A 140,075-nucleotide genomic window follows, 5' to 3' on the forward strand; every position below is an offset into this window, starting at 1 on the left:
GTAAGATTAGGTTCCCAGGTGTAGCGGATAGTACCAACATTGCCCTTTTGGATATTAAAAGGAACTTTTGCTTCTCCTCAGGCCGGTTTCACACGGGCAAGAATGTGATGCGTGAATATGAACCCCATTCTTTTGAAGGGAGTCAAATACATAAGCGATGTCCGCACAATTCTATTCCAACAGACCGACCATCCCTCGCCTATAAACTTCCTATACTACTTTGCTTTCCACCTCAAGCATAGAAGTGTTGTAATTTCTGTATTGCAACTTCCATGTTGACACAGCTATCCTTGCAAGCAGCAAACTGCTTACCCCCCCGCCTGTCTTGAAATGTCACAGATCAAGTGACTAAAGGGACTTTGCTTGCAGCCTCTATATATAATATATATATAATTTATTGATATATATTTCTCCACAGCACTGTTCATGCCTTGTATAGGTATTTAGCAAAAAAACAAATCAATTAATTGCCTTACTGCTCTTACAGTAAAGAATTCCTACCTACGATCATAAAGCCTACTTTAACTACAAGGAGGCATCCTCGCCTGCTTCTAGAGTACAGGCCTGGTGTATAAGCATTAGAGAGATCCGTGCCCTCTCTCTCTTTATTTAGGCAATTGATTAATTTAGTTTTTTGCAAAATACTTGGTGATTTAGCTGTAATTCCTGTAGAATTGGCTGGATTAAACACACACAATACAAATAAGACTGATGTAAAAGGGGCCTTTAATTTCCACTCTTTGGTTCTATCCTTGAAGGCAAACAATGAATGTGCTATATCGGTCATATGCGAGGTGTTAACAGCGCTGGATGGACCCGACTGATAATCAAGGGTTCTAACTGCCTTCCGGCATGCAGCCCTGCAGTGTTCCAGACAAAACAGCACAGCATGCGGCACTACTTCATCCGGCATGCTATACTGGATCTGCGCTGATTTGGAGCTTTCAGTGCAGATGTAAATGTGGCCCAAGTATGAAAATTTTACCCAGTTTCCCCTTTAAATAAAATCAAAATTAGAATTTGTGCATTCCTATGACTGGTTTAAATATTACAACAGGACTGTCTTAAAAAGGGGTTGACCCACCAGAAATGACCTCTTTCACAATGTGGCTCCGGATGAACGGCCCTCCTCAAAGCCAGCCAGAACGGATGCTGCTCCAACTTCACATGGTAGCCCTCAATACTGGTTTGTAGAGGCGTCTCAAGCGGGTGACCCCACTCTGATGTTAATATGTCCTATCAGGAACTACGAACAGAGGTTTTGTTCTTGGGACAACTCCTTTAAGGGTAAATTCACAAGTAACAGAATTGGTTCAGAAAATCCGCATCAAAAACTGCAGCATCGGAGCGGATTTCGATGTGGATCCACAGCAGACTGTCTCTTCAACTGAAAGGCTAGAATCTAGAGATGAGCGAGTATACTCGCTAAGGCACATTACTCGAGCGAGTAGTGCCTTAGCCAAGTATCTCCCCGCTCGTCTCTAAAGATTCGGGGGCCGGCACGGGTGACAGGTGAGTTGCGGTTGGAAGAGAGAGAGATCTCCCCTCCGTTCCTCCCCGCTCTCCCCCGCCCCCCGAATCTTTAGAGACGAGCGGGGAGATACTCGGTTAAGGCACTACTCGCTCGAGTAATGTGCCTTAGCAAGTATACTCGCTCATCTCTACTAGAATCGGCTACATATGAATGTACCCTAGTACGCCGTGGCCAGGTAGCTTTACTTCATACCAGTCCGTTGCTTACTTGCTAACTTTTGTTTTTTTTACTCCAACACCAAGAATAAGACAACAGGAAAGCAAAATGAGGTTAAAAAAAGTTTAATTTGACTTCTTTTAAAGTTTGCATTGTACTTTCGATATTCATCCAAGACATTTCGTTTTTTTCTTTGTCTTGTACCTAAAAATCTTGCCCGCAGCATTGCGAACCACTTGTTCTCTCGCTAACACTTTCAACGGAGGGGTACAAATCACAACACATTACGGATCAACGTAATTGTGACCCTCCCCTCGTATTAAATGTTAAAGAATCGTGATAAAACTAATTACGCGCGGCTCCACTCTCGGCCTTGGCTACTTTTGCTCCGTTCAAAAAAAAAAAAAAAAAGAGAGATATCGGCTATCACACTGAAATAAATGAAAGGCAGAACTGTGCGTGTTCCGCCGTCCTAGAAAGCCAGCAGCAGGATTTTTTTTGTCTCGTACATTTTACTCAAAAGACTTTTTTTTTTGTAACTTTTTATATATTTTTTTATTATTATTTGGCAATAGCTTTCAACAGCTTGGTTGGCAGCCATGCAATTAACATCTGTGGAAACGATGTCGGATGTGAACAGCCACTGTTTGCAGGTTTTTAAATTGTACTGAAGAAAGCAAGTCCAGGCCTCATCAAATGGCTGTGATGTCTTAGAAGACCTCGAACCCTATAAAACTAGAGCTCTCGGTAGAACGTACACATAGATATAGAAATTTTAAAATAAAGTTTTCCGGCAGCATTTAAAATTAAAAGTTATTATTTTTTTTTCTTTTTCTTCTATTCCGTCATTTTGGAGAAACAAAAATAAATAAAAATAGAAAAAGGCTAAAGTGTTTTGCATATCTATGTGGAAGAACAGAAATCTCTACGCATCGGTATCAGAAAGATCACTGTACAGACTACACAGCTTATGTACAATTAAGAGTGTGCAATTTTACTTGGCTGGGCAGAAAATACATGTCCATAACAACTCAACGCTCCGGTCGCACAGCGGCTGCTGCAGCGCCTCATTCTTGTCCGAAGCCTTCTGTTTCTTCAATGGCAAAAAGCAGCTTCTCTTTTAACTGTTCGTAGCTTTTATATGGTGGTAAGTCCAGGCGGTTGAAGCTGCAAAGGGAGAAGGAGCATAAGAAACAGTCAGGCTCTATAAAGCTGCGAGGAGAAATGTGCGGCAGTGGCCATTGCTATAGTATAAAATATTCACTTCCCCCCCCCCCTGACTCATTATATCCACCGTCATCGAATCGTAAGGCTCGACACTGAACACCACAAAGTTTTAACCCTTTCTAATCTACTGTCTTCCTACATTCTGATTGAAGCTTGTACAGCTCCAATGTCAGAAGACATCCGACAGGGTATTCTTACCATCTGTTGCCAGCCACTCCAGTGTCGGAGCCTCTCTGGCGCGCACACACACTGGCTTTAGCCAGCAGATGGCACCGTTGTATAACAGCAAAAATAGAAAGCATTTTAGGAAACCCTGAATCTAAATTTGGATTGGAAAGGGTTAATGTTATCTAGTTGAGTTGATAAAAAATAACATCCCATCAAGTTTAACCAGGGGAAAGTAGAGGAGCGGTACGAGAGGAAGGAGGAGGTGAATCTTACAACTTGGATACTTCCTATTGATCCAAAGGAAAAGAAATCTCTACGTCACATATGATTCCCACTCAGGGGTTCCGTTACAGTTGCTGCCACTTTTCACGGGAAGCCTAGTGCAGCACTATTCTTGCAATCGATATGATCGAAACCTCGACAGGACCCGGATGGATCAAATGATCAGTCAAGGAGGATCCAGCTCACTGCTTTGGCTTGTGTCACAAATTAGTAGTGCAGATGTGAACAGAGCTGTATTTAGGTTTAAGTTTCAATATTTTGTAAACTTAGTAATGCAGCATTAAAAGGGTTTTCCAGAACATAAAAAAGTTAAAAGAGCTTAAAATGAAGAAAAATGGAGTAATGTCCCAAAAGAACCCTTTAAAAAGAGGCAGCAGGCATCGACCCCTGCAGGGAAACATCACGGGTGTAGATATAAAACAAGAGCAGGTAAAAAAAACACAAACAGATGGGTTAATCAATAAATTATCACTTTTGACAGCTTCTTAATATTATGTAGAAATAGATATAATGTGCAGAGCATTGCGGGTGACACAAGACATGGTCTATGGTAGCCAAAGGGCATCAAACGCATCCCTGGTGTCCGTATTTATGGCCCATGTGTTTTTTCAAACAACATAAGGGAAACCCTTCTTTTATCCTCCTCTGGTTAGATAAGCTGACTTCCACTCGGAGGCAACATGGCCTCCCGTAGCTAAAGCTAGAAATTAGACCAAATCTATGAGTCTTAAAATGGGTACCGTCTGTCATCGAGGAGTAGAACTGAGGGGCTGAGTGAAAACTGCCTGTCGAAGAATACATTAACTAAATGTATAAACCACCGGACACGTCCGCCAGACATGCCGATGATCGCCGAGTGCATCACACCCATGAAGACAGACACCGGATATGTAGAATGTAATTGGGCAGGGGACATGGAGGACCTTCACCGCTGTTTCTCCATGAGAAACCGGATAACTGCGTCTAGATACCATCTCACAGCAGGAAGACAATCTGGTGGGGGACCAGAAGATATTTAGGTCCACCTCACAACGTACCATAAACAGGCGTGAGGAATCACAGGGCGGGAAACTAAAAATGGCATATAGGCTAGATATGAACCCTCGTCGCGTGGGGTCTATCTGGCAAATTAATTCAAACTCTGTGGTCTTAAGGAGACCATCATGGGGAACGATAGACCAAAGGAAGTGATGGATTTGAGAAGAATGAAGAACTTCTGGGGGAAAACTAAGTAGAACAGAAATCCCTAAGATATCTAACTTTTTGGTCAACGGTAAAATTAGTATAAAGACATACAAATTGTTTAAATTCCTACCATCAAGAAACCTCAAAAATCGGTGGAAAGATTACAAAAAATTTGAAAGGGGTCATGAAAGGTTAGTTTGCAGGCCATATTGAAAATGCTAATGAATTGCCAGAATAGGGAGATTTTTCCCATGTAAACACCCATTTACACAGGACGAATGTCAGGCAACCGATGCCAAACACTCGTCCCCACATACACTCACTCATGTGCTCCTGCACAGGCGCTGGTATCGCTGGCTCGCTCACAGAGCGGCCAGCAGGTGGGCAGGGTGGCTAGAGGAGATTTCTCTCCTCGCTCTCCCCCGCCCCTCTCCATTGACTTAACATAGCAGCCCTTCAGTACTTAACGGCTGCCATTTACACTGAACGATCAGCTGATCGTCCATCGTTTATGCTGCATAAACGATGGACGATGAGCTGAACGATCATCGTTCAGTGTAAATAGCAGCCGTTCAGTACTGAAGGGCTGCTATGTTAAGTCAATGGAGAGGAGCGAGGAGAGAAATCTCCTCCAGCCGCCCTGCTGTGAGCCAGAGATACTAGCTCCCATGTAGTAGTACAAGAGCGAGCATGTGCGGGGACGGGTTTTGGGTATCGTTTGCCTGACATTCGTCCCGTGTAAATGGGCCTTAAGAGGTGGTAGGGGACTTGTACACCAAAAATGCTAAGTTACTTTTATTAGTTCCGGTCTTCTCAGTATAGTATTAGTACCCAGAAGGTGTATAGATTGCAATTCATCTCCTATTGATAGAATGGGCACACTTTGTGGAATGCCGCTTGTTACGTCATCAACATCCATCTCAGTACTGGATAAGGTTTCTTGTCTGGGCAAATCTACTATTAAAAAAAGCAACAGAACAAAAATGATGCAGATTCCTTTTTAATAGCATGATCCAGTTTTTTGTAACAAATCCATGCCAACAGGCCGGGCATCCTGGTTTAAAGGTACATTATTCCCAATCTTAAAAAAACTGTACCTTTAAACAAAATGCAAAAACCTAGTGAGAACAGGACCCATCACCTCTGAAGAAAGGAAACAAGTGCTCTATTCTTTGCACAGGGGAACATGAAGATCCTATTGAGCATACAATGAAAGGAGTATGCAACCCTCGCATGAGCTCTGCTGCCCTTCCCTGTGCTGATCAGCAGGAGTCCCAGATGTCACACATCCACCAATCAAATATAGATGGCCTAAGGTTCTAAGGTGATGGACACTTGAGGGGAATTTTTTTCTCCACTTGCATACATTTCGGACTGTCAATCATTTTTGCAATGGGATATGGTTCCAAATGCTGCACTGTTTGCCTTCTGCAGCTTCTACATACCACTGTATACAGACACTGCAGGCTAAGGGTGTTTTTACACAGGATAACCGTTGGGTGGTTCAGCGCCCAAAAATTCTACTACTGATTATCTCTTTTGTGTTTTTACACAGGAGCGATAATTACTTACTGAATGGAGGTGGAGAACGCTAGACAGCTCTTCCAGTCGCCCGCCTCCAGAGGAAAAAATGGAAATAGTTACTAGATGACGGCCTGTTTCATGGGCTGATAGTTGCTTGGCTTTCAGGAGAATCATCCCAGGTAACAATACCCTTTGTGGTAGTCATAACTTAGCTAACAGGAGATGTCTCAGTGAGGTTGGACTGATCGACTGCAGCCTCCCTATACAGTCATATGTAGAAGTTACAGTAAACAAACCGCTATATTTATTAATTAAACCCGATTGCAAAAATGATCATCAGCCAATTTAAGTAGGGAAAAAATCCCCAGAAAGAGCCTCCAAAGCCTTTGAGGTCCTGGAGAGCCTTGTTTCACAGTTTTGTAGACGGGTCGCCTTACCATGTATGACTTCTTGGCAACCATGTTTCCTTCCCAACTTTTTCAATGCAGAACTTCTGAGGGCCGTTGCTTCCTGCAGGGATTGTAAAATGTTGGGTCACCAGGTGAAATACTCCCCATATGCTCATAAAAGAACCGCTAACACCTACCCATCAGCTCAGCAAATCCACCTAGAGGTAATCTACAGGTGCCAGTGACAAACTGCAGCAACCGCAAGCGAACCTCGTTGTCCATCTCCTTCACAAACTGCAGGATGCAAAAAAAGAGCTCATCATCATCATCCAACCAAGGATCCTTCTATGTGGGATGATTGTTGGGTGCTTCAGCACCCGACCGTCGTCCCAGCGATCATCACTCATTTGCTTTTACACAGGTGGGAGTATCGCTCACTGATTGGAGGCGGAGTGGGCCGGAGATCGTTTCAGCCATTCACCTCCATTCACAGTAAACAAGCAGTTGATCATAAAGGACTGCCTGTTTACACGGGCCGATCGTTGTTTGAGTTTTACTCCTGCAGAAACGGAATAAACAAATTATCAATAGTCGTTTAGTCCTGCCGGCATTTACACTAAAGGTAATTGCTATGATTACCTTAAGTGTAAATGCCGGCAGCAAGAAATCAAATGAGGATTGGCCCGTGTAAAAGGGCCCTAACTTACCTGAACAGTGCAAGACTGGTGAATTAGCACGAAAGCAAAATCAAATATAATCTTTTAAATTCTACAGTCTTAAGGCCCATTTACACACAAAAATAATCTTTTAAATGATTGAAAGTTTTAGCGACCTTTTTGCATAAAGTGTTAACGGCCACTAATTGCCATTAACACGTTATCTTCATTTGAATGTAAAAGGGCCTCCAGGAGCTGTTTACAGAGCCCAGTGTAGTGGCCTAGAGTTAGGCCGCCTGCAGACGGCTGGGTCGGATCCAGCAGAGAGAATTCTTACCGCGGGACCCGAGCGCCTGCAGAGAGCAGCACGTACTCACCCGTGCCCCGCAGATCCGGATCTTTCATGTGCCAGCTGCCGGGCAACCGGCGCATGCACAGACCGGAGCCGGAGGGTGAGTGACTTCACAGGGACAACAAGAACCACTAAGGTAAAACACGGATTGGGTTTTCCCTGTGAAACTCCCATAGACATAACTTGGTCGGGTCCTGTGCTACCCCCAGGGGAGGAGATGGTAGAGCCCTGTGCCAAGGCCTTTTTCTGCCTCGCCATTTCCTCGACTGCGGGCCGCTCCTTGGACAGCGCACCGCACGTGATTAATCCCATCCACAGCTGTGCATATAGCTGCATTGTTCTCGTTGGGGCTGCTGGCAGGTTACAGTGTAATCTCCCGGCTCCCGTGGAGAACACGGCGTGTGGTCTATTAAGTTCACCGTAAAATCATCGTTCAGAGGAAAAGTGCACGACGGCAGCATTTACATGTAACGATTATCGCTCATTTTTTGTCATTTAAATGAATTTTGAGCGATAATCGTTACATGTAAGTGGGCCATAACATATATAAAAGAGTCTAAGAGGATCTCACACATTTATGGTGTAAATTACCTGCCAAAACCAGATGATCTGCTTGCTGTTCCTGGTGTAATGGCGATAGACTGTGTTCCGCTGCCAGTCTGATAGATCCACTTCTTGCATACCACACAGCATTACCTAAACACATATATACAGGTTTAATATTCCATATAAGAGAACTTCTGGAACAACCATCACAAGATTCCAGTGCTTTCCATTAAGGTCGCCCCTCTGCCGTCTTTTTTTCTAAACTAAATAACCCTGGCTTTTACCTCTCTGGGTATTGTAGTCCGCCCATTCCATTACTTTAGTCGCCCGCCTTTGTACCTACTCAAGTTCTGATATGTCCTTCCTGAGTACCGGTGCCCAAAACTGTCCACAATATTCCATGTGTGGTCTGACCAGTGACTTGTAAAGAGGAGAACAATGTTCTCATCATGTGCCCCTAGACCTCTTCTGATGCACCCCATGATCCTATTTGCCTTGGCAGCAGCTGCCTGACACTGGTTGCTCCAGTAAAGCTTACAAGTAACTAGACTCCCCAAGTCCTTTTCCCTGTCAGTGTTACCCAGTGATCTAGTATTTAGTATTTGTAGAAGTCAAACCTCTAACTCTTTTTCATCAAAATACTGCAGCCACTGTAGAGGGACAACGGCATTAAAGCCATCAAGAAATGCTTTGGTTTGTTCTTCAACTCCTCGCGAAAATCTCCATTCGGCCATCAGACTAGAAGGAAAGATTAACATTGTTCAGGACAGGATCGGGACTCATCACATATACCAAATGGCACACCGGCCTTCTCAAAACTGGAGCTTCCCTGTATGGGAATTCTCCCTGTGACCCCGAAGTGCAGCATAAAATCTTGTGGCAAGTTCTCTGTGGATCAGTTTTAGGCCTCATGTCCACGGGCAAAAGAAGAATTAAAATTCGCAGCGGATTTTAACTCTTCTCCTGCCCGCGGATCCGCATCCCATAGGGATGCATTGACCACCCGCGGGTAGATAAATACCCGCGGATGGCCAATAAAAGTGATTTTTAAAAAAATGGAGCATGAAAAAATCTGGACCATGCTCCATTTTCGTGCAGGTCTCCCGCGGGCTTCTATTGAGGCCTATGGAAGCCGGCCGGATCCGCGGGAGACAAAAATCGGAATTTACTCACCCGCTCCGGTTCTTCCCTTCGCCGCGGCCGGATCTTTTTCTTCGGGCCGGCGCATGCGCGGGGCACGTCACCGACGTGCCCTGCGCATCCGCCGGGCCGAAGAAAGAAGATCCGGCTGCGACGCAGAGAAGATGACGCCGCGGCGAAGGGAAGATCCGGAGTGGGCGAGAGGTAAGTTTATTCTTATTTTTATGCCTCATGTCCGCGGGGCAGGAGGGACCCGCTACGGATTCTACATGGAGAATCCGTAGCGGGCCTGATTTTCCCCGTGGACATGCGGCCTTAGTTTGAATCCACGTTAGATGAGAAAATCCAGCAATCCGATCGACTTTGAAAGAGGCCGGGTCATCGGTCCTAAACTAGCCGGGGCCACACTGCCAACCTTGTGGGTTTTATTACTTGAGTAACCATGATGAGGATACATTGTATTGCACCATGCTGATGGGAGGTCAGAAATTGGAACAAGCAGCATGAATTGATGACCCCTTCCTGTCAGCTGGTCAGAGCAAGTCAGCACCTCCATCTAAATTTTCAGCAGCTATAAGAATCTTCCTGACCGCAGGGGCCGATATTCCTACAGAACCATTTTATCATCTAGTAGAATTTATGCCACAATGAATTGCTGCGGTTCTGAAGGTCAACAAGGTCCGAAGTGCTACTAGACGGGGGCTCCAAGCTACCACACAAGGACACAGTGGACCAGCAGCCTAGTATTTTAGAGATCCACTTTCAATACAACTCACCCAATATATTCTTCCTTGTTCTCCTCAGTAACAAGGATGTTGGATCCCCCAGGTTTGAGGTCATGGGATGTCACTTTTCCTAGTATCTCCATGTCCACAGAAAAGTACATCTCCAAGTTACATTCTTCAATGTTATTGTCTCTGGAAATAAGCAGAAGGCCATTTGCACAGGGATCACCAGCATGACTATGGAAGAATGCACCAACTATATAGTATAGGTCTGCAGCGCTTTCCTCCTCTCTTCATAGTGGGGCATTAGTCTTCCCACAACCCCTGAGGGCATTTCACAGTTTGCTTACCTGATCCATATGAGGGAGTTATAGAACTCGGGATCAATAGACTCCAGGTCTTTGATAGTGAGCTTTTTGCTCAACATCCGTTTATAGAATGGAAGAGAGAATCCAGTATCAATGAACTTGCCATGGAACAAAGCCTGGAGCGAGATACAAAGTCACCGGTTATTGCTGGCTATAAACAAATACCCCTCCATGTTGCTTTAAAGGGAATCTCCAATCATCATCATCATGTTTGTAGGTAATAATAATAATCTTTATTTGTATAGCGCCAACATATCCCGCAGCGCTTACATAGACAGGGGGGATACAGAAAGACAAAAGTACAAACATTACAGAACCACGGTTACATAGTAATCAGTTGATGGAAACAGTAGGGGTGCGGGTCCTGCTCCAACGAGCTTACATACTACAAGTAATGGGGTGATACAGAAGGTAAAGGGGCTGGAGATGTGTACAGTATGGCGAGGTGGAGAGTGAGGGGTGATATACACAGACAATGGTCAGACATTTAGCCGTGTGACGGCAGAAACGGTGTGACTGCAGGAGCGGTTTATGATGGCTAGCAGGGATTGCAGTCAGTAGGTCAGGGAGCATGTTATCAGGCAGAGTACAGAGGGGTTTGTTTAGGGAATTTGGTATGCCTCCCTGAAGAGGTGCGTTTTTAGAGCACGCCTGAAGTTCTGCGAGTCCTGGATTGTTCGGGTAGCCTTTGGTAGTGCGTTCCAGAGGACCGGTGCTGCTCTGGAGAAGTCTTGGAGGCGGGAATGAGAAGTTCGAATTAAAGGGGCGCTTAATCTGGTTTCGTTAGCAGAGCGGAGAGCCCGGGCTGGGTGATAGATGAGGGAGGCGATATAGGGGGGCGCTGCACTGTGGAGGGTTTTGTGGATGAGGGAAGTGAGTTTAAATTGAATTCTGTATTTAACGGGCAGCCAGTGCAGTGACTGGCACAGGGCAGAGGCATCCGAGTAGCGGCTGGACAGGAAGATGAGCCTGGCTGCTGCATTCAGGATGGATTGGAGAGGGTCGAGTCTGGTGCAGGGGAGGCCGATCAGCAACGAGTTGCAATAATCGAGCCGGGAGTGGATGAGGGCAATAGTAAGCGTTTTTAGCGTGTCCACAGTGAAAAAAGAGCGGATTCTTGCATCCAACATTCTGTGCAAATCAACGTATAACATTATATTATATTACAGACACTTACAGGTCAGGGTCACCTGGATATCTTTTGAACTGAAAGACAAGTAGGAATCTTTGTAGAACACCGATACGGGTGGTGGAGAAACTTTTTGGCACTATTGTGGTGCCTGTTAGCCATCTTGGAAACTTCAATGGAAAGGGGGTCATGGGACACATGACTTAACCCTTTCCAATCCACTGTCTGACGTCTTAAGACATTCTGATTGAAGGCTGTACAGCTCCGATGTCAGAAGACGTCCGGCAGGGTATTCTTACTGTATATTACTGGCTGCTCTGTTGTCAGGGGCCTCTCCAGCATGTCCCATACTGCAGTACTGGCTGTAGCCTGCAGATGGCTCCGTTGCATAATGGCAGAAAGAGAAAACCCCCTAGGAAACCCTGAATCCAAAATTGAATTGCAAAGGGTTAAGGGTAGAATTTCATCAGAAACGGATGGGTGCGGTTTTGTTGTTTCAATATCTGCAAATCTTTTTGAATTATGGATGATGTTATAACGAGCATTAATAAAGTTATGTTGAATCATGAGGTATGGAAAATACTAAATCACATGTCTTTTCAGGTACCAGAAAAGGTTGTTCACAATTTAAGACAAAACAGAGATCATCCTGATGGTCGGTAACAGAAGTTCACGTAAGGTTCCTGAGGTTTTCAATCAAGAACACTCAGGAAGACGTCTGTGAATGTACGAACTGCCAGACGGCCAATTCAGGGAAACTGGTAATGTCCAGGACAAACCAAAACTACCGGTATCCCTGAACTTTTGGCTGCAGGTATTGAAAAAAAATGACTGCATTTATGAATTTCTGATGAAATCCTACCCTTAAATCACGTATCCCCGGACCCCGTCCACTGACATTTCTTGGGCTGAACCCAAAGCACCACTGTAGTGCCAAAGTTTTCTCTCACCCATCTAAGACCTCATGTCCACAGGTGGATCGGATTCGAATTCGCCCATACCCACAGCCGGTGAGCCCTGCGCACCTGTATCTTGCAGGCTGCAGCATTCGCACGGACCTTGCTACTTCCGGGTTCGCTGTACTGTACATGGTCCTCACGGCTCGCCATCGGACTTGCATAGTACAGATTTTTAATTTTTTAATCTCCTGTTTTCCCGCAGGGTCTGCGACACGTTTGCAGTTTCAGCTGCGGGTGCGCCGCGGATTGGACGACTTCTATTGACTGCAATGGAAGCCATCCGTGCGGGAACAGCACAAAAATATGAGCATGCTGCAATTTGTTTTGCGGACTGAAAGGTCCACAAAACAAATCTGCATGCTTTCATTAATTTGCGGACGCCCATGCTTCCCTGTGGACGGCTTGATCTGCGGATCCCGCACAGAGATTCTGCAAATCAAACCCGCCCGCGGACATTGGGCTTCAGTGTTCGACAAAAGGTCCTACTTGTATCCATTTTCATTTCAGAGATATTCGGGGTGGCCCTGACCTCTGAATCACTCCATATATTCATTACACAATACAATAGGTGCGTGTTGTGAGATCACCCTGGTTTATCTCCTGCATCTAGTCATAGGCTGACAATGGCCGCCTGCAGCTGATGAGCTTACTGCATGTGTGGTAAGCTCCTTTACTCCTTTCTAGGGGTCATAATCCACAGAAAACTCTAATTGTTGCAGATTTTGCAGCAGATCATCCATGGACTGACTAGTGGATGGCCAAATCAGCCAATTATGATCAGACATCCATGGCAAGCTTCAGTGCCCTCATGAATTGATCACAGATAAAAGCGGGGGACTAATGGGGCACTGGGTGGTAAAGCACTGTGTCAGTGGGATTTCATACAATCTCATGCAAAATGCAGCAAAACTTGCTGGTACGTTTAAGTACAGCCTACAAGTAGTGTGCAACGTACAAGCTTCATCTCCAGAGCATGTAACACATGTGCATATCTAATGGAGATCTGTTTTAAAAGGGGTCATTCACAACCTTTGAAAATGGATGACCTACGCATATGATAGGTCATCAATATCTGATTGGGGTCCCAGTGATCAGCCAATTAATGGGGGAGTGCTGCAGTGCCTTCATTGAGCACTGTTTTGTTTATAGTGGCCGTTCTGAGTACTGCAGGCTCATCCCATTCACTTCACTGAGACAAGACTGCAGTACTTAGAACAACCGCTCTAAATAATACTGCATTGAGAAGCGCATGAGCCCTTCCTAATATAGTAAAGGAAATGAGAACTGACCATAGCAATGAAGCGTCCAATAAAGCAGAAGTATGACAGGTGATCAGGATTGATAGTGGAGGCCGGGTTGATCTGCAGACAGTAATTGCTTTTCCCGGCATACTCAAACAAGCAGTACATTGGATTGAGGACTTCGTGGGAGAGGAGGAAGAACCATTCTCTGAAAGAAAGCAAGCGTACGGTCAGTGCCAGCCACAATACCCACAGATACGTCGGCGCCATGGACGCCATCCACGAGGCTTTCATTGATGTGTAACAGGATCATTTACAATGCTACATAAATTCGGTATTCTTGTGCTCCGGCTCGCATCACATTCACATCATTCACTTAATGTTACTTTTGATGGCAAGAATAGCAAAGTCTGCAGCCCTACTGGCCATCAGAAGTACTGCAAGCCTGATGGAAGCCACTATAAAAAGTATATGGACATGGAGGAGATCCGCTGCAGATCTTGTATCTAAACAGAAAACCCGCAGAGTATTACAGCCACAGCAAAGAGTTAATAAATAACATCACGCTGCATTACAAACTTGCTGAAATTGACAAGCAGTGCAAATTCTAAATCCTCACCAGGTCACGGATTTTTATTTCTGGTTTCACTTTCTGAAACCGAGTGAAAAGTGTAGGAAATCTACAGCAGATCCTCAGCAGATGCAGATTTGTGACACAACTGGTGCTGTGACTATACTTAAAGGTATTGCGGCTTATTTACCAGCACAGTCTAAAAGTCAGACGGTGGAAAGGGTTAAGTCTGTCCAGCCCAACTTTGGACCACCTTTTATAGCCTCATTTTATGCTAAAAGTTTGTAACAAAATGTTGGTGCAACTTAGGCCACACCTCTTTTACGAAATACTTTTTTCCGCTGTATCCGACAAAATGGGTATCTAAAACACATAGTAAATGTGATGTAACGCATGTAGGATCAATTTGCATCAGAAAACTGTCAAACCTTCAATTGTAAATAAGCTCCAGTGTCATCTGAAAGTTACATTGTATAAATCAGGTATTTATACAAACATTTTATTTCAGAACTTCTGGTGAGATATATATATATATATTTTTTTAAATCCTAATATCCTGCAGTTCTCACACTGACCACTAGGCCCAATTATAATAGTCTGACAATTCCTGCTTTGTAGATAAAACGTCTCAGCAGTCATCTCACTATCATCACAGGCAGCATAACACCCATGTATAGATAACAGGATCCCCCATTTACAATCCATGATGGTCACATCTGATGACCTTCCCGTATATATCTATATTACACTCAAGTTCGGCACTATGGAGCAATTCCAGCAACCTCATTGGTTCTGATTCACAATTCCAGCAACTTGATTGGTTGAATCAGGGAACCCAAACAACCACATTGGCTGCTTGGGTTCCCTGATTTAATCTGATGGGTTGTTAGTGCCGAACTTGAGTGTAATATAGATATATGCGACCTCCCCTCCCTGCACAATGACATCAGCACGTCACTGAGCATGCCCACAACACCTTCTCATAGACATCTAAGGGTCCCATTCTGTTCACTGAGCATGATTTCTGCAGTAAAGCGGTAATGCAGTGTCCCAGCATTCTTGAAGAATGGGGCAGTGGAGGACTTGCCTACCTCCAGCGGTCCCACATGCATATCCTCCACCGTCCCGCACATCAGTAACTTTTGGACACTATGTGATATGCCCCAAAGACAGGCAGAGTATATACCCCATACCTTTTGGGAGCAAATTTGCCTCAAGAGGGATAAAAAGTCCCCTCCTATAAAATCCATTAATACTAACCGTTTATTAATTACATGTCTTCACAAAATACATATGATCCAGTTTATTGATTCTCATTTCTTGTGGAAGGGCATTTCATAATCTGACTACTTTTACTGTAAAGAAGCCTTCCAATATTGAACACCCCTTTTAATGCCTGTTAGTTTATTGTACGGTTCTCAGAATGGATAGTACATGTGCCGATTCTCTGAGTTCAGCTTCTGTATACATATTACGGTTTCAAGGCATCCATTTCCCAAGCTTAAGCCCAATGATTCGGGATGGGTATTGTTTCTCCTTAAGAAGAGTACCTACAAGGTGGGAGAAGAGTCTTATAAGGTCATCCATGCTCCTCTGGGAAATATGCAAATGGGAAGATGGAACAATAGCTCTGCAGCTCCACCTATTGGCAGGTAGCATGCCTGCAAGTCAATGTCTGACTTTTTAAGCAAGCCTTGGCGCAGTGGTCACACGTGTTCTCTACTGGTTAGTTCATTTCAACAGGACTGCCAGAGATAGTGAAGAGCTTGTACTTAACTATCTCTGGCAGTCCCATAAAATTGAATGTAGCAGTAGAGTGACCATCGTTCTCATGATAGGTGGGGGGGTCCCAATTGTTGGATTCCCACCCATCAGTTACTGTGGATAAGAGGAAGCGGAAGTGCCTTTCCCGCTATTCGTTCCAGTAATCGTGATCGTTGGGTGCCCCCTGGTAGAGCTGCTGGGTGTTAGAGCTGGGATGGGGTCTGCTGTCACTATAGGGGAATATTTTCCCCATTACCTAGGGCTCCTATGGATGCCCCAATTACAGTGGAAAACTAAAATTAAAAAAAAAGGCACTGCGAATGTCCCCCTGATATGACACTAAGTCACATATTAAAAAAAAAAAAAAAAGATTATAAAACTAGGTAAAATATTAGAGAATACAAAAAAAAACAACAAAAAAAAAAACACACACTTTGGCCATAAACCACCACTTGCATAAAATCACTAAAAAGGGCCTGCTCCTTTAAGACCGAAACACTGGTCCTTAAGGGGTTAATCTTGATAAAAGTGGTTAAGAGACAACATAAATTATCTTATGGCCCTTCTTACCTTGCCAAACCCCCATAGTCTAGACCTTCTTCACCCCTGAACATCACGTATAATCGTCTTCTTAGGTCATAAGGCTTCAGCGCCATGATCTAGATGGGAAGAGAACAAATATATATATATGGATCTTTGCCAGCTCGCTTTTATCACCTTCCACAAGTCTACATGCTTTATACAAGGAGACCGGAATTCATGAATATTAAAGATGTCTGAGCACAATTATCTGTATAGGAAAGATGAAGAAATAACTGGGTCACGGAGGCTCTCCTCTGATCCTCGCGGACTGCGGAGGGCGACGAGCCGCATGCCGGTACGCTGCGGGGATACAAAGGGGTCACTTCTAGAGAAGAGCTTCTCTCAAACATCAAAGCTCAGCCGAGACCTCTTGTGCCGCCACTGGGCCCTGCGCTTTATGAATGCCAGCCCCCACTACTTCTGACTGTAGCAGCCCGATTCATGGAGCAGTTAAGCCAGTGTCCTTACTATAGGGGGTGCAGAAGATGCAGCGCCACCTGGGGGCCCAAAATGTCCTCTCCCATAGAAGAAAAGTGATAATTGGGCAGGTCCTGTTCAAGCACTCTACCGCCACCATTAAAATGAATGGAGCAGCAGTGCACATGTGCGATCGTTGCTGCTGTCATTGTGGGACACTCCAGACCCCAGTCCTCATCAGTGGGGGTCCCAGTGGTCCCACTGATCAGCAAGTTTGCACCTAACCTGGATAAGGGATAACGTCGTTCAGTAAATTTTCTATTCCATTTGCAGGAAACTTTTAGAAATCGCCTCCACGTGGCTTGTGGCAACTCTTTACAGTGTGTATGAAACTGCCCTTAGGATGTGTTCACATGAAGCTGATTTGCAGCGGGTTTTGGTGCAGATCTGCAGCATGTTACACCATTTCAATTTAACTTAAATTGAACATGTGAGAATACCCTTAAAGGGGCTGTCCCACTCCTGGCTGTTTTGCTACAGGAAGCAGACAGCTCTGTACATCACATAGTGGCCCGGGTTGGTATTGAATGCGGAATCCTATTGCAATGAAAGGGACTTAACCTGCAGTAACAACTCTGGCCACTGCACGAGGTACAGCGCTGTCTGCTTTCCGCAGGAAAACAGCTAGAAGTGGGACAACTCATTTTTATAGTGCCCATACACCCTCAGTCGCTGTTGGCTAAATGACCTTCGACAAACAGCTACTTCCTCCTGAGTGTGCCGTAGACACAAACGCTGTGCTATAACATGGGGACAGTGGAGAAAGCTGCAACTAGACACCTACGCTTATCTTCAGGGGGACTAAAGGATCAGGCTTTCAAATTAAAGTGGTTGTCCAGGACTTTACCTCAGAGCAGGTCATCAATAGCTGATCAATGGAGGTCTGCTGTTCTGGATCCCCCCTATTAGCTGTTTGCATGGCCCACTACCACAGCCAGAAGCTGATAGCGCCATCCACATAACAGTGATCAGCACCAGTAATGCAGGCACAGCTTCCCTTGAATTCCATGGGAGCCATACCTGCATTACCGACCTGGGCTGCTGCAGTATGGACTGAGCGGTCTGCTTCCAGCTCTGTCCGCACAGACAGCTGACTGGTGGGGATCCCGAGCCGCAGAGTCCCGCGCTGGAAGAAACTGGTGACAGGCGGGCTAGAAAAACGAGTCGTACAGGAAGATGCAGACAGGCAATGCTGGCCTAGTAGGCTGATCGACCAACGGCCAAAATAGTGTATGCGGAGGGTGAAGCTCTTCCAGCTCCAGTCTCAACCAGTGTGAGTACACCGCTGATCCCTGGCTCTCCACAATGCTTCCTAATGGAACTGATGTATTGATCTCCTGTCTCACCGCTATATTATCCAGCTCTCTGATGAAGAGGTCTGCGCACCTCGAAACACATTACAATGTAAAAATGGCACAATAGTTTATTTTTATGCATCACTGGCTTTACTGATACTTCAAACCAATCAATGGAAAGTTGCATCCGAGTTCTAGTTTTTTTTTCTCTCCTCTTCATCATTGCTTGGGGAAAAGTTGGGAGGCCCCCCAGACAGTCAGTCAGTCCCACCGAAAGCTGTGGTTTCAGATGACTGTTGTCTAATGCTTTACGGGGGCATTTAAACCTTTGCTTCTCATGTTTTAAAGTAACTCTCTCGTTTTGGGACAAATCTCTAACCCAAAACCGGAGGGGATAGAGACTACATTACCTGCTCTTCTCTGCAGTCCCTCCGATCTATAGGTTTCCGGTCTGGTTTTAGACAGTCCAAGATGGCCAATGCCATCTTCAGACTACCTAATCCCCATAGTGCATTGGTAGCATTAGACTACCAATTCACTGTAGCTTTTCTCTGATTGGCTGTGAACAATGTGCATTAGGTATATAAAAAATTGCTAAAGACCCCATGAATGGCAGAAAAACAGGGTCTGAAACTGCGTATCAGAGCCGCAACTGAAGAACAACTGCAGGTAATAGACTCCCTGCTCCTTTGGTTCCGAAAATAAGTTTTTCCCGAAACGATGACTGTAAACTAGATTGCGGTTTGACCTTCGCTACATGTAACCGATCCAACCGATCCATTCTTGTTCTTTGAAGAGTAAAATAGTAGCGCAGCGATTCAGAGATGGCACATGTACCAGTATGCTGATCATATACCGAATCCCCTATAGCGGTCTGCCCCCTCTTATAAGCACCTGTTGAAAGGAGTCTTCAAACAGAGTCTGCCTGGAAACGGTTATCTTCACATGGCTCGGCAAGGCGTTTGACTGCAAGAGAAAAAATGTCTAAATTAGTAAGCATTTCATGTCTCTGAGTCTGGGGCAGCCGGCAGAACACACTGCGGAAATTAGAGAAGTAAGTCCAACGCCATCTCCCTAATCACAGCCTGCACCGACAGATAGGAGGGACCATTCTGCCCGCCGGCTGCAAAGGATTTGTCATTAGAAAACCACCTTTAAAAAATGATTACCTGACACAAATATCGAAAATGGGCAAGCTTCCACCGAAAACTGCGTTCGTAAGCAATCTGCGGCCCCTTGGTCCTGAAACCGCAAAACAAAAAGAAAAAAGCTTACAAAGCTGTGCCGCCCCTCTGATATTACTAATATAACAAACCAAACACAATATACAGTCCCCTGAGCTTCTTAAACAGAGCCCACAAGAACCCGGCATCCCAAACCGCTGAATTTCTGCATATCTATAAAGCCTCCGAAAGTCTGAGAAAAAAGGAAACCTACTTGTATTGCTCTGATGCACCCAACATAGAGAGCGAAGCCACTTTGAAACTGCTCTTAAATTAAAAATCTCCTACAGTTTTGTGTCTGCAGCGCCTATACAGACTTGCGTTTCCATGGTAACAGACTACAAACCATATGTAGTCGGAGCTTGTACTCTTATCCCCAGCCATCCCTTGCTTCTGGCCAATGTACGGCATATAGGTGGCAAGAAGACAAAGGAAACAGACTGAATGAAGCCTGCAAGATTTCAGCAACAGGTTACAAACGGCTTTTAGTCTGTTACCATGGAGATATACAGGTCCGCATTGGAGCTGTAGATACAAAGCGGTAGATTTCAAATTAGAAGGGTTTTTCATGAATATTTATGATGCATCCTTAAGACAGGCCATCAATATAATATTAATGGGGGGCAGAGTTATGACACCCCGGACAATCAGATGTTTGGACAAGCACTATGGCCTCTTCCTCGGTCTGTGACATTATGTTGATTGGTGAAGGATAGGTCATCAATATCCAAACCGTGAAAAGGTCTTCCAAAGAGAACCTGTTATATCTTCATCTCAGTGGGCTGGTTACATAGCTTTACAGCCGCAGCCCCGCTGACTCCAGTAATGTCACTCTTTAGTTCATAACCCTCCCACCCCCGTTCGGGGTCGTCTTAGATCTGGTCCCAAAGTCGAAAATGTGTCAAATAGACAACCCCCAACCACTCACTGGCATTTAGGGTCATTGCCTGGTTATCGGATATCATTCCACCTATAGGGCCCACGGTGCTTAAACAAAAAGGGACAGTACTTACCCGTCCTCAGCCAACGCGACCCAGCCCTGCCGTGGTCACGGTATTTGTTGTGCCAGATGTTGTCACAGAAAGTCAACTGTCCGCTGGGTCACTGAAGTTCTCCTGGCGATAGCACTTGGATGTCACGACAGCAGTTAGATGTTTTCTGGTTACATCCTCTCCCACAAGGCACACCGGGACCATGGCAGGGCTGCTGAGGACGGGTTGGTACTGCTCCTTCTATTACTTTACCATAGTGGCATGTTGTCCGGTAACTGGACAACCCCTTTAAGTCTGATATCACCCATTGACAACGAGTAAAGAATGCATTCAAAGCGACCCTCCAGTTCATAGTATGTAAGGCTGAAAAAAAGACAGCCGTCCATGCAGTTCAGCCTATTACCCAATGCTGATCCAGAGGAAGGCAAAAAAAAACCCCAATGGAGGTAGAAGCCAATTTTCCTCAATTAAAAGGGGGAAAAAAAGTCCTTACTGACTCCAATCTGGCAATCGGAATAATCCCTGGATCACCGACAAAATTCTGTCCCAGAACCGGAGGGGAATATTATCTGCAGTTGTACTTCTCTGCTGTCCTCTGTTCCACTAGTTCCAGGTACTGCTTTCAGGCATCCAAGATGGCTGTGGCAATCGTCAAACTACCAAATCCCCACAGTGCAATGCTAGTGTTGGACCACAAGTGCAGTATACCCGAATTTTCATTTGGCAGAGATGCTCATGTGATCAGCACCGGCCAATCGGAGAGCAGTACACAGTGTACATTAGGTACTTTGGAAACTTCTGCAGCCATCTTTGACGGATGAAGGGGCAGCAGAAGAGAACTGATAGATAATATACCCCTATTCCGGAACAGAAATTTGGGGTGTTTACACATTCACAGGGTCAGGAGCCAAATCTAAGAAAGGCCAGAATGGAGGAAAGGGGTTGAGTAAAAACAACCACTATTGGAGCAGCTACTAAGCTATGCAGCCAGCCCTCTGATATTGGGACATGACCGGTCCTCTTTAAGGCGAATTGGAATGCAGCTTCACTTTTAGATGCATTGCACCAAAAGAAAAAAAAATTGCAAAAATGGACCGCCCCTTTAAGCTTGTTCCCCAAACAGAAAATACAGGGCTGCTCTGAAGCTTTTATTCTGCATAATATATTAAAGGCTCATGCAGAAACCCCGGCAGATGAGCGACTACGCAGAACTCGACATCTTGATCTCATTAATTGGACCATACTTATCACTGACCGAAATCTAGGAAACGGTTCAAGACCAAAAGCCATTTGTCACGCAGGTCGGGGGGGTGGAAGGCTTTTGCCGGCAGCAGCCAAGTGAGCAGCTTGGAACAGGGCCGTATTATTAGATGCACTGCAGCCACGGTGCATGCAGGTTTCCTCTGGAGTCTCTTAGGCTCTCTATAACCCAGGCGGGAGCCGTTAAAGCAGGGTAGGAGCTTACGGCATGCATGGAATTAGGCCTATATCACAAGTGATAGAAAACGGACTGCGAGCTGTAGCGTTACGCCCGCACAGAGCGCGGCTGCGGATCCACGTGAAATGACACACAGTTATGTAACGTCTACTTTTAGTACGTTAACAGATGTTATCAGCGTTAGATAGATGTAAGTGAAGTGTGTGGAGGCGGCGGGAAAGGGATTACGAAAACTGCAACAAAACTTGTCAGCCAGTGCAGTAACACTTCTGACCAGCAAGGGGCGATGTGAAGCTTACAATAAATGTCCTTTAATCTGCTATGTGATTACTCTGTACTGCAAGCTAAAGGTCCTTTTATACAAGCCGGCTGATGCAACCAACGCCGATAGTCATTCATGTCCATCGGTGCTCATTTCGTTCGCAGTTACATGGACCAAGAATCGGCTTAAGTTCCCTTCTTAGGATTGAACCTTCTTCCGAGGGCTCGCCGCCTGACAATTGGGCCACGTGAAGAAACCAAGCACCAGTCGGCCGATTGTTCGGTTTCAGAGAGCATAACAATGCTTTCCGAGTGGCGGTACATCTGTTGTGACCACGGAGATGTAGAGCCGACCAATGATCATACTAACAATCCTTTAGCCCCCGGGAGCCAACTCTTTGCATAAGAACACTAACGAGCACCAAAATCGATATGATCGGCGCCCGTTATATCAGGTCAAGAACTTGGCTCATCTAAAGCGACTTTATGGGGCGAATGATTGGTAGTGCAATCGGTCAACCCCGTAGCATTTGCCTGCTCATCAGCTGATCGTTGGTCGATTTACATGACCCAATAGTCGGGCGAATGCGTGTTCGGAGGAACATTGAGGCCCTTGATGGTGGTTCTACCTGTGTGTATTAGTACTGACAATAAAGCATGTCGATCCGCGCTCTTTGCATGCAGCTCATCATTGCACCGTCAATCCCAGCAATGGTCCCCATAGTCAGCAGCACATGCCTGGTCTACAAGGGGAGACGTCCTGCCAAAGAGGGGGCCATGCTGCACAAATAAGCATCCGCTGACTGATGATAGACGGCAAATGTCTGTTTGCCCAATTAAAAGGCCGTGTAAAAAAATTCTTAAAAAGAAGAGAAGTGCTCTCTATTATTAGGTGGCTTTCATATACCGCCTGATAATACCCAATTTAGTCATTCCGCACTAATTAAGTGGCACTAATGCAAGATGAAAGGAATTTACCTGTATGTGTGTTCTAGATATCCTTGTGTTACAGCGGCCTCGGGATACAATGTTTCCAGCACACAACCGGCTTTCCCAGAACCAATTAACTATACAAGTTCTACAGACTACAACAACCCCTCCTCCCCCGATTTGTCCCCAATCTGAGATACCAAGAACTACCGCTGTGTGCCGTTACTCATTATGGGGGGCATTCACTACCGCTGTGTGCCGTTACTCATTATGGGGGGCATTCACTACCGCTGTGTGCCGTTACTCATTATGGGGGGCATTCACTACCGCTGTGTGCCGTTACTCATTATGGGGGGCATTCACTACCGCTGTGTGCCGTTACTCATTATGGGGGGCATTCACTACCGCTGTGTGCCGTTACTCATTATGGGGGGCATTCACTACTGCTGTGTGCCTTTACTCATTATGGGGGGCATTCACTACTGCTGTGTGCCTTTACTCATTATGGGGGGCATTCATAAACTCATTTACACCAGAACTCCGGCATTAAAAAGCCACAATTTTTTGCGCAAGTCCTACTTGTGCAAAAATTTGCAACTGTTCAGTTTTTTACACTGCACTCACCCCTTTTGTAAGAAGTCGGTGAAGGTGGCAGGGCCCGTCAGAATCACTGGCGTAAATTATAGCTCAAACCCACAGCAGGTTTTACCTCCCATAGATTTCATTAAGAAGCGCACGGCCAGTGCACGATGCACCAAATGTAGTAATAGGATTGCGCCTCTTCTTACATTTGGCCCATCGTACGCTGTAGTAAGTTATCTAAGACGGGCATGTAAAAATACCGGTCTTCGAAAAATCCGCCCCTATGTCCGTAAAGCATCCGTAGACTCCGGTATAGACACATGGGGGCGTATTCATGAAGCCTTGTACGCTAGATCTTGGGTGTACAAAAGCCGTAAATTTCAGTGCACGGCATAACTTGTGACATTTAGCCTTGGCACACCGGTCTCTTTTCTAAAAATGGGCATGTCTAGGCGAAAGGGGGCCCATCAAATTAGCTATAATTTACAATAGACACTGGCACAACTGAAAAGTAGCTGATGTCGATTTTAGCCTGGAGTACGGAGATACTGCCAGTGTATTAAAGGGGTTGTCTGGTTACGGGCCCAGATTCCTTTTATACCTCTTACTGTGCTAAACAATAGGATCAGTACTTACCTCTCCTTTGCAATCTAGCGCTGCAGCCCCGCCGAGGTCCTGGCATTTGTTGTGGCAGATAACCAACATAAGTGACCTGACCACTGCAGCGCCACCAATCTGTACTCCTGGCATCCCGGTGCCAAGGATGTGAGTGCTGATGCCAGTGACGCTAAAGCAGTCAGGTGACTTCCGCCATCATATGCCACGACAAACACCAGAACGATGACGGCGGGGCTAGATCATGCCAGCAAAGGCGCGGCAAGTACTGATCCTCATTATTTTAGCACCATTGGTGGTACAGGGTGAATCTTGCTCCCACAACCCCTAATACATTACTTCAACCACGGTCTAGCTAAATATGCCCCATACAGGCTGCAGCGAGGACACATAGATGGTACACAACCACGGTCGTCCTCTCCGCTAGCAACATTTTTTTGACATAGTCAGCAGTTTTCCTTGTGAACCTGCAGAAAACCTCTCCAGGCGCCCCATGCTGTATTCACATAGGGATAGACACTGCGTAGACACGACATGAGAATGCTAATGTGAAGGAAGCTGCACATCGGATGAGCCAAAAGAGAAATAAAACACGTTAAAGACACTGCAGATGATGATCTATACACGCTGTATGTATGCTCTTCACATGGAGGCCGCCGCTCGCCATCCAATACCGTCCCATGTGTATTATACAGTCATATAGATATGCAGATCACAAGCGGCCGTGTAGTAAGGCTGGGAACACACACGTGACTTCATGGCAGTGAATGAATGAATCCCGCTGAACAACAAGTAATCAGCAGATTATTATCGCCGGGAAGCGGCAGCATGCCGGGTGTCATCAGAGGCCGGCGCTCAGTTTTCCGACAGTCTATCATTAAAAAAAACAAAACCGTAATGAATGATCTGCAGCTGCGATAATCCCCGCCGGGAAGAAACAAAACCACTTGTGTGTTCCTAACCTTCCGTGTTCCCCAACAGTAGCGCAGCGCAGAAGCGGACTGCGGCTCATGCTTCCCGTTACTTACACGGATGACTTTCCAGTCCGCGGGTCATTGAAAGTAGTGGTCTTTGTGTTGTGATCTACAAAGTACTTTACCCCTTCTCTTGTGTACCGAATTTCCCAGCCCTCAGGCAAAGGGTCCTCATTTTGTAAACTGTGGGGAGGGAGCAACCATTAATAAGAAGCCTTTCTAAGCACAGCAAAGGTTTTACACATAATACACAAATTACGCACTGGAATTAGTACTAGAAGACCTGGCAGCTCGCGGACAGATCCGCCGCCACCGCCAATACTCGGATACGCCGTGAGAGAACAAGGCTGGGGCAACTTTTCTTGCAAAACTGCGGCTGTTCCTCCGTTACTCCTCTTAGAAATAACATTGACACCAAGACGTTACTATTCCCCTTCGAGTCCTTTTACACGGGGCAGCTGTCGGTGCTTTTTTTGCCATTGGCCACTTCCATTCCAATAAACAGACAGTCATTCATAGGTCGGCTGCACACGAGGGTAAAGGGGCATTTAGACCCCACGATTCTTGCTCAAAAATCACCGAAAGCCGTCTTTTGAGCAATAATCGTTGTGTCTAACTGCACTGACATTGTGCAGTTTTCGCTAACAAATTGCTGATCGTTCACTTTCAGCATGCTAAAAGACAACGATGAGCCTTATCAGAAGTTCACAGCGGGGTACAGCTGATAATATTGTTTCAGCTGTATCCCGCTCTCTGAACACAGGGAGGGCATGAAGAACACAGTGGTCCAGCTGTGTTCTTTAAACTCCACATGGAGCACATAGCTGTATAACAGCTGGGCGCTCCGAGAAGAAAACAACTGGATGCAGAAGGCAAGCGGCCCCACTTTTCTTCTGCATAGCCCACTTGGAGCGCTCAGCTGTGTAACAGCTGGGCGCTGAGCAGAAAACTGGATGCAGAAGGCAAGCGGCCCCACTTTTCTTCTGCATAGCCCACTCGGAGCGCTCAGTTGTATAACAGCTGGGCGCTCCGAGAAGAAAACAACTGGATGCAGAAGGCAAGCGGCCCCGCTTTTCTTCTGCATACCCCGCTCGGAGATCCTAGTTATCGCTCTAAACTTGAGAGATCACCTTGCCCTGTAAAAGCACACAACAATTATTGCTCAAAACGCTTAAGATATCTGTTGAGCGATAATCGTTGTGTCTAAACCAGGCATAATTCGCTACGTGCCATCCGCATGTGACAGTGGCGCGGCACGCAGCAAGTACGCACTGACATCGCCATACACTATCTTGGCGTGTATAATATGTGCTAAGATCGAGCATGTTGCAATCTTTACTGCACACAATGTGTGATCGGAGGCACAGGAGCCCACGGCAGATCGGTATAGTGTATTCCACGTGCAGAATACGCTGTACTAACACAGCCATGTGGAGGAGCCCCTACATGAACGACTGTCTGTTAACACGGGCCGATCGTAATTTGATTTTACACCTGCATAAACTGAACGCCGATCGATAAGCGAACTAAAAATTGCACGCTGTTCAGTCGCTAGCAGCGTTTACACTAAATGGTTATGGTTCGGTTTTGCACGATCTAGCGATTAACTGAACGATAATCATTCCGTGTAAAGCAGCCCTTGGAGTCGCTGATTGGACTGTAGGGGAGTAGTTATGTGCAATTGACAATTTATTCAGATACATTTCCAGGAGGAACAACAGAGGAATGGCACAAAACACAGTTCTAAGAAAAGATGCGCCAACATATATAAAAGGCATATTTACAGATGTAGCAATTCTTAAAATGACTGGAGCGTCACAACAACGCGGTTTGCAACATTCTAGCCAAGTTTTTGTAACGCATTAGAAGTCAAGTTAACGTTTGCTACATCCGTAGCACGGCGCACACGTCACGAGAGCTGCAGCAGGTCTGACCTACCATTATATAGCAGCCTACATTATATGGTTACACTGAGCTTTAGTGGAGTCCGCTATGGAAACAAAATTTTAATAATGAGAAGCCAAGCAAAAAAATAAAAAATAAAAAAAAATGTGGGCATGAGTATATATAATATATACCATCTGTATCTATTGTCTCTGCTGACGACACACCAACACCAGCAGCAACTTGCATGCCTTATAGTCTAAGGGATGAGAGCCAAGCAGCAGCTCACATGCCATCAGCATTCATAGGGGCATCCTCTGGGGGGGCGTATGCTGGGGGACGTATGCTGCACATTACAGAAGCCGATTAGACCAACACACGGGAGCCAACGTGCCGTATACTGCCCATACAATGTATGTATTTCCGAATATTCATAGAAAATGACTCAAAAAGTTGGGCGGCAGTTTTGAGGCCGGCTGGCTCCTGGGATCGGTGCAGCCCTCACATACAAGGTCAAGGGAGAAGCTTATTTGTAGGCGGTAACTAGGCGAAAATCGCACGCACATACATAGCAAGGAGGAGAAGAGTAAGAAATACGACTGTGGGCGGTTTCACATCTGCGTCGGTGGGATTCCGCTTTTCCTGCTCCGTTCGGGGAGCAGGAAAGGGGAATGCCTGCGGCCATACAGCTGCGTCTTAGGACGGTGCCGAACAGACCTATTGACTATAATGGGATCCGTTCAGTTTCCGCTCCGCTTCCCATCTTCTGGTATTTTGCGACGGAGGTTCCAGCGCAGATGTGAAGGCACCCTTACTCCTGCACTCATTATGAGCCATAGCATCCTTAAAGAGGACTGCGCAACCCCCTGATGTGTCCATTTTAGTAAATCGCTGTAATCCGGATGAAATACATTTTAGACCATATTTTCTTCTAACTCTGCATTGTGCTGTTCCTCCATTACTCCTCCTAGAAATGTATAAAAGTGTTACGGTTCTTCCTTGTCAAAGAGGCGTCTCCCTACACATTCGATACGGTCAGCGCTGATCGGATATAGTATCAGCGACTATAGGACACCCCTCCAACTCAGAACTTTCCAGGAGGAACAACAGAGGAACGGACAACAGAGATCTAAATTTCATAGAAATTTTATTTATTAACTAAAACGGACATGTCAGCAGGGGTAACCAGCCCTCTTTAAGGCTGACCGAGCCTCGTACTAACGGCTGCAGACAAGTTGTGAAGCAGTAGGACACAGCAGCAAATTACAACTTTTTTTTTTTTTTTTTTAAACCAGTATTGGTCAATAGAAAGATGAAGCGATGAAACCTAAACTGGCAGTGCTGCTGCCTAATTTTGTGCACCAGCTCTCCTACATTAGGTCGGCGACACATCAGCATATTCCCGCGACATTTACGCATCCGTAATGCAGACAAGGGTCCCAGCCTGACCGCAACTCCAGGCATCATAGGAATCGATCATACTGCGATACCGGGTCAGGCCGGATCACACCCATAGGTGCGGCTGGCATAGGCTGGGGTGTCGCCGGCCTGCAGGAAAAGGAAATGCATTTTTTGGGGCAAACATATATAAAAAATTCAGGTCTCATATGCCAAGTGTGATTTAGGGAATGAAAATGCAATGTTAATTCATTCCTATGAAGACGACCAACTTGTACTGCAGTCAGCTTTTATATATACAAGCCCCAATGCCTTAAATAAGGACTTTTTTTTAAAGCTTACTCATTTTGCAGTAGAATACCTGAAGATCTCTGCTTGCTGGGACTAAAGGGAAACTTTATGGTTACTTTCAGAGGACTGAAGAGTTAAGCGCGTCCTGGTTATGTGCAAATCAGACAGGTGACAGCATCTACAACCCGCAGCGCTGATGACAGCACTCACATATCAGTTATGTCCGGCCACATATTTTTATATACCCAAGTTAGACACAATTGATGTCATTTTTGTTCCCCTATTTGTCCATAACTGAAAATAAAAGCACTGCTTTCTGTCTGTGGGGTCGTAAGTTAGGTCAACACTGCTCCCATAGGAAAGCACGGGATCAGTTCATTTCCTACTACAGTGGAGAGAAAGAAAATCAGACAGCAAAACCTATAAAAGGGACCCTGATGAGCCGCGCACCATGTGACCGTCACATGACCAGGAGATCGTTAAGAATGTGTTCACACGTAGTAGAGAATCCACGGTACCTTACAATGCAGTGTGAGACATCAGATTTTGAAGCGGTTTTTAAAAGGTGGACTCAGTCATGTGAACATAGCGTAAATGTTGTGGATGTTCCATGTCGAAAATCCTGCTACAATAAAGCTGATTTGCAGTTGATTTCCCTCAGCTGACGAAAAAAAAAATCCACATCCAAATCAGTTTTGGCGCAGATTTACTGTAGATTTCACCCCTTCAGTTAAATTTAAATTGAAGGTGTGAAATCCGCCATGGAGTCGCACCAAAGTGTGCACCAAAACGTGAAGGTATCAACACGGATTTAGGTGCGGATCTGCTGCAGATTCTTTCAGCTAAGTGTGAATGCAGGCTTAGGCGTCTTCACATGTAGTGAATTCCAACGCAGATCATCCTTGGTGTCTGCTGAGGATCCCTACTAGAATCCACCACGTGTGAACGTGCCCTTAGGCGCAAATTCTGATGCAGATCCCCAAAATCCGCAATGACAAATCAGCTCCATGTGAGCGCAGCCGAAAGGTTCCCATTTAGTAACGGCTAGCAGAGATCTCTAAGACAGAAAGGAAGCAACACAGAGTATTGCTGTAATAAATCAGCCTCGTCCTCATCAATACTGGTCTAGACCACAAGAAGCCTCCGCAGCGTACGGAGGGACAGATGCCGCAGTGCTGGTCACATTGCTTCAAAGACTCCATGCTGCAGATACCGACCTGAGAACAATCTAATCCAGCAACAGGAGGTAAGGGGGGCAAACTGGGGCACATATCTAGAGACTAGTAAGTTAAAGTTTTGTTTCTGTAAGTGCGCAGAATTAAGGCAAAACACATCGAAATGTAAGGAAAAGCGTCTCTTCTTGAACATGGAATGGAGCGATGTGATGGGACGGCTCTATTGTATAACACAACGGCATAAGCGTACAGAGGACGTATTCCTACCCTTGAGTTCGAGGGTCTTCCCACTGGGTCGTTTTTGTGTTGTGGTTCACAAAATACACTCGGTCTGTAGAGTCCACTCTTCTTTCTGGAAGACAAAGGGTAAGACGTTTCACCCGGCAGTCATGTCTACGAACGACGTATTAATGCTGGTAACGTTCTCCTACCCCAGCCTGGCGGTAAAGGTCCTAAGGGATCGTTTTCTGCTGATAACATTGAAGCCTAGAATTAAACATTTCACAACCATGTTATTAAACAATGCAACATATGTGTACTACCAGCACCTCATCTAATACTCACCAGCCTCCCATAATATATGTGTACTACCAGCACCTCATCTAATACTCACCAGCTTCCCATAATATATCTGTACTACCAGCACCTCATCAAATACTCACCAGCTTCCCATAATATATCTGTACTACCAGCACCTCATCTAATACTCAGCAGCTTCCCATAATATATCTGTACTACCAGCACCTCATCTAATACTCAGCAGCTTCCCATAATGTATCTGTACTACCAGCACCTCATCTAATACTCACCAGCTTCCCATAATATATCTGTACTACCAGCACCTCATCTAATACTCACCAGCTTCCCATAATATATCGGTACTACCAGCACCTCATCTAATACTCACCAGCTTCCCATAATATATCGGTACTACCAGCACCTCATCTAATACTCACCAGCTTCCCATAATATATCTGTACTACCAGCACCTCATCTAATACTCAGCAGCTTCCCATAATGTATCTGTACTACCAGCACCTCATCTAATACTCACCAGCTTCCTATAATGTATATGTACTACCAGCACCTCATCTAATACTCACCAGCTTCCTATAATGTATATGTACTACCAGCACCTCATCTAATGCTCACCAGCTTCCCATAATATATCTGTACTATCAGCACCTCATCTAATACTCACCAGCTTCCCATAATATATCTGTACTACAGAGCACCTCATCTAATACTCACCAGCCTCCCATAATATATCTGTACTACCAGCACCTCATCTAATACTCACCAGCTTCCCATAATATATCTGTACTACCAGCACCTCATCTAATACTCACCAGCTTCCCATAATATATCGGTACTACCAGCTCCTCATCTAATACTCACCAGCTTCCCATAATATATCTGTACTACCAGCACCTCATCTAATGCTCACCAGCTTCCCATAATATATCTGTACTACCAGCATCTCATCTAATACTCACCAGCTTCCCATAATATATCTGTACTATCAGCACCTCATCTAATGCTCACCAGCTTCCCATAATGTATCTGTACTACCAGCACCTCATCTAATACTCACCAGCTTCCCATAATATATCTGTACTACCAGCACCTCATCTAATGCTCACCAGCTTCCCATAATATATCTGTACTATCAGCACCTCATCTAATACTCACCAGCCTCCCATAATATATCTGTACTATCAGCACCTCATCTAATACTCACCAGCTTCCCATAATATATCTGTACTACCAGCACCTCATCTAATACTCACCAGCCTCCCATAATATATCTGTACTATCAGCACCTCATCTAACACTCACCAGCTTCCCATAATATATCTGTACTACCAGCACCTCATCTAATACACACCAGCTTCCCATAATATATCTGTACTACCAGCACCCCATCTAATATTCACCAGCTTCCCATAATATATCTGTACTATCAGCACCTCATGTAATACTCACCAGCTTCCCATAATGTATCTGTACTACCAGCACCTCATCTAATACTCACCAGCTTCCCATATAATATCTGTACTACCAGCGCCTCATCTAATACTCACCAGCTTCCCATAATGTATCTGTACTACCAGCGCCTCATCTAATACTCACCAGCTTCCCATAATATATCTGTACTACCAGCGCCTCATCTAATACTCAGCAGCTTCCCATAATATATCTGTACTACCAGCACCTCATGTAATACTCACCAGCTTCCCATAATGTATCTGTACTACCAGCACCCCATCTAATACTCACCAGCTTCCCATAATGTATCTGTACTACCAGCACCATATCTAATACTCACCAGCTTCCCATAATATATCTGTACTACCAGCATCTCATCTAATACTCACCAGCTTCCCATAATGTATCTGTACTACCAGCACCTCATCTAATACTCACCAGCTTCCCATAATGTATCTGTACTACCAGCACCTCATCTAATGCTCACCAGCTTCCCATAATGTATCTGTACTACCAGCACCTCATCTAATCCTCACCAGCTTCCCATAATGTATCTGTACTACCAGCACCTCATCTAATACTCACCAGCTTCCCATAATATATCTGTACTACCAGCACCTCATCTAATTCTCACCAGCTTCCCATAATATATCTGTACTACCAGCACCTCATCTAATCCTCACCAGCTTCCCATAATATATCTGTACTACCAGCATCTCATCTAATCCTCACCAGCTTCCCATAATATATCTGTACTACCAGCACCTCATCTAATACTCACCAGCTTCCCATAATAGATCTGTACTACCAGCACCTCATCTAATACTCACCAGCTTCCCATAATGTATCTGTACTACCAGCACCTCATCTAATACTCACCAGTTTTCCATAATACCACCAAGCAGTGCTAAGTAAGATGAACCAAGAGAACCCTGTTTTGGGTCGAACTTTGCTAAAAGCTCGGTTTGAGTTAAGCAAAGTTCTACCCCAAACAGGGTTCTACTGATTCGGTTCGCTCCACACTAGTCTTGAAAACTGATGTATGAACATTGTCTAAGAGCCATAAACGACCCGTATAACCCTCTCCCTCTCCGTTAGTCGTACACCAGCTTTAGGAGTTTTGGTGAACTTCTGGTTTGGTTTGAACTAATTCGGACCAAACCAAACTGTTTGCAAAAAAGTTTGGCAGACTAGCTGAACCGAACTTTTCAAAAGTTTGCTCATCGCTACAACAAAGTATAGATTCAAGGACAGTGTGGGCATACGCACTGTATATGTGCATGTATAACGTAGCATCTACCAACTAATCACAAGCGACACTGCTCTATTGAGGAGACTTTCTCAAGTCAACCATTCTATCTTCGCACGATTGCTGCATATATGGACTTCATAGATATGTGACACAACGGTGATAATCCAAGGACAGTATTACCGAATAGAGGTATCGCTGGTTGAACTGCTGCATAGCTCCTTGGAGTTGATTGCGCTGCGACTGCCACTGCTCAAAGTTTCGGACAGACTCCATGGTGGGCCTCTGCCATGTTGTAGTCCTAGTGTTATGGTCAACATAGTACACCCTACCGCGGTCATCGACCCTTCTTTCCCATCTGAAAAGTTAAACAAATTTGTCTTTTTGGGGACAACACAAACGGCATAATTCCTTCAATTAGTATTGTGCAAGACTCGCCAAGTGATGGTATTTCCTAACCTACTTCATATGCTGCTCATTTCAGTAACTCAGCACAGACTGCCTGGCTATTGTAATAAATAGGAGCCACAGAGCCGTACCGTCCAGCACAAAATTAACAAAACTGTAGATATACAAGTTTATGTACCTTAAAGGGACTTTAAAAAACAAAACATCTTCAAGATTTGTTACATGCCCATTCTATCACTCTGCTCTTTAATCCCCCCTTAAATAACCCAGTAAATGTACTGGGGTCACGAAGGGGGTCTGGACAGTCTGCTCCATATCCTGTGGCTATGAGCCGATTCTGATAGCTGACAACTGCCGAAAATGGAGGTAGCAGTTAACTACTTAGATGCTGCTGTCATAGCTGGATGCAGATGAGCTGGCATGACAGACCAAAGCCTAGTGAGGGTTCCCAGGGAGGCCAAGCATAGCTGCCTAATAAGCCTTGCTTGTGGAAGGGCTCAATAGGCGACATTGGAACTAACTATACTGCGATATCTAAGTATTGCAATATATAGCACAAGCGATCATAAATTCAAGTCCCTATGGGAAGATGAGGCGACTGGAGCCCCATTGACATTTTTCCTGGACCATTTTGTTCCATCTGGAATAACTAACCCTACAAGCATCTTTACGGTGTTGGGTTTGGAACTCTCCTGCTGCACTCTGTTCCCTGGATGTCATGCGGATTGTAAGGCTTCCCAACATTTCAGCAGACAAGGATTCTGGTTGTGAGCGGGTTGGGTCCCTTATTAAGGACTCCCCTGCTGGCACCAGGTAAGCCCTTTTCCTTACATTGGCGTGCATGAGATACATTGTCCCTAACACTAAGCAGTGGCATGTTGTCACAGGAGTCCTCGGTGTGCAGAGGTTGAGGTGTAACACCAACGACTACACCGCTTCTGATTGACATGCAATCTCCGACAGACACTGGATGTACATTAGCAGTGATCAATAAGTGCATAACCTTTTCAAGCTAGGTTGTTTGTGTTCTTTAGTGCCCAGAAAACCCATTTAACGTAGCAAAGGCTTACCCCGGTGGTAAAGGCTGTGGTCGCTCCCACGTTGTAGTCCTTGTGTTGTGATCAACATAATATGTTCTACCATGAGGATCCTTTCTCTGCTCCCATCTGCAATTAAAGGGTTAATGGATCGCGTTAAGCGCTAATACGCTCTAAACCGAATCATCCCATGGAAAACAACAGAACTGAAAATAGTAAAGAAACCCACATCCTGTATGGTCCCAATTCTGAGTGGGTATTGAAGTGCCCAAACACCTTACTGCGTGGTGAGCAGAATGCATGTCGGAGCCGGCTCTATTATGCCACATAGTCCCTTTGACTCTGGTTTCAGCTCTCGTTTAGGTCTTCCACTGTGCACTGCTCCCTGATTGGTCAGCAGTAGCCTTGGCCAATCAGAGAGCAGGAATACTGCACTGGCAGTCTAACACTACCAATACACTGTGGGAATTCGGTATTCTGAAAATTACAAAATCGGTGATGGCCAAAAATGTAACCTAGAACCAGCAGATCAGAGGGCCAGCAGAGAATAATAGTTGCAGTTAATATACCCCCCACCACCACCCCTCGAGTCCTGGGACCAAAATTTTACCTTGAATCAAGAGGGGGACTTTAAATGGGGCTGTCTGCACATATTTTCACTGTTGACCTATCCTCTGGAGGTCCACCGCTCAGGAATCTTGTTCATCATCTGATGGATGTCCCACTGTCCAGAGCAACGGGCCGGACATTATCATGAGCGGACAGGGGAGGAAGTGACGGCAGCGGCTTCACTCCTATTGAAATCAATTTGGAGATAAGGTCATAAACAGAAGGTTTCGATGATTGTGAAGCCAGCACTTCTTCCCGTCTGCTTATGACAACATCCGGCCTGCTGGGCAGACAACCCCTTTAAGAATCAATCATTTTAGCCAACTGATGACAAACTATCATCGCCTGAAAAGAAGTCAGCCATGTCTGAAATTTTCATCCACTAGTCGGACAAAAGGTCATTGTTTGAAGAATGTGCTCAGAAGAATCCTTTTGTCCGTCGCCGAGGGTCACAAATCGTGTATGGCCAGTCTGAACAACTAACCGCCAATATGGACTAAAACATGTATGGTGGCATCTGTGAAAAGATCACTCAACGATTGCCCCATCACCCGCCTAATGTGTATGATCAACTTTAGTGGACATTCAAAATGTGAAAACCGGTTTGCGTTCTCGTGTCTATGCTGAGATACGGTGAGCTGAAGGTGGAGATCTACAGCTTTAAGAAGCACTCCACTAATTCTCTTCTTTCCTTGTAGAACTATTCTGCAATGTGCGCAATAATGCGGTTATTACCTTCACATTATCTTCCTTTCCAAGGTAGAGATGCTTACAAAGTTGTATTACCGTCTTGCAATGACACAGAAGAAATCAGCAAGGTAGCATATTATAAAAGGAAAAGAAACAACCACTACCGGAGTGCTTCTTTAACCCCTTCGCACCCCATGAGGTTGAGGTGAGATGTTGCATAATCCACAGCATATGGATGGCGCAGGCTCAGGACCTGAGCCTGGCACCATCCACAGCAGGAGCCGGATGTAACTAACAGCTAGCTTCTCGTTGCAACAGTGGTAACAGGTGATGACACTAATCACCACTGTCAACCCCTAACATGTTGATTGCTTCATGGTTTACAGAGGAAAGGGAGTGTGATGTCACCGGCCCTCCACCAATTTATTGCAGAGGGGCCCATGAGTTGCCACATGGCAGCCAGACACCAGTCCCAATGGTGTTTACGTCTGCCATGGCTTGTGATCACCATGATAAGCAATAATACACTGAAGTACTTCTATACTGCAGTATATTAGGTGAGTGACCATAGCATCAGCAGGCTCACGTCCCCTACAAGACAGAAAAATGAAGATAAAAATAAAAAAATGCATAAAAAAGGTAACACAAAATAAAACCTTTTTGCACTTTACTTAGAGATGAGTGAACGTACTCGGATAAGCACTACTCGTCCGAGTAATGTGCTTTATCCGAGTATCTCTCCGCTCGTCCTGAAAGATTCGGGGCGCTCCGCTGCTGACAGGTGAGTCGCAGCGGGGAGCGGGGCAGAGCGGGCGGGAGAGAAGGAGAGAAAGATCTCCCCTCCGTTCCTCCCCGCTCTCCCCTGCAGCTCCCCGCTCCGCGGCGCTCCCCGAATCTTTCAGGACGAGCGGGGAGGTACTCGGATAAAGCACATTACTCGGACGAGTAGTGCTTATCCGAGTACGTTCGCTCATCTCTACGACTTTACCCTTTCATATGTAAAAACAAAAAAAAGTGAAATAAAAAGCACTTGTTACCCCTCAAGGCAAACGCCATTAAAAAAAAGAAAAAGCCAAAATGGGTTTTTTTTGTTCATCTTGCCTTGCAAATAAACACAATAAAAGTGATCAAAAATATCATTTATACCCCAAGATGGTTGAAACTACAGCTTCTTACATATAAAACAAGCCCTCACACAGCTCTATCGATTGAAAAATTATAAAGTTACCGGACTTTGATTGCAGCGATGCAAGGAAAAAAAAAAAACTACAAAAATGTATATATAAATTTTCCCAAAAAAATGTTTACAGTGTACAAAAGTGGAGAAACCTAAAAAAATATCTAATTTAGCCATCATTGTAATCATACCAACCTGCAGGGGGGTGGGGGGTTAAACTAAAAAAAATTAAAATAATCGGTGATATTGGTGAACGCCGTTAAAAAACACAATTGATGTGTTTTTTTCACCCTGCCCCCCCCCCCCCCAAAAAAAAAAAGTTACACAATACATTGGATGTACCTCAAACTCAGCTCGCCCTACAACAAGCCCTCATATGGTCAGGTCGATGGAGAAATACAGTGGTCACTCATCAGCCTCTGGGCTTGTATATATTCACACAATCATAAGTCCGCATACAAGATGTTAGAAGGTTTTCACATTTACTGTACATTTCAGCCATCTGGGCCTCTCACGTTTGCAGGGTCCTAGTGCCTGAAGGTCAGTGCAGTCGGTTTACCTGCAGGCTAGGTACCCTCTCCACCACTGACACACTATACTAATTGTAAGCCGTATAGAACCAATGCCACGGCCCAGCCGCCTGTGGTGCGGGCGCAGTAGGACCAGATATAGGAACAGCATCACTTTCTTCCAAAGACACGGAGGAAAACTGCTGACTTCTGACTAAAGGCTATTGCTGACCAAAACACTTCAGCATGTAAATCCCCCATGGATCCGCCATATGGATTTCACTACAATTACAGAAAATACATCCAGAAGTTGGGATTCATACTCTGTCAACACTTTCAAATACCTGGTTGCCGAGTCTGCTTTAGAATCATTCCTATTATCATGGGAGCTACCCTGATTCCCCAAAAAATAAGACCTACCAGGAAAATAAGAGCAATACATCAGAAAAGAAAGAAAGGAATACATTACCTACTGTGCCCCCCCCCCCCCCCTCAAATAAGACACTGTCATATTAATTTTTGCCTCAAAAGAGACGCTAGGTCTCATTTTCCAGGGAGTGGGTCTTATACTCACCTGATCCACAGTCTGGGTGCCTGGCCCTGCTGATATCTGGCAGGGACAAGGCAGGCTGCAGTGTCCTCGGCGTTCACACAGAACTCTCCTTCTGGGGTCGGGGCTTTGAATACCCCGCCTCCAGCAAGCGAGTGCTGTGGCTCAGCCAATCAGAGCCAGCACTGGATGAGTCAATCACAGCCATTCATTGATGTCATTCACTGAATGGCTGTGAATGATTGAGTGCTGGCTCTGATTGGCTGGCAGCCGATCCAATCACAGCACTCGCTTGCAGAATGTGGGGTATTCAAAGCCCCGTCACCAGAAGGAGAGTTCTGTGTCAGGGCAAACAACACGGCAGCCTGCCACATCTCCGGCAACCAGCGTGAAAGACACCGCTGGCTAGGCGAGTATTTTTTCAATTTTCTAGGGCTTATATTTTAAGCCCCCACTACCACCCTAAAAGTAGGGGTAGGGTTGTTTTTTTTGGGGGGTGGGGGGGAAGGCCTGTAGCAGGTTCGGTTCAGGTCTCTCCCGCTGCTCTCCAGAGCTCGAACGCGCTTCTTGCAGTCCTCGGCCGCCCACAGAAGATCACTTCCTGGTTATGGGATTCATAAATCCCGCCACCACAACATGATGGCTCTGATTGGCTGAGCAGCGCTCAAGAACCAATCAGTGCAGTGTTCGATGAAGCAATGCAATGGCTGTGATTGATTCATCAAGCACTGCATTGATTGGTTCTTCGACCGCTGCTCAGCCAATCACAGCCATCTCGTTGTGGAGGCTGGATTTATGAATTGGCCAATCAATGCCGCGGCTCACCGAGTCGGAGCTCTGGAGAACAGCAGGAGGGACCTGGACCGAGCCTGTTAGGCAAGTATAACAACACATTCCCCGAAAATAAGAAATAGCCCCTCTTTTGGGGCAAAAATAAATATAAGACAGGGTCTTATTTTCAGGGAAACAGTACTTTATTAAGGCAGAAACCCAACTAAGGGCTCGTTCACATCAGAAAGTGGCCGGGCTGAAAGCTAGAGCACATACGCTCCTGAGATCCCAGCCATCAGACTTAGATGAAAGAAGTGCACAAGTCTCGGCCTCCTCTGCTATTTCTTTCTGTAGAAGTGGTCTGCTTCCCTGGCAACGAGCGGTAAACAACCACAGGAATCAATATCTGCAATATCTGGAGAACGGAGCGTTTCAGAAATAAACATCTTATGGGCGAGTGCATGGTTTGGCAATTTCGAACACCTTGAAATATGATTCCTGAGATGGGAATACCATTCAAATGCATCAAAAACAGAAAATGAAGCAATCCTCAGTAAAGGGATTTTTCCCAAATCGACATCTATCACCTACCTACAGGATAGGTGATAAAAGCCTAATCACTGGGGGCCGCACTGATCTGTAGAACGGATGCTCAGAGTCCACCATTCCAGGTATGCAGGCGCGCGAGCATCACATTCAAGCACAGTGAACGGCCACATCTCCCAAGCAACTGCACCTAAGTCCTAACCGGAATTAACGCCAGCCCTGAATGACCCGCAGTATAAAATCCCAACCCGACAACCAGCCTCATAATTCACTAGAAATCCCGGAAAGCTATAATAAGAAGGACCACTCGGAAACCTCCTCTGACTACAGAGCAGAGGCGAGCCGGCGCGAGTCTTCCCCGCACTGCAGACACTGCAGTATTACAAGTGACGGCACGCTGGGCTCATTAGCAGACTACAGAAGCTCAATCCATCAGCGTACCCAGGTGGCAGAGGCTCTGCGGTGGTGCCAGGCTGCTGTCTCACAGGATCCACGGAGGCAGCGCTCGATTGCCTGGGCTTTGCAGCTTCAGGACTCAAGCTGTCGGCAGCAGAGGATGGCGCAGAGTCTGTAGCCCTTACAGGTTCGGGAGCAGCGCTAGCAGCTGGGGCGCCACTTTCAGAAGTGCTAGTTGCTGCTATGTCTGATGTGTTCGTCGTAGAGTCCGTGCAATCTGATATGAGGGATCCCGCGGGAGCCGCTGCAACTTCATGGCAAGACGTGCTATTGACTTCGGATGCAGCAGCTGTGCCATTAACTGCAAAGAACAATAGTCAGAGTCAGAAAATGGGGCAAAATCATTCAGAATGCGCATTTATAACATGAACACTCATTTATGTATGCGTGCAGCCAGATTGTGCCGCAGGATGGGAAGCATGGCATCACTTGGATTCAATACGCCAATAAATGTGGTTGGCACTCCATCTTTAAGATAGTCCATCTATATAATATAGAAAGTCCTGCTAGCTGAGCTCTTATGGTAGAGAGACAGATGAAGGCATGTGTAGTCGGCGGCGGGATACCGGTCACTATTCTGGAACAATCTGCAATTCCATTCACAAAGGAAGATGAATTGATACACATGAGTTGCATCAACATCCATAAAACACCTATTTCTATGCCAGTACCTACCTGATGAGCTACATACTGTCCCAAAATGTGGAGAAATAGGAATGTCATTGATGCATATGCTAATAATGTGTTTACTAATACACCTTCCTTTGTGAATGGAATTGCGGATTACACCAGAAGAGAGACCAGTATCCCGTCTACTATGGTTTACCCCACCTGGGAATTATCAAAAGCAGAAGCGGATCGGGCAGCAGCTGTCATAATAATTCCATACGGCTGTCCGGTGTTTTGTCTCTTCCAACCCACGAAGATGGGCGCTAGGGCTTGGGACATATTGTTCGTTTTAGGTCTGTTCTACATATGAAACTCCGTTTCTTTCTCTGCGGGACACGAATGCATGTAGTGCCTTAACCCTTTCCAATCCAATTTGCATCCTGGTTTTCCTAGGGGGCTTACTCTTTTTCTGTCGTTATACAACGGCGCTATATGCTGGCTAAAGCCAGTACTGCATGAGGTGACACGTTGGATAGGCTCCGACAGCAGAGAGGCTGGCAATATACAGTAAGAGAACCTCGACGGACGTCTTCCAACATCGGAGCTGTACAGCCTTAAATCATAATGTCTTCACAGGTCAGACAGTGGATTGGAAAGGGTTAACCCCACGATAGTCACATAAAATTTGTAAAAACTCTCCCGAAAAGGTCAATTTTTATATTATAGATTTTGAATTGGTCTCGCATTCATATATTTGGAACAGAATTCCATTATTAACCCCTTAGTGATATAATTTTCTCCAGTGCGCTAAGTGCACCACTTCTCTGCACCACTTTGTTTTCAGGGACTTTGGAAGAGTCACTTTATTTACTGCTCATCTATTTGAATTTTTGCATACATTACTTTTATCTAATCTGTCTGTACGATCCGCATTTAGAATGTGCTGCATGAATGACAATGCCGTCCAGTGTACATCTTGTGCCAGATGTGGGGGTGGATGGTAGCACGGGAGAGCAGGATGAGCTGGCAGCTAGCTGGGTGGCAAGAGGGGTAGAAGGAAGAGATCCAGGGAGGCTAGTCCTGAAGTGGCACATCCCAACAAGTGTGCAAAGTTGGCAGATGAGGGGGATGCCATTACAGAGTCAGTATTGCTGTAGCACGATATGCCCTCTGAACGCCAGGGAGATGGCTGCTCCAGTGAGAAGGGGAGAGCAGGGCAGGCTACACAGGTCCTAGTGGTGGGGGACTCAATTATAAGGGGGACAGATAGGGCAATCTGCCACAAAGATCGGGATCATTGAACGGTAGGATGGCGCTCAAGTTCAACACATCGCAGATCAGGTTGACCGATTACTAGGAGGGGCTGGTGAGGATCGTGGTGCACATTGGTACCAATGACACAGTCGGAGGTCAATGGAGGAGCCTTAAAAATGATTTCAGAGATCTAGGATCTAAGCTCAGAGCGAGGACCTCCAAGGTAATTGTCTCAGAAATACTACCTGTACCACGAGCCGCACTTAGAAGGCAGCGGGAGATTAGGGAGGTAAACAAGTGGCTCCAGAGTCGGTGTAGGAAGGAGGGGTTTGGGTTCCTGGAGAACTAGGCTGACTTTGCTGTCGGTATCAGGCTCTACCATAGGGGCGGGCTGCATCTTAATGGGGAGGGTGCAGCTGTGCTGGGGGAGAAGATGCCTGGAAGGCTGGAGGCGTTACAATATTGCATGCTACAGTCACTGATTACTTCAGAAGGGTCGGTGATTCAGGGATTCTAATTGCCAGATTGGAATCAGGAAGGAACCTTTTTTTCCCTTTTTAAGAGAAAATTGGCTCCTACCTCAGTTTTTCTGCCTTCCTCTGGATCAACATAGTAGTGGTGGGGTAATATGCTGAAAGACGACATGTCCAAGTAGTTTAGTCTAGGATACTATGTTACTAGGATATTATGAAGTGGGGATACGGACTATGTATAGTTTTTTTGTTCTTTTCATATTTTCAATATTAAAGGTCTTGTTTGAGGGGAAAAAGCTTTTAAAAATTTCCTGTATTAATGTTTCAATGCTGCGTTCAGCGATGTCTGCAGCATCTGGTGTAGAGGAGCGATTAGATAAGCAAATCCTCATCTGTTCACTCCTTTTGAGAAGAAAAAAAAAGTGACAATAAGAGAGCAAATATGCTCTCTGATTAATCTGAGGTGTGTGTGTGATAACAGGATTAAAAAAAAAACAAACAAAAAACTTCAAGTCACACCTCCGCTGGCATAGACCAATCTCTGCCCCTCCGCTCTTTATGCAAACTGAAAAGTGACAGCTGTAAACTCACTACTCCTGCCCCACTTCAAACGGGTGCATCTCCGGTTTTATCAGTGCGAAAGACAAGCTGCTGATGTCACTTTAAGGCCAAGAATCTTGGCATGTCAGCAGCACTGGTAGACCCGGAGCTACAGACAATAGAAGGTGAACAACTGTAATATCCTTTTTCTGCAGAATGAACAGAGCTTGAACTTTAGGGGGAGGGAAGGGGAGTGGAGGGGGGTTTAAAACAGAAAAAGAAGCTTTACACGTTGGCAATGGCTTCCTGGTTGTGGTATGGTCTAGGGCTCACTCATATGATACACCTTCTCCAGGCCAGAATAGGTCATGCTGCCATTTCTTTACATAGCCCAGCAGTCTATGTGAAGATACAGGGACGTGAAAAGCCCCATTGACTACTATGTGTACATGTTGGATGCAGACATGAAATAGGATAGTCTGCATAATCTCCAAGGGTTCATGGGAAGTACTCTCCCCCCTTGGGGACGATCCAGCCGGTGTAGGAAGTCTTAGGTTGTATTCGCATGGGCAAATGCGATTATGGGAAAAATTGACCATTTTCCATAAGATTTTAATGCGGATAAAAAAAAAAATGTATTCTATTGTATTTTTTGTACTCTGTACTTCCTGGTTTGTTTTCTATTTCCCAAGTGGTCCCTATAGTAAGCAGAGTTAAAGCTGCATCGCACTCGCATGAAAACCCCCAGCAAGTCACATGTTATTTTTCATGTTCCCACAGAAAATAACAGGACATGCAGCGATTTTTCTAACTTAAATTATTGGTCCAAGGGAAGAAAAAAATCATGTGTGTGAATTAACCCACTGAAATAAGGGTTTGGGGTTTTTTTTCTTGCATGGGTTCTGTCCACTTCTGAATCAGATGGAATTTGGGCGAGAAAAAAAAAAAAAAAAAAAGCGCTTGTTTGAGTACAGCCAATTGATTTAAATGGGAAACATCACATTGCGCTGGCCTGCGCATCACACGGAATGCAAGGTGTTTGACTGTCCCATTGAAAAGAATGGGCGATGCAAAAAACAAATACGACAAGCAGCGATTTTTTTTACTTCGCAGCATTACTGTGAAGGAGGGAAAAAAAATGTGCTTTTGTGTATGAATGACTATTCAAAAGAATGGAGTTCATATTCACGCAACTCGCCATGCACAGAACTCGTGTGAGTCCCGCTCGTGTGCATGTAGCCTTACAGATCACGGTCCAGAGTTGTAATTCCACCAGTCTGCAGCGTTACCCATGACACCGGAGTAGCAGAGACTATACATCACATCCATACATGTACGTTTTGCTTTACTGTCCAATTTCTGTAATTAGGGGCAAAAACAAGTGACCGTCTCCGTGTCCACGCCTGCGGGGGTGTAGGATTGCTTCGTGTTATGGAGAGACCTCCTCGCACATCCCCGGCTCTCACCACACCGGTGCTAATCCCTAATGCCACGATCACATGGGAATGTTAAAGAGCAAGAATTTTAAGCTGCTAGAGGACATATTTTCATTGTAAAAGCCAGACAGCGGCGCGCAGGAGAGCGGCTCCCCGTGTGCTGACCGAAGCCACATTATTCTCTTAGACTCCATAGCTATTTCACCAGGGGAAAACCAGGAACTGACAAACAAAAAGAGATGAAAACACGGTTTCCTGTTTGTCTTCATGATCAGCCGGCTGCTGCCAGACATGACTGCACTGCAGAAACGCAGAAAACCCCTCCAGGCGGAGAATAACCATCATCATCATCATCATACACTGAAGGCCACTTTATTAGAGACACCGTCTTTCACCATTGGAGCTTTCGTGCATGGAAATTCTCGCCGTGACCCCGGGGTGCGGCATAAAATCGAGCGACAAGTTTTCCGTGGATTAGATTGAAAAATCGGGCGATCTGAGCGACTTTCAACGAGGCCGGGTCTAAGTAGGCAGGGACAGGATTTCATCTACTTGTGGGGCTTTCGCATGCAGTAGTGTGAAGAGTAAACCAAGAATGGTGAGACTGAGAAACAATATCCAGCAGAAGGGGATCCGGTGGACATCTACAACTCATTGGTGAAAGGGGTCAGGTGGGGAGGTCAAGAATCACTCTGATAAACAGGCAATGCATAGTCAAGCAAATTGCATCTGAATACAATGCTGGTGCTTCAACTAATATGTCTGATTGCACGACCCCTTGCGGGAAATTTCTGAGACGGTTTTAAAGAGCAACGGTCTTTGTTGCCCATTGCAACCAATCACAGCCCGGCTTTGATTTTGTATTCTGCCCTGGTAAACGGAGAGATCCGATTAGTTGCTGGGAGCATCTAAGACAGTTTTTCTTTTAGAAACTTTTATAAACCTGCCCAATTGTTCCTTAGCACGGATGGACATATGATCAGATGACCAGCTCCAGCACCATTGCTGTTTAAGAGAAACAGAAAGACAAGACTCAAGGGGGCAAAAGACTGCAAAAATTGGACCACTGAGAAGTTGTAAAATACCTCCTGGTCAGATGAATCCAGATTTCTTTTGCACTGTGCTGATGAGTGGGAGGGGGGGGGGGGCATGGGGTCAAATTTGACACAAGCAACATGAACCACTGAACCCTTCCTGTCAGGTCCCAACAGATCAGGCTGGTGGAGGTGCAGTAATGGTGTGAGGAAGGTTTTCTTGGCACATTCTGGGTCTAATATTCCTAACATAACTCACAAAAAAGGAAGCCAAATACGCACCATGATAAACTACAGGGCCGGCTCAATCACCATATACCCTAGTAGCATGCAGAGAGTCAGACTGCAATCTAAAAGCTCTAAAAGCCAAAGAAAGTCAAAAGCGCCACTAGATGGGGGGTCTCTAATAAAGTGGCCAATTCCTATAACTCTGTATTGGTTGGATGTCAAGTCAGTATGTGAACATTTACCTCCAATCAGATGGTTATATAGGACAATGTTCCCCCATAACGTTACAAACTATTCCATATGGAAATAAAAGCTGCACCTCTGAAATAAATGCAGTGAAGTAACTTTGGGCCTGAATGGGTTAAATAAAAGGCACAGCATCCAATGTTGGCATATAAAAAGCCCATGCCGCCAGCGGAGCCTTTTTAGTTTACAGTCCTGTGACAGCGACTTGTACTAAAGCCAAGAGGAGTTTATTGCATAACTCCTCATTAAAGCGCTCCGTAGTCATTCACTACATGCTCTTCGCGGCGCGCATCAATGAGGCGCCTGCAGCGGGGCGGAGGGTTGGCGAGGTGATCTGCAAGCATGCTAGTAAAGGAGAGAAGTCAGTGCGTACCAGTTCTAGTGCCAGCCTGTGCAGTAGGTGGATTTGGTGCTGGTGTATTTTTGGGTCTGGCTGCAACGTGAGAAGGGGAGCGAGTGCCGTCTCCATTTGCTATTTGTGCATTAAAGACGTTCTGCTCGGCGTAACTGGATGTTGTTTCATTAGCGGTCCCGTTGGGAACGTCACTAGAAGATCTTCAAAGGGGAGAGAAGAGAACAATATCAAATTTATCTCAAGTGGTATGTAAATAAACAGTCAATGAAACCTGAGCGCCTCGAGTATGGGCGTCCACAGCGGGCCGAGACGTTTACAGGCCGCTTCTATTATGGCGCTGTTCTTTCATTGGTACATAGGAGGCGCCTTAGGCCACTTACAGTCCCTGGTGCATAGCGGGAAATATAGCCGTAGGACCTCATTCATTCAATGGAGGCCAAAAACTCTGGCACCTCTAACGGACACACAAAAAAAAAAACACGTAAAGACCCCTTAGCCGGGTTCACGGCCGCAGTGTGTTTGTCGCGGTTTTCTGCAGCACTTTTGCCACAAGGCAGGAAAACCACAGCGAAGACCGCAAAGCAACAGCAATGTGTGAACCCGGCCTTCGGGTATGTTCACACGTGGCGGAAAGGCTGCAGATTTGCAAAATCTGCAGCATTTCCACATCAAAAACTGAAATTCTGCAAAATCGGCATGGATTTGACTTGAAATCACTTGCGGATCCGCAACAGGTTTCGGCCTGCCGTTCCTCTCACCTCGCGATCTGCAACCCCTCACTGCTGCGGACAGATCAGCCCTCACATCCGTTGCCTGGCCACTGCGACTAAGCACCGCAGACACTAGTCAGGTGATGCGCCCACCTCAGTGTCATCTGACTGGCGGCCGCAGCACTTAGTAGCGGGTGCCGGGTGAGGGCTGCTCCATGCGCTGTACTGAGGGGCTGCTGACTGCGAGGAGCAGCTGCAGATCTGAAGCAGATTTTGAGTCAAAATCCATATGGATTGGAATGCACAAAAGTTGCTGATTTTCTCGTGCTGCAACAGCGCTACAAATCACATGTATGTGAAGCCCGTGCTGTCCTAGGGGTTCTTCCACATGAGCGATGCTTTGTAGGCTGCTACATTGAGAGACTACAAAATCGCGACATGCTCTATACAGCTGCGATCTGCGATGTTTTGTAGCCCATGTTTCCCTATGGAGCCTTTCTTTCTGTTGCATCTCATGGAAATGCGGTTTTCATGCGATGCAACTTTTACAGTAGGAAGTCCTGCTGTAAAAGCCCTAAAATAAACCCTAGCTGCATTTAAAAACAAAACAACACATAATACATCCCCTATCAGGCGCTGTCAGGTCCGCCGCACATCTCCTCTGCTGTTGGGGAAAACTATCAGCAAGTTTGCCGGAGATGCAGAGGAGACGTGCAGCAGACACGACAGCGCATAATAAGCCTTACCCCGAAAATAAGCCCTATGTGAATAAGCCCTAAAACCATCTTTCAAACACTTGCTAAATTTCCCCCCTTTTACTAAATGCGGGCCATGGTCTCTAGGGAAGAACAGCTTCAACCTCTGGGGGCATACAAGGTGACAGGAGATACAGATTGCTGCTCAGGAGGCCAAGCCCTAGAAATTACTTCCAAAGCCTGCCATCACTGCCAGTGCCTATATAAAAGAGGGGCTTCAGGACGAAAGATCGGAGGGGCCTGGAATGTATTTTCCCCTCTACTCGCCTTCTGTACACCCTGGGACCCTTCCCCTCCCAATTACTTCCTCTGCAGAGGGGAATTCTGCAGCGATTCTCCCAGCAGCACAGAGGATGGGATCGTCCATTGCCCTCTCTGGTACGTATGTCCTTGATGACTGCGGTAGTACATAGGCTCCGTTGTCACAAGTGCTGTCCTTGAAGTGACAACTGTTCTTTAACCCTATAGTGATATCTAAATAAAAGCATGTAACAAGCGCCTGCAGTGCTGGATACACGAGCCATCCATCCATCCTATCTAATGCCACGAGCGGCAGATAGAACGGCCTATGGGTGCAGCAGTAAATACACGTACCCAGCTCTAATGTCCGACGGACACTCTCCTCCATTTTCGCGGATTGCGTCACCATTTTGCTGGATTTCTACTAAAAAAATGAGAAAACGGGAAAGTTTTAAAAGCGCATTGACCCACAGTAATCCGAGTCATGTGTACGTTACTTACTGGGTGCTGGGACGGTGGAGTTACATGTTGCAGCAGACTCCGGTTCTACACTCAACCCATCTAGAATGACCGTCAGCTCTCCGGTTTGGACTGTGCCGTGCTTGCCATCTAGCGATAGCTTTAATTGCTCTTTTACCCTTTCCACTACCAAGAAATGAGAAATGTTGAAATACAGTTTACATTACTGCTCACCCCATCATTGTACAAGTGATACATGTTTCGGCCAGACCACCGCTTCCCGTAAACATGTGGGCATGCATTTGTTGATCACCATGATTGATTCCATATAGAATGGGAAATAAGGCGTTTATCACCAGGAGTGACCGTGGATCCGGTGGGACGGTTGAGCCGACCTCATACAAGTTACATCGGTAAGCCAATCCAGCCTACATTAGCAGACATAGCCGACACAGATCCGATACTTCTCTCACTGGACTCTTCTGATACAGAGAACGTTAATGTGGCGAGGAGGTTACATAACGCTCAGAATTCAGGGAACTTAATGAAGTCGGTCAAACCCTGCCGATCTTTCGAGGTGTTAGTTCGCAATACAATGGGAGAATAGACTGACCAATTCAAGTCTGGAAGGCTTCTCAGGCTGCGTTCACACGGCCGAGCGCGATATCAGGCCGTGAAACTCAGAAGGGTACTGCGCTCGGGAACATGCGATGAACCTGCGGATGTGAGGAGTCTGTGCGCCAAACACGCCTCCCATCACTTCAGTACAGTTCTGATTCTCTGGCGCGGCTTTCAGCTGCAGCGGATCGGCAACTGTTTTCAATGGGAAACCTGGCATCACGCGCCATGCGATGCGTTTTCAGGCCCCGTTGAAAGTAATAGGTGGTGTTGCAAGGGAACACCCATTGATAGGACATGCTGCCATTATTTCCCGCAACGCGCAATTTGCTTTGCCATGTGGAAGCGGCCTTTGGGTCTTTTTAGCATCGGCAGATTATCTGCCCATGTAACGATCATTGCCAGACATAGTTCGTCCGTGTACATACATCATCGATCGGCTACATGTCTTAATACTTAGAGACATCCAGACGTGTAAACGGGTCAATTAGTCGACAAACGAGCATTTGCTAGTTCATCAGCTGATTATTGGTCTCTTTACACTACCGAGGAGGACAAGTGTTCGGAGGTCCGATATCAGCCCACGTAAAAGGGCAAGAACTTGTCAAAACGGCATATCCGAAAAACCTGAACATTACAAACCAGACTGCTCCAAAAGTTTAACAGAAAACAGGAAGGGGGCCATCATCCTCAATAACCACATTTGCGCACCCCATTGCTCATACCTCACCATTCATCTTCAGCGCCCCCTTCCTTTCAAACTGCGCCACTTACATTTTCTATTATGCGTTTCCAGCGCTTGCCTCAGGTCCACCACGGTTTTGCCAAGCAAGGCGTCAGCTTTCAGGGTATGGTGACTCCATACTTTAAATTCAAGTGTAGTTTGTGGGGTAACCTTCCTGGAAACACAGCAGGAAAGACCGTTACAATGTGGATTATTTGTTGCTCATTGTAACACAACACATTCATAAGCAGATATTTACTGGCTCTTTGTGAGTCTAATGAGGGGTTTTTTGGCAGAAGCAGTTTAGCCATTTTGAATGGAGGTCTGAATTCGTACAGGGTGGTCTACGGAAAAGCAGCCCGCCTCGGATTCCAGCGCCACATTTATGAAAAACGTTTTCTAAAAGAAAGTCTTTATTGTCCCCAACCACCAATCACAGAGCAACTTTCATTTCCTATACTGCTGAGGCACAATGAAAGTTGCACTGTGAATGGTTGCTATTACCTGGTCAGCTTTCATAGAAGTGCGGTGCCGGGCTACTTTTCCATGACCCAGTGTTATGCCGCCCCAGAGGTCCTATTACAGCATTAAGATGGAACCCCAATTATTATGGAATTACCCAGAAAGCCATGAAAGAAAAAAAAAATTGTTCCCACTTGATTCTGCAACATATTCCCTGCGAGCGTCCCTGTAATGTGGCAGCCGGCCCGGACACAGATGGCTGAAACCTTGGCCGACGCACAAAAGCCATTAGTGTTGCAACATGCTTGCATGGTATGCAGTGTGACGAAACCGAAGCCCCCTCTTAAAGGAGACCTACCAGAAGGAGCGGAGCGCCCCTTATGATACACATGGGAGCTTCTGAAAATCTCTTCCTTCTATGCAGATATGATTGACAATACAAGCCCAAAGCTTAAAAGGAACACTAACTTTTAAGACGGCTTCTGCTCACCTGCTACCTTGTCAGTCCCGTCATTTCTGTAATATACTTGCATGGTAAACATGTTGTTCCTTTACCACTGTAAGGCCTAATTCCCATGGCGAGATTTCTGCCGCGTAAAATGCGGCGGAAATCCGTGATGTTTCACTGCAGTGAAGGTTCTATTGAACCTAACAGCTCAATGTACATGCTGCCGAATTCCGCAGCATGAAATTACCCGCGGCATGTCCTATTTGCTGTGGGAGTACGCGCGGCCGGCTTCCATTGTAGTCAATGGAAGCCGCCCATCATGCTATACTTCCTCTGTAGCACAAGGGAAGTAAAAATAAAATAAATCTTGGTATTTGTATAGCGCCAACTTATTCCGCAGCGCTTTCAGGTAATTATTATTTATTACCCCCCACCAAGCTGGGTTCTCATTTTACCGACCTCAGAAGGATGGAAGGCTGAGTCAACCTTGAGCCGGCTACCTGAATCATGCAGTGATTGAACTTGCAACTTTCAGGTCATAGGCGAGAGCTTACACTCTGCGCCACTCGAGGCTCTCTAAGTATAGCGTGAATATGCGACCCCGCCCACCGCCAGCCACGTCTTATGGTGCCGTAACGGACTCCACTGCGGTATTCCGCTTGCGGAGCCCGTCACGGCCGTGTGCATAAGGCCTAAATCACATTAAAGTGGCTTCCACTAGGGGGCTCCCTCCCAGCTTTTCTGCAATCCATTCTCTGGCATTAGGCACAGCGCTTCCATAGAAATAAAGGTACATGGACATTTCCATAGCAAGAGGGGAGGGTCTATCTTGACAGGCTGACAGATCTGCAGACACTGTGATAACCATCTTCACAATCTTTGCCCCTTCTGCCGTCACAGCCTATAGGTGTGCACAAATTATAGTGGGTTTTGCTAACCCCCTGGCCAGAATGTCCTAGGAAAACAGAGGGGTGGACATTCAGATACCACCTGTCTGCTGATTGGACCACAGACTGTGCAATGTCGCATGGGAAGTCAGGGCAAGGAAGTACAGGACAGTGTACTACTGGCAGATTACTAGAATAGCTTTATGCCCCCTTCCTGAACAGTAGATCAAGAGAAAAATGGGGAAGACCACCTAAAAATAAGAACATAACAGCATGAAATGGGGCAAAAGAGCAACAAATGAGAACTTGGTGTATTGTACATAACTTGTTGAAAACTTAAGTACACTTTAAAAGGGACTGTCCACTTATAATAGAACATATAAGGGCTGGTGCACAGGGCTTAAAATAAATCCAGCAGTACCTACCTGTCCTCAACCCCCAGTGATCCAAAGCTGCAGCCCCACGGTCCTCCTGGTTTTGGCTTAAGACACCACATGACCACTGCAGCCAATCGAGGCCACAGCATCACCAGCAACTCTCCCATCAGAGCCAACATGCTGGGAGCCATGATGCCACATGACCACTGCAGCCAATCGAGGCCACAGCATCACCAGCAATTCTCCCATCAGAGCCAACATGCCGGGAGCCATGATGCCAGGAGTTTGGCAAAGTGATACTGTGGCCTCCGATTCCCTGCAGCAGTTATGTGTTATCATTCCCTAAACAAAAGCCGAGAGGACTGCAGGGCTCCAGCGCCCTGCCCCGATACCTGTCCTTATTTGTAACCAGACAACCCCTTTAAGCTGTACTACTGAAGACCTTGTGAAGACTCAAATCCCCAAATAAATACCCACCACAGCCGAAGTCCTCTAGCAAGCAGGTACTGTTGTATTTGGCTGCACACAAGGACTGCAGGACAACAAATGTACCTGACAGATAGGAGTAGGAAAAAGGTCATTGTAAGAATCCCTCGACAGGGCGTCTCAGGTTAGAGACCCTTATATCAAGCAATCATCTCAGGGTTTATCACTTCTTTTTAAAGGCGTTTTCTACATTTTGATACTGCTGGTCTCTAATCTTAGCATAGGCCATTAATAGGAGTTTGGTCAGCTAATTGCCAAGGCTGCTAGCAGTCAGATCTCCACTAAAGGAGCAACAGTGGAACCCCTTCACTGCTTACCAGGCACAGCTCTGTACGATTTGTAGTGGCGGTGCCCGGTATTACAGATCAGTCCCATTCAATTGAGTGGGCTGAGCTTCAATCCCAGGCAGGGTTGCTACCCAAAGTACAGATCTGTGCCTGGTAAACAATGAAAGCAACACTACGCTCCCAGAGCAGCTGATCTACATATGGGTGCCAAGAGTCAAAACTTGCATTCATGTGATATTGATGATTTGTTTTCAGGAGGAAAAAAAAAAAAAAACTTTAACTCCTGCTAGGTTTAATTTAAAGGGGTTTTCTGGGACTTTAAAAAAAAAATAAAAAGGGTTTACAATAAATAAAAAGTGAATACTCCCCTATCCCAGCAGATCCCCATCCGCCGCACGGAAGCCATGAGGAGCAGCATTCTTCTATGGCCACTGAAGCCCTGGCCAATCAGAGCAGTGTGTAGTTTTAGCCAACCAATGCACAGTGTGCATCAGGTATACATCTTGGCTTGTCTGGGACAGGCGGGTCGCTTTAATGCATCTGTATGCCAATCTACTAGGGTTAAAGGTGAGAACTACAAGCTGCAGAGAAAAAGTCTCCCAATTTTCATGCCACGGACACCTTGGACCACTTTTTTAAAACCGCATTGTATGTACTTTGCAATTGTTTATTGAAACGTTATGTCCATCATCTTGTGCAGGTTACATGCCATACAATACAAGCTGCTCGATCCCCCATCCCTCCAGGCAGCCCCTCTCTCCTCCCCTCAAAAGTTACTCTAAGCTCCGATCCTGCACTATCCCATCAAGAGTAGTTGGACAGCCAAGGAAAAAAAAAATCTAAAGTAGTATTTACATATGTTAAATAATTAGTGGGTGCTCCTTTGGCTCTAATGACATTGGATACTCTCCAACGTCTGATACACTTCAGCTGGTATTTCCCTCCATTCCTCCTGCAAACATCTGGTGACTTCTCTCAAACAAGATGGAGGCTGTTCATATTTCCTGACCTGACCTTCCAGTTCATCCATATGCTCAAACAAACATAAAACAGCCTTGGATTTGTGATGAGGCACGTTGTCTTGTTGGGAGTATGGCCGACCGTTCTCAGAGTATTACCACGTTGTCAGCAGTACATTAGAGTCTAGAACGTCTATGTTTATGGTTTGTGTCACTACAACTAATGGCCCGAGACCGTGCCATGTAAAGGATCACCAGACCATAACGGAACCTCTGCCGTACTTAACTGTTGGCACGAAACACTCAGGCAAGAGATGTTCCTCCACACCCAGGTAGGTCCATCTGATTTGAAGATGGAGTAGCGCGATTTGTCACGCCGCAGTACATTCTTCTATTGCTTAACTGTCCAATGACTACACTCCTTGTAAACAGGCTGACTGATGTATGTTCTTTGAGAGAACTCTCCAGATGTTTGCAGGATGAATCTAGGGAAACACCAGCTGAAGTGTATCAGGTGTTAGTAGCAAGTATGTCATGGAGGGTATCGCATGTCATTAGGGCCTAAGGAGTCCTACTAAGTATTAACATATGTAAGTAAATACTATGCGAGATTCTTGCTCAGGTGCCAATTACTTTTGGTAGGATTGTGTATCCGATTATTTTGTTTTAGTTATGAGCTTAGAAGAGGTTTCAGGCGAGATGTGAGTGGGGCTGCCAAGAGCGTCGCCTGACGGAGTAAAGACAGGACTGAGTACTACATATGAGCTGCAGAAGCCAAACAAAAACTATAACAATTGTACAATCGATACAATAGTAACTAAACAAGTGTTTTCAGCCGTCCGTAGTCTTTAGGACAGGACATACACAGTTAACTGTTCCTCCCATCTTGGATTGCTGGAACTGCTTGCTTTCGCTGTCTTCTTTGTTTCCCCATCAGCAGCTAATTCTGTATAGACGGTTCCAAACCAATTCTTCTTCCTTTTCAGTTTGGCACAAGAAACTACAAAAGAAAAGAGAAAAAAAAAACAAAAGCAGGCGCTTCATTAATGTGTGACATTCGCACTTCCATCCGCACCGCTAGAACAACACAGAATTATCTTGTGTCCTGGCTCTCGCTTCTACAAATAGCACTTCTCTATTCTTCAGAAATCGCTGAGGCTTTACATTTATGCATCCTCTTCTTGCGGGGCCCGAGCCCTGCGCCGGGCACTATGGGAACTTTTTTTCTTTGCCAAAACATGTAGTGCATCATAAAGGGAAAACATAGGAAGAGGACAACAACTTCAGAACTGATTTTATCTATCGTAGATGGGACATAACCTGAGTTAGTACTGAGTAGGCTGCGACACACTGCTGATTACAGGCTGCTGAAAAATAGTCTGTCTGCCGAGTATTCACATGGCAAAAGCAAATATATTATGAAAGAAACAAAAAAGAAAAATGCACGTAGTCCAGGGCGGCTGCGGCAGGGCCCCACGGCCACTGCGGGCCCGGGCGGCTGCGGCAGGGCCCCACGGCCACTGCGGGCCCGGGCGGCTGCGGCAGGGCCCCACGGCCACTGCGGGCCCGGGCGGCTGCGGCAGGGCCCCACGGCCACTGCGGGCCCGGGCGGCTGCGGCAGGGCCCCACGGCCACTGCGGGCCCGGGCGGCTGCGGCAGGGCCCCACGGCCACTGCGGGCCCGGGCGGCTGCGGCAGGGCCCCACGGCCACTGCGGGCCCGGGCGGCTGCGGCAGGGCCCCACGGCCACTGCGGGCCCGGGCGGCTGCGGCAGGGCCCCACGGCCACTGCGGGCCCGGGCGGCTGCGGCAGGGCCCCACGGCCACTGCGGGCCCGGGCGGCTGCGGCAGGGCCCCACGGCCACTGCGGGCCCGGGCGGCTGTTGCAGCAACCTTGTGCTGTTCATTGCTCATGTGACCACTGCAGTCAGTAAACCAGCCTCAGTGATTGCCTGCCGTTCATAGTAGCATCACCGGTAAAGGCCAGGAAGGCTGCTAGCAACAGTTTTAACCCAGTAGCACCCCAGGACGTATATGTATGTGTGCGGAGTAAATGACAGTTTCAGAAGCCTAGCCCGCTCCAACGTCCAACTGACACCTGGCCGCAACAGCCACAATCCGAGTTTAACGGTACCAATAGAAACCAGAGGCTGTCCTGCAAACTAACCCTAACACAGCACCATTGACAGAAAGATAAAGTTATGGCAGTCAGAAGATGGAAACCATTTTTTGTTTTTCTTTCAAGTTTTTTTTTTTAATCCAGATTTTATCAAGGGATGCTAAAACAAGAGAACTCTCCTCCTGCAAGATGCCGAAATTGCATTTTTCCCCCGTTTCACTCCACTTAGAAGTTAACAGTCACATTGAAAAATACAACTCAGTCTGCAAAGAACAAGCCCTCAGACCGCTGTGTCAACGGAAAAACTAAAGCTACAATTTTTTGAAAGTTGGGAGGAAAAAACAAGAAAAGGTCTTCGCTCTTAAGGGGTTAAAGTAAATTGTCTATTGAATAAAAAATATTTCTCTCATCATTTCTTGCATCCCTGTGCCCTCCTCGGAGGCCGCTAATCCCTGCTGCTGGGAGAATGTTGTAGACAGAATCAGTCTTCTTCCCCCTCTGGCAGCTAATAGTATAGTTCTTTATTGCCTCTGGACGAGGAATCTTCTCATCTATACTGCACATTGATACACACTCTGAACACCGGGTGACACCATACTAAGTGTCCACTCTTCAGAGGATGATTTTTAAAAAGGAACCCCATTAGCAATTTGGAGCTGAATAAACCCTTCACAACTACACAAAAAAGTAGAACTCATTGTACAACTTCTCGCCAGAAGTGCCTAACAGCGGCATACATTAGGAGAGGTTGTCCGGCTGGAAATTAGCTTAAAATCTAGAGCCATATCACTTAAACAAAAAGTGTACTTGCCCTCCTCAGCCCCGGCAATCCAGCGCTGCAGCCCCACAATTCACCTGATCTCTGTTGATAGCGGATGTCAGGTGACTGCCATCTGTCGATCAGGGATCGCAGCATTACCACCTGCTTCATGGCATTAGCGCTTATATCCTGAGCGCCATGATACCAGGAGTTCCGAACAGTGATGCTCCGCCCTCAGATTGGCAGGCGGTGGTCACCTGACATCTGCTGTCAACGGAGACCGGGTGAATCGCGGGACTGCAGTGCTAGATTGCTCGGGCTGAGGAGGGCAAGTACACTTTTTGTTTTAAATTATGTGGCTTGAACTTTTAAAAGCGCATTTCTAACCCGACAATCCATTTAATACTGTAAACTGATTAAATCTTTCCCACGCTCTACGCCAATTGTGCCCGAACTGTCCGGGGGGGCAAGCCCAGACCATCTCTATGGCTCGCAATGCACTTGGTAACCCGGGCCCTCTCTGAAAGAAGGGCGTGAATGACATCTCCTATATCATCCACAGGCTGGTCCAAATCTCACGCGAGCGGGGACCTGCGCATGCGCAGATCATTTAGCCCTATTATGGGCGCATTCATAGGAATCTCCTGTACATGCGCTGGGCAGGGGCCCTTTAACAGTCGATGGATGGCAAATATTACCATGGAAAGGATGTTTAATAGCAGGACAGCTCCCCTAACAGCAGGCGCCCTGTTCTAAGGAGGAATTCAGATCCAAGACCGGCGTGGAGGAATAACCTCACAGCAGTCCGGCTGTTTTACCAATGGGAACGAATCTATACTTTAAAGCACATTTGACCCGTATAAACGGGGTAGAGGATTCTGTATTTTTGGAGAGATCGTTTAAAATGATCAAAAGACATTAGCAATTAGGTGATGAACAGTGACGGAGCACCGTGCCACGGGGCAAAAGTGAGAACTAAGTGGCTCCGTGAACAAAATTTTAGGTTCACGACCAGGATTGACCGCCAATGGCAGCGCCTGGCAGACCATAGTGGCAAGCCACAACTCCACTGGCAATAAGAAGCTAAATCCGCTATAGATTACGAAGCAGATTGGTACACGGCAGGATGGCGAGACGATCCCTTCAATATGTAGGTTTCGGATGGAGGCCGGCTTTACGCTGGATAGAGCGACTGCCGAATCCCCAATGGGAAGAATTAAATATGGAACGGAGATCAGCGCCCTAAACTATAGACTGCCAACCAATAAAGCGTTAACATCCTGCGCCCGCCAGCTTCCATAACAATCGCGCTGGTATTACGCTACAATCGCCCTCCGGATTTTAATAGCACCTGAAAAAGTAATGAAGCAAATGTGAGGGCAGCAGGAAGTCTGGTGTAACAAGTCCCCGGTGGTTCTGTGTATCAGCCGGTAGCCTGGTGAGGCGGCTGCCAAATCAAACAGGGGTGGAGACGGGATCACAAGCCTGGCAGATAAGCCGCGGCCGCGGATCTCCTCACTCCCAGAGAAATAAAAAAAACCTTCTTGCATTTTTCTTGAGAAATGCCGCCTACCACATGGCCGTGAGCGAGGCCCGCCGAGCCCCGCCGGCATTTACTGCAGTAGTTGAGGTTTCTGAAAGCAGCCAAGGACTAATTATAACGCCACAACCCAAACACATCTGCCTTAAAAGGACAATTAAAACCAGAAGATTTTCCATTTTCTAATCTGTTTTTATTTTCTGATTATAGATTTTTTTAGTTTCAGCCGGCACATGACTGGGGGCGGCCATCTTGCCTGGACCGCAGCCAAAGGGATTTCCAGGACTTAAAGGGAATATTTCACAGGCTATAAACGACACAAAAATATGGAGATCAAACAGACCCGTCCCAACGGCTCTCTGACCGGCCCCGATGCCCGCCGCTCGGAACCCAGTGATTGGCTGAACGGTCATGTGCAGAAGGTACGGTATGTGCCCGCATCGGGGCTCCAGTGTGGGACGGGGAACCACCGGAGAAGGCGAATATGCATTTTCTCTTTATTTTACATGATATTAAACCTGTGAAGTTTTCCTTGTATTCCCGAAGACCCCTAAAGAGAGCGCTCATAGGTGGCGAATATACTGCCATTTTTTACAACAGCAAATGCGGACCATTTGGTGCGCCTTTTAGTGCGGATCCTTCCAAGGCGTGGGAGTTGCAGAAACAGTGCAGCTCATCAAGCTGTTCTGTTTGCAGAACTTTCATTGACTTCTATGGGAGTTACATAGCTAAGCCCACTTGGCCGTTTCCATAATCGTGGCCATCTCCTATGGCCAAAATGGGGAGGTGGGGGCCAGAACAGAAATGGATAAGAGGTCTCTTAAGTGGGACCCACACTGCTGACTTATGGCACCTCCTGTGGATATGCCATGCAAGTCTGAGATGGGAATAACCCTATCGAAAACTATATAGTGTCGTGAAAAAGTAATGACTGACCTTTCTGTTGATGAAGCCGTGGGGGCTTTTCTTTGTGGAAGAAGCTATGTAGTTTATTAATGGCATTTTTTTTTCTTCTTACTTTATACGACTATTTGATTGCTTTCTATTTCATTTTTTGTGAGAAAGGAGATGAAAAATTAGCAATTTTTGCTTATAATGTATGCAGAATTATTTTTCTTAGCCTTTCACGATATTGTTTAGGTGCTGCAGTTCCACTGACCGTGGCATCTAGAGAGTTAAAAGGCCTCCGTACCCAGCAATGAGTGCAGGAGCCCAGGTGACAGCGGAGTTCCTGCTATACCCTGTACGGGACACCTGATGCAGCGTCGTAAAATGAAGAAAGCCTGCAGCTCACTGCCGCAAGACGGCTTCTAGGCAGTCACTAATGGGTTAAGCCTCAGTGATAAGTATTCGTTCTCGTCACATGAACACTCCAAATGAGTGCCTGTGGGGAATCCTACTGATGGGATCTGAGCTCATGTATTGGCATGGTGCAGATAACCCCGTCATGAGATGTTCATGTGACTGTGTGAATGAAGCCTGAATCGGGCCGTACACATAAGGGGCTATTCACATATAGGTTTTCTGTTCCATGGGGCAAAGCTCTAAAATCTATCCATAAACCCCCCCTTGCACTTGGCATATGCCAGAAGAGTACTATTGTATGCAGTCTTCCCATGGAAGTCAATGGTCGACATACAGCAGCGTATGCTGGAGGCCAATCTCCGGGACTACTCCCAACGTATACCTCCGGCAGACGGGAAAGAAAGACGGAGGTGAAAGAAGGCTTACAAGGGTTGTCCCATTGCCAGAAGTATGGCATTAAATGTGCCAAAACAAAAGTAGCGCTACTTACCTGATCTCTGCCTCAGATGTCGAATACTGCCGCCCTATAATCTGCCCGGTCTTTTTTGTGGAATGGATACCACCTGGACGCTGCTGCAGCCAATCAGTTACGTGTTCTCCTGGTATCACCACTCAGATGCTGGGAACAGTGATGCTTGACTGTTGTGGCCTCTGATTGGCTGCAGCGAGCAGATGGAAGCCGCCCCATAACAAAGATCGTGAGTAGAGCTGGATCACCATGGTAGAGAACAGGGAAGTAGCGCTGTATTGGCGGCCTCCTGACTGTTCCTCAGCAGCAGACATCAGAGAAAGTGACCAAGAACGTTGGATGTCAACATGTACAATCCTCTGGTCCTGAGGTGTCAGAGGTCTGGCAATGGCATATGAACACAACCCCCCCCCTTTCCCCATTAAATAAACCCGTACCTTTAGCCAGGTGTCTCAAAGTTGGGGTCGGCCAACTCAACTGCCCATGTAAAATCAGCTAACTTCATCATCGATCTGGGATACTATAGGGCGCGGCATACAGATCCCTATACACAGAGCAGCTATAACACTTCCCTATATAGCCTGCGGATGGGTATCGCCTGGATTTACCATTATTAAATACTATTGGATGATCCATCATCAGGATAGGTCATGAATAGTTGATCGTCTGGGGTCCATCACTTGGGACCCTGACTGATCAGCTGAGCGGGCGCATACTGTTGGCACCTTTAAATACACAGAGGTCAGAGTGGAAGCAGCAGAAGTCTCTCTGTGTAGTGGCCGCTGCTTGTAACTGCAGGCACAGCTCTCAATTAAATCACCACGAACCGTGCCTGCAGTTACAAGCGCTGGCCACTACATCAGCATGCCCCCCCCCCCCGCCCCTCAGCTAATCTGTCGGGACCCCGGCCGATCAATTATTGAGGACCTATCCTGATGATGGCTCATCAGTAGTATGCTCCCTGGAAAACCCCTTTAAGCTTCTTTCCCTTTCCAACTTCGAGCTGAACACCGACAATCTTGTTGCTAGAGATACAACGGGTGCGATTCCAGTCCTCAGGGACCACCAACAGGTCATGTTTTCAGGATATCCTATAGTAAGACCACCTGTGGCAATGTCAGAGGCCCCGACAATAATTACATCACTTGTGCAACACTGAGGGAATCCTGAAGACCTGACCTGTTGGGCTCAGCTGGGGACTGAAGGGATACAACAAGGACGCCGGAGGAGGCTGTCAGACGGCACCTTCCCATCAGCAGACATAATCGGGCATGTCATATTACTCATTTACTTACAAGCACCGTTTCCACTGAACTGAAGGGGGAAAAAAAAAAAATAGAGGAAGTCGGACCGACAGGAAACGATCCGCGCTTTTCTCCGTCTCTCGCTATCGGATTAATTCTATTTGTGTAAAAACAAAGTGAGGTGTAGAAACTGGATGGACGAGATCGTTATCTGTACCGTCTGTAGTGCGCAAAACTAATTATTCATTTTGTATTAACTCGGATAATCACAGCGCCGTCATTAGGTACGTTAACCTCTTCAAGGCCAAGCCTGCCCATGCCAAAACTAGTAGATCCAATCACCACCCTAGGGTGGGCTAACAGAAAATGCACCCACCTAAGGGCAGAGGCCCGGGCACAGGAGCCACGAAGCATGGCACCCCTCTGTTCTCGCTAGGGCTCACAACACATCAGAATTGTTTTATATACCCATTTATTGGGGTTTGTTCAGAGTTTGCAGTAGAATTTTCTGCATGGACTCTGCGGCTCTCTAGCACGGATCCAAGTGCAGATTTAGCGCCGTCAAGGGACAAAATCCACGTCTGGGAAAATTGCGTTTCAGTGTCAAGATGTGGCAGGCCAGGTCTTGATGCAAATTTTCCGCTTCGGACGAGGAAGAGGTGGAATTCAGGAGGAAGATTCGACCGTCTGAACAGACCCTGCAGGTAGCCCGGACCGTGGGTTTTTCATCACATATTGTACTTTACGTATTTCGGTGTAACGGCGGGCTGATTTGAGTTGCATAGATTTATTAAAATGCCAAAATTGTGGAAAATTCTTAAAATGTTTTTTTTTTCTTCAACTTTCATATGACAAATACGTACATACTTACATATGGTTAATAAAGGGGCAAGCAAAAGGGTTAATAAGGGAGAGTTTGCAAGTTACCTGAAATTCATTATTTTATGGTACATAAAGGGGTTTTTGAAGACTTGAAGATAGTCCAGCAATAGAAGATTGATAGAGGGTCTGACACCCAACACCCCCGCCCATTAGCTGATTGCTGAGGCCTTGGTGCTACTGAACAGAGCTGCTATATGATGAAAACACTAGAGATGAGCGAACGTACTCGGTAAAGCACTACTCGTCCGAGTAATGTGCTTTATCCAAGTACCTCCCCGCTCGTCCTGAAAGATTCGGGGAGCGCCGCGGAGCGGGGAGCTGCAGGGGAGAGCGGGGAGGAACGGAGGGGAGATCTCTCTCTCCTTCTCTCCCGCCCGCTCTCCCCTGCTCCCCGCCGCAACTCACCTGTCAGCAGCGGCGCTCCCCGAATCTTTCAGGACGAGCGGGGAGGTACTCGGATAAAGCACATTACTCGGACGAGTAGTGCTTTACCGAGTACGTTCGCTCATCTCTAGAAAACACCATAGCTCCATAGTCCTGTAGCGAGGGAATGGATTGTGACTGCAGTTCCAATCCAGGCCACTACATTGTGTATAGCGCTGTGTGTTTTCCAGACACTAAAACAAGGCCTTTGGCGATCAACAAGGGTCTGCTGCTCTGAAGAACCTCTAATCTACTACTGATCATCTATCTTTATAGTTCATCCAAAGTTTAAAAAGGAGGTTTCTCCCGCTGTCCACAGAATAGGTCATCAACTGTTGATTGGTGGGGGTTCGTTGCTCAGCTGTTATAGGACCAGCAGGCATTGAATTCAATGGAAACAGAGCCTGTATTACCAACCTGGGCCACTGCGTTGTACACAAAGCTGTCAGTTTACAGTTCTATACACACACCGGCCTGGATAACAGCTGATCATCAGGGGGTGCCAAGTGGTGGCCCACCACCAGTCAATGGCGTTGGGAGTCACAAGTCTAATAGGCAGCTTCGCTCACCCTAATTTTAATGAATGTGAATTTACTTCTGAGACTTTCTGCTCTAGCTCTGATGACTATGCCGAGCCCCGCTGCACCAATAGCAGGCGGCACAATCAGTAGATCCCCGGCGATCAACTATTGATGACCTATCTTGAGAATACGTCATCAAAAGTATTTACGTGGAAACCCTTTAACAGCAGGCTCCATATACACTTTTTGCTTTAGGTAAATTTAAGAGGGTAATTTTAAAAGCAAAAAACAATATAATCTTTACCGTTCTGTGCCGATTCTAGTAGTCAACACCACCGTGCCATTTACTTCCTGCTGCTTATATAGCAATGAGGGGCCCCAGCAATATATGGTCCCACTTCCTTTTCTACTAGGTGGCTGAAATCAGTGCAGGACTCCCCTCTCCATACGAACTGAATTGCTCTATAACAAGTGGGTTGGGAATGGTCTTGGAAAGGGAGTGGTGGTAAGCAAATACCAGACCCTCCTGTCCTGGGTGTCAAAACCAGAATATCTGCTATAGTGCCCTACGTCTACTGTATGTATGCCACTAAGTCCCCTACTTGGGACATCCCTCTATGTCAAAAGTAGAGAGTAGCTGCAAACATTGACTTTCGCTCTGGCAGGCCCAGACAGTCATTAGAATGAAGCTAAGCTGTAATACGAAACATAGCCCACGAATAAGAGTGGCGCAGTTTGCAGAAGGAAAAAAAAAAAAAAAAAAAGATCCTTCTATTATGGAAACCCCTTAGCAATATTAAACAAATCCAGGAACCAGCGATGTCAGGGTAAGAGAACATGCAACATTTCTGTCTTTACTTTGAACTTCTTTTAGAGACTTCAACTCTGACTGTTAAAAGTCCTCTAGGAAATCATAAAAGAACTGCTGTGCTCAACAGAACGGAGCAGGAAGACATGAAGCGAGCTGATAAAACATATTCTGTTCCACCGCATGTCATTAAATAACAGATGGAAAACACAATGAAAAGGTAATGCGGACTGTTACCACACTAGCGGCCGGCTTACACTGCTGCGTGTATATGAACACATATCTCTCACTAGTCTATCTGTTGTAAGGGGCTTCTAAAAAGGGCTACAATGTTGGTATATTAATGGACTGTTAAATATGCCAAAAATTGCACCGAACTGTGCGAACCAAAATCTGCACCAAATTTTCTGCAGCAGTGCTAAGCACATTCCCTAAGAGCTGATTGGCTGATGGCCGAGCGCAAGGACTAAGTGAGTGAGCTCTGGTGCTGCTGGAGACTGCAGCAACTCTCAGGCAGCACCAACTGCATTGGTGCAACATAAAAAGATACGGCTGACAGAGAGCAAACCCAAGCAAAGCAAAGGGGAGCGAAGCCGATCCGAGTACCGGGGTGTAAAGAAGGCCCAAAGATCGACTCGAAGAATGATCGTGGAGGATTCTGCAGCTCTGAACAGGAAAGAGCTCAGCAGCATTGTTGAGGACACAGGAAGAAGAGATCAGAAAGGTGATCTGTAATAACTCGTAAGTGAGGCCGGCCTCAGTAAACCACTGTGCACACCATTAGGAATAATTAGTTAGCAGGCCTGCTATAGTAAGGGCTAACAATGCGAACATTATGCAAGCTTCTGGTGCTCAAATCCGGATCATGGACTGTAGTATACACAGAGACACTGCACATGTATTGAGAATCAGCTTCCCTTTAAAGATTGTGTGTTATCATACAAGTTGTGTGTTGCATTACACCATTTCTATCTCTTTGGTATGGTCTCATTAATTAATGAGTAACTGACACTGTCTACGGTTATTACGTGCCGTGAATAAATTATGGTTATTCTCATGTTGTAGCTAGCGGTGGATAGCGCCTAGGAACTCGTACGTTCAATTGCTTACTTTTTATTATACCATTATTCTCCTGCATTACTTTTAGTTCTTCGGAACGGAAGCCTAGAAGCATGAACGTAACCCGAATACACCAAACCGCAGCCACTCGTCATCACGGCTCCGCTACCAAAATCTGACAAGTTGGCGGCCAGAAATTATTTCATTTTTCTATAGAGAATTAGGAAATAAACTTCTTGGCTGCGACAAGCGGGGCGGCTAAAGGGTAAGAAGTGATTTTACTTGCAGGATGTGAGGCAGCGAAAAATGTAGTGAGGAAATTATGTCACAAACATATGATTTCCTGAGCGCTCGCTAAACTGTACATTAATCCACAGGATTATTTCTCTAACTTTCTGCAGAAGGAGGTTACAGCCGAATGTTCTGCACAAAACGTCTCCTGCTTACTTGTGCAGAAATCAAATCCTATGAAAAGACGACCTCCTCCTCCGAGGATGGCAGCTTGATTACAAAGAAAAAACAAAAACAAAAAAGACTAATAAAAGTTTAGAGATTATACAACAAGTAGAATCAAGAAGTCTGAATCAGGACATCTAGGAGTTAAAAAAAAAAACAAAAAAAAAAACACATTGGTCGCATAGTGTGTTCTATAACCAAAATTACTACTTTTTTTCAAATACACCCCCTCCCCCCCCCCCCCCTTTTTTTTCTTTTTTTAAACGCAGCAGACGTGACTTCTCATCCTCACCGTTTACCTTTGGTTGCTCCTGGACACGACCTCAAGTAGTTCTTCACTCTGGTCGTGCATGCTCCGATCATTCTGCCTTTAATCCCAGGGTGGGCATGAGCAGAGCAGGCTGTGTCTCTGCTCTCTCATCCCGCATTCAGTAAGCTCAACTCCCCCTCCTCTAAGGAAAAAGTAAAGTTTTGCATATGCACAGGTGTAAGAGGGTAGCAGTGACATACTTTCCCCTTACCGTGCAGCAGCTCAGGAGCCGCTTGTTAAGCTTTGCCCCCTTCTGGTCAGTGATGCAGCCAGAAGAGGCGGAAGTAGGCGCTTGCAAGTACCTGGAGAGAACTGCTGTTTATCCCCACTAGAGGGGGCTCCTAGCAATGCCAGCGCTGACCTGCTTGGTGCGTCAGCGCTGTGAAGCCACGCCTCTGCAGAGACAAGTGCATAAAATGGGCTACGCCCCAAGAGCTTACAGCAGCCATCTTGGTCAGCTAGATTTGTAGCAGCGTCACAGGAGCAGTAGTGTGAGCAGCACCTAGTGGAGGCCCAGCGGGCACAGGAGAGGCCCGAGACTCACATGGCGTTGGCCGTTCAGTGAGGTGACCAGGGTGCGGTCCCCATACTGAACAGCATGAAAGTTGGCCACTGTAAAAGGCCTGATGACCTGAGGGCCAAGAAGATGCCAAAAGGGCCGATGATCCAGGGGCAGAATATGATACAGCCCCGCGTGGAAAGAGAGGTAGTCGCCCTTCCTACATGGGACTCAGTCCTCAAAGCAGATGTCTTCTAAGGTCCCTGGCGCTAAGAGCTGCTAGACTTGCGAGACTGGTGCAACGAGACATTAGTGTGTGCACTCTATAGAGATATTGATGGACAAGTTTGGACTGGGCAAGCATCTCCCGGACAGAACAGTGACTCGTGGGGTATTGTGGCTAGTTTGATGTGCATGGTTAATATGTAAGGATATGCTACATGAATGTGCTAGGTTTCGTGGACACGGCCTTGTGAGTGGTGGCGTTACGTGTTGACAAAAGCCTACATGTATGGAGAGCTCTGTTCACATCTATGGTGTATTGAGACGTCAGCGATATACTCTGGCCACTATGGTGCGTGAGGCCATGAGTCACACCGCGGGCCTTCGACATATAGTATGAAGTACGAGAATGTAATACGGCGTACGAGGATGGAGTACTATAGGAATACTGCTAAGCCGTGATAGAGAGTTGAAGTGCCTTGTCTCACCCAGGCGTTCCCCTGGCATGGATATGTGAAAATACATTAGAAGTGTGGAGTCCAATTAAAGACACAGAACCTTAAGTGTGACACTCCGGTTAAGAATAAGACATTTAAGTACAGAGGACCCTCCTATGGAGCGACAAAGACAGTTTTTGAAAAAGTGCGGTTTCCGTCTGTCACCACCATACACACCACCACCACCTGCTTCACAGCTTTAAGAGATGTGGTTAAGTTTTAACTCCTAAAGAACATGGCCTACTTTGACTATAAGTGCGTCGTTTGTTGTTTTTTTTTTTTAATTTTTATCTCCGTGACTTTTTATTCTTGCGTCAACATGGCCGTATAAGGGCTCGTCTTCTGCGTGCAAACTGTAGTTTTTGTTGCTACAATTTCTGGGTGCATATAAGGTATTGTAATACTTTTATTAAAAAGAATTTATCGTAGGGCAGACCGAGAAAACACTTTTTTATCCCAAACAGTTTACGGTTTTTTTTGCTGTTCAGGATAAAATTGTGTGTTCGATTGCAGAGGTCACTACAGATAGCATAATTAGAGGTGTGCGTGGTGGTGGTGGGGTCTTCAATTTTTTTTTTCATACAAACAGGAAAGTGTGCAAAATAGGGGGGGGGAGGGGTTCGTTTAAACCACCATTTTTTTATTTTTTTTTAAATTTATCTCCTTGCATCTTTTATGTCCCTGTGGGGGACTTGCACCATAAAAGCTGTGATCGCTAAGATGATGCATTGCAGTACTTCTGTAGCTGTATAGCTCACAATAGCAATCACAGGCCATGGCCAGCCTGGATACCAGTGTATGGCATCTGGTTGCCATGGCAACCCATAGGCCCATCTGTGATTACATTGCCCTCCGTGATGTACTTTGATGACTGTGGGATAGCCCAAGCTCACTTCTGAGCTTGCTGTGCTGTTATGGGGTTAAAAGTTATTTTCTAACCAGACAGGCCCTTTAATGATGTCAGGAAGGTACTGGGCTTTTGGATAACCCCTTTAATGACAAATTCCATAGAGGTTAGAAGGATTTTCTCAGCCGATGCAGGCTATGGTGATGCTACATGCTTATTGGCCGCGTACTACATTCAGCAAGTGGTTGGGCGCCATGTGATGTGTACCGGATAGCTGGCCCTTGGTGCCATTTGTTCATTTCTAAACAGTAATAACAATCCAAGAACTGAGAATGTTTCACGTTCTGCGCCAAAACTAACAACGCTTTGGGCCGTTATTTCAGCATTCGGTTTCTCCCACATCACAGATCTGTTTGGGAGAGACTTCCGTGGCACTTCAGCTGAATGTCCTGGTGGAAATGGCAGCATCAAAATAGGAAGTTCAACTATATTGTCAAGTTGCTTGACTTCCCTTTAATATGCATTTTGCTAAGTTTTTGTTAAGCAGCAACATAATATACTGAGGACACAACTTTCAGTACTAGATCGGAGCAATGCTACACTAATACCCTCACCCCGTACACACTTGGTGTTCTGGATGTGGAGAGAGGAGAAAGCCACCGCCATATAACTCTAGCAGCTTATCTCTTTAAAAACAAAGGCTCAGGCAGATGAAAGCCAACTGCCTGATCCTTAAAGGGAAGCGTCACCTGCCTAAAGCACCATAAATTAGATCAGGTGATTGGGAACCAGGTGCTGCATTTTTAATACCCATTTAATTTCCGCCAGCTGACAATCCTATACTTTTCAGAGTCCCATGCGTGTACTTTCCCCACAGACGTGGCTAGGGGAGCGCTCACGGGACGCACACACTGCACAGGCACTGCGGGGACCAGGAAGCAGGCGAGTATGAAAATACCTCACCTGGCTCCCCATCACCTGCCCTAACAGCACCATAAGTTAGTTTATGGAGCTTTAGGCAGGTGACCACTTCCCTTTAACCCCTTAAGGAACAGGCTGTTTTGTACCTTAAGGACCAGACACTTTTTAGGGGTTTTCCTTTAGCTACCAAAATTATTTTTGCTGCGCCTTTTTTTTTCCATGACGTATATGGTGATTTTTTGAATATCTTTTTCACTGACTTTTCCCGTTTTTTTAGCTTTTTACCCCCAATAAAACTAAACAATGATTTTTTTTTAACATTTATAGTTATTTTTTTATTTAGTATATTTATGCTAAAATAAAGTATGGGGATGGGTTCCACTATTTGTTTCGGACGTTTTGATATATAATATGTATGGCTTTGGTTTACAGGCGCATACGGCGATGGTTTTGGTTGGCGTCGGCTTTAGGTTATTTTCTTTCTTATGTATGTACTGTTGTTTCGTTACTTGTGTATGTAATTATGTTTTTTTACTATCTATGTCTCCCATGACATCATATAAGACCCATGAGACTTTATTTTTATTTTGACACTTTCCCACTTTAGCTGAGGCATCCATAGGAGCCCCAGTTACAGGGTAAAGCAACCCCTGTAGTGACATTAGTCACTGGCAGAGCTGGCCAGGGTCTAGTATGACCTTTCAGCCCTGTTGTAGCAGGGAACCCCGGCAGTCACATGACCCCCCAACTCCCATATCGGAAGAAACCTTTTTACTTTAACTTTCTAGTACACAGTGCTCATTGAGCACTGTGTACTCAGGGAAGGAAAAGGTAGGAAGGGTTAAATACCTCTCCTACCTTCTCCTCTGGGTTGTCAGCTGATACTAGCAGCTGAAAGCCCTTCCTGCCTCTGATTGATTGCAGAGTAAGGAGGCTTAAAGCACTACCATATTTTTACCATTAAGCCCAGGACCAGGCGCTTTATATTTACCGCACCTGGTCCTTAGCGGGTTAAGGTACCTTTACACGGGTTAATCATCCGAATAATTGCTGGAAACAGCGAACTTGTGCGAAAGTCGTCCCACGTACATCAAGTCGTTGACAGCGCACTGAGCAAGAAATGGCTCAATTACTTGTCGGAGTGGCTTGGTTTTTAGCAGACTGTCGGCCCGTGTAAACAGGAGCCACTCAATCTTTGGCCGACTGCCTGTTTGCAGTAAATGCAGCCAGGCGGGTCGGAGGGATCTCCAGCTCGTTCTCCCTGTAAAAGCATAGCAGCAATAGTCGGTGGGACAGCTGCTAAAGGAGCCTTCAGTCCCCCCAATATTTACTGCCAGAAGCCTCCCTCCCACCTCCACTTTAGATTATAGTCAAAACCAGCAGTTTGGCCAATACACATCTAACATGTATACTTTAAAGCATTTTTTCAGTGACTGTAAGGCCATGTTCACATGGGGCAGATTTGCCATGGATTTTCATATAGACCCTCCGCACAGAAAACCCGCTGCATTTAGGCCTCATGTCCACGGGGAAAATCAGGCCCGCTACGGATTCTACATGGAGAATCTGCAGCGGGTCCCTCCTGCCCCGCGGACATGAGCGCTGAAAATAGGAATTTAAAAGAATTTACTCATCCGGAGCGGGCGTGGAAAGTCTTCTCTTCCTCACGGCCGGATCTTCTTTTTCGGCCGGCGGATGAACTCGTCACACCGGCGGCACGTCGCCGACGTGCCGGGCACATCCGCCGAGCCGAAGCAAGAAAGATCCGGCCGTGAGGAAGAGAAGACCTTCCCCGCCCGCTCCGGATGAGTAAATTCTTTTAAATTCCTATTTTAGGTCTCCCGCGGATCCGGACGGCTTCCATAGGCTTCAATAGAAGCCCGCGGGAGACCTGCACGAAAATGGAGCATGGTCCAGATTTTTTCATGCTCCATTTTTAAAAAATCCCTTTTATTGACCATCCGCGGGTATTTATCTACCCCGCGGGTGGTCAATGCATCCCTATGGGGTGCGGATCCGCGGGCAGGAGAAGAGTTAAAATCTGCTGCGGATTTTAATTCTTCTTTTGCCCGTGGACATGAGCCCTTACTGTAGCAGAAAAGTGGACAACAGTTTGAAGATCTTGTCTATGCTTAGGCCCCGTGCACATGGGCGGAAATTCCGCGGCAGGATTTCCTGCAGAATTTCCGCCCGTGGAAGCTGCCATAGGATTGCGCTAGAAAACGCAATCCCAGGCAGATGGATGCGATTTGTCTGCATGAAATGATGCGCAGAAAACAAAATCGGCATGCGCTATTTCTGTGCGGGCCGGCGGCTCCGGTCTGCGCATGCGCCGGCTGCCCAGCAGCTGGCACATCAAAGAGCCGGAACCTCGGGAGCAGGTGAGTGCCGCGCTGGTCTCTGCAGGGGCTCGGGTCCCGCTGCGAGAATTCTCGCAGCCGGATCCAACCCAGCCGTCTGCAGGCAGCCTTGCAAAAATAATGAAAATCTGCTTCCGAAACCAACCAGCAGAGCGGGTTTGGATCCGCAGTGTGACAATTCTAGCACCAGATTATTGGGTGGAATGAAGTGAGGGGATAAATTCTGCACCAAATTCCACATCAAAAACAGAATTTAAAAAAATTGTGTTTTGTGATGCGGATCTGTTGCAGAATGTCCACAGTCTGCAGCAAGTTCTGCACTAAGAAGAAATTTGCTGTTATCAGTGAACCACTCAAGGACCCGCAGAAGCTGCACTAGGGCCCTTCTAGTGCCTTTCACACAAGAGTTTGTTTGTTGGCTTTGGAATGTGACAAGGAGAAGTAGCTAAATGTGATTGTTCCCAGCAAGAGAAACCACGTAATCTTGTAGATATGATACCTTTTAATGGCTAACAAAAATACATGATGTTATAGCGAGCTTGCGAACCAACGCAGGGCTCTTCTTCAGGCTTATGGATTGGATCTGAAGAGGCATGGATATTTATACATACCGTATATACCGGCGTATAAGACGACTTTTGAACCCCGAAAAATCTGCTCTGCAGTCGGGGGTCGTCTTATGCGCCGGTAATACAAAAAAAAAAAAGTGTAAAAAAAAAAATCATTACTCACCTCCCCCGGCGTTCTGTCGCGCTCCGGCAGGATGTCGCTCGCTCCTCGTCCCCGGCACAGCATTGCTTTCTGAATGCGGGGCTTGAAATCCCCGCTTCCAGAAAGCTAATACACACGCCGTCAGCCGGTACAGCTATTCAATGACAGCATTGAATGGCTGTGATTGGCTGAAGGCGCACGTTGCTTCAGCCAATCACACCCATTCAATGATGTCATTGAATAGTGTGATTGGCTGAAGCCACGTGCGCCTTCAGCCAATCACAGCCATTCAATGCTGTCATTGAATAGCTGTACCGGCTGACGGCGTGTGTATTAGCTTTCTGGAAGCGGGGATTTCAAGCCCCGCATTCAGAAAGCAATGCTGCGCCGGGGACGAGGAGCGAGCGACATCCTGCCGGAGCGCGACAGAACGCCGGGGGAGGTGAGTACAGATTTTTTTTTTCTCCACTGTAATACCGGCGTATAAGGTGACAGTTGGGGGGTCGTCTTATACGCCCCGTCGCCTTATACGCCGGTATATACGGTACTTATGACAAGGCACAGATATGGATGTGATTGGTTCGCACTTGAAAGGAATTCTGCAACAGCAAACAAACTTTTTTTGTCTAGGCACTGATAGTGGAGTGAAAGTTTTATGGTCCCTAAATTACTGTTGGGGGGGGGGGGGGGGGAGATAGTCAGGCTAGAAATGCTTCAAGAGGTACACTGACATTTTAACTAAACACTGATAAGGGAGTGAAAGTTTATGGTCCCTGAATTACTGTTGATGGGCATCTTATCTGTGCAATAAATGTCTCACACTTCCCATTCACGCATAAATCCTGGGGAATAATTTAACCCAGTATTCAGCGTGTCAAAGGTTGTTATCAATTTATATTCCCAAATTCTTCTGTGGTTTTGGGACTTGAAACCACCCTTCAATATCAAAACTCTCATATCTCCTATGTCATGTCCACGGTTAGAGAAGTGCTCGGCCACAGGCAATTCTCTTTTTCTGTGGCGGTGAGATCTCATCCTTGCTTTCAGTTTCTGTCCTATTTCTCCGACATGAAGACCCCCAACAGGATATTTACTGCACAGGCTCAGGTACACAACAACATCAGACGTGGAACATGTTGGGGGTCTTTATGTTGGAGAAACAGCACAGAAACTGAAAGCAAGGATGAGATCTCATCGCCACACGATTAAACACAGAAAAAGAGAATTACCTGTGGCCGAGCACTTCTCTAACCATGGACATGACATATGAGATATGAGAGTTTTGATATTGAGGGATGGTTTCAAGTCACAAAACCATAGAAGAATTTGGGAATATAAATTGATAACAACCTTTGACACGCTGAATACTGGGTTAAATGGTTCCCCAGGATTTATGCGTGAATGGGAAGTGTGAGACATTTATTATACAGATAAGACCCCCATCAACAGTAATTCAGGGACCATAAACTTTCACTCCCTTATCAGTGTTTAGTTAAAAATGTCAGTGTACCTCTTGTAGCATTTCTAGCCTGCCGACCTCCCCCCCCCAACAGTAATTTAGGGACCATAAAACTTTCACTCCGCTATCAGTGCCTAGACAAAAAAAAGTTTGTTTGCTGTTGTAGAATTCCTTTTTAAGTGCGAACCAATCACATCCATATCTGTGCCTTGTCATAAGTATGTATGTTATAAGTGTGTATAAATATTCATGCCTCTTCAGATCCAATCCATAAGCCTGAAGAAGAACCCTGCGTTGGTTCGGAAGCTCGCTATTATTACATCATGTATTTTTGTTAGCCATTAAAAGGTATCATATCTACAAGATTACGTGGTTTCTCTTGCTGGGAACAATCACATTTTGCTCTACTGGCTAACACGGTACCAGATCTTCGTTTTCATTAAGGAGAAGTAGCTCACACAGAGGCTGGCAAGAGGGTGAATGAAGGGTTATACTACCTTTACATGGGACGAATGTCGGATGCTTAGTGGTCCCACAGACGACTATCTCTCCTGTGCTTTCACAAAGGAGCGATGGTGGTTCTGTGGAACGGAGACCCGGCTGCTGCCTCCATTCACTGCAAACACATAGCTGTTCATAGAAGAACTGTCTGTTCGCACGCGTGGATGAGTCGCTGAGTTTGTAACTAAAGAAAAACATTCGACTTCAACGACCAGCGAGCGATTTGTTGCCCAGTGCCCTGTCCACAGCCGTGTCTACACGTGACGGTCATCGCCCGAAACTAGTCCGGAATTTTGCCGCGACAAATCAACCTGCGACCGCTAATCCTGGGATTAGCCAGCCAAGTGGATGAGATTTCTCAGAAACTTCGTCCACACGGGACGGCGAATCCGTCATGGCAAAGCCGGCCGCAGCATGTCCATTCTTTTTTTATTTGCCATTGCGGCTGCACTCTCCTCTATGGGAGCGCTAGCCACAATGGAAAAGCTTGCGGCCAAGCTGCTCCAAAACCCGCAGCGAAGTGCCGCAGGTTTTGAAGCAGCGCTTTCCCGGCGGGAGTCTCGCGGTTTTCCACTGCAACCAGACCGCGAGATTTCCGCCGGGAATACGCCACGTGGGAACCCAGCCTTAGTCTCTGACCTACCAATACTTTGAGTGTTGATGCGCTTGACGGCACACAGTCCGTGATCATCATCTTCCATTGCAATTTACCTAAATAGTCATGGACACATGTTTATAGAATGACATGCGTTCTTGCCATGTGCCACCAATCACCATAGATTATCTTGGCGTGTACGCACGCGTAATATGTGCCTAATTAACGCAGGGCGCAATTTTCACGCAAGTAATACATGCACAAAAAACACAAAAAAACGTAAGTGTGAGCGGCCCAATAGAAATCAATGGGCTATTGGCCTCACGCTCCTATGAGAGAGGCTAAAGCTATTGTAGAAATACAACAACTCCATGTAACGTTTAAGGATTAAATCATAAGTTTAATCAGCAGTAAACAGGGGGCGCTCTACCACGGACGTACAACGCTGTAAAGGATTTCGTTCCATAAAAGGCATTAGAATCAAATTAAGCTTCTGGTTGTTGCGCTGAAAAGCAAACATACAACGTTCCTGAATGATTGACCAAGACTGGCCTTACATTGACTAACGCTCACGCGGAAGGCAGGACATGATCGTTAATGGCAAACTAGCTGCTCTCAGCGCTCTGCAGTGTCATCATCAGAGCGTCCAAATAAGGCAGGGGAAAACACATAAAAGGGGGATTTGGGCCAGAAACATCACGTATCCACTGGATGGGCGAGAAGGGCTAGATCCCTGGTGGTCCGACCGCTGGGACCACAGGATAGAGCAGAGGAACCTGGTTAGCTTCAGGTGGAATAAAGTGACGGTCGAGCGCGACTCCTGCCATTCCAGTCAAAGTCTAGATCACTGACGGAAACAGCAGAGCACCGAAGACTTCGGATGGAGCACATTGGACCCCTACTCCATTCAAACTCCTCTAGCCGTTCGAGCAGTCACTGAGGGTCCCAGAGATCAAACCCCCACCGATCTAGCATTTTTTACTTAACCAGCAGATAGGCAATAATAGTCTGTTCACATAGGCATCAGAGATCCATTCAGAGCCTTAGTCGGTGAATTCCGTTAAACTACGAGGACAAAAACCGCACAGACCCCATTATAGTCAATGGGCGCCTTTCCGTTGGGTCATAAGACAAATCGGGTGGACCAGTGGGTGCAGTTTTTCTGCTCCCATACCTGAGCAAATATGAACCAACCCGAAAAAGGGATATCAAGAGAATCTTATGCACCCAAACCCAGTCTAGGTTCAGCGGTGCTGCCATCTCCAGCTTTGGCCTGCTTCGCCCCACCACTACAACAGAATTTAAGTAAGCGAGTTCGTCAAAAGTTTTTTTTTTTTTTTTTTTTTTTAAAACAGACTTTGCTCTCAGATAGAAAACAACTTGGAATATTTTGACAAACCTGCTTCTCTGATTCTGTCGATCACCCAACCATCCTCCCATCTTTAGCGTATGAACTGCAGTCAATAACTTAAATTCAAGAAAAAGTCATCTCTCAGTGATACGGGTGAAAAAAGTACCGATTCGACTCTAAGCAAGACAATTCCATGACAAAAAACTAAATTCCATGACTCATTAAATTCCAGGTTTTCCCCGACACGTATGAACCCTGCTGATCTATACCACACAATTCAGTGTTGGATCTGGGCCAGAAGTGGAGGTGGCCTCACCACTGGATCGGGACTATATGTGGTCAAGTATGATTCACCACATAACCCCTTTTAAAAGGGTTGTACCAAGATTACAAGTTATAACCTATCCTATGGGGAATAACTTTGCCGATCGGTGGGGGATCACCGGCTGAAGAACCACCGGCACTTGGGCGGCTCCAGATGTTGGAGACAAACGCCCCATTTATCAAGCACATGGCAGAGTCGTCAAGCATTAAACACCCAAGTAGAAACCGTGAAGGCCCGCAAACCGGTAAAAGGTAAATGCGTGCGTCTTACCTGTCACGTGCAGCTGTAGACCTTCATGACTATTTCTATTAGCCGACCCTGGTGAGGCTGTGGCCATGTCAGGTTACAGGTCAGGCCTAGGGAAGAAAAGCAGAATGTGAGATCGGCCCCAATATGAACAGGTCCGAGGCGGGTACGCTGCCAGCTTACCAATGCAGAAATCAGTCATGGGTGACAATCTCAAAGTACAGAGATAAAATCAAAGTACAGCAGCATGGAGAAAGACAGAAATAACAGCGCTTATTCCAACACGGATGAAGACGTCCGACCGCGGACAGCGCTGCCACGGCTGCAGCCATTAACAGATAGCAAGTATAGTCAGCCTGGGGGAGCAGATATACACACCACTTCCAGCAGCACTCCTTTAACCGATCAATCGGGGGGTATGAATGTGATGCCCGGGGAGGAAGAGCGATATATACATGTAAGATAACCTGCAGATATTATAAGAAGCCGCCACAGTGCAGCCATTTTGCATGATGATAGCTTACACTTTAACCCCTTAAGGATGCAGGATCCGGATCCCACCGTCTGACATATGAAGGACATACCAGACGTTTGTAAAAAGTTTAGTTACCCTTTTAAGTAAAACTTTGCTACATCCATTATCCTGCACTGCTGACTTTTTAGTGGTATTGCAAAAATCAGCGAAGCGTAAAACGCACGCCAATAAACCTGACGCATTTTAAGGCTGCCTAGTGGAAGCTTGCACTGTCTAATGGACTGTATTAATAAATCGGCACCGCTGATTGCAATACCACACTAGGCCTACGGATAAGAGCGGAGCTGTTCTACAAGAAAAGCAGAGCTATTTTTTCCTAATCCCCATCACTTGACCGTAACGCGATATTTCAGTTTTGCCCAAGTTACTCCGCCTCATCCGCTGCCCGTTTTACAATACAGCGACAATCCAATTTTCTTCTGGTTTCATTTGTTAAATCAATAGCCTCCCGTGTTCCTGGATATCTGCAAGTGTTGTCATCAAGAACCAATAAGACACCCGGTGATTCTCGCTTAAGAGCTGCGGACGCAATGTACCTGCCTGGAGCCAACATCCCATAATAATCATGTGTTACGGACGCTGGAATGGGAAATCGTGTTTGTTTTCAGGGCTTCACTTTAGTTCTGCGCTCACCGCATCCAGCGAGCAGGAGAGAACTAGACTTCCTGAGTACAGCAGAAAGTGCTGACAAGGCAGAAAAGCCCAAACTGCTTACAGCAGACTCAGGCATTCATTGCACTCCGTGACACCAAATCACGCTTGTAATCCTTTTTCTCAGAAATTTCAAACCAAAAATGTTGGTAAGTATTGAAAGAAAAAACAAGTTCATTAGATCCAGCAAAGGCATTAAAAAAAAGGCACACATTTATCACCTATTGCTTATTACCATTGAGATTAACATCGCCTTTGGAGACTGTTCACATCACATCAGAGTCCATTCGCCAAGAATGTTGCCACACACATACCTCTGCAGGCATCACCATAGACCAGGGATAAAAGGAAACACACTATGGAGGGAGGTCCCCTTATAGGCAAGAGCAGCTCCCATGCTACACACCAAGCCCGAACATGTACTATATACACTAGCCTACCAAAACTAATTGGATAGATGAGCAAGAATGAAAAGTAATATTTATTTACATGTGTTAATGCTTAGTGGGGCCCCTTTGGGCCTACTAACATTAGATATTCTCCGTGGCATACTTTCTATTAATGTCTGATGCACTTCAACTGGTATTTCCCTCCAATCATCCTGCAAAGGTCTGACAAGTTCTTTTAAAGATGGACGCTGTTCACATCGCCTTGACCAACGTTCCAGGTCATCCCAAAGATGCTCAGTAGGGTTCAGGTTGGGACTCTGTGCAGCTGGTCCAATCGTGGAACATCCATATCCTCAAACGATCATAAAACGGCGTTGGATTTGTGATGAGGCGCATTGTCTTGTTAGAAGTATGGCCGCCTATTCCTGGAGTATTACCACAGGAAAGTCTAGAAAGTCAATGTACACCTCCATGTTCATGGGTCTTTCCACTACAACCAACGGACTGACACCATGTCACGTAACACATCCCAAGACCATGATGGAACCTCCACTATACATAACTTGGCACAACAAAAGTCGTTCCTCCACACCCAGTTAGGTCCATCTGATTTGAAGATGGAGTAACGGGATTAGTCACCCCATAGAACATCTTCCATTGCTCAACTGTCCAATGACGACGCTCCTTGTACAATTGTAGATCAGCAGATGCATTGGCTTTCCATCACTTCTGCCTTTTAAAAGGGGCTTTTCCCTCTTGGGTGGGGAATAATTCCAAACCAGCTGAGTGATGGAAAAACATAAAAGAATAAGGAAAAAAGTAAAAATTTAACAAAGACCTCCACCCCAGCGGATGCCCCACCACACTGGTGGCCGGTCCCCCACTTATCTTCACTTTTGGCTGCAGCAACCATGACATCCCAACAGCAGGACATTGACTGCTGCGGTTAGTCACAGACTGAAGTGAGCCGGCACTTGGCTGCAGCGGTCACAGCTGACAATGATGATCCTGTATCGGGGAAGAACGGTTGAAGCGGAGGTCATTTGTACCCAATGCAGACTTAAAATCAGCTGTGAAAAGGCCAATTCAACAAGCGCCAATATTGTCAACTGGCACTTGTCAATTAGCTGCGGCTGGCCCATGCAAGATGGCCCTAGTGCAGTCGAACATTATTGTAGGTGTGCGCTAAGTGTGTGAGGCGCGGTATAGCCCCTAGAAAGTTTACAAAATTGTCTCATGTATGAGCTATGCTAAATGCAAGTAGTAAAGGCCTTCCAAGGTAAAGGGGTTATCTCCAAATTGTCTTACCGCCAATCCATGGGATAGGGAAATAGGTCTAATCAGTGCTGGTCTCACCTCTGAGACCTGAGGATGGGGGTCCCATGTCTCGCTTTCCTCCTCACTGAGGCTCGCTGCACCCCTTGCAGGGAGAAGGAAATAGAATGGAGCAGAGGTCCAGCATGCACAGTGCCCCTTCATTTCAATAACCAAACGCTTGTACTTGGCCATCTCCAGAAATCCCATTGAAGATCAATGAAGCGGGACGGTGAACACTCGACCGCCACTCCATTCAATCTCGTCCTCACTGCGAGAGGTGCAGCGAGCCTCGGCGAGGGAGAGAAGGAGACGTGGGAGCCCTTTCTCAGGATCGGTAGGAGACTCAGCGGTGAGACTCCAAATAATGAGACTTCTCGCCCATCCTATGGATTGGTGATAAAAGTTAATTTTGGGAGGACCACTTTAAGAGCCTATGTTGTTGCCGACTCCCTGAAGTGAGCTCCTCCATACTTGCACGCCCCCCCCCCCCCCCAGTAGAGAGGACAATGGCCTCTTAGTATTCAGGCTGATGTCACCACGTGTTGTGTCTGCACAAGGAGGAGTAAGAGGACATCAGATGGGACAGAGGACTCGGGGTGACGGCTCCCAAGTAACAGAGTTGTTATGAAGTGTTACCAACTATTAATAACTTTTCCCTGTGAGACGAGCTCGTGTTCTGGCATCATATTTATAGCCGGCGAGGGATGACAGGCTTCATCAAACCCATTAATAAATGATTTAGCATCACAGAGCGGCGAGATTTCAGATGCTGGAACAGATCCGTGCAGTCAGCAGAAGTTACCCTGCCTGGCATAGTATTTGTGTACATGGGTACCACCACGCACACCTGTAATAGGGGCTTCACTCCGTACAGCCAGTTTCAGGCCTCAGCGATATCGGCGCCAGAAAGTCACAGTGAAATCACATCGGTGTTCTGTGCGATATCCTGATTTTGTGTCGCTAATAAGTCATGTGACTTTGTAGCGCTCTTTTGCCGGGATTTTCGGGGGGTTGCTGGGGGCTTGAAATATAAGCTTTACCCTGAAAATAAACAATACATCAGCTATCAGGCGCTGTCCGCTCCGACGCACTTCTCTACATGTTCCCAACACACTTGCTTGTATTTTTCAGCCAACGCTTCCTGCAGCGCTCGCATTGAATGGCTATGATTGGTTCCCGAGCGCTGCGGCTCAGCCAATCAGGGCCAGCGCTTCCTGGAGGTGGGGTTTTTGTACCGCTGACTAGGAAGCACTGGCTGAAGACTACGGAAAAGCGTGTTGGGGACCTGCGAGGATAAGTGAGGCGGAGCGGACAGTGCCTGTTAGGTGATGTATTTTAGTTTTATGCACCTAGAGGTTATTTTAGGGGAAACAGTAGGATTTCCTACTGCAAAACCCTAAAACCCTCTAAATCTGGTGTGCATGTGTATTTGGGGGGGTGGGGGGGACGGACCCTCGGTTGAGTCTATTGTGCGTGTGTATTGAAAGGAAGGGGGCGGGGGGGGGGGGGGGGGTCAGAGACAAATTCGTGTTGTGGTGTCATGTGTGTCTGCACTTCATCATTGCTTGTCTACTTGCTGCCTATTCTATAAAGATCAGAATACTACTACCTGGAGAAGCGGTACGTCTGATGCGGCAGAACATTGCTGGAGATCCGCCTGCCTTTCTAGAAGAGTATAGAAGAGTAACATCACTACTTCAGACTCTGCACTCAGTTATGGTACTTTTACATGGGACGACTGTCATGCGCTTAAAAGGCATTTTGCCATTGCTTAAAGTTGCTTCCCAAGCACTGTCCTTCCTAGTGGCTGCTGCAACCAATCACTATCCACCGATTGGCTGCAGCAGCCACATGTCCTGGTCAGCAGCCACTAGGAAGAAGAGTGGTTTTGAGGCAATTTTAAGTAGCGAGAAACCCCTTTAAAGCCCCTGTCATCCGTCCCAATGACCGCCGCTCCTGAGCCTCTTTAGGAAGGCATACCATATCCCCTAAACCAAACCCCTCTGTACACTGCCCGATAACATGCTCCCAGACCTGCAATCCCTGCTAGCTGTAATCAACTGCCCCCTGCTGTCATACCAATTCCGCCACTATATGGCCTGACCATTGTGTATGTGTATAGTATCCCTCACTCTCCACCTCGCCATACCGTGCACATCTCCAGCCCCTTTACCCTCTGTATCACCCCATTACTGGTAGCATGTAAGCTCATTGGAGCAGGACCCTCACGCCTACTGTTTCCTGCAACTGATTACTAGATGTAACCGTGGTTTTGTTTCTGTTCCCCCTGTCTTGTAAGCGCTGCGGAATATGTGGGTGCTATATACATAAATATTACTACTACTACACGGGACAACAGTAATGGTTAACACTCTTGAGAGATTATTCGGGCGACTGTAGGCCCATGTAAAAAGTACCCCAATTTTCCTAATTTCTGCACTTGGGTATAAAACACCCTAAAAGTTTTACATAAATTAAGCTTAAGCCATTAAAGACCTTAAAGCCCAGCCGTATGTAAAATTACATCTGGGATTAAAGCCTCCTGCTTCTGCAATCAATCAGCAGCAGGAGGGGTTGTCAGCTGTTAGTCACAGCTGATAACCAGAGGAGGAGGGAGAAGTGGGTTTTAACCCTTTCTGCCTCCTCTCTTCAGTACACATCGCTTAATGAGCGCTATGTACTAAAAGTGAAAGTGGAAGTGTTTCTTCCACTATGGGAGAAGGCAGTCACGTGACTGTCAGGATTCCCTGCTACAGCAGAGCTGCAGGGTCCTAGAAGAACCTGATTAGCGCTGCCAGTGACTAATGTCACTACAGGTGATGTTTCTCCTTGTAACTAGAGATGAGCGAGTATACTCGCTAAGGACAATTGCTCGATCGAGAGGGAGAGAGAGATCTCCCCAGCTAAATCTTTGCTCCTGAGCGGGCAGGTACTCGCTAAGGGCAATGCTCGATCGAGCAATTGCCCTTAGCGAGTATACTCGCTCATCTCTACTTGTAACGGAGGCTCCTATGGATGCCTCAGTAGAAAAATGTCAAATAAAAAAAAAAAAAAAAAAAAAAACAAAAGAACGTGTGAATGTTCCCCAGAGGTTTTATATGATGTCATGGGGGGCATAAATAGTAAAAACAAAAATTACAGAAAAAAACAATATATACATAAGAAAGCCGACGCCAACCAAAACCGTTACTATATGCGCCCTGTAATCCAAAAGCATACATATTATATATCAAAAGTCCGAAACAAAATGAGGAACCCGTTCCCATAGTATATTTAGGCTAAAATAAAGTAATTAAAAAAAATAAATCTTTTTTTAGGTTTTTACCCCCAATAAAACTTAAAAAAAAAAACACAGGAAAAAAAAGTCAGTGAAAAAGATATTAAAAAATAGTCCTATATGTCACGGAAAACAACACACAGCAAAAATAATGTTGGTAGCTAAAGAAAAAAAAAATAGGGCAGTAAAACCACCACATGGGTAAAATCCCTAAAAAGTGTCTGATCCTTAAGGTACAAAACAGCCTGGTCTTTAAGGGGTTAAAAGCGATTGTCCCAAGGTTTTATCTTATCCTATGGATAGGGGTGGGTGATCAGTGAGAGTCCAGTTACTGGGACCCTCAGTCACAAGAACAGAGATCCCATGCTCCCCCTTATGAATGAAGACTTGGTTGAGCATGTGAGCCACCACCCCCCATTCTTATGCAGAAGACTGGCCAGCGCTGCTGTCACCGTCCCACACGGATGAAATGGCCGAGCGGATACACTGCTGCGCCATTTACACATGGCGAGACAGGACCCCCATTCTCATGACTGGCAGGGGTCCCAGCAGTCTCCAACTGATCACCCCTCATCCTCTATCCTGCTAATATGGGATACATTTAGATCTTGGCACAACCCCTATAAATTATGCATTATGGCAGCCATCACGATTATCAAGATCACTGCTTGATGTCTGTGAATGGGAACACTGTTTAAATCCAAAAAAGGAAAACCTTACAGCCTTAAAAAGGTTAACTTGTGTTATATGTGATGGCAAACCACTAGGATGTGTTATCACTAGGATCAGAGGGAGTCCAACTTCTGTGATCCATTCAGAGTGAACCATATTGTGCATTTTCCATATAGACGGGGGATTTTAAATGGTCCTAGAGATAAAAGATTCCAAAAACATCAAATCAGGTGACCTTGGCGGCCATTCTCCTGGACCTCTACGCATATTTCTGGGGCCATTTAAACTCCCCCGTGTATGCTGCAGTGGCCAGGCTTGGTAATGCAGGTAATTTATTTCAATGGGAACTTAACCTGCAGTACCAAGTCTAGCCACTGCAGTGGAACAGAGCTGCCCGATTCCTGCCCAGAGTCATTGGAGACAGAAGCAGTCCATAGCCAGGTTTCGGTGATTTCAATGGGAGTGAAGCCAGCTATTGCTCTTCTACATCCTTTCCCGATGACGTTTGCCCGGTCTGCTGTCTGTGCAGAAGGGATAATTAGCTGATTGCTGGGATCCTAAGCGGCAGGTTCCTGGGGATTAACTATTGATGACTTATCCTGAGGGTAGACCATCAAGTGTTTTTACCTGGAAAACCCCTTTAAATGGGAACCCAGTTACAGGTGGATTGGCAGCAGAAAGAATGGAATAGGTAAGCGGTCATTCACATCAGTGTCGGAAGCTCCGCTTGGAACCTCTGTAGTTGACTTCCAAAATGCCAGAAATCGAACAAACCCCATTATACTCAATGGAATCTGTTCTGTTTAGCCAAGGGGTGCCCTTGTCCTGCTCCCTGATCAGTAAATCCGAACCTCCGAACACTGATGTGAATGATCCCCAATATACCTTCCTCCCCTCCAGCGCTTGGACAAATTCTGGGACCAGAGGCTTACCGGTACTTTAGAAGAGCTTTACAACTAGCGAGCACCAATACGGGAAGGTGTAGCATTCTACTAAATATCATGTGTCTGGCTTTTGATAGTGTCCCTGCGTACAACCTTTGTCCCATCTATGGTCCATACCACAGGTGCCCCTCTAGTACTTGGCCAAGCACAGCTGGGGACTACGTTTTGACAAAGGGGATTAGAAGTTGCGCAATCTTCCTCTGGCTGCACCGATCTCCAATGTCGTCCTGTGCAGATTTTCATGTCCCATTTGGCTCAAGAGACTCTAAAATCTAGTAAATTTTGACCATTTTCCCCAATGTTGCAGACGACAACCACAAGTGACACACGGGTGCCATCATGCGATGGTCTTATACCCAGGATTCCGCTAGCAGCTGAGCACTGCAGTCCCTTCGTTCCAGCAGCTGGCGGAGGGTCTAAGCACCAATAACTCCTGACATGTCAAAAGTTGATTAAAAGGACAGGCAGTGAGCCTTTAAATTATATCCCCTAACCAATACCCCCATCACCATACTCCAAAATCTAGTGCGTATATTATAATTCAGCTCCCATATCAATTGCAAAATAAAAAAATATATATAAAAAAAAAATAAAAAAACATAAAAATCATCACAGTATTTGAGAAAGGAAGCGGCATCGTCTCTGCGCTACTTGCAGAATAAATGGTCAGAAAGCAACAATGCATCTGTGTTCTCACACGAGACCTCCTCTGCACTGACAGTTATGTATCCCATTAGCATCCCGTGCATGGGGAAAAAATGGGATCCCGCAAGTGCAGGTACCCAGTAATGTGACGAGTCTGCAGGAGGGTGCAAGAAATAAAAGATGCACTCACTGTGTCGGTGTAGTCCATAGCAGCAGCAGCTCTATCATGTACACCTCCTCCTCCCTGTGCCAGTGACTCCGGACACTGCCAGCCATGTGACTCTGATGTCACCACATACAGGGAGGTGTATGGGACAAATCTAATCACTTTCAAAAGTCTCACTGCGACTGCAAACACGAAGGAGAAATAGGATTTGGGATTTACGGGGTTAGATCAGACTACAGTGATGTGTGTACAACTTTGTATCAACTGCTCCAGGAGTTCTGAGACAACTGCAACATTGTAGCACACTGAACGGCCGCTTTATTATAGACACCCAGCGTGTTGGAGCTGCTTAGGAACCGCAGCAATCCGTCGTAGCGTAGATTCCGCTAGGTGCCGGTGTGTTCTCCAGGGATGTCGGCCCCTGCGGACAGGAAATTTCTTGCAGTCAGCACAAATTGGATGAAGGCGCTGATATGCTAGCCGACAGGAAGGGGTCCTCCAGTCATGCTGCTTGTGCCAAATTCTGACCTCCCATCAGCACGCTGCAACAGAAATCTGGGCTCCTCTGACCCGGCGAATGTTTTTCCACTGATCCAATTTTTACGTTGCGCTCTTTTACACACCGAGCGCAACGGTTTTCGATTTCTTTAATGGTATTTATACACGGGATGACACGTCGGGCGCGGATGCCCTATAGGTCATCCCAGAGCGATGATCCTTGCTAAGTAATGGAGGTGGAGCTCCGGGGATTGTTCCAACCCGCCCGCTTCCATTCCAAGTAAACAGGCAGTTGTTCATAGATGAGCAGCTGCCTGTTGACACGGGCCGATCGGTGTTCAGTCTTTATGTATGCAGAAACTGAATGACGAGCAGATTTCTAGTTAGGCCAGGCTCACTCGACGGCGTTCGTACAGTGTATTCCACGTGAGGGACCTTGTGCACGTAATACACTGTAGCCATGTTGCCACACGCAAGAAGAAAAAAAAACCATTGCATTTCTTATTTTGGCGCGTATTATGCCAACATACACTCCAAGAAAGTCCATGGTGATGAGCGGCACGCAGCAATGTGATTACGTACTGACTACGTACTGCGCACATATATCTCACAGCCCGACGTGTGAGCCGGGCTGAAGTCGTTCAGTTGTGCGTGCATGTAGAGCGACAGATAATCACTGGATTACGTGTAAAAGGGCGCTGGTCATCTGTCGTTACAGTCCATCTGTGCCAAGGAACGACGGGTTGCATGTTTGAACAATTAAGGGCTCATGCCCACAGAGAGCTGGATACGCCTTTGGATTTACACAGCGGTAGTACCGCTGTGGTTAACAAAAGTCCCCGCTGTGTATCGCGGAAAAACGTGTGTTTTTCTGCGGTCCCCTTTAATACTATATTAATGGAGACATCCGCTGCAGAAAAATGCTGTGAAATAGAACATGTCGCAGTTTTTTTCCCATAGCAGAAATCGCGGCAGAATCCCGCATGTGAGCACGGACAGGCAGAAAAGCTGCGTTGTATTTGGCTGCAGTCTGCCTGACTCCGCGGCGCCTGTTCCTGACATCCTCCTCTGACCCCTTTTGTCGATGTTACATCTCCAGAACCTCTATTGCTGATGTTTTGCCTTGGTCACTGGTCCAATTTCCATACAGGAAGCAGTACAAGGTCACCGTTCGCCCTACTCTTCAATATAACATTCCTTGATGGATTCCAGTCATGTGCCATGAAAGAAATGTTACAAGGTTCCACCAATATCTTTAGGCTTGGTTTACATGGGGCGGAATTACCGTGCGGAAAGTCCGCCCGCGGCTCCTAATCCCGGGATTAGCCAGCTAAGTGGACAAGATTTTGCGGAAACTGACATGCGGCACAGAATTCAATTCTGCAGCATGTCAATTCTTTTCTCATTTCCTCAGTGGCCTCTCTCCTCTCTATGGGGAGAGAAAGCCACAGTGGAAAGCAAACAGCGAGACCGCTCCAAAACCAAAACACACCTGTGTAATCAAGAACTGCTAACTAGTCCTATAGCCATTTTGGGCTTCCTTCCTGACCCCTTCCCTACTCTCTTCTACATCCATTACCTCCAAGTAATCCGGGAATTTAAAAAATATATAAACTTGTTAACTTTCAGATCATTACACAGCTGCCGACAGCGGTCTGCAACAGCAATGGCGGCTCTTAAGCTTTTAAATGCCCCTGTCAATTCTGACAGCAGCATTTAAAATGGCCCAATCAGCAGTCTCACCCCGCCCCCCCCTCCCGCTCCATGTATTGCAGTCACTTCCATGCAATGCACCCCGTCTGATGCTTATCAGGCACCATCTTGTGATAGTGAGATTTTTTTTTTAACTTTCAGTTTCACATCATTCCCATGATTCATCAGCACAGCATTAGCTGAGGCTATACTATTTTTGCCTGCTGGGGGGACAGTTTAATTATCATTACCTTCTATATTCCCCTAAATAAGCTACAGACCATAAGTATATAGTCAGGAGGATAAGCTGTGATCTCCTCCATTATAACTGTGTGACAGATTGTGTCCCCCCCCTGTAGGCAGTTTCTGTGGTTGGAATCACGTAATAGTGTGACAGAAATAAACGTGAAATGGAATAGAAAATTATTTCATAACGTCAAGCAGATCTGAGCGGGTCAGAATTGAGATCACATGACCATCTGAGGAAAAAAGAAGCTGGGAGCTTCAGACAAAGAAAGAAATAACTGGGGGAATAACTATGTAATTAATGAAAAAGGGAGGGGGGGGGGGGGGGGAGGAGAATCACCAGAGTGACGCTTTAATAAGATCGATCAAGAAGTCATACGTACTCCAAAATGGTACCAAAAAAGGCTTTCACACAACCCCATCCACAGGGAAAAAAATGGTGGTAGTCAGGGGACTGCGGAGGGTTATAGTCTAGTAGCACAGAAAAAAAAAAACATTAAAATTTCGTATTTTAACAAAACAAAGTTACGCCATTTTTGCAGCAGCATATACGCCAAGTGTTTAGTACATTAAAGTAGTACCACCGAATATGGCGATTCCTACAGGAAACGAACCCTCAGACCGCTATCACACGGCAGAGAAGCGTGAGAGATTTGTGCACGAATATGAACCGTCTTCCCTTGAATGGCGTCATATGCAGGAGCGATTATGTATCTGCGGGCGGCCCCTGGGAATGCCTCCTCATTGTTTTCAATGGGACGGGAAACCGCATCGCTCGCTGTGTAAGGTGCACGCAAGTGCCATGCGGGGATTCCCATTGAAATCAATAGAAAACACTTGTGGATCCTCCAATGTGGCTGAAAGCCGCGCCGAATTATTGCAGCTGTACTGAAGTGATGGGAAGCGTTCGCCACAAACGCCGGGCATCCGCAGGTACATCGCACATTTCCGAGCGGGATGCCAGGCAGAGTTTCATGGACTGATATCGCCTGTGTGATATAAGCCTCTGTTACGCTGAGGTAAAATTAACCCCTTATGGACATGGCCTACTTTGGCTTTAACGACAGCGTTTTTTTGGAGGCAACCCATAGGTTTTATTGGTACTATTAAAAGTTTTATTATATATAGAAAATTTTGAAGGCAGGGTGAATGTGGGATTTGTTTTTTTTTTTTTTTTTGCATCGCTGCATTCAGAGTCCCACAATGTTAATTTTTCAGTCGATGGCGCCCTGCGAGGACTGTGATGAGCTGTAATTTTTTATAGTTATCACATTTTTTCAGGGGGCGGTAACAAAGTAAGTATTTTGGCTCAGGTTTTATTTTTTTGACATGCAGGATAAATGGGGTGTTCAATTTACTGTACAGCTCTGGTTGTCATGGCAACCCATTGGCCCTCCATGATTATATAGCAGAGGGCCGATGTCATCACACCTCCCCTGTGATCCTTTGACATGCTGCGATCTACATCGATCGCGGCATGTATGGTGTTAGCAGCAGGGATCGGTGTTCTGTTGCAACAGGAGGCCAGCTTTCAGTCAAAGCCAGCTCCGGCTGCAGGATGGCACAGGCTCAGCTGCTGAGGCCGTGCCATCCACAGGACGCAAGTTCCCGTCCTGTTGTGTTAAGGGCCATTAAAAAGGGGTAAAGAGTTTGTTTTTTTGTTGTTTTTTTTAAAGTTTGTAGTTGTACAAAAAGACTAAATAGTGCGGCTTTATGTTCTACACAAACGTGATGGGTGCGTTAAAAAGCGCCAACCCGCATGAAAATAGGACAACGCTATAAACTCTGTTCAAGCGCATGTCTGCGAGGCCCCATTGAAATCAATAGCGGTGCTGTACATAGGACATGCTGTTATTTTTTTTCTTCTTTAATCCCTTTAGTGGTACGCCCGGAAAATCTTTGGGGCTTGCTGCACTGACCAGGCAGTTAAACCCCCGAAGATTTCGGTGAACAGCTCTAGTGCTGAAATGTGCAGAACACTGAGCTGTCATGTGAAATCTTCCATTGTTGACTCTTAAAAAACCTGCTCTGTGAGGCATCACATGGTAATAATAAAGCTGACGCTGAAGGGGTTAAAGCACAACATCAGTTTGCATGAGGAAAGTGCACAATTTAATTCAATGAGTCCGTATTCCGTCAGTAAAAACCATAAGGCCAGAACATCCGTCCGTGTGAACGGACCCCGACACACTGATGACCCCCCCCCCTCCTCACATTCACTGGTCACCCGGCCGGACTGCATTCACTAGAAGGGATCTGCACCGCAGCTATGCAGCGTGCAGCACTGACACATCTGATCTGTGGGGGTCCCAAGCAGCGGCCCACCACCTGTCTGGCATCGATGACTTATTTGATGTCCTATAAGCAGAAATAGCAATCAAAAAGAAAAAAAAAAACCTGCTTTTGGGTATGAATGCAGACTTCTGGAACAAAAAAACAAAGCAAAACAAAAAAAAGATGCCAAATCTCCCCCCAGGATTAGTATTTGCTGCCCTGGTGCTCGGCTTTGGCGGCAGTGCGGTCATGCAGGCACGTAAGCCTACAGTACCTGCGAGCAGCTCTCTATGCTGCATTGAGCCTCTCACTGCAGTGCTGAGCCAGACGGATGCCATCCTCGCCATCTGCCGGAGACTATTAGCATACAGGCACCTTCCCCTCACATCTTACAGCAGCGTTCACCCACAGCAGCTCGAAAAATACAGAGAGAAGTCCTGGAAGCACTTGCTGACGGCAGGATGACCGCGTAATAGAAGGATATATAGCCTGTGGGGCAGCGAGGCACAAATACACGATGGGTATAATGCAGCGTTTTACCGCTGTACTGTCACTGACTCCATTCACCGTGTATTAGGCGATGAGATCCCGCCCGTGTGAGCCCGCTCTGAGGGCGCCATCTAGTATCTCGCAAGTGAAGCCGACAATTGTATAGCGACTGCTGCTAGCGCACGCGATTTCCCATCAAATTGTCAGCTATAGACCGGCCATACGCAACCAGTGAAAGTGCTTTCTGCCAAAGGCGCAAAAAGGAAAACGTCCCCTCCAGCAGCTGCCGATCATCATGTGATCAAAAGGCTTCTAAAAAAGGCCAACTACAATATAAAATATAAAGCAGCCAAGACCGCGCCAGGCCCGCCGAAGGGGGCCCGTCAGCCCCGCGTCAGCCCCGCGTCAGCCCCGCCGAAGGGGGCCCGTCAGCCCCGCGTCAGGCCCGCCGAAGGGGGCCCGTCAGCCCCGCGTCAGGCCCGCCGAAGGGGGCCCGTCAGCCCCGCGTCAGGCCCGCCGAAGGGGGCCCGTCAGCCCCGCGTCAGGCCCGCCGAAGGGGGCCCGTCAGCCCCGCGTCAGGCCCGCCGAAGGGGGCCCGTCAGCCCCGCGTCAGGCCCGCCGAAGGGGGCCCGTCAGCCCCGCGTCAGGCCCGCCGAAGGGGGCCCGTCAGCCCCGCGTCAGGCCCGCCGAAGGGGGCCCGTCAGCCCCGCGTCAGGCCCGCCGAAGGGGGCCCGTCAGCCCCGCGTCAGGCCCGCCGAAGGGGGCCCGTCAGCCCCGCGTCAGGCCCGCCGAAGGGGGCCCGTCAGCCCCGCGTCAGGCCCGCCGAAGGGGGCCCGTCAGCCCCGCGTCAGGCCCGCCGAAGGGGGCCCGTCAGCCCCGCGTCAGGCCCGCCGAAGGGAGCCCGTCAGCCCCGCGTCAGGCCCGCCGAAGGGAGCCCGTCAGCCCCGCGTCAGGCCCGCCGAAGGGAGCCCGTCAGCCCCGCGTCAGGCCCGCCGAAGGGAGCCCGTCAGCCCCGCGTCAGGCCCGCCGAAGGGAGCCCGTCAGCCCCGCGTCAGGCCCGCCGAAGGGAGCCCGTCAGCCCCGCGTCAGGCCCGCCGAAGGGAGCCCGTCAGCCCCGCGTCAGGCCCGCCGAAGGGAGCCCGTCAGCCCCGCGTCAGGCCCGCCGAAGGGAGCCCGTCAGCCCCGCGTCAGGCCCGCCGAAGGGAGCCCGTCAGCCCCGCGTCAGGCCCGCCGAAGGGAGCCCGTCAGCCCCGCGTCAGGCCCGCCGAAGGGAGCCCGTCAGCCCCGCGTCAGGCCCGCCGAAGGGAGCCCGTCAGCCCCGCGTCAGGCCCGCCGAAGGGAGCCCGTCAGGCCCGCGTCAGGCCCGCCGAAGGGAGCCCGTCAGGCCCGCGTCAGGCCCGCGTCAGCCCCGCCGAAGGGAGCCCGTCAGGCCCGCGTCAGGCCCGCCGAAGGGAGCCCGTCAGCCCCGCCGAAGGGAGCCCGTCAGCCCCGCCGAAGGGAGCCCGTCAGGCCCGCCGAAGGGAGCCCGTCAGGCCCGCCGAAGGGAGCCCGTCAGGCCCGCCGAAGGGAGCCCGTCAGGCCCGCCGAAGGGAGCCCGTCAGGCCCGCCGAAGGGAGCCCGTCAGGCCCGCCGAAGGGAGCCCGTCAGGCCCGCCGAAGGGAGCCCGTCAGGCCCGCCGAAGGGAGCCCGTCAGGCCCGCCGAAGGGAGCCCGTCAGGCCCGCCGAAGGGAGCCCGTCAGGCCCGCCGAAGGGAGCCCGTCAGGCCCGCCGAAGGGAGCCCGTCAGGCCCGCCGAAGGGAGCCCGTCAGCCCCGCCGAAGGGAGCCCGTCAGCCCCGCCGAAGGGAGCCCGTCAGCCCCGCCGAAGGGAGCCCGTCAGCCCCGCCGAAGGGAGCCCGTCAGCCCCGCCGAAGGGAGCCCGTCAGCCCCGCCGAAGGGAGCCCGTCAGCCCCGCCGAAGGGAGCCCGTCAGCCCCGCCGAAGGGAGCCCGTCAGCCCCGCCGAAGGGAGCCCGTCAGCCCCGCCGAAGGGAGCCCGTCAGCCCCGCCGAAGGGAGCCCGTCAGCCCCGCCGAAGGGAGCCCGTCAGCCCCGCCGAAGGGAGCCCGTCAGCCCCGCCGAAGGGAGCCCGTCAGCCCCGCCGAAGGGAGCCCGTCAGCCCCGCCGAAGGGAGCCCGTCAGCCCCGCCGAAGGGAGCCCGTCAGCCCCGCCGAAGGGAGCCCGTCAGCCCCGCCGAAGGGAGCCCGTCAGCCCCGCCGAAGGGAGCCCGTCAGGCCCGCGTCAGGCCCGCCGAAGGGAGCCCGTCAGGCCCGCGTCAGGCCCGCCGAAGGGAGCCCGTCAGCCCCGCGTCAGGCCCGCCGAAGGGAGCCCGTCAGCCCCGCGTCAGGCCCGCCGAAGGGAGCCCGTCAGCCCCGCGTCAGGCCCGCCGAAGGGAGCCCGTCAGCCCCGCGTCAGGCCCGCCGAAGGGAGCCCGTCAGCCCCGCGTCAGGCCCGCCGAAGGGAGCCCGTCAGCCCCGCGTCAGGCCCGCCGAAGGGAGCCCGTCAGCCCCGCCGAAGGGAGCCCGTCAGCCCCGCGTCAGGCCCGCCGAAGGGAGCCCGTCAGCCCCGCGTCAGGCCCGCCGAAGGGAGCCCGTCAGCCCCGCGTCAGGCCCGCCGAAGGGAGCCCGTCAGCCCCGCGTCAGGCCCGCCGAAGGGAGCCCGTCAGCCCCGCGTCAGGCCCGCCGAAGGGAGCCCGTCAGCCCCGCGTCAGGCCCGCCGAAGGGAGCCCGTCAGCCCCGCGTCAGGCCCGCCGAAGGGAGCCCGTCAGCCCCGCATCGTGGTTTTTCACCCGAATCACATAAATCATGGTTTTAGATAACGGCACTAAATCTCGTCTTCGTCACCATATGTTTAATGTCCTCCGACAGAAGGGAGAGGGGGGGGGGGTCCTCTATTACACGGACCGATGTCACCATTAAGATTGCTGCGTCCTACGAGAATCTGAATGAATACCATTCAATGTAAATGCTCGCACCGACAGAATGACATACGGTAATTCATTCTCTTATCATTCAATTTCTGCAGGCATAAAAACTGAACGATGATCGGCCTGTGTACACAGGCAGCTGTTTTATGAATGACTGCCTGTTTACCATGAATGGAGGTGGGCTGGAACAATCCCCGCCGCTCCGCCTCCATTCACCGAGTGATGACGTTCCTGCGTAAAAGCACAAGAACAGCACATTGGGCATCTGCACCCAGCAGGTGCACCCAAAGACGCATCTGACCAATCACGTCTCAGCGGACTACATGACACTGAAGAAAGTCATTTATTTTACAAGAAACTCTAGACTTGTCAGAAGTCTGGTGGGATTACTTCATTATGCCCGCTCTTCCTCAGGGTGGTCTAACATCTGCGCTGGGGATTCAGCTTTCGAGGAAAGGGTAAACCCCGGCCGAACACCTCCATCTCAGGATGAAACCTCCCGATTCCCTGTAAAGAAGCCCTAGCTGCATTAGATTTAAAAAAAAAAAGGAACACTTCCCTAGCAGGGTCCGTCCGGGTCCTACCGCTGCTCTCTGGAGCTCCGCTGTGAATCTTGCAGTCCTCGTTCACCCACAGATGATCACTTACTGGTTACGGGATTCATAAATCCCACCTCCAGGAAGCAATAGCTGATTGGTTCTCGACCGCTGCTCAGCCAATCAATGCAGTGCTCGATGAACCAATGCGATTGCTCTGATTGTTTCATCGAGCGCTGCATGGATTAGCTGAGCAGCAAAGAACCAATCACAGCCATCGCAATGTAGAGGAGGGATTTATGAATTGGGCAATCAACTCAGCATGTCAGAGAGCTGGAGAGCAGCATGAGGGACCTAGACCGAGCTGGAGCTGTCCAGTGAGGCATGGGAAATGTCCGGATTTGACCTGCGGTGTATCTTCATGATCCACGTGAAGACAATGGGGCATCATCTGCTCCCTGCTTCACCACCCAACCCTCCACTGCGGCCGTTGGCAGCTTGGAGCAGGCAGGCACGATGCGGTGACCTCATTGTGCCCACAGCACTGGGCACTACACAAAAAAGTGCAGTTACTTCCGAGACCACGAAAGGAGACTGGAGGGGAATAGAGGTGTTTGCGTTGACAGCGGCCATCACAGGTGACCACTGCAGCCAGTCAGTCACCTCGTTTTCCTGGCATCATGCCGCCAATGTCTGGAGTTTAGGAACACACCGCTGGTTTTGTTTTTAGAGGTTATACCCCACAGCAAAAACATGACAACTTTATTCAGTCAGTAGGATTAAATGACAACACTATAAATTTGGTAAGCTACCTTCTGACAGCCATAACTTTTAGTCCTTCTGATGACGGGGTTGCGTGAGGATTTTTTTTGCTAGACAGCCTGTGGTTTCTATTGGCACCATTTTCAAGTACATATGATTTTTTGATCACTTTATTAACTTTTTTTCTTTGAGACGGGGCGATGACAAAAGTGCAATTGTGACTTATTTTCTGACAACATTCAGGATAAATCGGCTGCCGATCCTGCTCCAAACAAACCGTGCGGCCAGATGACGTACATGTACATCCTATAGCGTGAAGGGGTTAATATCGGATTGTGACATGCCTACCTATATTACACGCACCCATGGCCAAGTAACAGAGGGTAGGTTATCACTTCCATAGAAGTCCTATGTGGTCCCGGTTTTGTAATCACGTGTGAGCGGTAGACAAATGACCAGCGTGTTTGTTTACCGGAGGAGCGCTGTTTCAGCAGTTTTCTTGGCATCATACATGGGACGCCCGCCCTCATCTCAGCTGCAAGGAGCCCAGAACATATGGCGCATCTCTGGGAATACAATAACTGGGAACGAGGCCCAATCAGATTTACTGACAAAACAAACATCTTAAAAAGTGAAAAAACAGGGATCCCAGGAGGGCCGGACTGGGGAACGTCTTATGGTGAAAGCAGACTGAGCTGTATGTTCAACGCACCGCCAAAATAATCTACAATGGGGGCGCTCCAAGCCTGCAGAGCAGCTGCTCTCCATGTTTAGGATTTTCGCGAACATACGCAAGCGTTAGTGCTGTGTGAAAGCAGACGGAAGCCTACAATGCTGCATCCAGGATAGCCAGATTTGGCAGACATTAAAAGGGTTCGACTTACCCATCCTCACCCCCGATGACCCAGCGCTGCAGCCCTGCTGGTCTTTGTGTCGGAATGGATACCACCTGACCATTGCAGCCAATCAGAGGCCGCAGCTGTGCTGTTCTCTTGGCACCATAGCTCCCAGCATCTGAGTGGTGATGCCAGGAGAATGCAGCGATCATGTGCCATTCTCCTGGCATCACTGCTTAGATGCTGGGGGCCAGGATACCAGGAGAACAGCACTGCTGCGGCCTCTGATTGGCTGCAGTGGTCAGGTGATAGTCATTCCTAAAGAAAGACCGGGGGGAACTGCAGGGGTACAGCGCTGGACCAGGAGGACTGCAGGGGTGCAGCACTGGGTCGCCTGGGGGTGTGTGTGTGTGGGGGGGGGGGGGGGGGGGGGTTTGAATAGAAAACTGATCAAACTTTAGGGCTGATCAAAGTTAGAGTGCATATGTGGTGTCAGAATGAAAGCCCTTTTACGCAGCGAGCACTGATCAACGAGATCGCCACCCTTTTGACTGGTTTTCACAAAAAAAGATTTTTTTTAAAATGTAAGAGGGACGAACAAGTAATCAGGCCCCTCCTAGTTATATCGCCATCAACAGCACACGACCCCTAGAGGGCACTTTCACACGAACGTATTATTACAGAGGATTCCGTACCAATCTGCCATAGGCTCCCATGCTGCCGACCAAGATGCATGGCAATCAGCATATCATTGCGTACTCATGTGCAGCCGCCCTTACACGGGGAGATCACCAAGCAGAAGCTTCATTGCAGGAGTTCCGGCAGCTGAGAGCGAGTGTGCGCTGGGTGTGCTGGCTCTGAAGTGTGTTGTGTCTTCAGTGTGACAATAGAAGGGAGTCGCTTCTATTTATTCACGGTTCCTCCCTTACTACATAAATTACTTTGATCTCGGCTGAACGCACATGGGCGTATCCGGAGCTCCTGATCCCGCAGCAAGTACTGCCCATAGACATGCTTTGTGAAATCGCCTTTCCCTGCGATTTCTTGTGCGCGGTGGGAAAAATCGCAGCATGTTCTATTATGGCGCGAGCCTCGCACGGACGGCTTCCATTGATGCCAATCGAAGCCGCCCATCAGCATTGAGCAATGCACACGGGCCGCGGGATCCGCATCATCGCCTAGTGACGGTGCGTCACACACCGGTACCAGGGGTCAATGCGGGGCACAAGGTTGGATTCCGACCAGTTCGTGTGCATTTGGCCTTAAAAGGGGTGTCTGAGGGGCTTTGTCCTCCCAGAACATGTGCAGTAACAAACAGATATATATACTCCCAGCATCTCCCACACCACTGCTCGGTCCTCCTTGCCCAGTGTTTACAGTCAGCAGTCAGTCTGTTAACAGGATGTCAAGGAGGAGACTCCAGAGACAAAAAATCTTGGACAACCCTTTTAAGTTAGGTGCACCCCTTCATTAATTATAAAGTGGTCTATGAAGGACAATGCTGCCCCGTGTATATCTTGTGCCACCTTTGCAGTCCTTGACCAGCGTTGGAGGATGCACACTGCTGTATGAGATGTGTGCATGTTACAAGCTTTGCCTGAGGATGGGTTGTCACCATCTCAGTTCTGGAAAAACCCCTTTAAGTGGTCCATAAAACTGTAGTCTCCGGCATGCATCGAATTCCCTTGAAGTGCTGATGTGGAAGCAATCTACTGGATCTGCAGGTTCTCCTATAATGAATTCTCACATCAGAGTACAGCGGCCAGCGAGGACATCTGCAGTGAGATGATTTGCATATAATTACAGTCATTTAACAAGTGCACGGTCTCCACTCGATAACCGCTTTAATGATGACACCATTACATGTTTTGGCCAGTTTCCCAGTCTTGGTCATTTATAATTAGCAAATCAAGATAACGAATAGAGCTGATAATGATTTTCCGGGGTGTAAAAAAAAAAAAAAAAGTTTGCATGTCACCAACGCTTATTACCTGGAGTTTTAGCCCCCTGAGAACTTCAGCTGAAAAAACACAAGATGCAATAAAGCCCCAAGGAATATGTAACACGCGATGTACACAGGAACGCTTCAGAGTAGCATCAACGGAGGCAGCGTTACAGGAGACCGGTTACAATGTCCCGGTGGACCGCTTCTGCAGTCAGGGCCACAAAAAGGCTCAATACATAGAGGATCTATCTGGAACACGTAACAGTGCCGGAATGACGTCAGTACCCCAAACTGTAGATGAATGATGCATCCATCGCTGAACCATCGCTGGGTTTCTACTGACCAGAAGAGACCTTGCTTCATTCCTGCTCGTGGGACTACAAACTACGGTCACTGCAGATGATTTAAGAGATCATTGCATGAGACTGGGTTTTGCACGGTGCACAAACCCAAAAATTGTGTGCCAATGGTTTAAAGGGGCTGCTCAGTTGTAAACTATTGATGGCCCATCTGCAAGATAGACAATCAATAGCAGATCAGTGGAGGTCTGCTGCCAGGGCCCCCCATTAATCAGATGCTCTCGGGGTAAGTGTGCTTGTGTATTTCTGCAGGAAGTAGACAGCTCCGTTCCCACTGTGGTGGCAAGGGTCTGTATTACAGGCAAGGATCCCATTGAAGTGAACAACCTGGGCACAGCAATGGGCATGGACTTGTCAGCTTCCTGCAGAAAACATCTTATGGCTCTTTTACACGGGCCGACAAGTCTTTCAAATGACTGCAAAAGCACTGACGTCACGGCTAAGGTTGTCAGCGCTCTTGCAGAGCGTTTACATGGAGACTTGCCGCTGGATCGTTGGCTTCTCGCTCAGCGCTTCACCTCCTACGTGAGCGTTTACACAGAATGAGAAGCCAGCAATGTTTAGGCTGATGACTGCAGCGTACATAGTGCAGCAAAAACATGACTTTTTGATCGCTTTTTATTAATATAATTGACAAAAAAAAAAAAGCGCAAATTCTGACATTGCTTTTTTTTCCAGACATTCACAATGCTGGATAAATATTGCATTATTTCGATAGTTCAGACTTTTAAGCCTGGCTCACATGACCGTATACGTAAAAAGTGGCGTGAGCCACGTGACGTTATACCGCTGTAGAGCCGGTCTATCGCCACACGAAGCGTATCGCACTCACGCTGGCAGGAAGTCTTATTTTCTTTGTTTAAATTTCCAGCTCTGCCGCTTCCCCATAGAGACAATTCACGCTCCCATCGCGCCTGCGCTCTATCGCATGTAATACAGCAGGTTCTATTTTGTAGTGTATTTTGTGTTCGCGTAATACATACAGGCCAGTGTGAGCAAAAGGGCGTAAATCAATTTATCTGAATACCTACAAATTATCGCATATCATACGCGCGTACATCTCGTGCGCAATACACAATTCAAATATGTTCGTGCTTGCCTGGCCTTGTGGACCCAGCGATGCCAAATATGCTTTTGTCTTTTATTATAAATATGGGAGAATTTTTTTTGTATTACATTTTTTAATTAATAAGCCTTTTTTTTTACTCTATTTTTTAACATTTTTTTAGTCCTCTATAGGGGAGTTTCTCGTACAGTATAATGCAATGCCATAGTATTACATTATACCGCGTTCTGACAGGCAGTCTATGAAGCCGTGCAATAGGCAATCTGCAGTGGGAGCTCTTTGAGCCTTCAGAAGGCCCCCGAGCCGCCAAGGCAACCGAACAGCACCCCGTAATCTTATTGCTGGGGAGCCATTCGGTACAACTGAACTCCAATTGATGAGTTTAAATGCCACTGCTAGAATAGACTGGGGCACTTAAAGAGTTAACAGCCACCATCAGTGTGAGCGCTGGTCACAGCTGTTGCGGGTGGGTGTCAGATGTTAGAAGCCAGCACCAGCATTTTATGGAGTGGGAACAGCCCCCCCGATCCCGCTTCATGCAAACCCTAGCCCTTAACCCTTTCCAATCCACTGACTGACGTCTAAAGACATTCTGATTGAAGGCTGCACAGCTTCGATGTCGGAAGACGTCCGGCAGGGTATTCTTACTGAATATTACTGGCCGCTCTGTTGTCGGGGGCCTCTCCAGCATGTCCCATACCGAAGTACTGGCTTTAGCCAGCAGATGGCGCCATAGTATAATGGTAGAAAGAGAAAAAACCCTAGGAAATCCTGAATCCAAAATTGAATTATAAAAGGGTTAATGACGGACTGTTTGGGGGCTAAGGACACTAACCGGAGGGACAATTGTAGGATTATTTACAATCACACATGAAAGTAATCCCTATAGATTCCTGTACTTGCTGAGGTACTGTTGTACACGTGACGGAGCACTCAGATGTCCTCGGTTCGGTTGGCATTATTTGGTTTTCCTCTAGGGTTCTGGCATTTTGGAGGAATAGTGAAGTCTGCAGTGCTATTCTAGACCCAAGGGAAAGCTATGTCCATGGGATACATCCGGATTTGCACAAACGTGGGTGAATCACATTGTGTCTCCGTTACGACCTAAAGGCCCGTTTACACGCGAAGATAATCGCCCAAAAGATTCTGAGCGACTGTTTTACATAAACTGCTAAAGGACACTAGCAGCTGATCACCTTTATTTGCATGTAAATGAGCCTCCTGAGCTGTATGCAGAGAACAGCAGGTGGTCTGTTCTCTGCATTCAGGTCTATTGTTCTGCCACTGGGCTGCCCTTGGCTCTCTGCTGCATACAATGTAACCAGCGCTCCCCTGTAGAATTCAGCACCATGGACAGCAAGCACAGTATGCGGTCTGTGTTATCTTCTCCTTGGCTGAACAATGGATTTTATGCTCACCTAAAAATCATCATTCAGCCGAAGAGTGAAAGATGGGAGCATTTACACACAACGATTATCGCTCAAACGATGGCTTTTGAGCGAATTTTGAGCAATAATCGTTACGTGTAAATGGGCTTTAAAGCCATGAAGAAAACTGCACACTGACATCTGTAAGATTCTGCTCTTTTTCACTGCATTTTGACCACAAGAAAAGCGCAGAATTCTGTGTTCCTCTATGAAGCAGATCAATAGGGCCCATTCCAACACATCCATCATATCTGTCATGACTTCTATACACGACATGCGGCCTGTGAGTTTGAACCGCTCTTCATAGGACCGGACTGAGTTTATAGCATTCATTGGGACCCCCAGCAATCCTAAGGAAAGGGTCCCAATGACATGGTTATTGTAATAAAAGTAGCAGCGGTGCTCATACGCAACTTTCACTCTATTCATGCAGGAACCGTTGGGACCCCTCTTCTCCCTATTGGTGGTGGTGGGGGGGGGGGCAGAAGTCAGACTACAGATGACGATAAAGTTATCTTCAATACACAGAATAGGAGATAACTGTAGATCTTGGTACAACCCCCTTTAAGTGTCTCATACACGTTACACAGCAGTCACGCCAACACTAGAGATGAGCGAGCGTACTCGGAAAAGCACTACTCGCTCGAGTAATTTGCTTTATCCGAGTATCGCTGTGCTCAGGTCTGAAGATTCGGGTGCCGGCACGGAGCGGGGAGCTGCAGGGGAGAGCGGGGAGGAACGGAGGGGAGATCTTTCTCTCCCTCTCTCCCGCCCGCTCTCCCCTGCTCCCCACTGCGACTCACCTGTCAGCCGCAGCGGCACCCGAATCTTCAGGGACGAGCACAGCGATACTCGGATAAAGCAAATTACTCGAGCGAGTAGTGCTTTTCCGAGTACGCTCGCTCATCTCTAGCCAACACTTGTTCAGTCAATAGCCAGTCTATGTACTTGCATGCTTGGCTTATACTGAGCAATAACTCGTTGGAACAAGCAAAAGTTTTTTCCAACTTTGTCCATTTACATGTGTAGAAAGAACTTTCAAATATGTCGGCATTTTTTCACTCGGCTCATTCAGTTCAGCGGTTGTCCGTCGGGAAATTGGGAATGCCTAGGACTGGTTTGTGAATGACCGAACAATCGCCTTTTACAGGCAACGACTGGCAAATGACCCGCATAGAATGAACGATAAACAAATCAATCATTTATTCGCACGATTCAACGATTATTTGCAGAATTGTCCCGGGTCAAGGGGCCCTTGCCTTTGTACAGTCCGATAGTCCAGAACATTCCATAATCCAGCACCTCAACGTGATTTCACTGTTATCTCAAAAGGAATATTAGCTTGTTAAAAACAAAAGTATTCTCTTAAAGCGGATAAGGATCAAGCGCTCGCTGCCTCCTGCTTACCTTTAATGATAAGGACTACTATTAAGTGTTATCTGCCAGATGATAGATAAGGGCTCTGCTCCGGCACACTGAAGTACCTGGGTATTACGGTTGGTGTGTCAGCACTCTGCAGGTATTGATATGACAGCGCGCACACGCGCTTCACAACACTGCAGTCCTCCGCTGCTCAGAGAGGAATCTAGACTGTTATGTCACAACAGCAATCTGTCAGCGCCGCTCACAAGCCCACGGCCTGACGGGAAGCAGGAAAGCGGGTCATCGAGGTGCCGGGGATTTACACAGGCTACCTGATGCCGGGACCCCCAGATGGGCTGCACCCCCCTTCTGTGACAACATTGTGCTTCCTGCGCACATGATGGACGGTCCGCGTCTTTCCAAATCCGTGTTCAAGGCTTGAAGCATTTTGCTGCTTAAAGGGGTAATCCCTCCGAAATCACTTGTTACCAATGCACACATATATGTGACTGACGTGGCATACATGGCCAGCGGAGTGCAGCACTCGACCAGCTTTCTCATGCCCATAGAAATATATGTAGTCGTGGTCACGCACGCACACCGCCACTGGGGGACGCCACGCTCATCATCCCAAAGTCTCACCAATCATGCATTTATCGCCTACCCTGTGGCGAGGTGCCAAATGACTTTCAGTGGGGCAAGCGAACCGTATGGACATGACTATAGTTTTGTTCTGTCCCTTAAAGGGGTTGTTACAACCCCTTTAAAGTGGCCATATACAGTAACAAAATTGACTTTTCAGCACCTATCCACAAGACAGGAGATAAGTCTGGTCACCATGCGCCACTCTACGAAGAGATGTTGAAATTGAATGGAAAAGCTGTCGCCCTCCCCACGACAGGGGGTGCAGCGAGCGAGCAGCAAGGAGGAGAGGGGGACACAGGACCCCCATTCTCAGGATTGGTAGAGGTCTTAGAAGTCTTATTGGTGAGGGTCTTGCTGCTATCACCTATTCCATGGATGATGCACGGCCGCATACACAAGGGGGTCACAGGAATGTCCCACCAAAACATTGTCACACTTCTGTGGCTGCCCGGTGACCAGATTTATCACAAATAGAACATGTAGGGACGATCCGTGATGCCAAAATTCTACAGCCTACTACATAATCTAGAGGCTCAGTTACAGCAAATGTGGAGCGATATGCCGCAGGATACCATACAGAATCTGTATACCTCCATGCCCGCTGTATCACATCTTCTATCCAAGCTATAGGCGGCCCAACAGGGTACTAGAGCCTCCATGCCCGCCCGTATGACATCTTGCATCCAAGATAGAGGCGGTACAACAGGGTACTAGATGTTCCATGCCCGCCCATATCACATCTTGTATCCAAGCTAGAGGTGGTACAACAGGGTACTAGAGCCTCCATGCCCACCCGTATCACATCTTGTATCTAAGCTAGAGGCAGTACAACAGGGTGCTAGAGCCACCATGCCTGCCCATACCACATCTTGTATCCAAGCTAGAGGCGGTACAACAGGGTACTAGAGGCTTCATGCCTGCCTGTATCACATCTTGTATCTAAGCTAGAGGTGGTACAATAGGGTACTAGAGCCTCCATGCCTGCCCATACCACATCTTGTATCCAAGCTAGAGGCAATACAACAGGGTATTAGAGCCTCCATGCCTGCCTGTATCACATTTTGTATCCAAGCTAGAGGCGGTACAGCAGGGTACTAGAGCCACCATGCCTGCCCATATCACATATTGTATCCAAGCTAGAGGCGGTACAACAGGGTACTAGAGCCTCCATGCCCGTCTGTATCACATCTTGTATCCAAGCTAGAGGCGGTACAACAGGGTACTAGAGCCTCCATGCCTGCTCGTATCACATCTTGTATCCAAGTTAGAGCGGGTACAGCAGGGTACTTGAGCCTGCATGCCCACACGTATCACATCTTGTATCTAAGCTAGAGGTGGTACAACAGGATATTAGAGGGGTTTGATCGATCCCGAAATGAACATTGCAGTGGTCATACAGGCGTGTTGCACCTCAATTCATTTTAAAGAGCGTCGCAGATTACACAGTTGTCATTGAAATGAATGGAGTGATGGCCATCCTGCGCAACTTCTGCTCAGTTAACCTGGAACCAACCAGCCCCCAGCAGTGGACCCTCACTAATCAGCTAGTTAACCCCTACTCTATGGAGAGAATAAAGGGGTATTCTGCTCCAAAAAGGTTACCCCCTATCCACTATAACTGGGTGGGGATAACCAACTGCTAGGGGTCCAGGCAGTCCCCAAAATGAACAAAGTTTGGGCAAGCACGCAGCCGCTCAATTCACTTCAATGAGAGAACTGGAGATTGCCCATTGCTTGAATTAGGCAAACTCGGGCGCCTTCAGTGAAATGAATGGTGATAACCCGTGCCCATGAGACCCCGCTCCGTTCATTTAGGGACTGGCTACACCACTGTTGTAGGTGGGTTCACGCGGGGCGGATTTGCCATGTAGTTCTGCCCCATGTGAACCCAGCCTAGGGGTCCCAGCAGAAAGTGGCAGGAAAGTCACTGCAGTCACGCTACGGGTCATGTTGGGCCTGAACTTGGGCGTCAAGCCCCTTCACACCGGCGAGTTGCTGGCTTGTAAAACACTGATAAAGTAGCATTTCCATGAGATTACCAGGCCGGATCCGGCTTACAAATCTCCCAAGTCAGCCGACATCATAGACTGTTCTTTGTTCCGAGGCCTAGATTCTGCAGGCAAGCCAAGATTGCTTTCTAGCACTGCTGAAAAATGCACGGCTCTCCAATAACTGCCTGCCATGGGAACAATGGCTTATCGCTGATACAACCGTTTGTGTCTAAGTGGGGTTACACATTCAATTCAGCATTTAATTAACTTTTCCACATTTCTCTTAGGAATGATTTCCTAGAAATCTACGATAGAAAATTATTTACTACGTCTGACTGCATTACAGAAGGACGCCTGCAGGCAGCAGACAGATTACTGGACGCCTGAGAAACTCCAGACGAAAATGTGGAAACTACAACTCCCAGCATGCCCCAGGGTGCAGGCGGTAGGACACATTACCGTATCGGCATGCAGATAACTGATTGCAACGGCACTAAGACACAAGAGATGTTGGAGGCCCATAAAGCCCACTTGCTTTAAAAGGGGTTGTCCTAAATTATAAGGTTATCCCCAATCCAAAGGGTTGGGGAATAACTGATTGGTGGGGGTTGAACCGGTCAGCCCCCAAGTGAATGGAGTGGTTGAGGTCGCATAGACGCGCCGGTTCATTCGCTTTAATGAAAACGATGGTAATCGTCAATGCGCTTAAACTGTGTAATCTCTGATGTCGTCACTAAAGTGAAGGGAGCGGGGACCGACCAAATCCCCGTTCTTGGGATCGATGAGGGTCCCCACCGATCAAAGTTATAGGATTGGGAGAACTTTATAACTTGGCATAACCCCTCAAGTTGAGAGTGAATGGAAGTCTACGGACACCTTTCTACCGAGCCTCTGCTGTAGGACTATCGGCTTCTTCTAAGGCTATGGGCAATCAACTGTATTTTTAGGCCATCTGTGCAATTCCATGGATGGCGCACAGGTCCATTATAGCCCATGAGGCTATACATCTGTACTCATGGTCCACAAGGGAAAAGAATGGTGGCGGATCCTATTTGTGTCAGCCTCACGAATGAGAAATAGGACAGAGTCCTCCGATGCAACTGTTACCTCCGTGTGCCTGCAAAGTGACGAGTACGTATGTCATGGCGATCACAAGGACGCAGGAACCATGTCTACATGACCGCCATAGGAGTCATGGATGTGACTGCCAACTGGGCTACAAGGCATCTGGCTGTTTAACCCATTAGATACCACGCTAACAGAGGCATCTAAGTGGTTTATAGACGAAGTGAAATCCCTCACTCGGCCCATTGTCCTCTCAACGCAATTCACCGGGCGCTGCTGGTTGCCATTGGCAGATGGGGCCTAACAACAACCTCCGGGTCCGTCATCTTAGTAAATCAGAGGTAGAGCCTAAAAGAATATATATCTGTACGTTCCAAAAACTTAACATATCATCATCAGGACATGTCAAAAACTTTCCAGGTGCCGAGACCGCCATTGCTTGCCAGAACAAAGCAAAGCAGAAGCGCTCATGCAAGTACGGAAGACGTGCCCGTAGACTCGCTATTCAGTCCATCATCAGCTAGCGACAGCGCCGGGGTGAGTGTTCCTGCTGCTTCGTCCTAGCGATCGGTGGGGGCCTCAGTACTCGGACCCCCACCCATCAAAACTTTTGCTGATAATGAAGGCAATATCAAGCTGCTTGTGCTGTATGGGAATGCAGTCTTAGGCCAATCTCACCGGCCTTTACCGCGATTTTGAGCTGCGTTTTCTAACGCATTGCACAGCGTTTAACGCACCCCATCATTGTAATGGGGTGCATTAAAAAACTAACGCCTGAAAATAAAGCAGACAGCGTTTAATTGCTGGTCTGCGGTAACTCCGCGAAATCAATGGAGCAGTTGTACCGTGTTAACCATGACGTTCAAAACGTAAACTCTGTAAAAAGCGTTGTGTTTGAGAGTAGCTTCCGGGTACCGTCACACGTAGCAGAAATGGCGAGGATTTTCCCCTTAGCAGAAATGGGGAGGTTTTTACACACTCGAAAATACGCACCATTCTTTGCAGCTTTTGCTGCCAGCGTATGCAGATGTACCGTGGCAAGGTCCGCATGCAGAATTTCCGATGCCTTTTCACACTGATCTGCATGAAGTAGTGAGTCACTTCTTTCCACTAAACCACATTGGAAATTCCTTATGCAGATGTTGCCCATTGACAGAAACCACAGCAAGAACCCCCGTTAATGCACCTTATGACGTCACACGGCTGGTAGCGCTTTAGATCCAACTGCCCGGCGGTACCTGCAAGTTTTGTCCAACTTTTCTTCTGTGATGCACTAGCTGTAGCCGCAGCCACTAGCGGCCTTTGTCAGTAACGGCGCAGGTGCCCATCTGGAATCGCACTACGCGGATGTGTTTAGGACACTTTCCTGGGCGGCACCCAGCAGCGGCTCCTTGTTAGGCAGTCTCATAGGGCATGACCTGCTTTACTAAGCAAAGAGGAATAAACTTGGAGAGACATTAGATCTGACAGTAACGCGACACTGATTTACCGTCCTGAGCGTGACGATATACAGTATATTCCTACCGATCCATTAAATCCATAATGGAAATACCTCAAATCATACAGACAGCAATAAACCAGAGACCGGGGTGGCCTATATAGTACCTTACTTGGCAGTTAAAGGAACACCACACGTAAAAACGATCACGCTAGGGCAGATTTACTAACATGACAGCACCTAGACCAAGTCATAGAATGCACCAAAATTTGGCGCATAGTGTTTGAGATCCATTTACAAAGCAAAGTCAATGACAACAACAATGCACCTCACCTTGCTCCTTGACGTCACTTGTAGTAGAGGAGCTACAGCAGAGCAGGGAGCACTCCAGGTAGAGGGGCCACCACCGAGGCGGGCTGCTGGGATCAGAGTGCTAATCTTATAACAATGCTGCCACCAACAGTGCCATCACAGGTAGGTCTACAAAGTGGTCACGGCCCCTACCTTGTGCCTTCAACAGATCTGCAAGTCAAAACTACAGCCAGGATCCCTATAAGTACCCTGCAGAGAGCACTCAACTAGTTAGAAGCAGCAGAGACCCCTAGTAAGCGATAAATGCTGAAGCTTCCAGTATTACCCAGAAGCCTTTAGAGGATTGTCCAGTATAGAAAACACATTTTCATACACCCTATGGGAATTCTCAGTTACCTGCCATCAATTCTGTTATTCTGTATTAGAATGGCCACTGTAATACTTCATTTCCACTGCGGAGGCGCTGCAGGAAAATTGAGCACTTACTGCTGCTTCCCCAATGGATAACTGATGGAGGTCTAAGCAGGGGGGACATTTTTGTGATGGAGGTTTATAACAAGGACTGTCCAGTGAAGAACCTCTAGAAGCTCCAGGGGTAACAAGACATGACGCAGAAGTAGATGATGAAAGTCTATACACCGTTCTCAACAAGCTGTACGCAGGTAAATTTAGCCTCATCACCTGACAACACGAGGATGTTTGCTGTAATCAGGGAGACTTAATACACAGATGCAATGATGAAATAGCGAGTCATTAGCAATGGGCTACAAGGAATTCATTTATCATTGCATAACGGTGATCTGTGATCCAAAGCGAATACTGCGGCCCGGGGAGACATTTGCACTAGATCACGAGAGCCGGATCACCGCTGGAACAACCTGGCCATGAACACACCCTCAGTCAGGCGCCCACCGAGATGCACACACCATCTACAGTACTGTACGGGTGAGCTCACGTGTGGCGGAGAAATCTGCAGGTCTTAGGCTGAGTTCACACGGGGCGTATTCCCGCCGCAAATCCCGCGGTTTGGCCGCAGCAAAAAGCACAAGATTTCCGCCGGGAGAACCGCCGCGGAAAAATCCGCGGTGGCTTTGAAGCGGCCGGGCCGCTTGTTTTTCCGCTGCGGCCGGCGCTCCCATAAAGGAGAGCGCGGCCGCGGCGGAAATAAAAAAAAATAATAGACATGCTGCATATCCTGAAACCGCGGCTGCGGCCGCCGCAGTTCCAGCCCGACTTACCGCAGCGGATTGGCCGTCCCGTGTGGACGAGATTTCTGAGAATCTCGTCCACATGGCTGGCTAATCCCGAGATTAGCGGCCGCAGGCGGACTTGCCGCGGCGAAATTCTGCGCGGGATTTCCGCGGCAAATCCGCCCCTTGTGAATCCAGCCTTACACAAAGACTTAAGCCTGGTTTACACACCACAATTATCACTCAAAAGATGTCTTGAGTGATAACCATTGTGTGCATTTACAGCGCAAGATGATCGCTCAAACGTTGAGTGATCACTTTGCGCTCCAAGCAGGGGTATGCAGAAGACAAGCAGGGCCGCTTGTCTTCTGCATCCAGCTGTTCTCTGCTCGGAGCGCCCAGCTGAGCGCTCCAAGCAGGGGAAGCAGAAGACAAGCGGTGCCGCTACAGCAAACTTAGCATGTAAAACCATCGGATATGGCAGTGAATTTGTCCATAGCCAGTTTTTCTACCATGTGCGACTCCTCCCCAAGGTTTGTTCAGGTGTCCTAGTCATAAAACCCTACCCTTTACCAGCCAACCCTTGATTCACATCCCTACCAAGCCAGCCTTCAAAATCCAACAAGTCTGTCACCATGAAGAAGTCAGGAGAGTTCTCTCAAAATTAGTTCCAACTCTTCAGATCTTTCTTTTGCAAATCGTACCAGATCAACCTTAAAAAAAAAAGAAAAAAGAAAAGGTTGTCCAGGACTCTTCGTCTTGATGACTTTCCTCAGAACAGGTCATCAATAATTGCTCAGCCAGGTATTTGCCACTCAGGATCCCGGAAGATCATCTGATTGCTGGATCTGCCAGTATAGACAGCACTTTCCATATCATAGTGGCCCACTTCGGTACTGCAGGAATATTTCCACTGAAATTATTGGAAACCGTGCCTGTAGTACTAACCGCGCTGTCAATATTAGAGCAGCCCTATGTACTTCCAGTGCCGTCCACTGCAGCGGTCATGTGATATCCGGTGACGTCACCACCACACACCAGGATAACGGCGGGGCTACGGGGCTGCATCCTCGCCACAAAGAAGGGGAAAGCACTGTTAAAATAACAGAAGAGTAATAACTCAGAAGCCCCCATTAAAAGTAGCGCAGAGATGCGGAGTGCGTGCAAAATCACTGCAGTCTTGCTGAATATTGTTTTGTTGTTCTTCTAGAGGGTCCAGCGATCCAAAACTCCAACAGTTGTAATCCAGATCTCCACATGTGAATGTGGAACCTGCCAAGTGATTTCCTACTGGGGGATGACGTGGCTTTCATAAAGGGGATGACTAGTTTAAAACATTTTAATATACTGCATCAGGGAATTCTGAGTTAATAGAAGAGTCCTCTGCTCAGTATCCGCATCGCGTGAGCAGGGAGCGCGACGGTTACAAAGAGCGTCTTTAAAAAGGTATCTTTACACGTAGCGGCAACGCTGGGGATTTTCTGCAGCGGAAGATTCTGTGGCAAAACCCGCAGCCTTTCCACAAGGGACGCCGTCACAGCCAGCACCGCCAGTGCCGATTCTGACCTGAAAACCAACAGCGCTTCCTTCACTGGCGGCAAATAGTGCACGTATCACCTCATCAGCGGCGCTGCGTTCACTAGAGGTCGCCCGATGTAGGAAGCGCCAAGAGCGCAGAGGTGAGAGGAAGCGCAGTATCTTCTGAAAATGGCTGTGAAAGCAAAGCCGATTTGGATGCAAAAATGCTGCAGAATTTGCCGCGGAATTTCCCGCCAACGATTTTTTGGGACGATCACCGTTCCGTGTAAAAGACTCCCATACACTGGAGGACCTGCCTCCGGTTACAATATGAATAGGCACTGTGTAATGCTCTGTTTTCCCTGCGGGGGTGCTATTCGAAACTGAACACTTACTGCCAGGCTTCTCGCAGATTATAGCCGATTGCTGGCAAATTTGCGCATGTGATCATCTTATTGACAATGGACCTTTTTAACAAGTAGGGACTATAGATCAGCACCATGGGCTCCTTCTAAAGGCATGTAGGGGGTATCCTCATCTCGACTTTTCATAACCATGATAGAAAACCACCGGCATGGTTACCAAAGTCTACAGAAGGAGCCCAGCGCCATTTCTGTAGCGCTCATTGAAGAGCTATGGACGCAGTGTAATACACCTTGCTACCCAGTTTCCGTAGCCCCATTCTCTTCAATGAGAGCTACAGAAGCAGCCCTAGGCTGTTTCCAACAGGCGGCCGTAATAGAGCGCAGGGTTTCCCCATCTTGGCTGGGGAAATCCAAAATAAGAATACACCTTTTAACTATGTTCTGAAAAGGGTTGTCCGGTGCGGCCGAGTTTTTTTTAGGTGGATCCAAATGTGGTAAACCAATAAAAGCCGCAGAATTTACCCACGCGTTCCGCCATCGGTCCAGCACCCACAGTCCTAATGGTCTTTATTTACAAGTGGCCACCATAATGACGTGCCATTCTCCTGGCTTCCAGTATCTGAGCAGTGGTGCCAGGAAAATGGCGCGTGACAGCAGCGGCCTCTGATTCGCTGCAGCAGTCAAGTGGCAGCCTTTCGTAAACAAAAACCAGTAGGAGCTGCAGCGCTGTATAAACTGGGGAACGAAGGGGCGATTATGGCAAATAGTTGTTTTAAGACATTCAAGCCTTTTAAAAAAAAAAAAATAAACTAGTTCGCCCCTGAACAAGCACCCCTCGGGACGCTGGTTGGCTGCCGGTGCGGAGTGACTGTGACATCCTCTTCGTTTATGAGTGACAAACAGCTACGGCTCGTGAGACTTTGGACTTGGTGCGTTGGGTTATACTTATTTACATTCCCTTTTACATGAGGGTCCAGCAGCTTTACGTTGCACCAGTCATAGGGAAGTTTTGGCGCATACATGCCGTAGAAAGTAGCTCATTGGTTCCCCAGTTGATACAGCGCTGCAGCTCCCACGGTCCTACAGACGGTTGGCACTAGGAGTGAGGATCGCTCATCAAACTGAGGCGAAGCACGCCAGAGATCTCTTACGGACGCCCGCCTCCACTCAGAGTAAACAGGCAGGCAGTCGTTCATGATGAACATCTGCCTGTTCGCACGGGACAACAGCCACCTGCATTTGCTTTTTTGGAGTGATTACTTGGGCGACTATCACCCCTTGTAGAAGTAACCTCACAGGTGGCTGCGACCGGAGATCTTCGTAAAACCAAAAGCAGCTTCTCTATTTCTACTCATTCAAAAAACTGTTGCAAAAGTGAATTCACAGAGCAAACAAAATGTATCAACTTTTATAGGACTCCTAGAAACTTTTTTCCACCACCTGCAAATAGATACATAGTAACAGTTCGTAAGGCCGAATGAAGACAATGTTCATCTAGTCCAGCCTGTCTATACAACTCGTTGGATACAAGTTACCCGCACTGAATAGAGCGAGCTACGCTAACGGCAAAGCAAAACGCCGGAGACATTCGCTAACGATCTAACGGAACTTACTAAAGCAGCAAAAACACCATACAGAACAGCGAGCAGAAAAACGTATATCCGACCGGAAGTCCAAAAACACAGATATGAAGCCTCGTACCGGTGAGAAACTTATGAGAGAAGAGCCAGGAATCGCATCAACAAGCCCCGGCACAGGCACCCCGCGGGCCACGAGCCCCGACAGTACATACATCAAGCCCTGGAACACACATGTAGCTCTCGCACAGACGTGACCTCACAGCGCCTGCACGTCTAGGTCCAACGCTCCGGATTACAGACAGTCCAGGGAGACAATCAGACAGAAGGGAGGCGAATGTACAGAAGAAGCAAGAAAAATCACAGTGCAAGTCCACAAGGGGGGGGGCTGGCAGGCAGCAGCCCCCCTCCAGGGGGTCATCACCGAGATCAAAGGGGGGCACAGCCACAAAAGCATGAGGAGAGTCATAACACAGCAGTACTCCGGTCATAAACGGCTTCACAGCTCAGACTCACCATGCCATAGGTGTCCGGCCTTATCAGAGCGACTGGTATATATGGTAATGGTGGCGTTCAGCAAGGAGGTATTGAGGGTACATCACTAAAGGGGTACAGACCCTTAAGTATCTGTACCCACCAAGAGGGCAGCTACAACGATAGGCACATAGATGGACCAATAATGGATGATCTGAGCAGCGGTAACTTCAGACACTTCACCGCCAGGAGGTGCCCGGCCTAGAGGGGGCCGGAGACGTATGCTTCACCGCCAGGAGGTGCCCGGCCTAGAGGGGGCCGGAGACGTATGCTTCACCGCCAGGAGGTGCCCGGCCTAGAGGGGGCCGGAGACGTATGCTTCACCGCCAGGAGGTGCCCGGCCTAGAGGGGGCCGGAGACGTATGCTTCACCGCCAGGAGGTGCCCGGCCTAGAGGGGGCCGGAGACGTATGCTTCACCGCCAGGAGGTGCCCGGCCTAGAGGGGGACGGAGACGTATGCTTCACCGCCAGGAGGTGCCCGGCCTAGAGGGGGACGGAGACGTATGCTTCACCGCCAGGAGGTGCCCGGCCTAGAGGGGGCCGGAGACGTATGCTTCACCGCCAGGAGGTGCCCGGCCTAGAGGGGGCCGGAGACGTATGCTTCACCGCCAGGAGGTGCCCGGCCTAGAGGGGGCCGGAGACGTATGCTTCACCGCCAGGAGGTGCCCGGCCTAGAGGGGGCCGGAGACGTATGCTTCACCGCCAGGAGGTGCCCGGCCTAGAGGGGGCCGGAGACGTATGCTTCACCGCCAGGAGGTGCCCGGCCTAGAGGGGGACGGAGACGTATGCTTCACCGCCAGGAGGTGCCCGGCCTAGAGGGGGACGGAGACGTATGCTTCACCGCCAGGAGGTGCCCGGCCTAGAGGGGGACGGAGACGTATGCTTCACCGCCAGGTGGTGCCCGGCCTAGAGGGGGACGGAGACGTATGCTTCACCGCCAGGTGGTGCCCGGCCTAGGGGGGAGGGGGGGAACGGAGACGTATGCTTCACCGCCAAGTGGTGCCCAACCTAGGGGGGAACGGAGACGTATGCTTTACCGCCAGGTGGTGCCCGACCTAGGGGGGAACGGAGACGTATGCTTCAGCGCCAGGTGGTGCCCGACCTAGGGGGGAACGGAGACGTATGCTTCACCGCCAGGTGGTGCCCGACCTAGGGGGGAACGGAGACGTATGCTTCAGCGCCAGGTGGTGCCCGACCTAGGGGGGAACGGAGACGTATGCTTCAGCGCCAGGTGGTGCCCGACCTAGGGGGGAACGGAGACGTATGCTTCAGCGCCAGGTGGTGCCCGACCTAGGGGGGAACGGAGACGTATGCTTCACCGCCAGGTGGTGTCCGACCTAGGGGGGAACGGAGACGTATGCTTCACCGCCAGGTGGTGCCCGACCTAGGGGGGAACGGAGACGTATGCTTCACCGCCAGGTGGTGCCCGACCTAGGGGGGGGAACGGAGACGTATGCTTCACCGCCAGGTGGTGCCCGACCTAGGGGGGGGAACGGAGACGTATGCTTTACCGCCAGGAGGTGCCCGGCTCGGGGGTTAGGAGAGGTACACTTTACTGCCAGGAGGTGCCCGGCCTTGGGGGGTACAGAGACGTTGAATTCTGCCATTTAGCAAGTTTGTCATTATAGTTTTAGTCTTGATTCAACAAGTGTTGCGATTTGCTAGGAGGTACGTAGTGCAGCTGCTGCGGGCAGGTGGCACGTGGAGGGCATAGGTAGCAGCCAAGTAACAAAAGCTGGAACAGATCAGGTAATGACACAGGCGCCGGGTACAGTTTAGGCAACAGGCACAAGTCAGGTGGTAACCGTGTCGGATTGGGGTGCCCAGGACCCACCAGTAATCCTCACACTGGGGCCCCCTGTACAGCTACATGTACATATTACCCGATCCCCGTCCTCGCCCCTGCGGTCAGGTGGCAGTGTTCACATGCGGTCTCATTGCCACTAATATATATGGAGAATGCAGCTGGCAGGAATTGGGAAACTACCCAATACGTGCCTTCCTGTGAGAGCTCGTTGTGCCTGGGTGGCAACATAGGAATTGGGGACTTGTCAGGAAGGGACATAATGCCAGGCACTGGACCTGTGGGGGGTACAGGCAGCAGGTAAGGGTCAGCAAAACTGTATGCGGTGAACATGAGTCAAGTGACTATACTGCTGATGGAGAGAGATCAGGCGGCATCACAGGTGGCGGGTACAGAGTAGGAGACAACACAAGTCAGACGGTGGCGGGCACGGGTGAGGCAGTAGTAGACAAGGAGAGCAGGCGTTGGTCAGGCAGTGACACGGGTGGTGGGCACAGGTCAGGTGGTGGAACAAGTAGCGGGCAGGGATTCACAAGTGGTGAACATGGGTTAGGTAGAGGGCACCAGTCAGGAGGTGGCGGGCACAGGTCAGGCAGTGGCAGAGAAGGGTTAAGCAGTGATATAGGTGGCAGGACTGGTCAGGCAAAGGTCAAGTAGGACACAAGGGTCTGGCAACAACACAAGCAGTGGGCACAGGGCAGGAGGCAGTGATTCAGGTGGCAAACACCAGTCAGGCGGTGGTGGCCAACAAGGGCCTGGTGGTTCCACATGGGCACTAGTACTATTGGGCAGAGGGCACAGGTCAGGAGGTGGTTGGCACAGATCAGGCTGTGATCACGGGTCAGGTGATGAAATAGCGTGGGCACAGGGCAGACTGGGGTCAGGCAGCGACGCAGGTAGCAGGCAGTGCTTAGGTAGCAGTACAGTGGCAGCTACAGATCAGATGGCGAAACACAGCAGGCACAGGTCAGGCGATGGCACAGCTGGCAAGCACAGGTCAGGCAGTGGCACAGTTTGCAGAGGTCAGATGGTGGATTACAAGAGTCAGGAGGTGGCACAGTTGGCAAAGGTCAGGAGGTGGCAGGCAGGGGTCAGGCAGTGGCACAGTTGGCAGAGGTCAGGCAGTGGCAGACAAGGGTCAGGAGGTGACAGCTGGCAGGCACAGGTCAGTAGGTGACAAGGCACCAGGGTCTGGCAGGGGTCTGGCAGTGCCCCTGGCGGTGGGCAGGAGCCTCCTTCCACCATGACGAGGGGCGCCGGGTCTGCAGCACACATGCACCCTGGCAGACCACCGGCCGGCGCTGTACAAAGGCTGTGGGGGACTCCTGGGGGGAGACGCTGCACACAACACAGATGAGCAGAGCGACGGACCCCGCCTTCCCCGCAGCACGTACCGGGAGATGTCCCGTCCTCGGCCTCCCCGCCCCGGGCCGTCTTGTTCTTCTCCCGCTCCGTCCGCCTCACACTCTTTCCTCTCCCAGCACCTCTGCGGCCATCACAGAGCTCCGCCCTAGGCCCCACCCCCCGACACAGGGGACCGCCCACCTGCCGTCATCGTCCCGCCATCCTATGGTCGCCGGAGGAGCGGGGCCAGAGTGCGTGACGTCAGCGGCGCTAGTCTCAGTAGACGGACTGGGAGGTTGGTGGCCGCTGGGGGGCGCTAGTGCGTATGGTCTGGTATACATGTCCAGACCTCCCAGCAATGTATATAAATATGTACATATGGGACATAAGTATATCCATCCTATCCCTGTATGAGTGCAGCGGGGTCTCTCAGGGCCCTAATTACAGTCATTACAACTAGGGGGATTTGCAGATCAATAAATGCTGTAATTTTCAAATGTAAATGGTCAGCGCGCTCATTCTGTGGTCAGCGTCACCCTTCAGGCCGCCATCACACACGCAGGGTCCGCCATGGAACTACTGCGCAAATTCTGCAGCGTGTACAGTACAAGCCAAGTGGATGAGCCTCTACCCATCTCCTCTTGTGCTGTGAATACGCAAGAAATGTGAAAACCGCTACATGTGATTGAAATGTGATTACCGATCCGCAGCAGAAAATCTGCACATAAAATCGCAAGTACTTAAAATCCACAACCAGAACCGCAGCGAATTCCGCTCGTTAAATCTGGTCGAAACTCTGCAGAAGCGCAACGTAAATACCGCAGCGAAATGTCGGCAGCTCAGACGTTATTTGTGGAGGCAGCCTACGGACGGCGTCACATCTGCGTATTTGTGCGCGGAATACAGAACCCATTGATTTCAAAGCGTCCGTTCACGTTTCATTCGCCGTGTTTTTGTTTGTTGTGCGCAAATGGACATGTTTCGTGGACGCACATGGTGCAGAAAAATACGCTAATGCTGCGGAATAAAGCCTCATTAATTCCTCAAAAATACTGCGCTCATGCACGTAAATACGCATACGCCCGGGTGACGCCGGCCTCAGGGCTCATTCACACGGGCGTATGTGACTGCAGAGCATTAAAAGCGCCCCATTTCTCCTGCGTGTGTTTGTGCATGTCACATGCATTGGGCGGTGTCTGTGCATTTCCTGACGTCCGTGTTGCATCCGTGTTTCATCTGTTTCTCAGTGGAAACAAAAAAAATAGCAAAAGGGCCCAAGTGATGCCAATTTTGCCACAACGCATAAAACATGATGTGCTAAAAGCCCCAATGGGCCGAAGCCGCAGTGGGCACGGATGGTAAACCTGAAGTGGCCATGGATGCTGAAACCGCAGTGGGCATGGATGCTAAACGCGCAGTGGGCACGGATGGTAAACCTGAAGTTGGCATGGATGCTGAAACCACAGTGGGCACGGATGCTAAGCCCGCAGTGGGCATGGATGCTGAAGCCGCAGTGGGCATGGATGCTAAACCCGCAGTGGGCACGGATGCTGAAGCCGCAGTGGGCATGGATGATGAAACTGCAGTGGCACGGATGCTAAACTCGCAATGGGAACGGATGCTGAAGCAGCAGTGGGCACGGATGCTAAACCCGCAGTGGGCACAGATGCTAAACCCGCAGTGGGCACGGATGCTGAAGCCGCAGTGGGCATGGATGATGAAACTGCAGTGGCACGGATGCTAAACTCGCAATGGGAACGGATGCTGAAGTAGCAGTGGGCACGGATGCTAAACCCGCAGTGGGCACAGATGCTAAACCCGCAGTGGGCATGGATGCCGAAGCAGCAGTGGGCACGGATGCTAAACCCACAGTGGGCACGGATGCTGAAGCTGCAGTGGGCATGGATGCTGAAGCTGCAGTGGGCACGGATGCTGAAGCTGCAGTGGGCATGGATGCTGAAGCTGCAGTGGGCACGGATGCTGAAGCCGCAGTGGGCATGGATGCTGAAGCCGCAGTGGGTACGGATGCTGAAGCTCACTGCTTCTGTTAAGAAGCCATAGACTCTAATGGGCGGTTTTGGTCCGTAAATACCATGCAACCAAAAAATGATAGTATGAAGAATTAGGGGGAGTTCAGACTTGACAGATTTTGCTCTGCAAGTTGCAGAACGACATACATGGATGGGTTTTGAAGATGTGATTCACATGTAGAGGAAATGTTCCACGCAGAAGATGCAGAATCCACTGTGTACTCATTCTGTTATAAATGGCGCAGATTTTACCCATTAGGGCGGCCTCACACGGGCGTAAGCGCATATAACCTCGTTATCATGGGACATATATGTGCTATGTAGGGCGCACAATCATGTTTGAGTAGGCGGGTCAGCTGACCTAGTAGGTCCAGGCAGTATCATTTAAGCCCACAGTTCCGTGCTAAGTTTCAGGCAGACAAAGGCCTTCGGTATGCAATTGCACCTGAAAATAGAGTACGTGAAATTTTTTTCCTAATGTGCATGGGAAAAAAACACAAGTGAAGGAACCCATTGAAGTCAATAGGTTCTATTCACTGTGCATTACTGTGTGAGGCCGCCCTTAACGTGGTGCTACCATCTCTGCAGAACATGTCTGAGATGTGAACACTGCTAATTACAAGGTGACCAAAAGCTGCATAGTTCACTTTACTAAACAGTTTGAGCAAATCCCACTGACTTATATGGGAGTTATGGAAACAATATAGCGCTCGGGTATTTCTGTCTTCCGGCCACTGCATTTACAGTGACTTGGGGTTATGTGGGCTCTAAGGCAAGATAAGTAGAGGTCCCAGAGGTGGAACCCGCACTGTCAAAATACAATACAATGTAATACTTGGTATTACACTATACTGTACGAGTGATCACAAGTTCAAGGCCCCTATGCGGACTAAAAAAATGTAAAAATAAGTTTAAAAAAAGTTTTTCAGCATATTTTATGGTACCCTATATTGAACTATTGAAAAATACAACTCAGCGCGCAAAAAACAAGCCCTCAGACAGCTATGCCAATAGAAAAATAAAAGAGTTATCATTTTTTGAAAGTGAGGAGGGAAAACCAAAAAAAAGGCAATGTCCTTAAGGGCGCCCACCCACTGGCGTTTGCGATTTTCGTGCGTGAAAAACGCAGCGTTTTCGCTGCATTTTTTGCCGCGTTTTCGCGGCGTTTTCGCGGCTTTTCCATTAATTTCCATTGACTTTCATGGGTGCATTAGGAGAAAAATAAGGACACATATGCAACTGACAGTTCCTATGTTAAAAAACGCAACGCAACGCAAAAAAAAACGCCAGTGGACAGGAGTACATTCAATTCTAATTGCTCTTGAGAAAAAACGCAAAACGCAAAGAAAAAAAAATCGCCAGTGGGTGGGCGCCCTAAAGGGTTAAATATATAGGAGTGAATTCCACTGTGAATCTGCAGTGAAATCCACATTTAATAGGGGTTAAGGCCCATTTACACACAACGATTAATTATCTATCAAAATTCACTCAAACGCCATCTTTTGAGCGATACTCGTTGTGTCTAAACGCACTGCCATCGTGCAGTTTTGGTTTATTGTTGATTTCTAGCAAGCTGGAAATCACCAATGACTCTTATCAGCGCCGCACGCTGATTTTCTCAGCAGGCGGCGCTTATAGTATTCTTTCAGCTTGTATTCCGCTGACAGTTCTCACTGGAACAGGAAGCATGTTATCAGGCGGAGTACAGAGGGGTTTGGTTTAAAGGAGATGTCCCGCGCCGAAACGGGTTTTTTTTTTTTTAAACCCCCCCCCCCGTTCGGCGCGAGACAACCCCGATGCAGGGGTTAAAAAACCCACCCGCACAGCGCTTACCTGAATCCCGGCGGTCCGGCGTCTTCATACTCACCTGCTGAAGATGGCCGCCGGGATCCTCTTTCTTCGTGGACCGCAGCTCTTCTGTGCGGTCCACTGCCGATTCCAGCCTCCTGATTGGCTGGAATCGGCACGTGACGGGGCGGAGCTACACGGAGCCGCTCTCTGGCACGAGCGGCTCCATAGAAGACTACAGAAGACCCGGACTGCGCAAGCGCGGCTAATTTGGCCATCGGAGGCCGAAAATTAGTCGGCACCATGGAGACGAGGACGCTAGCAACGGAGCAGGTAAGTATAAAACTTTTTATAACTTCTGTATGGCTCATAATTAATGCACAATGTATATTACAAAGTGCATTATTATGGCCATACAGAAGTGTATAACCCCACTTGCTGCCTCGGGACATCTCCTTTAAGGGATATGGTATGCCTCCCTGAAGAGGTGCATTTTTAGAGCACGCCTGAAGTTTTGTGAATTAGGGATTTTATGCTGAATATGTTTGATATGCTGTGTTCCTGTGAATAGATGCTGGCAGGCGCCAGATTAATAAAGAAATCCAAGTCTCCTGGAGCCATTTATGCACGTGTCGTGTTTATTCCGGACCAGAGAGAGGTTGGTGATCCGAAGGCAAGTAAATCCCCTTGCAGCATATGGTGGAGGATGCGGGCACACGGATTGGCACACAAAGCAGCAGAGTGTAAGCGTGTCAAACGGATGTGCAGTTCCTGTGAGCAGTGCTGCAGACAGAGTTTAAATGGTCAGAAGGTCGAAACCACAGTTGCCATGGGGCGAGGAAAGCTTCAGGCACCAGATTTATAAAGAAATCCAAGTCTCCTGGAGCCATTTATGCATGTTCCGCACCAGAGAGAGGTCTGCGATCCGAAGGCGAGTAAAACCCCCCTTGCCACACTCCGTATTTAGTCTATATTTTGCAGACCGTAATACGGAGCAAATGTAAATCTATGTATCTATTCGCATGGCTATATTTTTCATGGCCATTTTTTTAAAATGCAGCATGATCTATTTTTTGCGTAATTTCCTCTTTATTGCTAATATTTCCTATTGGGCAAATACGGATCACTATTTGTGCAGTTAAAAGTAAAATATACAAATCAAATACTGACGGCTGGCGGGTATAATGTGTAACATGTCTGTATTACTGACGTATCACAATACACTTGTCTGAGTGTGGCCTTAACCCTTTGCAATCCAATTTTGGATTCAGGGTTTCCAAGGGGGGCTTTCTCTTTCTGCTAATATACAATGGAGCCATCTGCTGACTAGAGCCAGTACTGCGGTATGGGACATGCTGGAGAGGCCCCTAACAACAGAGCGGCAAGTAATCTACAGTAAGAATACCCTGGCGGACATCTTCCGGAGTCTGAGCTGTACAGCCTTCAATCAGAATGTCTTTAGATGTCAGACAGTGGATTGGAAAGGGTTAAGGTTTATTAGTAGAGATGAGCGAGCATACTCGCTAAGGCACATTACTCGAGCGAGTAGTTCCTTAGCCGAGTATCTCCCCGCTCGTCGGGGGCCGGCGGCGGGCAGGGAGAGCAGGGAGGAACGGAGGGGAGATCTCGCTCTCCCTCTCTTCCCCCCCGCTCCCCCCTGCTGTCCGCCGCAAATCACCTGTCACCGGCACCGGCCCCAGAATCTTTAGAGACGAGCGGGGAGATAATCGGCTAAGGCACTACTCGAACAAGTAATGTGCCTTAGCGAGTATACTCGCTCATCTCTATTTATTAGCATTGTGGAAAGGAAGATACTGCTTGGATATTGGGTTGGAGAACCGCTGCAAAGAATATTTCTACGCAACCCTTTCAAAAATGTCAGTATTTATTATAGGCGCGTTTGAACATGTGAACAATTTGCACAATATTTTGCAAATTCTCTCCTCATTCTACCAATTTTGAAAAGTAAGGGAAAAAAGCTCAAAATCTTGACACATATACTGATGTTTGTAGAAGGTGTAAAAAGACGGCACAATTCTCTTCCACTACAGTATGCTCTCCAATTTGATGGATGCTAAATACATCATTATAACATGCAGTCCTTTTTCCTGCAGTGTATTATTGACAGCAGCATTTGGCAGCACATACTCTTTTTGCATTCCAACCACTGTGGGCACTGCAAAAACAGTCCACACTGCATAAAGGAGCTTGGCACCCTGTAATAACGGCCAGAACTGAAGATAACGTAGATCCTAGCTGTATAACCCCTTAGATGTCGCGGCATCTAAATGGTTTACAGAGAGGGGATTCCCCCGTTTCCCCCCGGATATGATTCCAAGATGCTGATAGGTTGCCATGGTAGGGGCTAATAGGCTTTTGTCAAATGTACAGTAACAAACATAATACACTGCAATACAGAATTAAAGGGGTTGTCCGATTACTGGTGTTGCAGCATCCAGTGCTGCAGCCGTGGCGGTCCTAGTGATTCCTGTGACAGATGATGTCACAAAAAAATCAGGTGACCGTTGCAGCTAATGAAAACTGCAGTGTCACCACCTATTCTCCAGGCATCAGCGCTTACAACCTGAGCGCCATGATGCCAGGAGTTCAAGAATGTGATGCTGCAGCAGCCATGTGATTTCCTGTGACATCTGTCACAACGAACTCGTGGACCACAACGGACTGCAGCGCTGGATCCTGGCAGTCGCATAAGGGGAAGTATATCTGTTTAATTTTTTCACACAGGGGGTCCCATTGAAAGGAGTTGTCCAGTAACCGGACAACCCCTCCTTTAATGCAGTATACCAGTGGTCCCCAAACTTTTTTGAACCATCGGCCACTTTATTGCAAGACAATTTTTCCACGCATCGGGGAGTGTGTGGGAAGAGGGATCATGCACATAACAAAACACAAAAAAGTGGATTTGGGATAATTTAATTAATACATTTTTAGTGGCCAGAAGTCTATGTTGCTGGCCCCTCCATAAATGTCATACATGTCATGATTTTGTAGGTGCGCTGTGCAAAGGTTGTCCAGTCTCTTGTTATGTGTATTGCACAGCTGCAGCAAATGAAGAGTTAAATGTCTGCATGAGACTGGGAGATGCCTGCAATGTATCAATAGTTGTCTAGTCACGTGGTGTGTGAGAGATTATGAGAGTCAGAGAGAGGCCGCCTGCAGACGGCCGGGTCCGATCCCGCTGCGAGAATTCTCGCAGCGGGACCCGACCTGCGCGCCTGCAGGGACCAATGCGGGTCTCACCTTCTCCCGCGGCTCTGGCTCTCTGATGTGCCGGCTGCCGGCCAGCCGGCGCATGCACAGAGCGGAGCTGGCGGCCCAGGAGTGACATTTCTGTGCGGGCCTCTGCGAGACCTGCACAGAAATAGAACGATTTGTTTTCCGCGTGTGATTTCATGCGGACAAATCGTGGCCATCTGCCTAGGATTGCGTTTTTAAGGTAAGCCTATGGCATCTTCCACGGGCGGAAATTCTGCGGGAAATCCCGCCACAGAATTTCCACCCGTGTGCAGGGGGCCAGAGAGTTCCATTTCTTCTGGGTTCCTGAATAAGAGTACCAGCCACATGGGGGCACCTTCAACCCTCATGTGGTGAAGAATGGAAGAGGAGAAACGGTTTCTGAGGCTCTATATGCCAGTAACCGCGGAGGAGAGAGAGAGCCTGAGAATTGAGATCACCATGCAGAGGTACTATAACCAAGAGTGTCTGTGGAGTGTCCCTACCCTTATCCTCCTCTGGAGATTTCTCTCATCCCGGAGCGGTACCTGTCAGATATCTTGGCCTGCAGGACCAGTGTCATCCTGTGTTTTCCTCTCAGATCTTAAATATACTGTTTTGCTTGCACGTCCGTCTTGTATCCTTGTGCCTTATACTAAGTTCATGTCAAGTAAAGTTTTGCCAGGCCCTGACCGTTCCCAGGGATCTGGGGTACGTTACACAAGTCTGCGGTTCATTTATTTACCGCCGAGGGTCATTCCGGTGGGTAACGGAAAAGTGGAGTCACCCGTGACAACCTTGTATCCTGTTCTCATGTTTATTGGCCATCCCTCTCCTAGGGGTGTCCGGAAGAGGTCCAGCGCTGCTCTGGTCGAGGTTACATGTGTCCCTCTAGGAGGGAGCCTGGTAAGTGCCGCCATGACAAGCATCCACCTTACTCTCCTAGCTCCTCAACGTATGCCCTGCATCTGGGGTCACCATACAGGACGCTGAACATTTACAATGTAAGGGTTAATGTCCATGGCCAGATTTCTGCCGCATTGTACGCAGTGAAAATTCGCAGCGTTGCCCCGCAGCTATGAAACCTAATAGCTCAGTGTTTATGCTACAGAATTCCGCAGCGTAAAATAAACCACGGCATATTATTAATGCTGCGGGAATACGCGCGGCCGGCTTCCATTGTAGTTAATGGAAGCTGGCCGTCACGCTATATTTCCGCTGTAGCACAGCGAAAGTATTGTGTGAATACGCGGCCCCACTGGCCACGTCATGCGCTGTACTGCGCATGCGCGCCAGCCCTCCATGCGGGACACGTACGGAGGATCCTGAGTGGTAAGTATGGGGGTCTTGGGGGGGGGGGGGGGGCGCCGTGGTGGACTCCGCTGCGATATTCCACTGGCGGAGTCTGTAACGGCCGTGGGCATGAGCCCTAAATGTGACTCAACTCACCATAATGCAGAATCACTGGGAGCACTGAGCTTCCCTGCAATGAGACGGTCCCATCTAGGGTTAATAGGAGACAATTGTAATGGGGGTGAGGTATGACCGTTCAATTTTTTTTCTAATTAACCCATTATAGCTGAGCATACAGCGGCCTCTGCTGGAGGAAGGGGCACAAGATATTATTGTTTACTGATATTATGAAAATGATTCCGATTAGTTAGTTTGGTCACATGGATACGAGGGTGAAGTGATGTTCTCACGCTGACTACGCGGGAAGGTGGAGTCTGTGGTCCGGCGGCGTATAAAGAGGACAGGCTTGTTTTACCTCCTTCGTTCCTGTGGACCCCTATCTCATGCCGCAGGACAGTGCGAGTGTCTCCTGGTAGTTGGGAACACTTGGGGCAAGGAGGAAGCCTGGTCTACAACTGGGAAAGTAGAACCAAATTCAGTCGCAACAGAACTTCTGGAGGACTCTACCTGCTGGCACAGTTGCCTCATTGCGGCCTAGTAGGATCAAACTAACCTCTACAACAGTCACTAAAAGTGACTGTTACTTACCAAAGCACTGTTCTCTGCTGGTTGCAAACAATTTCCTTTTGTTGTGTTCGAAACTCTTTCAAGATTAACAACCCCTCGCTACAAGAACAACTTATATTGTTATTCCCTTCAGATAAGCTTCTGCTGCAGTCCTAAGATGCTGTTCACATAGAAAGCCACAGACTGCGCATCTACAACCATGTAACAGACTGTATTTCGTGATTGTTCCCAGCAAGAGAAACCAAGTAATCTTGTAGATATGATACCTTTTAATGGCTAACAAAAATACATGATGTAATAGCGAACTTGCGAACCAACGCAGGGTTCTTCTTCAGGCTTATGGATTGGATCTGAAGAGGCATGGATATTTATACACACTTATAACATACATACTTATGACAAGGCACAGATAAAAGGAATTCTGCAACAGCAAACAAACTTTTTTTGTCTAGGCACTGATAGCGGAGTGAAAGTTTTATGGTCCCTGAATTATTGTTAGGGGGCGGGAAAGGTCAGGCAGGCTAGAAATGCTACAAGAGGTACACTGACATTTTTAACTAAACACTGATAAGGGAGTGAAAGTTTATGGTCCCTGAATTACTGTTGATGGGCATCTTATCTGTGCAATAAATGTCTCACACTTCCCATTCACGCATAAATCCTGGGGAACAATTTTTTTTTTTAAATCAAATTGTTCTTGACATTTTAAAATTTTTTACTCTTCAATCAGCATATTATAATACGTGAGAAGTTTTAACATTTTCAGCAGCATGAACTAAGTGTCTAGCGGGTTGTGTCCCGATCCTCCGCACGCTGATCATCATATCTCCATATTTTCCATGTGCTCCCAGCCAAGGGAGTCCGATATAGGGTTAGGTATCCCCCTACCCAGAAGTTGGTGGTGTGGGGGCGATGGCTTGGGGGGGGGGGGGGTTCTCTCTACTATTGATTAATCCGTATTTATTGACGTGTCAGAGGGTGGGGACTTCCAAAGATCATCTCTCAGTAAAGACACAGCAGTGCATAAACTAATATACAAAATAGCTTGTACAACATGGTAAGATAACAGTTGGGTGAAAATAAAGATGGGATAAAAGGATTGGAATTAAAGGGGGGATCTGGAAGGTGAGCGGGTGGGGGGGGAAGCGGGGGGGGGATGGGGAGTGGGTTAGGGGAGTGGGAGCTGTATGTAGGCTCCGTGTGGGTCGTACTCTCTCCTACCTCCTATGAGCCGGTGTTGTTCTTTTGGAATTGATGCTGCATCCACGTTCAACGCCCGAGGCCCATCCACCTCCCACTGTCTCCAGTCGTCTGGGGGCTGCCTCTACCTTCGTCAGTTGGTGGGGGACGGGGAAACAGCGGAGATTGGGGCTCTCCACTGGCCCCCTCAGGTCGCGTCAGGGCTCAGCTGGTGTCGGTCACTGACATTTCTTCTCATGTCTCTACAGGGGAACCAGGTCAAAATAAAGTCCTCATGGGTGCCCCTCTTCCAGCTCGTAAGCTCTTCTAGGTTGCAGATCATATCGGCTTTTTCTCTCCACTGGTTTGGGGATGGTGGGGTTTGCTGTAGCCAGTTTAGTGGTATTAATGCTTTTGCAGCGTCTAATAAATGGGCTATTAATTTGTTTTTGCGGGGATGGAATTGCACGGATGGTTTCCACAAAAATACCATGTCCTGGGGGAACAATTTAACCCAGTATTCAGCTTGTCAAAGGTTGTTATCAATTTATATTCCCAAATTCTTCTGTGGTTTTGTGACTTGAAACCGCCCTTCAGTATCATAACTCTCATATCCCCTATGTCATGTCCATGGTTAGAAAAGTGCTCAGCCACAGGTAATTCTCTTTTTCTGTGTTCAATCGTGTGGCGATGGGATCTCATCCTGGCTTTCAGTTTCTGTCCTGTTTCTCCAATATAAAGACCCCCAACAGGACATTTACTGCATCGGATCAGGTACACAACATCAGACGTGGAACATGTGAATGTCCCTGGGATCTTATAGTCCTGCTGTGTGTTGGGGATCCGTATCCTGTCCACAGTCGGTACATGTAAGCAGGTCTTGCAGCTCCTTACAGTACAGGGATAAGTTCCTTTTTGTGTGTCAGGGGGCAATGCACTCCTGATTATAAAGTTCCTCAGATTTGGAGGTTGCCTGTTACACAGAAGCGGAGGGTCCGGGAATATGGTTTTCAGACGGTCATCCTTGTGCAGGGTATGGTGGAGTTTCTTTGCGGTTTTCCTTAGTACCTCTAGTTGCGGATTGTAGGTCACTACTAGAGGCACACGATTGTTTCTTTCCTTCTCCTTAAAAGGTATCATATCTACAAGATTACGTGCTTTCTCTTGCTGGGAACAATCACATTTTGCTCTACTGCCTAACACGGTACCAAACCTTTGTTTTCATTAGACTGTATTTCGTAATGAGGCCACCAGCAGCCATCTTCCAGAAGACATCTGAGGACCTGTTCCCTAGCAGACAATACCCCTCAGCAGGCTGCTTATTGCCCACCTCTTCTGTTCTATGGAACATCCCTTTTTACATCCACTTCATCAACTCAGGGGCCTCTTACACCGTGACACCCAAAGTGTGTTTCTTACTTTTGTGTCCATCGCAGGATATTACGTCTTGACTTTAATCTAGAACGTTGGGAGATTTAAAGTCTCAAACATACTTCTAAAGCCACCAACATTTGCGATCTGAAGCAGTTGGTCTTCTTACAGCCGGACAAGGTCAATTCGCCCGGCTTGTTCACAATAGGGTCATAGACTCATTTCTTCCTAGTTCGCGGGTCTTTTGTGGTTGGAAAGTAACGCTCATAGTCTTCTATAAGCTGAGATAAGTGATCATGCAGTAGCTGGAAGAAGGAAGTCGGTCTCTTCCAAAATTCCTGCTAATGTTTGAAACGTCAAATATCCCTATTTTTACTCAGCATTCCCACAATTCCCATTTGGCTTTGAATGCAGCCACTTTATCTGCCAACTTGAAGACAGATGTCATTCCCCCCTGAAGTGACAGATTAAGTTCGTTGAGCAAGTTGAATGTGTCACACAAGTAAGCAAGTTTTGAAACCCATTCTGAAGTACTGAAATGTGCTGCAAGCGTTGATTGTGCTTCTAAAAGAAACCTATGAAGCGTCTCTCGTAACTCAAAAACTCTGGTCAGTGATCTACTTTTAGAAAGACATCTCACTTCTGTGCGTGAGAAGACGTTTGTGCTTTGCGTCCATCTCCTCAGAGAGCTGCTTGAACAGACGCGAGTTGAGGGCATGTACTTTGATGTGATTGATAACTTTAATCACATCTTGCAAAACGCTGTTAAGTTCAGGTAACATTTTTCGGCTAGCCAGCAATCCTCTATGGATGACACAGTTTATAGACTCACATTCAGACGCAACCTCTTTGACCCAAGTAGTTACACCAGGAAGCCGTCCAGACACGGGAGCCGTTCCATTCGTGCATACACCGACACAAAATGACCAGTTTAGTTTTCCCGATATGTAATCATCCAAAGACTTGAATAGTTCTGCAGAGGTGGTGTTGGCTGGAAACAATAATGCACATAACATATCCTCAGGCACATCTTCCTATTGCACAAAACAAGCATTATTGCCATGTCAACTTTGGTAGAGCCGTCAACTTGGATTGCATACCACAGTGACGCATTAATCCTCTCTATCAATTGTACCTCAATGTCCTCTGCTGTTCCATCAATTCGTCTAGTTATGGCGCTAGCTGAAAGAGGAACCTGTACACCTTTTTAATTGCAGCCTCTCCTAAAAGTTCATGAGAAGAAGCGGCAGGCAGAGCCAACTCTTCACCAATACTGATGGGCTTCTTAGCTTTGGCAATATGGGTAGCCACTAAAAATGATGCTGTCAGTGCAGACACATTGGATGATGTGCTGGCCTTCAATAATTGCTTCCGTCCTTCGTGTTCACATTTTTTTTCCAAAGGCTTGTCTTTTGATGCAAGCTGCCTAATCTTTAAGTGGCAAAACAGTTTTGAAGGCTTCATAGCCTCGATGGATAGCCAGTCGCCACAGATTAGATAAAGCAGGCTTGGGGCATGTGGATCACCTGTTATTTAAGTAGGACTCTTGGTATTTTCTTTTAAATGCATCTTTCTTTTTGTGCGGAAAAGAGGCACAGATGGGAGTGGTCATTTGTCAAAATCAAAGACTGTTATAGTCAATAAAATGGAAATAATGTAAAAATAAAAACGTTTTTATTCTCTCTGTGTGCCCCAGTACCAAGTGATCCATAGCCTGCTCCTGGTTCGCGGCCCGGTAATTTCATGTTCATGTCCCCCTACTGAGACTTAGAAAACGTTGCAAAAAGTTTAAAAAAAAGTGTACAGAAAAATAAAAATCCAACTAAAAGAATAGCCTTTTTCTGCCACAAAGTTCTATATTTTTGTTAAAAAACACTGTACATAATTAGTAACACTGCAGCCGTAACAACCTATACAATAAAATTAATACAAATGTTTATCCTGCAAGTTGAACACTGTAAAAAAAATTAAAAGAAAAATCAAAGCCAAAATGCAAAAAAAATGTATTTTGTTCATGCCACCTTCGAAATAGCACAATAAAAAGTCATATGCACCCCAAAAGAACACCAATGAAAAATACCTGCAGGATAAAGTTTTTGGTATTTGCTTTTGTTTGATGAAGTCTCCTATATCTGTAATAATAATATTAATAATAACTAGAGATGAGCGAGCCTACTCGGCACGCCCCTTTTTCGCCCGAGTACCGCGATTTTCGAGTACTTCCGTACTCGGGCGAAAAGATTCGGGGGGCGCCGTGGGTGAGTGGGGGGTTGCAGCGGGGAGTGGGGGGGAGAGGGAGAGAGAGAGGGCTCCCCCCTGTTCCCCGCTGCTACCCCCCGCGCCGCCAAGCCTCCCCCCGCCCCCCGGCGCCCCCCGAATCTTTACACCCGAGTACTGAAGTACTCGAAAATTGCGGTGCTCGATCAAGTAATTACTCGAAATGAGTAGGTTCGCTCATCTCTAATAATAATCTTTATTTGTATAGCGCCAACATATTCCGAATCTGTAGATTCGACTTATAATGCCCCATAGGAAGTGCTTCTTTTCGCACAAGACTCTAGACGTTTTTGACTCATAATTTACCTGAGAACGACCCCGTTACGACACACTTCCTTGCTGTCACATAAGGTGCTTGTTGCACCCTCAAATCCATCCTAAACATGATATTAGGTGCATCACATTTACAATTCAGCATGACATCCTTACAAACTCAGGCCTTTATGAATCTGTGCCCGGTACCTGCTTAACTTTTATTAATTTGACCTACCACGTCCTTACACCCAGGATGCACGACGCCATTACTGTAGAGGTCTTACATGGTTTATACTACTGTCTCTGTCTGTCCGGTAGACTTGCTGCTACGTTACATTATATATGCGTCATTAAGCAACAGTTCCTATACTCTACCCACACATTACATATCTGGCTACAAAAGAGGTCAATTACATCACTTCACGTGGTTTCCTAGTTTCAAAATGGTTTGCTAGTTTCAAAATAATCCTCTGCTACTTGCGGGATCCAAAACCAGTTTGCCTACACTCTATAAACATTGTACATAAATGTCCAGGCTCAATTCTAATTAATGGCCAAAAATGCTACCAGCAGTTTAAACCTTTGTTAACTCACTACTATCCAAATAACTAATGTTCATATCTTTGCTAACCTTCATAGCAGGCCTGCTGACAAACTATTGTCCCTTTCATGGTGTGCACACCTTCACCTTTTAATGAGGCCGGCCTCACTTACAACTAATTGGGAAGGGGTTCGTCCTCAACCGATGCTCCATACATCAGTCCCTGCTGCTTTATACCACAGTGCCAATTCATTTAGCTCCATGCTCTTTGGCCCCTGGTCATTGGGGCCCTTTAGGTCCTCTGACTTCGTCTCACAATCATCAAGGCCTCTTTAGTCCTCTGCGCCACTCCCTATCTTGGGGACAGTGTTGCTCATGCAGCTCCCTGAAAAACATCCACCACCACTTCACTGTTTCTGCTTGTTGGCTCTCTTGCATTGTGACCACTGCTTCTCCCTCCTGAAACGTTGTCACTCAAAACTGTGATGCAGTTCCTTAATTTTTCATAGAACACTTGAGCTGCCCAGTGAGCTCTAGGACCATCAAGGAGTGGAGCTTCCATTACACAGTGTTCAACTCCCTTTCCCCCTGACTGGCCATGTCCTGGATCCTTGGGGGGATAGAGCTTATTCCTGGCAACTGGAGTGGCCTCTTATCACAATGGCGGAGATGCTAGTGTAAGGGGGAGTGCTGGGCAGCACTCCCTCCTTACACTGCCAGACGAAGAACAGCTGATCAGCTGGGATTCAGAGTAACAGACCCCCTTTTCAACTACTGATGACCTATCCTAAGATATGTTTCTAAGTTTTTATGATTTTTTAGCCTAGAGCCTAAAAATACAGTGCACTCCATGGCATGCACCATGATGCAAGGCTGCCAAATACAGTACTAAACACCAAGGGCATTTCAGGGACAAAGTTTTCCAAAGGCATTGATTTCCTGGAAATCAAGGACAGTTGGCAGTAAGTTGCTGCTGGATAAATGATACCAAGTGATCAAATTAGAAACTAGTAGAGATGTCCAAATATTCCCCCCTACCTGCCAATACTGCATATGATGAACAACTCGAAAGGTATGTTGTTTCTACATCAAAAACTGCAATCACCCCATTTATTATAGCAACTTCAGTTAAATATCCATATGGAAGTGTTTATACAGGTAGTGTAACATACAGCTGCCCTGCACTATTATTATACCGCCTAATACATTATAGCAAGTACTATCTTGCATCATGTCTTGGCTTTACCCATTTATTGACTTATAAAACATCTTATAAAGTAAGATAATAGGCGTATCCTTGCTTACAGGAGTCAGTAACCTGTGAGCATGTATCTGGCGAACCCTCTGTGAAATAGCTGCTCCTATATTAGGATTATTACATTATGCACCTCAATGGACTTTATCCGTGGGTAGAGACGTACATCATATTTGTAGAATTGTACATTTTAGGTTGGTTTCACATCTCAGCTTGGGGTTCCTGTTTTCTGTTCCATTCGGGAAGCAGTAAAGTGTAATCCCCTGACCATACGGCTCCATCTAAGGACGGAACTGAACAGCACCAAATGGACCTCATTGACTATAATAGGGGCCGGTTGATTTCCGCTTGGCTGCTCAGATTTTAGACAGAAGAAAAAGTGCTGCATGCAGAGCTTTTTCTTCTGGTATTTTGAGCCGGATCTGCAACGGAACTTCTGACCGGAGGTTCCAATGCAGATGTGAAACCAACCTTACAGAGATGTGTGACAATATATGGTCTAGACAAATTACTTTTGAGGAGTCACATGTATTAAGAAAGCAAATAAGGATGGCAGTGGACAGGAGGTAAGTGGGTTGTTTCAGGGGAGTCATTGATGACGTATCACTTCGGACCTGTCCAGATCTGTGGTATTGTTTTCTGTGCTGTTCTTCCGTCAGAGGGGCAGTGTAATAAATGCAAGATATGACGCTGTAAATCAGAAGGTTCTACACAAATTTATAACCAAACCAAGACTGAAGATTGGATAATTAAGCAATATTGAGAATAACTAATACACTACAGTTACAAACCATTTTTTATAGCTGAAATCACTGTATATATATATAAAGATATATTGAACTGTCCCTTTAAGCCGGTGACATCTGCAGTGGGAGCCGGCTGTGACTGACAGCCAGCCTCCCGTTGTAACAGTGGGGATTGGTGAGCCCTTAAATGCCTCAATCAATGTTGGTTGCGGTGTATAAAGGGTTCACAGAGGGAGAGTACTCCCTCTGTGATGTCATTGGCCCACCGCAATGCCATCGCGGTGGGCCAATGGTGCTATGGCAGCTGGATACCATTGTCTGCTAGTACATATTATTACTAGCAATGGCAATAATGCATTACAGTACAGATGTTCTGGAGAACATACTGCGCACAGCCATCGGGCCACTTACTAGAGCAACGTAGTCGCTGTCATTTGTGGGACTTGGGGAAGGGGATTGAATTCTCCTTAGGAATAGTCCTCATCCACACAACAATATGGAATCATAATACTTCAAGTTGAACATTGTCCCTTAGGGGTTGCTCTTCATCCAAGAGATTGGGGTATTGCAGTACGACTTTACTCATGACCAGGCACTGCCGAAAGTAGGCACTGGGATGTTCCTGCCGTTAGTCTCTTCGCTAGTCATTTTGGTCTTTTCCGGGGATCAAGTCCGGGATTCCACTCTTGATGTCTCTCTGTGCTGTGTGCTTTGTCTACAGAGCCAACTCATGTCCATTCATAGCTTGCGTTTAATTGAATCTATCCTTTTGTAATGTATATTTATACTTTGGAATATCTATCAATCTGTCTATCTTATTTTTATCCACTATCTGTCTTATATTTATCTAGCTCACATATATCTATCTCGTATCTCTCTATCTCTCTATCTATCTATCTATCTATCTATCTCGTATCTATCTTTCTATCTATCTATCTATCTATCTCATATCTATCAATAAATCTATCTATCTCATATCTATCTATTTATCTCATATCTATCTATCAATCTCATATCTATCTATATATCTGTCTAATACCTATCTATCTCATATATATCTATCTTTCTATCTCATATCTCTCTATCTGTCTCATATCTATCTATATCATATCTATCTATCTCATATCTATCTATCCCATATCTATCTCTCTCATATCTATCTATCTCACATCTATCTATCTCATATCTATCTATTTATCTATCCATATTATATCTATCTATGTAACTATCTGGCATCTATATATCTGTCTATTTATCTATCTGTCTCATACCTATCTATTTATCTGTCTATCTATGGTATCTATCTATCTATGGTATCTATCTATCTATCTATCTATCTATCTCATAACTATCTATGTATCTATCTATCTATCTATATCATATCTATCTGATATCTATCTATCTCATATCTATCTATCTATCTATCTATCTATCTATCTATCTCATATCTATCTTATATCTATCTAGCTCACATCTACCTAGCTCATATCTATCTCATTTCTATCTATCTATCTATCTATCTCATATCTATCTATCTATCTATCTATCTATCTATCTATCTATCTATCTATCTATCCATATTATATCTATCTGTCATCTATCTATCTGTCTCATACCTATCTATTTATCTATCTATCTTTCTGTCTCATAGCTATCTATCTATGTCATATCTATCTATCTCATTATCTATCTATCTCATATCTATCTATCTATCTATCTCTCTCATATCTATCTATCTATCTATCCCATATCTATCTATCTATCTATCTATCTATCTATCTATCTATCTATCTATCTATCTATCTATCTATCTATCTATCTATCTATCTCCTATCTATCTATCTCTCTATCTCATATCTCTCTATCTTTCTATCTATCTATCTATCTATCTCCTATCTATCTATCTATCTATCTATCTATCTATCTATCTATCTATCTCATATCTATCTATCTTTCTATCTCATATCTCTCTATCTGTCTCATATCTATCTCTCTCATATCTATCTATCTCACATCTATCTATCTCATATCTATCTATTTATCTATCCATATTATATCTATCTATGTAACTATCTGGCATCTATATATCTGTCTATTTATCTATCTGTCTCATACCTATCTATTTATCTGTCTATCTATGGTATCTATCTATCTATGGTATCTATCTATCTATCTATCTATCTATCTCTCTCATAACTATCTATATATCTATCTAATATCTATCATTCTATCTAGCTATCTATCTATCTTTCTGTCTCATATCTATCTTTCTATCTTTCTGTCTCATATCTATCTTTCTATCTTTCTGTCTCATATCTATCTTTCTAGTATAAAAGTTGGTCAGTTCAGAAAGCAGCTTTTTAGTATTCTGCTGTGATATCTATATCTTCAAACCGGACGGCGATCACCAGGGGATCCGATTTCCCTTGTCAGCCTCCGAGATACACTACTGACTGACAGGATAATTATACGGCTTCAAATAGTCCTGTAGGTAGAGAAAGATTTATTGGTCGCTTAGGAATAGCATCACCCTGGCAAATGCATAACTGCAGGGAAATCTTATCTAATTACATGTCAGCGCTATAAGGAGATGTGTTTGTTATTGACATGTGCTTCCTGTAGTCTGATATTCCGTGTATGTTAGGCTGCTTTCACACCTGCGTTAGGGTCAGTTCAGGGATTCTGTCTCTCTGCTCCAAAACTGATATAAAATGGTAAAAAAAACTAAACCGTTTTTTCCCTATTGATTTCAATGATGTTTCAAACAAACGGAAAGACTTCTGTTTGTTTCCTTTCCATCAGGTTTTCATTTTTTTTCGATGCTTCATTCTGCGCTATTTTTCCAGCCTACTTATCCCAGGGTGTTATAGATTTCCGGTTAAAAATCGCGTAGTTGAGTGCTTGATTTCGTGCACACGGGGGCCTTTGGTGCGCAGAAAAAAAACACAGTGTGAAGGAACCCATTTAAATCAATGTGTTCTATTTGCTGCGTATTCCGTGCGCAGATTTTGCGGGCGCAAATAAGCACGCAAATACGCCCGTGTGCTCCTTTCTTCCATAGCAGTGCAACAAGACTAAAAGCAGTGGCACGACTGATGGGACCGTGCTTTCTGTATATTGGCGCGGTTGCAGCCCTGCATCATAATTGACAACGGTCAGTGGCGGGGGACAGTGAATTCGCCAACCATGTTGCAATAAGCAGGATAACTAGATTTATTGAATAGCAGGTCTTCTGGAGGCAGGAGGTAATTAATACTTCAAACATTGTGTTAACAATCCCGATAACTGGGTAACAATATGACAGTGCAGTTCTTTCTGCTTCGGTAACCAGAGAAATAAAGCAAAAAGTCTCTTAAACACTGGAATCCAAGAAATATCAGCGAGCGTGCATTCTGCTCTGGTATGCACACCTGTATAGTAGGTGATGCAGTAAAGTCTTTATCTTTGGTCCTGTCCCCAGTCCATATGAACCCGGTGGGTCCCTGAGCCACATGCAGGGGTGACTTCTAATGAGGCACTTTATTATTTTATAGAGCAAACATCCGTGACGAAAGTCTGGAGGTTGGGGGGCCAAAGCAAACCTCCCCACCCACTTCCGCATCCCCCGGGCACCGTGCAGAATGTATAGAATAATAAAGAGTTCTATCAGGCGGATTGTGAATCTGTAGTGGCCCAGAACACCTATTCCTGGCCCCTCCATAAATGTCATACATGTCATGTCCTTTGTGTGGATGCACTGTACACACTGTCTTGTCTTGTGTTATGTGTATTGCACAGCTGCAGCAGATGAAGGGTTAATGTCTCCATGAAACTGGGAGATGTCTGCAAATGTATCAATTTATGTCCTGTCACATGGTTTGTTAGAGTCTATAAGTGAGTGTTGGAGAGGAAGGTGGAGTCCAGAATCTTCAGCGGTTAGGAGAGTAGTGTAGTGCCAGCCCCATGGAGGTACCTTCAACCATCATGTGGTGAAGAGAATGGAAGAGGAAGAAAGATATCTTCAGTATCCCAATGCCAGGAGCCAGTAGAGAGTAAGGAGAGAGTGAGAGAGCGTGAGTACAAAAGCGTGTCAAGATCACCGTGCAGAGGTACTTTATCTGTGAGTCTCTGAGGAGAGTTTGTCCCTTAACCCTTCCAGGAGTGGCACCATACAGTTAACAGAGACTGTAGGGCCAATATCCTCCTGAGTTCCTCCCTGACCTCCTTTCTTTTGTCTTGCCTGCACCGTTGTATTCTTAAATTGGGAAGTGTCCAAGTTTTACAGTAAAGTTTTACGAGGCCCTGGCCGTTCCCAGGGATTGAGGTACTTAAACACCAAAACATGTGTGGACTCTCTTTATTATCGTCGAGGTTCAATCCGGTGAGTAAAGGAACTGTGACATCACGTGACAATCTAAAGTTCTACAGCATGTATATCGGCCATCCCTCTCCTAGGGGTGTCCGTATGAGACCCAGTGATGCTCTGGCTGAGGCTGTGTGTGTCCCTCTGCGGAGGAGTCTGGTACGTGCCACAATGACAAGTAACAGCTTTACTCTACCAGCTCCTCAGCCTGTGCCCCGTGTCCTGAGTTACCCTTTGGGACTCTGCAAATCCACACTGGCACCTGGACCGCTGCGTAGTGTTAGACAGCACAGCCGCTGATTGGACAGCTATATTACACTTTTATTACCTGATGCTACGAATAGTCTAGAATGCAGTAACTGTGCATGCACTGCAGTAACTGAACGTGTGAACAAAGCCCGAGGTCTGGGGAGGCAGCAAAAGTAGTCCAATAACCATAGCTGAGGTCAGGGATGGAGAATTCAGAGTAATGAGCAACAAGCAAGAGTCAGGACAAATGCCTGTAACTAGGAACGAAGTGTAGGCACCTTCCAAGACACAAATTTTGCGTGCACAAATACGCACGCTAATATGCCAATCTGAAGGAGCCCTTAAGGGGAAAGGTGCTAAATATAGGCAGAAATGGTCAGGGATTGGAAGAGGGAAGATTCGCAGGACATGCGCTGGCCTTTTAGGAAAACCGGCTGGTGCCCTGCGAGGCCTTCGGGCAGCACTGAGAGACAGACTGTCCACGGACAATGAGGTCTAATGAGGAGCATCATATTAAACTGCGTTTGGTAGCCCTCCCTCATCTAGGTCATATGTAGTGTGATGTCCCTCCATCCCTCTGTCCCAAACTCAATCAGTACCAAAGGTAAATAGCAATTCAGCCTGCAAACAAGTAATGTCCGAATGTAGGTGAGAATGTGTGTCAAAAACCGGTAATCTGGTATGGAGAGGACCGCAGCTGAATACGTGGTCCAAGCTTTTTCATATGCTTGACAAAGGCCATTAGCCGGAAACGTTGCACATGTGTACTTAATGCGAACATCTGGATGGTCCCAATAAATCGTATGAGAACTGAAAAAATCCTCAGTCCGCCGTCCAACTGTTGACTTCTGATGGTGAGAATACTTCCACAATGGAGGACTGCAGGAGCACTAAATGATGGGCAGCATGGTATCCTATAGATTTCAGTGGGTGTACCCGTCATGCCATATGAACCCCAATGATTGGCATATCTGAGGGGGAATTGCAATCTGAAATGGGAGTGTTTGAACCAAACAGCTCTTTTTACTGACCTCACGAATGGGCTTTAACCCCTTCAGGACATGGGCTATTTTGGTCTTAAGGGCGCAACGATTTTTGGCGGATTTTCATAACTTTTTTATTTTTCCTCAACGCGGCCATATAATGGCTTGGTTTTTGTGTGGCGAACTGTAGTTTTTTATTGATGACATTTTTGGGTACATAGACTATATTGTAAAACTTTTATACATTTTTTATGATAACTGGAAGAGAAAACGCAACATCTCTGCAATCGTTTTTTTTTTACAGTGTTAATCATGCGGCATAAATGACACAATATATTTTTTCTGCGGGTCGGTACAATTACAATGATATCAAAATTCTTATATTTTTTTTAGGTTTTTCTACTTTTCCACAATAAAAACCCTTCCAAATCATTTTTTTTTCTAAATCGCTGCATTCAAAGTCCTATAAGTTTTTAATTTTTCATGGACAGAGTTCTCTGAAGGCTTGTTTTTTGAAAGATGAGCTGTAGTTTTTTTAATGGTGCCATTTTGGGGTACATACGGCTTTTTAAATCTCTTTTATTGCGTTGTTTGGGAGGCAAAATGCTAAAAATTAGCATTTTGTCTCAGTTTTATTTAGGCTTTTTTTAACGCTTTTTGCCATGCAGGATAAAATGCATGTTCAACTTATTGTACACGTCATTACGAATACGACGATACCAAATATGTGGGATTTTAATTTTAAAAATTATGCTATTATACATAAAAATGCATTTGTAACGACCAAAACAATGAAAATATTTTGCTATTTATCTTGCACAGTTGACGCTGTAAAAAAAAGTCTAAAAAAGTAATGCCAGAATTGTTATTTTTCATTTATTCATCTCCCCCCAAAAAATGTTCTAAAAAGCAATATAAAAGTCTCGTGTACCTAAAAACGCTATCAATAAAAAGTACAACTCTTCCTGCAAAAAATAAGATCTCTCAGAGTTCCGCTGCCAGAAAAATAAAATGCTGTGTCTTAGAACGCGGTGATGCAAATTCAATAGTATTTCCCTAAAAACTTTTTTCATTGTGCAAAAATAGTAAAAAATAATAAAAAAAAGCTATATAAACTACCGTATATACTCGAGTATAAGCCGAGTTTTTCAGCACAAACAAATGTGCTGAAAAAGCCCCCTCGGCTTATACTCGAGTGAGGTAAAAAAAACAAAAACTCAATACTCGCCTATCAGCCGGCATCTGTGTTCCCAGCGCGATGCTGTTCCCGTCATCTAAATGGTTATGATTGGTTTATCGAGCGCCGGCTGTGATTGGCCGACGCTCGATCCAATCACAGCGCTGACGTTGGGGATTTTAAAAGCAAGCCAGGGAGAAGACAGCGGGGAGAAGAATGCAGCAGCTGGCGGCACCTCCGGAGGGGGCATCGCGCCGGAGACACAGATGCCGGCTGATAGGTGAGTATTGCGTTTTTTTTTTTTTACCTACTATATACTCAAGTATAGCTCGGCTTATACTCAAGTCAATAAGTTTACCAATTTTTTGTAGTAAAACTTATTGACTCGGCTTATACTTGGGTCGGCTAATACTCGAATATATACGGTGGGTATTGTGGTAATCGTGCCGATCTAGATAAGAAAGACATCTTTTTTTTCTTATGGCGGAATTTCTCTAGCGGGGGGGTATCTCCCCCCCCCCCCCCTCCCAAAAAATGTTATAAAAGTTCTACCACACATTATTTGTACCCCAGAGTTCTGCCATTAAAAATACAACTCTCTCCCCCTCACCCCATCGCACCTCCAAAAAAAAAAAAAAAGCCCTCATACGACTATCAACAAGTTATGACTTTGGCAATGCAACTATGAAAATCGCTTGGTCCTTAAGGTAAAAAATAGGCTGGTCACTAAGGAGTTAACATAAACTATGGTCACCTGGTGAAGCTTCAGTGGTCCATAATTACTATCCCACTGCAATTATGTATATATACTGTAGACATTTATCTCTTCTTGGAAACAAAGGCACAAACATGTTTTTTTCCAGGCACTTACATAATTGTTGGCATGGTTTGGGTTCTGTCTCAGCAGATGCTTCCCATTGTGTTTCCTCCAGTTCTGGGCACCTGCTGAAGGTTCTGCTGTGTTCACTTACATCTTGGCCAAATCCTGGCTCTTACCACAGATGACAGTAAGACGTACAATAACTACAGTGCTGAAGAAATACAATAGGACTGAAGACTGCCCAATGCATACCAGCCCGCTGGATAACATGGCATCCATGTTAATTGTATGCAAGGGCAATAATGCTGACCCTTATTTATGAATATTGGCGTATATTGCGCCAATTCTTTTCAGAGCTCAACAGTCAAAAATTGCACTACATTTACAAAAGTGGTGCACTGACTACACCAAAAATAGAAAAGACACACCAAACATGCACCAATTTGTATTCCGAAATAAGTTTGGCATCACAAATTAAATTCCGCTTAATGTACTAATATAAAACAATTAGTCAGCAGTTTAATTACTGATTTTAACACATAAGTTTTGGGCAGAAGCAGAATTAAAGGCTCAGGGGCCTGGGTGCAAAAGTTCAGCTGGGCCCCGCCTCCATCTGTACCTGTACCCATACCTAAACCGCGCTGCATACAGCTGCAAAACAAATTTACATACACCATCTGGCCCCTTGGCGTAAGCTTTCTAAATATGACTAATTTCCTGGACTATGTGAAAATTTGCTTGTAGCCCTCTAGGCCGCTTTCACGTGGCCGAGAAAATCATGTGAGATTTGTGTGTTGCGAGATGCACAAATCTCACACGAATATGAACCTCATTCATTTAAATGGAGTCATATACATCGTGGTGTGGGAAAATATCGTGGCATGTCATATCTTAGGGCATTCCCTTGGAAAGCCTTCCATCGCCTATTGTTTTCAATGGGAGCAGCATACCATTGCACGGTGTATGAGGTGCACACAA

At 47.2% G+C, this 140,075-nt stretch overlaps 1 protein-coding gene across 3 annotated transcripts; it reads right to left on the reverse strand.

Moving 5' to 3' along the window:
- Positions 1–1,799: 1,799 nt before the first annotated feature.
- Positions 1,800–115,056, reverse strand: WWP1 (WW domain containing E3 ubiquitin protein ligase 1). Of its 3 annotated transcripts, none has more exons than XM_066578450.1 (24): positions 114,921–115,056; positions 76,064–76,149; positions 54,476–54,611; positions 49,756–49,880; positions 48,406–48,549; positions 48,259–48,325; positions 46,218–46,399; positions 40,010–40,325; positions 34,750–34,845; positions 33,455–33,629; positions 30,465–30,519; positions 30,301–30,385; positions 25,340–25,468; positions 19,440–19,512; positions 19,165–19,236; positions 16,487–16,575; positions 13,630–13,789; positions 10,235–10,368; positions 9,936–10,076; positions 8,637–8,757; positions 8,065–8,169; positions 6,663–6,759; positions 6,514–6,586; positions 1,800–2,857 (listed from the first exon to the last, which is right to left on the reverse strand). In XM_066578450.1, the coding sequence occupies exons 2-24, from the start codon at positions 76,128–76,130 to the stop codon at positions 2,758–2,760; spliced, it is 2,742 nt and encodes a 913-aa protein (XP_066434547.1). In that variant the 5' UTR covers positions 76,131–76,149; positions 114,921–115,056; the 3' UTR covers positions 1,800–2,757. The 3 variants fall into 3 exon arrangements, with proteins under 3 accessions (XP_066434547.1, XP_066434545.1, XP_066434546.1); XM_066578448.1 differs by having other exon boundaries at positions 48,259–48,328; XM_066578449.1 differs by lacking the exon at positions 114,921–115,056 and adding an exon at positions 84,660–84,728 and having other exon boundaries at positions 48,259–48,328.
- Between the last annotated feature and the right edge of the window lie 25,019 nt (positions 115,057–140,075).

Source organism: Eleutherodactylus coqui, chromosome 9 (genome assembly GCF_035609145.1).
Source record: "Eleutherodactylus coqui strain aEleCoq1 chromosome 9, aEleCoq1.hap1, whole genome shotgun sequence".
NCBI lineage: Eukaryota > Metazoa > Chordata > Amphibia > Anura > Eleutherodactylidae > Eleutherodactylus > Eleutherodactylus coqui.

What these genes read in the sequence shown, in the direction of transcription:
- WWP1 (XM_066578448.1), bottom strand. Translation starts at nt 76,130, where the DNA reads ATGGCCACAGCCTCACCAGGGTCGGCTAATAGAAATAGTCATGAAGGT. An exon ending in GACTATGGGGGTTTGGCAAG is followed by an intron (nt 13,790 to 16,486) that starts GTAAGAAGGGCC and finishes GCTTTCTTTCAG; the next exon opens with AGAATGGTTCTTCCTCCTCT. An exon ending in TGGATTTGCTGAGCTGATGG is followed by an intron (nt 6,587 to 6,662) that starts GTAGGTGTTAGC and finishes CAATCCCTGCAG; the next exon opens with GAAGCAACGGCCCTCAGAAG.